A 141004-nucleotide genomic window follows, 5' to 3' on the forward strand; every position below is an offset into this window, starting at 1 on the left:
ACAAACATGCTGGCAAATCTGTCTATGAATGCATTTTACTTTGAAATGAAATTACAGAGCACAATGAGATGCCCTGTGTCAGGACTGCGCAATATAAGATTGTCTTGCCTTAAGGTAAAAGACGAATGAATTTTAATGCATCCGTGAATCAGGAACAAAAACAAAAGATGAGACGCAACAGAAAATCAAAACTCACAACAACAAAAGCTAAAGAAAAATATTGTATAAAAAAACGTTTCTGAAGATGAAGCAAAAATTACCCAAAAATAATAATTATAATATAGGTATAATAATACTAACAATAGAAAATTCATCAAAGAAAAACAGCAAAAATGTACCGCAACAGAAGACTCAAAAATCACAACTAAAAAACAAAATGCATTTAAAACACATTACATAAGATAGCAAACTCAAATTTCACAAGCACAATTCTCAAACTCACAAACAAAACACACGTACAAAAGGAAAGAAACGAGAAAATGGGGAAATTAAATAAAAAAGCAAGTACACAAGACAATTTTTGATTTACGATTGCGTTTTGTCTTTTGTAATGTAATTTCCTTTTTGATTCGTTTTCTTTTGTTTGTTTTCGCTTGCGACGTGTGTCATTTTTTACGTGTTTTCGTTTTAGTTCACCGATTAACTTTCTTTTGCTTCTTTGTTTTAGTGTGGGATTTTTATCTTTTGCATTTTGTCGCTGTGCTTCAGTTTTTTGTTTGTATTTATTTTGTGCTTCATCTTTTTGTTATGTTTTTCGTTTTCGTTTGCAATTCCCTTTTATTCATTTGTTTGGTGATTTATTTGTGTGACTACACTCAGCAAATAGAAATAATTAGACTCAAACACATATTTGATTGCTTGAAGATTTCTTTTTAATTTCTTTTCACAGTAATTAATGAGCATTTAGGAAGTGTAAAGCAAAGTTGATCACCAACCCAGAAATATACAGGTATTGCTGACATTGTTTTATCATCGAGTCTTCATACAGGGAAAGGCATTATGTAACTGTCCATTTAGTGGAGGACATCTCTGATGCAAACATATGGGATCTCTTCCGAGCAGAGCACATCTTCCCAAAGTCCACCTATAAAAAGTTTTTATGTTTAAGCATGACAGCAATACATCTGAATCAAACCTCAATCATTGAGTTTACTTACCGCTTTCATCCATTTGTACGCAATCACCAGTGTTATCAGGCTCTGAGTCCCCCACGTCAAAGTTGGTGTAATCGTTATCCGAGCCATCGGTCCAAATGAAGTCATCGTCCTGGAAGACAAATTTGAGTGAGTCTCTTTCTATGAAGCTGATGAAAAATCACACAGGGCAACACACTGGTTTTCTGTTTCCAATCAAATATTTCTGCTCATATATTTCATATTTTACCTCAATTGCATCATGGAGACCAACCCAGGCTTCGTCATCATTACCACCTGCCCGAATCAGTTCAAGGACAAATGCGTTTTCCAGATCGCTGTGAATTGAGACCAGATTCCCGCCAAGAATGTTGCAGATGCTCTAATGGGGGAAAAAACAGTATACAAAGGTGGTTTCAGTCTTTTGAACAATCGGACAAGAAATTTTCACTCTGGAGTGCTGCTTGTATTCACAGGATTTTTTTTTTTTTACAACTATTACACTGTACGGCACAACTATTTAGCGTTCTTCCATACCTCTGCATCTGCAAAGGTTCTCCCCTCATCTTCGTAGATGTAACAGTGGCAGTCCAACTGAGTCCAGCCTGTAGGACAGCTATTTGCGACTACACAGTTGTTGTTTTGGGAAGAAAACAAGATGTGTCAATTTAACTCGGCGTCAAACGGCGACAAAGCAAAGGCATTCGAAAAAGTGCCGTGCTGAGGCACAGCTACCAACCTTTTACCGTTGTTGGTTTAGACCACTGTCAAGAAGAAAAGAGGTTTTGAAATCAGATTGAAAAACTCAAAATAATTCTCAATAAAACTCAAAATAGTCAGTCAGTAGGTTTTTGACTTACCACTCCACACAACAGTCCACTGATCCCACAAAGGAGGAACAAAGAGCGAAGAGAAAATGCCATCTGCGCGATGAAAGAAAAAAAAACATACTTTTACTTATGGTAAAGCAGATTTGATAACATTGAAAAAAAGTCACCTGAAATGTTTGAAAACAACAATGTAAAATTATCAATGAAATTTTATTTCTACAGCCCTAAATCATCAAAGTCTCAAAGGGCTTTACAGATGAAAAGAGGTCATGTGGAGACTTCTTTCGAAAAAAGAAGTCGTACAGAGACATCTTTTCAGTGTAAGGTACACAACAGCATCCCCTGTCAAAGCTCCAAGAAGGGGAAGGAAAAACTCAAAAACCCCAATTAGGGGAAAATCAGAAACCTCCAGTAGGGACCACAGGTGGGAGGAGCCCCCTTCCAGGCCCACAGGTTGAAAATTACCTTTGCCGTAGTGCTTGCTGCTTGATGCTGAGGCTGACTCCCAGCAGTCTTTTTATACGTTAGCTGAGTCTTGGAATGTCAAAATGTTTACGCGTTTATGACCTGAAATTTCTTCCCAGCAATTTTAATGAGTTCCTCATTCTTGCGAGACAAATCAACAAGCGTGGTTTTGTTTTCACCATCCAGCGCATCTAATTTAAGAAGCACTGTCATGACAGATCAGACTGGTTTGGTGAAGATACTTATGAAATCTGCAAAAGTTCTTTGGATTCCCCTGGTACGATCCCACACAGCTGAATGATAGGAGACAATTAGAAATAAGCGGGGCTCAACAGGATTGATGAGTGAAGTGCAAATTATAGCTTATTAAACTAGACTCGGTACATACCAGTCAGTGACAGTTTAATTGCTCACTTGTCTGACGTCTGTACTTGCAGCGTGGGTTCAGATTCCACTGTGACGCATTTGCACGGTGTTCGAATTGCCTATATGTAGTCTACGGTTTGCATGATGACCACTCAGGGGTATCTTTTGCCTTGGGCCCCAATTTTCCAGGCTTCATCTCTCTGCCAATATGAATGGGATACGTGGTTTAGAATAAGAGGATAAGTGGTTCGGAATAAGGGTGGATAATTTCATACCAGACAAACACAGTCAAATTGTCATTTTTGTAACAGGAAGTGTTCCATCCATTTCCCCTCTCTGACCCGATTGACATGTGCCAATGACGCAGTAGAAGTAAACTGTCGGTTGCTATAGAAAGAACATCGAAACTAGAACAAAACAATGTCAGTGAAGCAATGACTTGGTTCACTTATTAATTACGGTATAATTGTGCAACGTTGTCATTAATTACCTGTTACTAATCCCTTTATTGCACACATTATAATAGCGGATATCCTCCTGAGATGCAGCCTATTGTGTCCAATGTTGTACCCATTTTGTGTCAGCAAGACAGAAAACACATGAGACATAATCAGAGGCCAGGATGTCCCCTACTCAGCACACCAGGATTTAGTAAGGTAGCTCCAACGAGTCAAAAGATACAGACCAAAAGTTGTCTATGGGCATAGACACTAATGAATAGGCAGGGTCTCGGGAGGTTCATGAAAAAATACAATTTTTGAATGATAGTCACCCTGCTTCGAGTTCCGACACTTCATATCAGTCGGCTTTTTTTGTTGTTGTTTTTGTGCAACCAGAGACCTGCCCTAAACACAAGCACATGCGCGCACACAGGTGTACAGCCACTCCAAAATTGATGCTTTTCACCAAGAATTTTCACAACGGCTCCACTTTTAATACCTTGATTTTTATATTTAATATAAAAAAAGTAGCACAACAAATGTTTGGTTTTACGACCTTTGAATTCGTTTGAATTGATTAAAAAGGCTCATCACACCACCCGTAAAGTCATAAAGTGCTTTGTCATATCGATAAGCCATTCATTTCTTAACAAAAAAAAAGAAAAAAAGCGAGCATTGCTGAGCATAGCTAATAATGCGTTTAGACAGTGTTCATTCATTCGGAATTGGTCAACGTGTCGCTGTTGTCAGGGGGAAATTTTGAAGATGAATCTATTGCTTCAGAGACATGCACATTTGTCCGTAATACTTTTGAAATCTCTCATAATTGTCGCCAAAGTTCTTTTCTCGGCCCATTCAAGACCGTCTGTAGCAGTGCTTCATCGCTACATATTTCTGAACGCATCCTGATTAGTCCATGGCGAAGAGGAGGAAGATGAGCAAACACAAATGTGCGTGTTGAGTGCGGGGCTTTTTTTCGTCACGGCTGTTAGTTTATCTGCCAATAGAACAACATCTGAAGTCCAGCTGCCCAAGACGTTTTGAAACGCTATGAGATTGCCTTTAAACTTTTCACATACTGTACATTTTCAAATAACAAAGGTTGACTTCATAGATATCAATACACAGATCCTTCCCTCAGGGAAATACAGTTTGCTGCTTATAACACAGTGTGAATTTAGGTAATACAAATTTTTGAGAATGCTAACAAGACAACTTTTCAAAACTTGTACAGTATATTACATATGTACGTCCTGAATGAATCATTTGGTCTTCTCTTTGTGAATACTAGGTAATAGAGGAGGGCCGGACCTCTTTTGGAATGGAACTGGTCCCGGATTAGTACAAGTCCTGATTGGCATCACGTAGAGAGAATTAGTTAAGATGTCTCGTACATAAAAGTCCTGGAAGCGTACTGGTCTTGACACATTGCAGGCCCTGGTGAGGACCAGATCTAGATAAGGAGCAGAGGTCCAGATAGACTCCAGTTTGTTTCCTCGAGGACTATGTCTGAATGTTCCGGTCTTGTAGGTGTATGCAAGTCTTGGCTAAATGTAGTGCATTTCCTGGAAGACGCTGGTCCTGGATCAGCACACGACAGGGACAAAGCAACGGCAACCCAGAGCAGGTGGGGGGAGGATATCGAGAGAGGAGGGGGAAGGAGGTCCAATGATGGCGAGAATTAATTGCCTCTAGAATGTGATTGGCTGGCGACCCTGCAGAAGAGAAGCGAGCAACGTGATGAGGAGATGCGCTTCTCCTCTTCGTCGTCATCATCGTCAGCTGTAGCAGTTTGACTGGGAACCTCCAAATCCTGACGTGTGTTTGCCTGTCGGCTCCGCGAGCGTACCAACAGCACGGTGATTTTTGGAGAGAACAACAGAGAGAAGGCTTTCACCGTGGAAGAGATGCCCAGGCATGGATCTGCGTGCGTGGGGGCGATCGGAGGCGGCTTATCATAAACATCTGGGGGAGGCTCGGAAACATCTGGAAAGGTGCGCTTCAAGTCAATGAGGGATGATTTTTACACGGTTTGCTGGGTATGGGTAAAAACAAATCATTGATTTACTGATAAAACAAAAAAAAAATCACGTGGTACCTGATTTCTATTGTTTGAAAATCGTGTTGAATTTTTTGTTTTTTTCATAGTATTTGATGATTTTAATGGCTGAAAATAGAAACTCAATCAAGCTTTGTTAATTGACTAGTTTGAACATCTACAAATAAGTAATGCATTTTAACAACAATTTGGATTGAATTTAGTCTTCTGGCTCTTTGTTTCACTTTTCTTTTGAGAAAAAAAATCTAAGGTGTTTTTATATATTTTGGGATGATTTAAAGATGGAGAACATAATCACATTATGGACAGTGATACCTGAGCAAAATAGCATCCAATCTTCCTGAAAAGCAGCTTATTCATTTGTTCTCCACTGCAGAGGACAGTTGATTTTTGGTATGTCTTTTGACTCACTTGAGCCACCCTACAGATAGAATGGAGGATGAAAAAAATACATACATATATGTAGGCAGTGCCTCAGGAGGATATATTATCAGTAATTGGATCAAAATTAACTATTAGAATATCTTTGGCACACTTTGGCCCTTTTTATCAAAAATACAATTCAATGAGTCAATATAGACTTTACACAATCAGTTTTTTCTAAGGTCATGTTTAAATAACCAAAAATTAATAACCGTAAACTGATTACCAATCCAATCACAAGATGAGGCTATATGACTTTCTATTTTTTTTTTGTTTTTTTTTTTACTGCATTAACTCTGTTTGTAGAGAAGATCAAGAAAAATAGTGACGCAATATTAGAAGACAAGGATTTTGGCCATGTTTTACCTGTCTGTGACGTGCCCAAAGCTGCCTGACATGACCCGGTAAAAACATCAATAACCTCTGGAAGGCTTTCAGTAATAGAACATGAAGTGACATCAAGTTCTGTCAGATCAAACAAAACCAAATTGAAATAGAAATCATGGATCCAACAACTTACTGTAATTCAGTTACTTATATTGAAATTCAAAATCTTTCACTGGTGTTGTTTTCCAGGTTAGCAATTCAAGTGGATCTGGCTTGAAATGACCATGCAGTGGAAATCCTGAGGAGCAACAATTAAAGATAAAGGTCACGATTTTAGATTTGAAATCAACATCAGCACCTCCTTTTTTTTTTTTTTTTTTACCCCTACAGGCTTTGGAAAAACAAGAAGTTGATATTGAATCCTTCTTGTATCATCTCCATCCACTTCACAGGTGGATAGTGGAAGTAGAAGAACAAAGCGCGTAAACTGTTATTGGATTTTTGGATCCTTGTTAGCCTCAAACAACACTACAAAGCAACATAGGAGGAGCAGAAGTGCACCAAGAGCAAATGTGCATGTGGAAGGCGGCATCATGGGCTGCAACATGTGTGTGGTCAGACATCCTGAGGAGCACTATAAGGTCTTGTACCAGGTATGTCTACTTGTGGATGACATAAAACATCATCCTAACGCCAACATTTTCAATCAAGTGCATTCCAAACAGGAAATGAAAGCTGACTTGAGTTGGCAGGGCTGTTTTAATTCATTCGCTGCCATTGACGGCAAAAGATGTCAAAGAGCCATTTCGACTCGGCAGATAGTGAACAAGTTAACCCATTCACTGCAATTGTGTCCACTTTAGAGGACATTTGTTTTTGCTTTATATATCTTGGCCCATTGGCACTACTATACTCGGTCCCAGTGTGCCTGGTTGAGGACATTCTAGCCTTTTCAATGATGGCTCATGTGTGTGGGTGGGATACAATTCACTTTGGTGTCTCATTGAGACAAAATGGACACAAATTAATAGATTGGGTCACAGGAGGACCCAATGTTAAAATTCTCTTCGCACAAAGCTGGCAGTGAATGAGTTCATCTTCCTGTTTACGCAAAAATTTATACAAGATCAATCTGACCCATGGCCAGTTTACAAAATAAAACTGAGCACATTTTACAGATATTGGACCAAGGAAAATAATTCCTTTTTAAAACTCATTCAGTACCATCTATTCTGAGAGCCTCCTTTCTCTAAAATTTGAAAAAACAAACAAACAAAAAAAAAAACAACACTGTAAAATAAGTAAGAACCTGGGATTGAATGTCTGTATGCTGTACAGACATGAAAATACTTCTTTGGGAGGTAACAATTTGAAATCATGATTGGCTCAATTTGACCCAGAGCATTTTAAGCATACAAACATGTCAGAAATGCAAAATTAAGCAAATAAGGATGAATAAACAAATAAATAGTGTTATATTGGCAGAAAATAATATTTGGACAATTACAATGCTTCTGGGCCACTGAAGAAACAACATATCAATGTGAACATGTGAACACTGATAACATGACACCAACCTTGTGCATGAATGACACCCCCCCCCCCTCCCCCCTCCCCCCGACCACCAGCATCTGAGCTTCACTTTTCCATCAAGTGAGACTTAGTGGGATGCTGTTGCCGTGGTGACGGTGGCAATTATGGAAGCCGCTCTGATGCTGTCTTGCTTGGCAACTGGCTGAGCAAGCACACACTGTATCATTTTTAGAAAAATATTTATGATGGAAAATGTTGGATGAAAACGATGAGAATATAAAGTCTTTGGGTATCATAATGTGTGTGGCTAATTAACACAATCTTAAGATTTTATTTATGATATACAGAAGCTAAACATGTCAAAATTGGACTTGAAAATTCCCCCTAAAATAGTTGAATTCATTCAGAATATGGTTACAATTAATACAGAGTAAAGATAGTCAGTCTTATACTGTGATGTACTGTTGTTTTTCATCATTATTTTTTTAATATACTCCTGAGATACAGCCTATCAGGTCGTGTCCACTGTTGTGTCCATTTTATCTCAGCAAGACAGTAAAATAAAATGCATGCCACCCACACATGAGACATGATAGAAAAGGCTAGAATGTCCTCTATTGAGCATACCAGGACTTAATGGAGTCAGATCAGTCGAAAGATACCCACCAAAAACAAATGTCCGCTACAGTGGACACAAATTAATCGTCTGGCTCTCCCAAATCCTCTTGAGTGGCAGCCTATTCAGTTTTTTCTTGGAAAAAAAATCACATGTCAATGTACATTGACTTTTACCCCTACTTTCTTGTATTGAAAAACATAATTTGTTGAATATTAGGAAAAAAGACAGCCAATGTGGTTCTCAAATTATGTCTTGATTTCTACTACTACCGTTCATGGATTGTTTTAATTTTCTTGAATTTAGAGACTGGCAGACAGAATGATTGGCGTTTGAAAATCTGACTATTATTATTATTACAAAGTCTCTCCTCCCACCCTGCTCATTAACTATTTAATAACCCCATCAACACACGCCTTTGCGCACACATACACGCTTTGGGGCTGACAGGTCCATTTGTCATTCACTGCGTGCCATGTGCAGAGAAACAATAATCACAATGAGGGGGATGTAGAAAGGAAAGCTATTATCTTTGTCCTCATATCCATCCATATCTATATCAAGGATGTTTGATACCACAATTTTCAAACCAATAACAATACTTGACTGGCGCAGTCACTGTTGACAATTTCACCAACAGATACCCCTAGAACTTTTGATGCACAAAATTTCCCTGCAACCACAAAGACACGTAATTTAAATGAAAGGCTTACAGTATGTATTCCATTATACTTGCATCATTTTCCTTAAAATGTCATGAGATTAATAGCAACTCAAAATTCTTCTAATTTTTCATTTTTACCTTGTGATCTGCTCCAAGAGAGCAGCCAATACTAGTTATAGCTCCCAAAACCTTGAAACCAGGCCAGATATTGGCCCGATTTCAATACTGTACATCGTATCAGTACTTGCTTAGCTCTACTTTATATTACATTTATTATTACTTATTCTGTTTTCTTTCTTGGTGTTCCGTGTGACCACGCACCCTGGTTTTGCCATTTATTCATCTCCACCCCGTCTGCTTCATTAGCAAAAGGGCTGCAGCAATGCCCTGCGGCCGCTGGATCGCCACGGCAACGAAAAGGTAATAACAAGCCTTGGGCTTAGGTGAGTCTGACTGACCATATCCAGCGTCTATTCTCTCCTCCATAACTTCTTATACTCCTAAATAATAAAAAAAAATATAAATAGAGATCTGTTTCCATTCATTTAATAAAACGCTTGTGCCCATTAAGCTGGCTGTTCTAAAAACCATGTAATCCTACTCACTATGTATGTAATATCAACCGCGGGCAGAAGCGGCGCCAAAAAAACAAAGATCAAGCAGAAAGGTGTGAACTGTTAAAGTAAATCATTTCCAAAACATTATTTCAGTGCAGCCCATGCGGCGCGGGACCAGTTGATCCGCGGACCTGTACTGGAAGAATATTGAGTTGCTATTCATGGGTGTTGGGGACCGCCCTTGTAAGACATAGCCTGGTCTCGACCGCTGCTTACTGTCGTGAGGTGAAACACAAGCCAACAAAGATTTTTTTGCTGACATAGTTTGACCACCACTCAACGGAATGTTGCAAAAATTGCAGGAAAATCAATGTGATACATCCTATTGAAAGGCATCTCAAAAATTATAATTATAATGGTTTTATATGGTCCCAAATTTGGACAATGATCATTTTTGCACACACAATCGCCAATGTCCAGCTGCAATCACATAGAAATATCAGAATCATTGCATTTTGAAATTTTACATGTTTTAATCACCTGCTGGAAATTTCTTCTCCCACGTGTTTTTTTCCCCATTGATACTTTTATGATATCATAAAAAACAAAGAAAATTTCCATGAATTGTAACATAATGCCACAAAGAGTTAATGTTGAATAGGCACACTTTTTTTTTAACCAATTTGCAAATCAGACGCAGCCTGGCCTGCGTGTGTGTCCATTGCATGAGAAATTGCAGCACTACTGATCATCATAGAACTAAACTAAGTCAATTCCCTCTGTCGGTACACGGACAAGCAACAGTGTAATACTTCGTTTGCCATTTTTAGCTCAAGGTTGAAGCAAGAACAATTAATTTAGCTCTGAGAAAAAGAGGGGGTGGGGGTGCTAGGTCGAAAGCTGTCACACCTCCCACGAGGGTACTTTGTGTAATCGTGGTCCCAACTAGACAATGTGAATATTAGAATAGAGTAAAAAATGAAATAAAAGGAGACACATAATCTCAAAGAAAAAATGAATCTTGAGACGTCTTACTGCGTTGTCAAGTAAATTGATGAAAATGCCTTGGTTTATAATGTTTCACACTGTCAGGTGAAGGGCAGAAGACGTTCTCACCTCTCACTGGATGGAGCGCTAAAGTCTCAGGAGCCTCTTCATCGACCCGGGCCCAATCACAAAAGCCACAGGCGGAAAGGTAACATCTTTCTCATGATAAAATTAAAATTTATGGTAATAAAGATAATGGGTCTACACCCATTATCTTTATTACCATAAATTTTAATTTTACATTTTCACAATTAAGGTATGAACACTGCACTCTGATTTTGCAATTTTGAATCAAATCAAACGCATTTTATCGCAGGGATGCTCAATGCGTCTCTGCAGTCTACCGGTCGAGTGCCTTGCTATTTTGGTCGTCAGCATGACACTTACACCCATTTGAGAACCACATTTCTATGCTTCCTCCCCTTAGGTACCATTGCAAACACTGGAAATACGATAAGTGGCATCTCCATCTCCTCCTTCACCATGGTAGCCCTCCCTGAGCACGTGGACAATGGCACGCAGACTGACATCAGTTTTCCATGGCCCCCGACCACTCCACTACTCCCTGGTCTGATGGGGGAGTACCGAGCTGACGACTTGTATGTATTTCTTCTTCTTTAATGGTGAAGATAGTGAGATGAAGCTGAGATGTCAGCATTTTATATGTATTGCCTTCCTGTAGCAAATGCGTGTTTGATGACGACTACTTGGAAGTGTCACATCACGATGTGGACCGGCCGGACGAGCTGGAATACGAGGTGAGGGCATCTTTTGAGACACGTTTAGCTGCTGACATGAACCCATCATATTCCATAGCAACAGACCTGTCGCTTCTTGCATTGTCCACATGACCTCAAACTGGCTAAAATCCAGCAGCACTCAGTTCTTTCTTAAATCAGTCACCTCTCAGCCATCCCTTGTCAACAAAGTGTTGTGAAGTGTGTTGTGAAGACTTTGCAAACTTTTATCTGTTAGACATGGCTTCTAAAATTGCAAACGGGGGTAAAGGAAGAAGTAAGAGGATGATGACAATAGAAACCAAGCAGGAGATAATAAAAAAATACAAAGGAGGCACACGCATAGTTAATCTTGCTAGTGAGTATGGCCGTAACCGCTCGACAATCGGTACAATTCTCAAGAACAAGGAAGCTATTAAAGCAAGCAAGTCTTCTAAGGGCATGACTTTCCTTGCCACTGGACGGACCTCGGTCAACAACAAAATGGAGAGGCTTCTTCTATTATGGATTAAAGAAAAGGAAATTGCCAGTGATATGTTCTTGTTTAAAAATAAGTTCTCATTTAAAAATAAGTTCTCGTTTTAAAAAGTTCTCATTTAAACAAAAAAGTCATTGTTTAAATGTCATTTTTCTTTTGTATATTTATGTTATTTAATTTAACTGTACAGTAGATCATGTTACTAATTTTAAATATGTGTATAAAGTCGTGACGTTTTTACCTAAGGTTTTTGCACGCGTTGCACGCATTCACTAATTAACATAAGTTTGGATTGCCCGTCATACGGTGAATTCGAGTTACGAGCCTAGCCGCTGAACGGATTAAGTTCGTATAACACGGGGGCCCACTGTATGTATATATATATATATATATATATATATATATATATATATATATATATATGTGTGTGTGTGTGTGTGTGTGTGTGTGTGTGTGTGTGTTTTTATTATTGGTCTATTCACTCATTCACTGCTGCTAACAAATTTTGCTGCAAGATTCTTCCTCTACAAACACAATATTAATCACAATGCTGTGTTTAGACTTGTGTGTATGTCAAGAAATGTTTTGGGTTGTCTTACCTTTTTAATGAAAATGCACACTATTATTGTTATTATTTTTAGGAGGTGGCGCTCTACAAGTCCCATCAGGAAGAGAAGCTCGGCCTTACGGTCTGCTATAGAACAGACGATGAGGATCAACTGGGTATTTATGTCGGAGAAGTAAGCATGTCCTCGTCATTTTAGCCTGTGAATGTTTTGGAGTTCACGTATATGCTTACTTGTTTTCCTCATGTGACCAAGGTGAATCCAAACAGCATCGCTGCCAAGAATGGGCGCATCAGAGAGGGAGATCGAATACTTCAGGTAAGTCAAAGTTATTTCTTATTTTGTCCACACTTCGCCTCCACTTATACTGTATTCCTTCTTCTGATTTACAGCGTTTCTTTGCTATATAGCAGTTTGCCTTGCGTAAACTCACTATTTCCCAATTTTTCAGAGCATTTCATTTTTTGCCTATCGTTAAAATTTTCAGCTTTGACACTTTTTAAACAAAGAACAATGTGGGAATATTTTAATGCCCGCCTGATAAAAGCAGTAAGCCCTCAAACAAATACAAAAAAAAACACAATAAATGAAGACAGACTGTATCGTAATTGAAAACAAAAAAACATAAAAGGTAAAAAAACACGTAAACACGTTCTTTTAAACGACTAACAAACAACTGACAAAGCATGAAATATTTTGAATGATACCAAATAGACGAAAAACAGAGTGCAGTGCCAGCCGTGTCTGATTTAATAAAAAGATTGTGTAACATCCTTTGTTTCATTTCTGGCTCATCTGCTAGAAAATTGCATCACTAACGACATTGTGCATCCGTGAAAAAGCAAACAACATAAATTCATACACCTTTCTTGCAAATGTGTGACTACAACACAATAAAGCAATATGTCGCTTCATTTTCTATGAATTATATCTTAATTTGGCAAGAGAAGTACACCCACCCGTCACTGCAATAAAGCCATTATAATAGTTTTGCTGATACCTGCACAAATCTTGTTCAAATTTCAAATACCTCCTCCTAAAGTGCCTTCGCGTACTCGTACCCCAATTTGAACCCCGTTGCTGTAGCTGAGACACTTGTGATGTCATGCGCACAGATCAATGGAGTCGACATTGGCAGCAGAGAAGAAGCCGTGGCTATCTTGAGTAGAGAAGACAGCGGCAACTTCTCCTTATTGCTGGCCCGGCCCGACATGGAGGTGACTCGCAACTTATGAAGATTCAGCCTCCTTCCTTTCATATCTCCTGCCACACTCAGTTCACATGACACCACAGCACCAATAAACATGATAAATTCATCCATTTATGATAATAGATGACATGTATGATACTATGTCCAAATTTGCTGACTGCACAGAAACTACGTGACAGCCAATCGTTCAAACACACATTTAATCCCCGTCCAGATTTATAGTGAAGCACAAAATGGGAAGTGTGTATTACTGAGGCAGCAAATGGCATTTTGTGTTGGTGTGTGTGTGTGGGTTAGGCAACACATTGATCGTTTTTTCCAAGCTATGTGTGACGCATAGTTACATCCTCCCCACTCGTGCGCAACACAATGAAAAGACAATTTCCATCACGGTTTCTCCAGAACTTCCTTGACTCAAGAGAGCTTCCTTGACATTTATATGCTGTTTTACTTTCTTTTCCTAAACAGTCAATGAAAATTTGTCTTATAAATCAGGACCAGCCCAGTTAAAATTAATTTTGGACATACAGCCATCAATGGCAGTGAGTGAGTTAACCAATAACAACCTATATTTTGACGTCTATAACCATCTTGGCAGCGAATGAGTTAATATTGTTTTAAAGATCCATCAGTTGTCCAAAGATGCAACAATTATTCGACAAATAATCAATTAGTAAATTAATTAATAAAGGCTTTTGGGAATCAATTCAAATATTTATATACTTTTTAAAAACTGTAAATACTATAGTCAAAATGTCAGAATTTCAGCTTGTCAACAATAAATATCCTACATACCTGTCTCCTCCATAAAAGGAGACTGATTATCTTTGTGTTAAATAAAATAAAATTTAAAAAAACAACAACTTTGAAAACAATGATCCTCAATTTCTTCTTATTTTCCAAAGCATTAACTGTGTTATGATTTATGCACTACCAATTTGAAATAATATCCCATCTTTTAATAAAGAGGTCCAAATTAAAATATTTTTATCTGATTGATCAACAGAACACAAAACCTTACTCCTGAAGTGATCATTACGAAGCTCCTGCAGCGCTTGCTGATGAGCTAAGCATTTGAATCAAGTGTACTGCAAAGGAAAACCTGGAAAACATACAGGACACTGATCCTTGTGGACTGGAATACCATGGTTAAGGTTAAAGAGGGTAAATAAGAATTTCATGCACCACAACAGTTGCATTTTCTCTGATCAATTACATTTAAAAATGACTACAATGACTGAAAATACAGTCTTCCAAGTAAGCATGGGCAACATTTTAGGAGGTGGGAGAAAGGGTCAGCTGTGAAGATAGACCGAACTTTGTTATAGATAAAACTCTTAAGACACCTGTCAGAAGGTTGTGAACTTTTTTTCGGGTGACTGTTGTCAAAATGAAGGACCCAAGCGCAGGGAAGTAGGGGGATACAGCAGGTTTTAACCCATGAAAGGGTTGAAAAAACAAGGTGCCCAAAAACAAGTTTGAAATTGACAAAACAAAAGAGAATAAACTTGTAAAAAAGGTTGGATTAACAAAACTCACAGCAGCAACAGCAATGGAAAATGAAGCCTCATGAAGCACTTACGATAATGTTTTACTCCTCTAGATGCTGCTCTTACTTTAAAGATAACGATGGAAATGTATTCAATTACCAACGCATCTTTAAACAATGAAAGGAGCAACATCATCTAGAAATCATATAGAGGGACAAAATAATATCACGTGCTTCATGAGTCTTCATTTTCCCACCAATGTTCATTGCACAGACACTGACCAAGCTATCCAGTAGGCACTTTTCCAAAATATGCCTATTTAATAAATATGTCATTTCAGGAAGACCAGCTTGTTGATGGCGTCACCACCGGACGGTTTTCACCTTACTTGCACCTTTGCAATGGAAGAACAGAAAGAGGAAGAGAATTAGATGATGCTGAGGAAGATGACGACGAGGAAGGAAACACAGGGGAGCCCCCAGTGCCACTCCCCCCTCTCCTCCACCTGACACCCCTTCTGACCAAAAGCCAAGATTTAGACAGCGGACTGGGCCGCACGGATGATAGCACACGCTACGACGAGTCCTCAGAGCATGACCTGCTCGGTGGTCTGAGCAGCGCCTGCAACACTGGTGCCACCAACACACCAGGAAGCACCCGGAAGTTCTGTCTGGGGCACAGTCCAAGGTCAGTAGTGTTGTACTCAAGACCTCACCGAACGAGACCAAGACGTTATAAACACAAGAAAGTATTGAGGCTGAGATAAGACTATGAATTTTGGAAGTTGAAACCGAGACTAGACCAAGACAATAAATGTGTATCCATTCATATTAAAAAATAAATAAATAAATAAAAAACCTTGGGCCCTCTAACAGATGTCTGGAGGTTTGAAGGTACTGTGCAGGATCTTCCCAGTATTTCACTCTTATTAATGGAGATGTAAGATGTTCTGGTATCTGCTGGAGGCATCCATCCAACTTGGAGGTCACCACCCCCAGTGGCCTTATCATGAGAGGCACCACTGTTGCCTTTACTTTTTACACTTGCTCTGGTTTATCCATCAGCTCTTGGTATTTCTCCAGCTTTTTGTGATCCGTTTCTCTGGATGTTGTTATCATTTGGGATTGCTACATCTATCACAACTGCTGTCTTCTGATGTTTCGCCATCTATATTATATCAGGCCGGTTGGCCATCACCAGTTTGTCAGTCTGGATCTGGAAGTCCCACAGGACGTTGGCCTGGTTGTTGTCAACCACATTTGGAGATGTCTGCCATCTTGATTCTGGGACCTCCCATCCATATTTGGTATAGATGTTACGATACACTCACTATTCCTGCTCCCTAGTTATGTCACGGCATGTATGCCTTTCCCGCCAGCATTTTAAACCCTGATGTGAGGTGCTGTACAATCTCTGGAGCTTCTTTGGTCCAGCTATACTTGGAATCATGTCTGTTATGGTAGACCCCACCCTCTATTGATATTGTGTTTAAAGCCTGTTCTCCTGATGTCATGATGAGTGTCTCCATTCTGTCAGTGAATCCAACTTTTTCGAGCCACTGGCATCTTTTTTCGATGTGTGCAGCATCATGAATTCGACAGTGATATTCATAAAATGAGAAGTATCCACGTATAGGTTTGTTTCTGCATGACGTTCCATCTGACTCCTCCTTTACTGGGCTTCTGTTGCCTGGGGCATTCACTAAGCAGGTCGTCCTTGAGGGTTATCATCTTGATACGTTCATGGGGGCCTGTGGTTTCCTCGGATAGTGTCTTGAAAGCTCACAATTTCATAACCCCACTTTTTGTACTGCCTCAGGATGTTGGACTTGAGGTGAAACCCTCCGTACATTGTAAGGAGCTTTCTTGCCTTGATATTAGTGGATTGCATATTTTCCAGTAGCCAAGGAATTATGCCAGCAGGGTAGCTCACTGGTATGGCATAGGTGTCAATAGCATGGGTCTTATTCTTGCCGTTCAGCTGACTTTTGAGGATCTGTATTACCCTCCTTCAATATTCTGCCATGACCTCCCTCTGAATTGCCTCCTCATGATTGCTATTTGCCTGTGGAATTCCAAGACATTGGGACTGTAATCAAGTTCACTTTTATTGAGTCCAAATCATGAGTCATAAATGCCCAAGTCCAAGTTCAGAGTACCAAAAGTGTGCTACAGCCCTGCTCTGTAGAGTTGATGAAGCTTTCGTTTGACTCCTTTGTCCCGGCACAGGCTCAGCCCAAGACCCAGTCCTGGAGTAGGACCCAGCCCCAAGATGACTCCCAGTCCGGGGCATGCCCGAGACGATATTCCACCTCCTTTCCCACACCAACGAGAGCTCCAGCTATCACCCAACTCTCTCACTGCACAAGATGTAACTGAAGGTGGGATCGTCCAAAGCCACACTCACCAAAAGGTACATTTGCGGGATGTTCAATGCCGCTCTTTTTTTCAGATCATATACTAAACTCTTGAGTTGTAACCGATACCAATACCAAGTACCGATACGACTAGTACTTTTGATAAACTGAATAATACTATTCATTCGAAGGAAAGACCTACCCATTCGAATATGTTCCGCCAAACTTAATGAAATTAATGCCAATTTTCTTTTCTTATAATTTGTCATTTCTAATTTCCGATCTTAAAACTGCTCCAAGAGAGTGACCAATACTTGTCTGCTGCCCTTGTGAGTACTGATACCTTGAAATAAGGCCAGCTATTGTCCCGATATCAATATTTGGTATTGGTTTAATCAGGAGTAAAGGTTTTTTTTTTTCTTTCCCGTTTAAATTCTTGCAAATATCCTGATAATGGATCTCCAGCATTCTTTTGTCAAAATACTCAAACAAGGAAATATTACAGCACACTAAACATCCACTCTTCTATAATGTGTCCGTTTAGGGGGGCAGGTATATATATCTATATATATACCTATATATATATATATATATATATATATATATATATATATATATATATATATATATATATATATATATATATATATATATATATATCTATCTATCATTCTATATATATATATATATATATATATATGCTGTATATATACATATATATCTATCTATATATCTATATCTATATATATATATATATATATATATATATATATATATATATATATATATATATATATATACACACGTATATACACGTATATAGTTTTTAATTTTATTTAACTTTACATTCCGTAGTAACATGTACAGTATGAGAGTATGTAGCTCCTCTCTTCACGCTAACCGAAAAACTGACATCCGCTCCCTTAAAGGCACAGTACCTCTTTTGTGAATGTCTTTGCTAACAGTCTATTAATGTGGGTCACCCCACATTAGGGAGAATTGTGGGGGTGTGGCTTTCTGGTTCCCAATTGACCTTTGACTCTCAGCTTCAGGTCCACAACGGACCAGTGAACCTGATGGTGCCAATGGTGGGCCTCACAGAGGATGAGTGCCAGCGCTACCACGAGCTTCTGAAGATCAGGTACCACTGCCAGAGGCACTCACAGAACACACAAGGACACGAGGGGAAAGACGAAAAGGAAGAGGTTTCATCTTCTTCTGTGATGGAATTAACCTCAAACGTGGCCATGGGCGAACATGAGATGGCGCTCATTGAGGAAGAGCTACGCCATCTGGAGTTCAAGTGGCGCAATATCTTGCGAGCACAGAAGATGCAGCAGCTCCGCGAGAGATACCTGAAAGCCTGGATAATGGAGGAGGAGATGGCGGAAGCTGGTAAATCCAAGCACACGTACACAGATGCTAGCTGTAGGATTAGTAGTAGTTTATTTATTTCTAATTGGTAAAACTAGTATAAAAGATGGAGCGACATCATGGTCAGCTGTGACCATGGCCATCCCCTGTCAAAATCTAGCCATCATTTTATCCACCTCCACATTTTGGGACAATTTGGATAGCTTTAATTTTTCTGCCTTTCTTACATGCATGCACGATTTTTACAACCATTGATACTTCACTTTAAATTCATATAATTTAAAAATAATACAATTATTTCACGAAACCCTGATGGTGCATGGTATGGTGACAAATGATGCATGCACACACGGCCACCCTTCACTAAGGTGTTGTCACCATGGCCACTGCACTTACTACTCAAGAGTTGAGTAATCACACTTCTTTTAAAAAAAAGTGGTACACAACATCCTTAATTAAAAGTACAAATATAAGCAGTAGCTATTTGAGTAAGGAGTAAGGATGAGAATAAGCAGTGATGGTATTTGCTTTTGAGTAGTGGTATTAGCAATGCGAGTAGTAGTAGAACAGTAAAACTCCTCTACAACGAAACCTGCATGTGCAAAAATACCCCCCAGTGTGAACAAAAATACCCCCCAGTGTGAAAAAAAATCCATGTATTGAAGTCTTTCCCTCTTTCTTCTACATTCAATGACCCCCCCCCCCCTTGCATAATAAGAAATGTTTTTTTTTCTGCATTTGAAATTGACTACGGCGAAAACAAGTCTGCTGCAAAAGTCTAGTTTAGTTTATACTTGACGAGCCGGCACGCATTTTGTATCACTTTATACTCCGAGCGGCTTTCCCCCGTAGTCGGAGGATATTCTCCCATACTCTAGGTGGCAGTAAATGGACTCTACAGCATAAAAACCACTACTCAATAGCAGAGGTAGGGAATCCTAGTCAATTCAAACGATATAAATTCTTCCAAGCGGTTTTTAACAGACTCCTCATCCCTCCCCAAAATGATGCTCGCCAGGAGTTGTTTATGGTAATTATATCACGGTATTCCTTTTCAGACTAATCATAAAGGTGTTTGTACCCACAAACTTTGATGAACAATAATTCGTCCGCCATTTTGTCCGTTCATTAAAAAAAAAAAAAAAATCGAAAGATAAGCGATGCGGGAAATCTGTTCCGCATGGACTCCGCGCGGAGGGGTGTGGTTGCCAAAATAACGTCATTTGAAACGCGGATGCGTCAAGCTTAAACCAAACATAACACTTGAGGACAGGATAAAAGTATTAAAGATGAAAAATGTATGAAGCAAAGTGAAAGACATTATGCAAGAAAATAATGTAAGTATGAAAAAGAATACTTATTGTAGATTTGGCAATTTCTTTCTTTCATTTTTCTTTTTTTAATGTTGGATGGTTTTGTTTTTGACTTCAGTCAGATCTTAAGATTGTACAACAGGTTTTTTTTTTTTTTTTTTTTTTTTTTTATGTTTACGTCCCAGACATAGATTTGATGTAGTGAAAAGTCCCCTGTTGAAAAAATTCTGGTTGCAAATATGATATTATTGTAGAGGAGTTCTACTGTAGTAGTAGTATAAGCATCAGTAGCAGTATTGTAAATATTTTAAGATGATTCTGAGCCACATTATGCACATTAAAATGAGTGGCAGAATGAATTGTAGCGTTATAATCGAACGGTGTCAGTAATAGTAATTGTGTTGGTAGTACAACATTGAGCAGTGATCACAAGAGTATGCCAGAGTGGGAGTAGTAGTACAAGCAGTAGTATTCATTTTGATTGTCTTTATTCATATTTATGATTTTATTAAGAAGAATATCGATTTGCTGAGTGCCAATGACACCTTCATCTACCCGCAGTCTGAAAAACCTTGCAAAAAGCAGCCATATTGTTTGACCTCAGTCGCATTGAGGTGGCATATGGTTTAACACTAACAATTGCACCTTTGTGCTGTGTATTACATTCATGCCTCACGTATGTTGGCATCGAAACCAGTTTTTCAGAACAAAACATACCAGGATGTGCACTTGTCAGACTGGAATATTGTTCGTCTGTTAAATTCTTTTGGATTAAGTTGAGTTTTGTTGTTTGATTGTCGTGTTTGTAGAGAGGTGCAGCTTCTTGACAAAATAAATGTAGTTACCGCCCTTTGTAAAGTGTTCCATTTTTGGCCATGGTGATGATAAGTGGCTATAAAAAATGGCTGGATGGAAAATTCATTGCTGAAGAATGTGGCTTTGCTTAAGGCAAATAATGTTTTCTGTTTCTAACCATAAGCATTGCTCGTATGGCGCAATGTAAAATTAGTCTGCCGGCTTTATTCCGGACGAGTTGTATTTTATTCATCAGAACTTTTCATTCAGGCGACCATGTAGGTGAGCAATAGTCCAAGATGGTGCTTCTCAATCTTTTTTGAATGATGAAATATATCTTCAGCCAAATACCAAACTCAAATCATTTTTAGATAAATAGAACAAAGAGGTTGAACCTAAATGGTGAGATGTCCTTTTATGAATTGTTTAAACTTCTGAGCTACGTGAGTGGAAGTACCTCTCAGCAACTCCGGAAGATAGAACATGTCGCATCATTTGTTTTATTCCTGGCTCATCTGCTTGAAAACTATATCACAATGGAAAATATGCATCATTATAAAATGAAATAACGATACTCAACAATGCAGTAGCTATAACACAGTTTTGCAATAAGTCTCTAAATGTTCCAATTCATTTGCTCTTCATTGTAAATAGAAGTACCGTTCTTGTCATGGCATTAGATTAAGTTTGCTGATTTACTCATTCGTTATAACCAAGTAAAATTTACTCTAAATTTCCTTGCGGCTAAATGTCCTTGTAAATGTACTTACAGTTTCAGTCTATTCCTATTTTTTGATCATATGACATTTGCAAGTTGAGCTGTGATTGGCCTTTACCTGAGCCCTGAGCAACTGTGATAAAGCAAGCCCATTTTAGTTGACAGCTAGTAGAAAAATCGCTGCCCCTGAGTGCCGTGTTTAGAATAGTGGGGGCACATTAAAACATAATATTGCAAAGAGAAATTTGTCTGACTTCACCTTTAATGACTATATGAATGTGCTCTGCCAATGATAATTGACCAACTTTTATCAATCCTGTTCTGCAATTTGAAAAAACAAGTTCAAAGCTGTTGCAATTGGCTGGCAACCAGTTCAGGGTGTCCCCCGCCTCTTGTCTAAAGTCAGCTGGGATAGGCAACAGCAAGCCTTCGACCCTTGTGAGGATAAGCGGCTCTAGAAAATGCATGGATGGATGGGGAAGTTCAAAAATGACTTGAACTCTACAAAAATAGATTTGGTCTTTGCCATGATCCTATTTACAAATGTAACATCCTATACCTAAAGAGTATACCTATACACGCCATTTTACAAATTAACTCAAAAAATGTTTATATGCAGGTATGTGTGACAACACCGGGGTCAACAACGACGATAGCCATGGCCACGAGTTGTTGGCCATCAACGAGCTTCCGGAGTTTCCCAATGACAGCAAAGACAGCACCAGCGCTTATGGCAGCGGCGAAAGCACACCACTGGTCAGCACTGTGCGAGTCCCGCCTCTCCGGGAAAATGTGGCCCCTGTGTCTCCGCCTTCCTACAGGGAGAAACGCTACTCCAACTTCAGTTGCGCCAGTCAGGATGGCGCCCTGCTCAATATTTCACCCTCCAAGTTCAGGTCAGAAGATCTCTTACTGTAAAAATAAAAAAAAAAAAATTAAAAAAAGGAAATAAACATGTCTTATCTCTCTCTCTCTCTTCATATATATATATATATATATATATATATATATATATATATATATATATATATATATATATATATATATATATATATATATAAACAATAATAATGGTGACCGGATTTACTGTAGAAAAAGCTAAATTTGAAATAATAGGGCTGCATGTTAGGAAATTGGCTTTTCAGGCCTTTATGAGGGGTTTTGAAATTTTCCCTCCCATTTTCATCTCTAATATGCATGTTAGAGTCATTGAAAAACAAAAGTGTGAAAGGTTGGTTTTCTAAGAGCCTTGCGTTTGGCTGGCAAGCAAAAGTCAAGAGGTCAGCTGGGATCGGCTCCAGCTCACCTTCAACGTAAGGAGGCCAAGCACTAGAAAAGGATATGGATTTGTGGTTGAATTTTTGGAGGATCATAAAACAAAATTTGCTTTTTTACCATAGATCTCTCTCCAGAGAGTTAGGATCTCCATCTAGAAGAGACACGGCTGAAGGAGGGCACGGTTCCAGAACCGGTAAAGCGCCACACACAAACTGGTTTTTCAAATGTGTAACAGTGTACTTCTGAAAACCACAGGAATATAAACAGGTAGAAAATATAAGATTAAATAAAAGAAGCTATGCTAATTGATAGCTTGTATGCTAACTCAATTAGTGCGGTTGTTTTTTTTTGTTTTTTTGGTCTTAATCTGTGGACTCAATAATAAATTGGTCGTTCTGATATACCTTTCAAAACAGGTCTAAACATTTCAGTTAGGCCTAATGATAAATCATGTGTAAACTATGGAGTCAGGTGAGAGCTCAAACTAGGTTTAAACATTTGCCTAAAGCTGATTCTCATCTTGAATAGTGGTCTAACCTTAAAGTCATTCCTGAAACATGAAACCACATTTGAACCCAAGTTTAACGTTTAAACCTTAACACCTTAATATAGATAACTAGGAGAAGTGAACCCCCAATTAAATACCTACAAGAATATGTTCTGTACTCATCGACACACAGAATTCTGATTCACAGAGGTGGGCAGTTTACTTTTTTTTTTGCCTCCGCTGTAGTGGAGTCTATATTTATTTACTCATTGGAGATAGTTCTAATGTACTCAGAAGAGGACATCCTTGCAATTCCAATAATGTCTAATTGTGATGCAATGACTTTTGCTGTCCTGCTGCGACATGAGATGATAGTAGACATAAATATAACGCAGATCTAAATGATCCTTTTACGCTCATATTGTACATGATGAATGAACATTTGGATGCAGGCATCGCCCCCACCAGGCCGCAAGGAAGAAGTGCAGAGTCCAGCCCCTTTCTGGCCCAGCGGCGCCAAAGCCGAGCCAAAGCGTTGGATCGCTACCACAGCTGCTTGGCGCTGCCTTCTGATGGCCTGCTGGAGCCACTGGAACCCAAACCGGTCGGGACAGGTATGGGAAGCAGCGAGCCGGCCAGCCCCCGCAGTGTGAACAGCGCCCCTTGTGGTCTGGAAGACCGGCACCCAGCCTCACGCTTGCCCCTGCCGCTACCGTTAGCACTGGCACACTCATCACCAACCGCCACAGGACAGCGCATGGAATGGAAGGTAGGGATCTAGTGGACATGGGTTACTCGGATTTAAACGTTTGGGAAAGACACGGTTCTACCGGTCTTGCTTTATTTTGGTGCCATCTTTATCATTCATGATGTTGCTATGATGTTGCAGGTGAAAATCCGCAGTGACGGCACCCGCTATGTGGCCAAACGACCAGTCAGGGACCGCCTCCTCAAGGCGAGGGCCATGCAGATCCGAGAGGAACGCGGCGGCACCACTACTGATGACGACGCCGCAGCCAGCGAGATGAAACAGGTACATGAGTAGGAAGTCCCGTCTTGGTTCCACCATCAACACCAACAAATCAATTGCATCAGGTGGAGCAAAGTATAAGGACACAGTTTCAAGAGATTCGAGATTTATTGTCATATGAATAGTTGTACCGTACAACGAAATTCTTATTCTGTTCACTTCCCCGAGCAGCAAACTACATTCCACAATCAAGCAATAAATAAATAGCAATAAACAACAAACGGAGACTACGGTGCTCATAATGTAGTGCAGTATATCATGTAGGGCAAAATATTTAGTGCAGGATATTGTTTATGCATGCAGTAGAGGCAGAATAGTCTGTGAGGGATTTGTTGAGAATCTCGATGGCTTGTGGGTAGAAGCTGTTTGCCAGTTTGGCAGTCCTGGCCCTCAGGCTCCTTTAGCGTCTGCCTGATGGCAGCATTTCAAACAGATCGTTTTGTGAGTGTGTCTTGTCTTTGACGATGTTGCGCGTTGTCATACATTACCAGCAGTCCTGTTTGGTGCACATGTGAGAACTGCTAACAGAGTAGGACTGAAGTCTTCAGTGAGCAGTATGCATCCTATCGCAGGATTAAAATTTGTAATCGTGATACATAATGTCACTCTTGCTACAAGCTCGATTTATAAGTAAGTTAACAACTGATACTTGGTCCATTGGTTAGTTGTATACAGAAATATTTGTTCAATCCAATTTAGTCGTCTCTTTTGGTTCACTTTATCTCATGACAATAAAGTGACCAGATTTCCAAATTTGCGCTGCTATTAATGTTCAGATTGTGTTTGGTGTGACGATATTACCAGTGTGTTTTAGACAAGGAAGCAGGAACTAGTTTTAGTTCGGCTTTCCTGTAAGCATGAATGTGAAATACAAAGGAATTTAACAGTTTCATTGTTTTTTAAATTGGTTTATTGTATGATTCATTATGACAACTGTGTGATTGACATACACATGGCCCAAACATTTGGCTTGCCTTTTCAAATGCGGGTATGTGTAGTACAAGTACGTCAAGGCATTTCACGTGGTACATACAATTTCAACGACAATTTCCAAAAGGGATCAGCAAATCTATTTTAATGATTTTCTTTTCAAACTAAGAGCAAATTTATTGAATCCTGAAGCAACTTATGGCTAGATTGCCACCAAGTAACTCCTTCATCCAAAGTTGTACACATTGAGTTCATTAAGTTATATACAGTATAAATGTGTGTCGTTATTTGCAAGACAATATTCCAACGGACACGCGATAAATAAAACTGATGATGTTACAGGACCTGTCCTCGCAAGCTGCTCCTACAAACATAGTGCAAGTTTAATAAATCAAACATGAATGCTGGATTGCTTTGAGCTGATTCGGTAGACTTGGTTGAAAAAATATTTCACAGGGGGCACATCACTGAATAGTTTGAGAACCACTGGTCTGGACTATAATGAAGTCCAAACCCAACAGGGCCGCTACTGGAGCAAAGAAGAGCGGAAGCAGCAGCTGCTTAGGGCCAGAGAATACAGGCGAAGACGAGAATTCATGATGCAGAGCCGCCTGGACTATCTGAAGGGCAACAGGTAGATAGACATCCAGTATATCATAAGCATCGCCACCAAAAAATTGGTTCTACGTCTCATTTTTTACCATATTCCTCCGCAGGGAGGCTGCTACATCAGCAGGGGGCACCATAGAGCTTCCCATGAACGACAACGTTGTGCCCCTTGGCCAGAAGAAGATGAGCAGGAAGAGGAACCGCCGTATTCTCGAAAACTGGAACACCATCCAGGAACTGCTGGCTCATGGCTCTCGCTCGCCGGATGGCAAGAAAATTTTTAACCCTCTCCTCTCTGTCACTACCGTGTGAAATGTGGATGACAGAGAAAATAGCACAAAGAAAATAAATATGCTGGGGAAACTAGCGTATGGACAGATAAAGATACTCCAAAAAATAATGGTCATCATTCACTGATATGGTTGAGAATTGTTTATTTTTTCATGCCTTAAATTTCAAGCCAAGCCATGACTTTTGCTGTGGTTTAAACATTAGGAATGGTATTAAGATCAAATGTATTTGCTTAATGTGGACAAACAATGGGAAACAACATGTCAGGCTAATGAGCATTGGCATTGCTAGCTTAAACTATCAAACGGCGGCTGCGAGGAACTGCCAACATTTGTGACATTCAAACTCGTTTAAATGTACTTGTTCAAACAATTACAGGTACGTTTGAACATATTTTCAGAATACTGAAAGGTATTTGCTAGTACTTTCAAATTTATTTGTAGGCTCAATGATTAAAACAGCATATTTTCTCATTACCACATGGAATGTTGACGAGGATACTAAATTTGAAAATGTTTGAGTGTATAATTACACTCAGTACATTTTAAAGTGCTTGTAGGCTAAATGCTAAAAGCATAGCGTTTGTTCCCGTAATGCCACGGGGTTCTTGGCGAGCATACCTTGTAGCATTATGAAGAAAATTCTTTATTTTTAACATTTGGCTTACAAGTATGTCTGAACGTGATATTTGAATATACTGTATTTCAAATACATTCAAACATACTTGTAACTACATGGGAGCGTATTTGAAAACAGGTTCAAACTGTATTTGCAAGTATGTTTGCAGTAATGTATCTTCAGCGTTAGCTTGGTTTACTTTTCAGCTGTAATTGGCAAAGTCACGCCAATCTGAGTTGGCAGCACATTATTAGGAACACGAGGCTATTATGCTTTATGTGTGACAGTTGAATTCATTGGGGCGTGCTCATGTACATGTGCGCTCACAATCTGCCTTTCAGAATATGTGAGGAAGCCTTTGTTGGCTTTGGAGTCTTACTTCTTTGAATTGTGCTCACTCTTCATCTCATAACAAGCTTTGTTCGCCACACACTCAAGCCAAAGAAAAGGCCGAACTCACAGGTAGAGTTCAGCCTTCGATGATGGTCAAACCTCTTTTGAGGAATGTTGCTGTCAAGTTCCTGGAAATGATAATGAATGCATGCACACAATTATCAAATAGCATTCTTGAATGGAACCTAAGGGAGAGACTCCAAGTTGTGTGGTGTTAACATGGAAGAACAATGTCGAATAACATAACACACGCGCACGCAAACGTTCAGTCAATAAAGCCATTTTATTGTGTTTGTCTGTAATCCTTATTGTCTTTTTTAACTTCATTACTGTGTGTTTCTTATGAGATAATATTTGCACTTCCTCAAAATGATAGTCCACTTATCTAGGTTGGCTAGTGTTACTGTTTTGCCTATAACTAATTTGATGGAGGAATTCTTTTTGTATGGACATCTAAGGGCTTTAAAAACAGTGTTGACTGACAATGACATCACATGTGCTTAAGTGGCAGGCACCCACCCTTCGAGGCAAGCGTTGTGAAAGTCACGTGATCAACAGGTGAGCAATAATTAGTCGTTACCCAAACCTTGAGCACAGGTGATGTTGATTTCATCCGACAGCAAGTGTTTTTCAAGTTATAGATTTACATAAAATATATTTGGTTCCCATTAAATAAGAAAAAATAGAGGATTTACTTTTTATTCTGGGCACAGCTAAATGAGTGTACTTTAACTTTCATTAAACCTAAACTGCTCTTCATTGTATTCACTGTACAACATTATACACTGTCTGTTGCCTTAGACACTCCTTTTCCTTAAATCAGTCTACGTTACCTTCACTACTATATATGCTACTATCTGTCCGAACTTAAATGTCAAAGCCATCTTAACTCATTCACTGCCACTGACTACTAAAGATGTCAAAGATCTGTTTTGACTGGACAGCTATACGAGTCAATAATCCATTTTAACAGAGTGAATGATTTAACAACTGTGCTACTTTAAAGAGTTAGCCTACTCATTTTGCCATTTTCAGCAGTAAAAATGTAGTTTATATAATATAATCACAGCTCAGCTTGATATCACATGACCAACAGCTGCAATGCGCAGCTCAAGCACAGGTGATATGGCGTTATATTTGTGCCACAATTACGAGCGCGCGGAAAAAAATTTGAGCGTTGAAAATTAAACTGAGCGAGCGAAAACAGATTTTGAGAGCAGAAAAAAAGTTCTTGAAAAGAGGTTTCTCGCTCAAAATTCCTTTTTGCACGCTCGGGATAGCCCTCTCTCGCTCAACATCTCGCTCTCGCTCGCGATACTCCTCCCTCCCTCGCTCAACATCGCGTTTGCTCAACATCTCGCTCTCGCTCGCTCGAGTCGTCCTCTGCGCTCGCTCAGTTCTGCTCACGCGTTACGTTTGTGCCACAAAACCGGCCAATCAGAGCTTGTAAAAGCACATTGATTGACAGCTTGGTATCCAATGAGATTGCTTGTTGTGTTCACCCGGAACGAGCAAACGAGAGTGCGTCACATCGACGTGGGCGGGAGGAGGTGGGCTTATATTATTAAAGTACATAAACTAACAAGGTATTTCTGTCAAATGATACAATACAGTAATAATAATAATATTAAAAGTAATTCTCCAGCCCAAGTCCGTGTTGACGCACTCTCGTTTGCCCTTTCCAGGTGAACACAGGGCAAACGAGGGGGCGTCAACGGATAACGTACAAGCAATCTCATTGGATACCAAGCTGTCAATCAAAGTGCTTTTACAAGCTCTGATTGGCTGGTTTTGTGGCACAAACGTAACGCGTGAGCAGAACTGAGCGAGCGCAGAGGACGACTCGAGCGAGCGAGAGCTCGATGTTGAGCAAACGCGATGTTGAGCGAGCGAGGGAGGAGTATCGAGAGCGAGATGTTGAGCGAGAGAGGGCTATCCCGAGGGAGCAATTTCTTTTTCTGTGTTCAAACTCCATCGGCGCGCGCTCAAACTCTTATAATTACGTGCTCAATAGTTTTTTTCTTGCGCTCAAAATCTGTTTTCGCTCGCTCAGTTTGATTTTCTCCGCTCAAATTTTTTTTCGCGCGCTTGTAATTGTGGCACAAATATAACACCATAAGGTGATGTCATTTTCAGTTGACAGCAAGTTTAGAATTCACCATAGTTTTTAACTGTATTATCCATCCATTCATCCATTTTCTGTCACCGCTTATCCTTACAATGGTCACAGGTTTGCAGGTGCCTATCCCAGATGACCCTGAACTGGTTGCCAGCCAATCACACGGCACACAGAGACGAACTACCATTCACGCACCCAATCACACCTATGGATAATTTAGCATGTCCAAATCACCTGCCATGTATGTTTTTGTAGTGTGGGAGTAAGTCGGAGTGCCCAGAGAGAACCCACACGGGCTCGGGGAAAACATGCAAACTTCAATACTATTATTATTATTATCATTACTATTATTATTAGTATTATTATTATGATTTCATAGACAGCAGCCAGCTTGTTTTGGTGACCATTGATGATATTTGTGTTTCCATTGAGACACAAGTTCCTCTTTATCTGGTCCGCTTTCATATTAATGACACTGCAACAGGATATTACACAAGCGCATCAAGTTCTCCAGACACAAAGAGGAAAAGGTTTTTTTTTTTTTTGCATAATTCTTTCTTTTGTTTGGTCACAAGTCAAAATATTTGCAGCAGGATCCATCTCAGGATGATTTTTTCACACCTCCTATTGCTCTGCATCTTGACAGGTTTGAGTTCAAACACGAAAATATAGGTTTCCTAGAATATAATTCGTCGTGATAGTTGTGATAATTAAATACTGTGTGTTTTTTTTAAATGGTTTTTGTTGATGTTTACTGTTCAAATGTGTTTTTGAGCAGGCTGTAAATTGTTATCAAGTCTAACAGATGTTGAGATCATTATTGACTTGACATTGTTTGATAGTTACAAAACTGCATGTCTGATTAGTAGAAGATTGTAAATTGTAAATCTTTGCTATTCACCCAAAAACTAGTTTGATTAATTTAAAGCATTAAAGTTTCAACAATATACCTTTGGTTAACTGCAGCTGTTTTTTTTTCTATTTACAAAACCTTGTGGATAAAACTCAACTGTGTCTTTAAAAAAATGTTGAGGATGTAGATTGATGAAAGTAATTTGAAGATAGCTGTAATATAGAGGTGCAGCGAATACCAAAATTGGTTTTTAATTGTTATGATAATGTTTTGCTCATCAAGACGTTCCTGCTATGTTCTCAGTACTGAAGGGCAAAAGTGACGGCCTCGTCATCTTCCAAACAACGGAGGGACGAAATGCTACAATCATGTGGCACTTTTCCAATCGTGGCAAAAAGTACTTCTGCAAGGATGAATGCCACGGCACTGACGCCCTTGTTGAAACGTACGGCCTTAGTGCTCAGAGGGGCAGGCACAGCATCAAGTATGACAATGGAAACCTCTATGCCTTCATTGTCAATCTGAACATGGCCGACAGCGGACACTACAGGATTGGTGTGGGCTCGACCCACATACCGCCTTCCTCCAAGGACTTCCAGATTCAGGTTCTTCAAGGTAACTCACAAATATTCAGTTGTTACGATATGGCATGACACCTCCTTGTGACTGGCTCCTCCCCATCAGTCCTTAGTTGAAGAATCACGTTTCTTGAGTAATTTGGTAGCATTTCTTTGAGTATCATTTCAGAAATTTCACAGCCTAACAAATTATAAAATGTCTTGTTTTACTGATGACCCAAAGACAGAAAAGGTGTTTCAACTATCATTTTATTTGTCACTCACTGGCAGATGTGGGCATTCAAGACTATTCAAGAGTTTTTATTGTCATATGCATAGCAATACTACTCAATGAAATTCTTAATTTGTTCATTTCCCCAGGCAGACTATATTCCACAATCGAGCAAATAATAAAGTAGGCAAAAAGAAAAACAGCAAGAGCAATGAGGGCAACAATGATGAACCACTTATAGATGAACAGATTTATATTCTGAGCATATTATGGAGTGGAATAAACTGTATAGTATGCACTGTATGTAAATGCAAAATATGATGTACTGTATTTTCCGCACTATAACGCGCACCTAAAACCCTTAATTTTTTTAAAAAGCTGATGATGCGCCTTATAATCAGGTGCGCCTTATATATGGATCACTATTGAGATTGGGATTCGTAGATGGGGAATGAAGTGATAAAGTAAGCTTTACCTGTTTCTTTTGTGTGTTTACAGTTGAACAAGGATGGTCATATTGACATTGAGTTATGCTATTGAGAGTTATGGTTATTATTTGAGTTATTATTGTTATTACTTTTGAGATATTGCGATTGAAAAAGTTTTAAAATATGTCATTGATTGAGGGTGAGCCTTATAATCCGGTGCGCTTTACGGTATTAAATACGGTATTTGGCAGCTTTCTTGCCCTGTGCAGGATTTGTAAGGTACACGTGTGCGTGCGGTAAAGTGACTAGTGATGAGACAGATTCCAACAGGGTGTCCGATGAACAATACACGGCAGCCCAGCAAAAATTTATGAAATGTCCGCCTCATGGCATCGAAGTGACGATGGATAAATGGATATGCTAAAACAACCGACGGAGATTACAGTTTGGTTCGGTTTTAAACAGAAAAGTGGACTGACGGTGACAATTTGTGCCCGCTACCAAACGATGAATGACAGACAAGCAAAAATTTGTTAAAAAATACCCTTCTCTGATCAAAACCATGTTGGAATTTTATAAATGCTCCGCCAACACACACACACAACATGCACACAAAGTAAATAGTAGATCGCAGGAGGTTGGATGCTGGAAAAGTACATCTTGGGGTAAAAAGATTTGGGCACCACCGCTTTAAAAGTAGTCTTCACTTTGACTTTTCAGGATCAGAGCAGGGTGAACGTGCGGCAGATGGATCATTAGTCCACATCCACACCGGACCCTATGGTGGGACGCTGGAGGTGAACTGTCACTTCCCGGTCTCCAGAAGCGTCAAGTTCTTCTGCAAAGGAAACTGTCTGGACGGACACATCCTCATCAGAACTACTGAAAACACCGCCCAGGTGGGCAGGTATAATGTGGACTTCAGAGAGATGGCCACTATGAAGGTGTTTCTATTGGTGGTGACAATCTCTCAGTTGGACAAGACGGACTCGGGAAGGTACTCGTGCGGTTTGGGTCGATCCCTGCGCTCCGCTTCCATTAGGGAGTTCCGAGTCAATGTAACGGATGGTGAGGTTCCGACAAAAATTCTTCTGCGCTTTGGTTTTTTTTATGCTCTGTGAGGACATGTGGCTGTCTGATCTTCATAGGCCCTTCACCGGATTCAAGCACCGAATCAGAGCACAGAGTATATTCTTCTAAAGGGACACAAACAGGTAGATTACCTTCATCTTTTAATACTCATTCTCCAGCAAATATTTATCCTTTTTTTCAGGTTGGTTTAAGGTTTAGTTTAAATTACAGTGGCAAGCACGTCAAGCCATCATCATCCTTCAATCGAGTTTTTAGGCTAGAATCATCCTGCTCACATGCTCTTGCGCATTTAGATCATGTTTGTCACGTATGCTTTTTCCAGTGCTTTTCTGGCCTCTGATTCTCTGCGTTGGTCTGGTTCTTTTGCTGGCCGTCGTTGTTCTTGTCCTTCTCTATAAACGAAAGACAAAAGCAAGCTCCAGAGACCAAAGATTTGAGGTAAGTTGTTAGCACTGTCATTTTTAAATGACTTCATATATCTTCCTGAGACCTATCCTATTCATTTGTGTCCACTATTGTGGTCCAGTCTGCCTCAGCAAGGCGTCAAAGTGAATTGCATCAACACATGAGATCACTGGAAAGGTCAGGATGTTCTCTACTGAACACACTAAGAGTTAGTGGGGTAGCTCCTATGAAAAGATATAGAGCAAACAAACACAAATGTCCACGACGATGGACAGAAATGAATAGGCTGCATCTCAAGAGTGTAAATGAAGTCATGACGATGAACTGACTCTTGTCTCCATTTCAAGTTCAGATCTTGTGAGAACACTCACGAGGACGCAACCTACCAGAGCATCCGTGACGGCGGCAGAGAGGGGAACGTGGAACACAACTATTGCATGCTTGAGAAAAAGCCACATCCTCAATATGAAAACTGTGCATGTTAATTGTTTTTCTGTTCCGTGCTGATGATCCTCTGCTGCTTCTGCTTCAACTCACTCAGAAAAAAACGCCAAGTTCAGTATGACAAAGTCAACCAATACTGACAGGTCAAAACAGAAGCTCAGATAAACTTCTTCACTGTAAATCACAAGTGTACTTGGTAATTTGTGTTTTTCAACGGCGGGGAAGCGTTTTATGCTACTGCATTGTAAATTTCAGTCTTGGAGATGGATGACATCCATCCACCAATTTAGATATGATATTGAATATAATATCTTGAGGATCTTAAAATTGTCGTGCTCTAACATGGATAGAAGTGAATTTGCTGATTTTCTCTCTATTCCATCTGTTGTCGACCATTTGCATAAGATGAGTAGTTGTGATTGGTTTATAATCATTTTTTGCTTGCTGGGTGACTGGGCAATTTGATGTCCAGGAAGTTAGACGGCAATAAGAATTCTGTGCCAAACTTGCTTCTGGTAAATCAGGCAATAATTCACTCCCCCCAGCAGAGGGCGGAATTGAGCTTCTACTTTGAGCCGTGTGCGACTCATGGCAAATGCGTTCATCAAGCATTTTTTTAACTCCTTTATTTCGTCATTCTTTTGTTTATAGGGCTATGTGTATATGCGAGGTTCAGTCACTGATGTTGTCTTGTCATTTTCACCTTTGCTTCAAATAAATGTATTCTCTTACTCTCTGTGGGATTCCCAAAAGTGTTAGTGCCTCCTAAGCGTTTTGCTGTCCAAAACACGAATGACATGAATAAAATTAATCGACACCCTAGGATCGCGCTCAACCTCTGAGATTGATTTATTAATATTATTTTTTTTTCCAGAGCAGCAGTAATTAATTAGGCCTAAAACTAACTGTCAAATGAATCAAGTAACATTTTTGACCATTGATTGTTTTGAGACCAAGTTTAAATTCAAATTGTCTTGGAATGCTCTTATTGCTCAATTACTGTTTTTTGTTGTTGTTATTTTATTGCCTACTGTATTATTTGCTCACTTATGGAATGGCGTCTGCTCGGAGAAGTGAACAGAATAAGAATTTCATTGTGTAGTATTACTATGCATATGACAATAAAACGCTTAATCTTGAATTTCAGCCTCTCATCAATAAACACTTTCTGTTGTTTACCCTGTAAGCAGACCTTTATGGTTTTGTTGAATCAAACAAAATAAAACATTTACTTTGGAAAAACAAAAAAAAGTGTTTCCTTTTTTTCTAACGTTCCGTACCGAACCAGTAAGTGAATCCTAGATTAATATGTTCTTAGACTATCATTTTCAAATAAGGTCCTGTTTTTGAATATAGGAAATGGAATTAAATTTTCTGAAAATCTGATATATTTAGATGACAAACAAATCGACAGATTAATCTAATATTAAAGTAATTGTTAATTGCAGCACAAATTGTGTTTCCATACTTCTGTCCATCTTGAGTGTTTCCCCTTCCTCTTGTTCTTGTTATCCTCGTTTTTATTGAGTATTCCAGTCAGCGAGGCCGTTCCTCACTTACGGTAATCAGTTTTCCCCTCTAACTCTCGCTGTGTGTGAGTGTGTTTGTGAGAGAGAAAAAAGAGACAGAGAGATCAATACAGGCTTTCCTTTCTTCTTTGTCCTTGACATGCTGAAACATACGCAAACAGGAAGTGCGGGGGTGTTTTGACTGGCGGTTTCTCCTTGGCACAAAAGTAGCACATATGGCTCTGAATGGCCATTGCAGTGGAGGGTTAACGAGCAGGAAAGGCGCAACGACAAGAATGAAGAAGAGGAAAATATTGTAAATAAATCATCATTAATTCTTTGACATTCATTCTAAGGTTATTAGTTGAAACAAGAAGTTAACTTCCTCACTCTTGGTGACTAGTTAAGTAAACTTCCCTGATTTCGAAACGGTCGTCACTCTTGGTGACAGTGTTAAAATGGCCCGTCTAGTTTTTTTTTGGATACAGGGTAAACACTTTTTATGAACTCTTCCGATTATAGTGGGAGACTCACAGTTTTCAAGTTTTTACCCTCGTGCTTCTCGATCAGTCACTTTTCCCACTGATCTGCTTATTTTGCAAAGCCAGCACTGGCGCCAGATTTGATCAAGTGGTTGCCATGACAACATACACTTGTAATCTTTGAATTTATTGTTTTATGAATATACATTAAGTTCACAGTCACTGTTTTATATTTAAACTAATCATTATTTGGAGAGCAACAATCACTTCTGGTTTGCATCACTTATGCATGTTGGTGCTCAAGAAATCAGAATATCACCGCGTGTTGGACTATGTTTTCTTCAATTTATTTACTACATCTATTATATCTAATAATAATAACGGTGTCCGTTCCATTGATGAACAGACAAACAAATATCCTGATTTTTCATGAAAAAAACAGCGAGAAAGACAGAGAGGTAGAAGTAACAATGTTCTTCCTCTGTTTTGAAAAAGGCATTTCAAATAATCAAATAACTAATGAAAAATAAACTGAGATTACACATGTATCCAATGGAGTGAATATCATTGATTTCTTGAGTAAGAGATTATTAGTTACATACTTTATTCATCTTTTTGGGACATTTCAGAATGCATCCAATAGTTGGTATCATTTCCAATTCAAGTAATGTGGGTCATTGGACGAGTCTATTATTGTAATTATGATTATGATTGTCGTTGTTGTTTAAACATGTTTTTATTTTGCAGCTCTGACATTTCCACAGCAATCTCTGATGTTATATAGCGATGAAAACATGCAATGTCAGCCAAGCATTAAACACTGATTTGCCCTCCTTTTTAAAGTGGATCGCCCATAGAACCTACAGTGGTTGATCATTGTTCTACCTTGAGTTTAAAATACCTACAAAATAATACACGTTGGTGAGGACGAATATGAGAGATTTTATTTCAAAGGCCAACCTAAAGAGGAAACTGAATTATTAAAGGGTACCAAATCAATAGGAAACAAAAGCGAATGGTCAAAGGTTAAAGGTCAGTTTAAAAAAAACATAAATCACAGCCTTTACTGTAATGGCCGATGTTGGCAGGATTTTGGTTGGATTGATTTGTTATTTTACTCATGTATGTTTTTCTAAGTCTCATTTATTAATACAGACACTTATGCATGGCCTCATTGTCCAGTATTCCAACCTGCTAGGCGAATTTGTAGCTGACAGGGTGACGTCATAAATCACGGGATACCGCTATGACCTCGACTAGGCTGTTCAAAACAAACAAACAAAAAAAAGGCAGCGAGAAAGGGAGCAGACGGGACGGATGGAGATGAAAGTCGAGAAGGGATGGAGGTGAACTGGAGGGGAGGGGCTGGAGGTGCCGGGGGAATACATGAAGAGATTGAGATGGAGAAAGATAGGGAGGCTGATGTCATCCGGCTGAGGCGGCCAATGAGAGAGCGAGGAGGAGGAAGGAGGAGACGCAGCACTCAGACGGGCGTGTTTTATGTGCCGCTGCAGCATCTAGCGCCGAGGAAGAAGAAGAAAGACTTCAGGAAAGGATTGCTGAGGTGAGCCAGTATCACTTTTTATATTTTTACATTATATACATAATGTGTATGTGTGAGACTACATATAGTATATGTTATATGCATGTGTGTACCTGTATATGTGCTGGCAGTAATGACTACTCCCATCAATGATACAATAGCAGGTATGAGCGTAAGGGGTGCACACTCACTTCCGCTCTGTCCTGCTCCACTTTTATCTTGCGCAGAAGCATGAGTGTATTTTAGCGGAGACAAGGCCAGGGCAAGGCAGCTTCATCTACGTAGCGCGTTTAATACTCAAGCTGACTCAATGTGCTATACATCAATGCTTCTTGCCTTTTTTTGTACCCCCTGTGAAATAATGTTTCAGACAAACTCTGCTAACCAGCGCAAGATATTTTTGGATTTAAAAATAAAAGGTTTAAAATAGAGTGCTGTGCCATCCATGTCTGATTCATTCAACTTTGGAATTTGTAGTGGCACCTCTCAGCATGTATTATTTAGCAAATAAGAACAGAAAATTGATGGAGAAACATCATTTGGTTTATCTCTGGCTCATCTGTCAAAAAAAAATGGTCTCACAAATGGCAACACGTGTATAATATATAACGAAATTAAGGCATACAATTTTTTGCAGTCACAAAAACAAAATTTGGAAGTGAGCTTTTTCATGTTGCTCTTAATTTGCTTTTAATTTGAAAAGAAAAACATACTGTTCCTTTCACCGTGTTGAAAAGCATCAAATTTCATTTTCAGACTTTCCGCAAACCCATGCTTACTTTGTTGTCTTGCTGTGACTAAATGCCAATAGACAAAACAGATGAATAGGCTGGCTGTCAGGAGGATAAATAGAGAACTTTAAAGCCTATTCTACAGCAGACTGGAAGTCGATGCAAGGCAACTAGTTTTTGGACTTATGCCAGTTTGTGTGTTGTCAACTATTAGTATGTACTTGAGCAAGGCATGAATTTCACTCTGGACTTCACTCACCTAATGGATGATGGATAGAAATTAGAAGGCCAGGTGTGTTTTTACAGCATAGCCCCAACACATGTATCCCTAATCATCAATTTACTTATCATTCTTAAATGTTGTGGTCGACTGCTGGGTGATGCGGTCTAGTGGATCTGTCACCGTTGCAGTGCTGGAACATTTTTGTTGTGCATCTGGAGAGTTTGATCCGTTGACAGAATGAGGTTTGAGTGAAGCCAGACAGAGAATCGAGTGGAGACTGCAAAATTCATTTTAGGCCAAAGCTCTAAATAGGAAGAAGAATATAGTGACAAGGAAGGAAGCGTGATGAAGTTATAAAACACACATGATATTTATATTTTGGGGAGGAAGTTTAACCTGGGTTGTTAGTGGAACTTGAGGACAGTCTTCGCCACATGTTCTTACTCTGCTCAACAGCAATCAAAATCATCAAGTTAACTCAAAACTAGGGATGAAGAAGTGTCTGTATCTCACTGATACCCAGCCTTATTTTAAGGTATTGTACTTTTAATATTAGTTTCCGCTGCTCTCTTGGAGCATTTCATGATCACAAAGTGTACAAATTACAACATTGAAGAATGAGTTGGCATGAGTTTCATGACATTTTAAGGAAAATGTCAGATTGAAATTATTATTTGTTTGTTGATCTGCCATGGTGGGATAGTGGAATCGGTGTTGCTGACTACTAACAAGTTGAGTATTGGAACGGGTATCAATCCTTTAAAAAAGTGGTTTTCCACATCTCTACTAAAACCAAAGGATTTTTTTACTGCGTGATTTTTTTTGACGGTTTGCGAAGGCTTCAAAAAAGTGTTTTCTCACTTCAGGTGAATTCTTTTTAAGAGTAATTTTATAACCACATGTGGGTTGGAATACTTCCAAAATTTCAATTGAAACATTGTTTAGGTAGGTTTTCTTCGCTTATTTTAGCACAGCATTAATGTCCAAACAGCACATGCTGGATTACCTTTGGTGATATTGACAAATTTGCACTGTTTGCTTCACCGCTGCGAGTTGGTACCTCTTGACTTTTTGCACCCCTCTGTTGTCACACAAAGGGGTGGAGCTAGACACAGAACAGTTTTGTGATTGGTGGGCAGAAAATGGTCAAGATGTCCTTCAATTTTGTGTCAACATCCTTTGTAGAACTGACCGGTTCACGGTGTTGGGACGCTGGTATCTTGGCTCCTGAATTCCTGCCGGGGGCCAGGGTAACTTTGTTTGAGGCCCAAACACCTTTTCAGGAAGGTCTAATAGAAGGTCAGGAGCTTTTGTTTGATGAGTTCAAGATGGTTCTGAAAGCAAATCAGATGATGGACTCGGTTGAGCGAAAGCGGGTGAGGGTGGGGGTGGGGGGGGTGGGGGGGTTCTGTGGTGGCTGGTTGGCGACGGCTCAAGGATCAAGTCTGTGGATTACATGCCGTGTTTGGCAGTGCCCACTTCTGAAAACGACTGGTAGCAGGTTGAGGCTAGCTGGCATGCTGAGCTTATGGCGCAGCTAGATGCATTTGATCAGATAAGAATGTTTTTTTTCCATTTCTTTGTTTAAGAATGATTTGATGAAAAGAACACACATGCACACAAACGAAGCATTTGAGACCGAGACTCTTCATAAAATTCACTAATGAAAGAAATGGGAGTGGCTTATATAGCGCGAGTATTAAGTAGTGGTTCTCTCTCTTTTTTATTTTTTAAATTAAAGTTAAAACACTTTCTCTGGAACTATATTTGTATTACTATCTCTCATGCATTTTATTTGGCATTTCACTTGTGAAGACAGCTCATGTAACATCGTCTGTTTTACTTTTGACACGTCTTCCAGTATAATGACAATGATCATCCACATGAATTTTTCCAAAACTAACGCATACAATGCTTTGCAGAGGAGTCACTATAACACATTTAGCCAAAAGTTGCTCTGTGTTCTATTTTGTTTGCTTTTATTTTGAAAACAAAAAACACTGTTCTCAGGTACCTCCTGAACTACGGTCATGTACCCCTCTTTTGAGAACCACTTATCCAGAGCTAGAAAACATTATGGAAAACAAGTGAAAAGAGCTTTTGAAGAGATGTAGGGAAACATTTGCGAAGACCTTGAGGAGTGTTTTAGCAAAAACCCGAGAAGATCTTGGGTGGAGACCGCGAAGAGCTCGGAGAAGAGTTTGTGGCCCTCGTTCACAGTCGGAGTGACTCTCAATCCATTTCTAAAAAAAACCGCTTACTGTCAGTGCCATTAAATGATGTAATGCCAGTTCACCACAAGGTGGCAGACCTCTCTCAGGGTGGTGCCGCCAATCCTGAGAGTGAACTTATGAAAGAGTATGCCATGGCCGCCACAAAGTCGGTGTCGAAAATACATGAGCAGCGGCGACCCCCCACTGCCTTTACACCTTGTGTAAAGTGGAAGAATTTAGTCAAATTGTTGACTCCAAAAACGTGAATATATTCAATGCTTAAAATTGTTTCAAAATGCGCGTTTAGCCATTGTGATGGATTCTCTTTGCAGAGGGGGACACCCCCAAGACCAACCTTACAGCCCAATACTGCACTATTTACACAGGTGAAGAAGCCTATTTATTCATTTGGATACTTGGAGGGCAACATGGAAAATTGTGAAAACCTGTACAAAATAATTTCTTGCACTTCATGTTGGTTGGGGGAAGGTTTGAGGATTTTGTCGGTTCCCGTGTGTCAAAATGACGTCTTCAGATTAAAAATATTTGTTTGCCATTGATTATTCCATGTCGTGCATGAAGAATTGTGCAGTATCACTATGTCACAGTCTGCTTTTCAGTTCTTTTAACATCACTTCCGGTAGCCCTAGTGATGGATGGAGAAGGTGGATAAAGAAATTACGCCTGCACCAGAAACACCCAAAATGCATAATTAAAATCTAGTATTATTTAACAAACTCCTAGAATTACCATACCTAATATACAAGCAGTACATAGTGCTGTCAAGATATTTTTTAAAAATGAGATGAATTAATTAAGATTCGCAAATACACTTGTCAATCTCAACTCAAAATTCTAAGAAATCTCTCAACCAGTTTTTCTTTTTTAATTTGCTTGATAAATTGTATTATTGTGGCAGTTCAAAAGATTGTCAGAAAAAAAAGTGGCTGCAGTCATTTATTTTGGTTTATTAACACGGTTGTAAGCATTTATGTTCTGCTGCAACTTTCAGTTTCCACCATTAGGAGGAATGTTGTTTTCTTTTGTGAATCACCAAATAGTTAGGCAAAAAAGCATTGAAATAAAACATTGACCATCCTGCCCTGTCTCACTTAAATGCAGTGTGGTCTCTTTCATTTTTATGAGCAGAGAACTACGCAATGGTGCCTTTGTTGCCATCGTTAGTTGTGGCTGCCATGCTTTGCATTTTTCTGGTCGGGTATACATGAGTTGTTTCTGTGGAAAGCAAGCTCCTTCTCACAAAGAATGCACATCACTCTACCTAACTTGAGCACAAGAAGCCCGACGCGTGAAAACAATTCTAATCAGCATACAGAAAGGATCAAGTTGCTCCCTTTACGTTCCCCATCCCTCGTCCAGAGGTTTGGAAAAGCATTAAAAAAAAAAAAAGCTTATGTTGATCTTGGAAAATTCTTGCTCAGCTTGGGTTAAAGAACTTTGAGAAGTGCTCGGGAAAGAGTTTGAGTAGAATCTGTGAAAACGTTCAGATAAGCTTGTGAAAAGCTTACAGTAAGAAGAAACTTGGGAATGTATGGAAAGTTCTTTGTGAAGCGTTTGTATGACGCTTCGGGAAGAACTTGGAACAAGTTTGTGAGAAGCCTCAGAAGAGCTTGTAAAAAGTACATGCTGTTCTTTGCGGGCGCTATCTACTGATGAACTCTTAACAGTCATTGGTGGAGCAGTGTGTGTGTGTGTTTTGGAGGGGGGGTTGCATGGAGGCCTGGCTGGAGAAAATGAAATTATCTCCACGTCCATCTCCATCAGCACCCCTCCTTTTCTTCTCTGATTCATCATCTGCTTCTTTCAGTTGTATTGTGTGGAGCGTTTATGCTCTGCAGAAAGACGTCTTTGTGCGGGCCCGCGAGGAATGTCGGAAGCTTCTTCCGACCTGATCCAGCTGCTAGCCCCCATTAGCTGGGCTCAGCGCTATTACAGCCCCTCTGTGCCGTTTGGCTTTTAATACCCTCAGATGCAGCTAATAGAATGCTTTTAACACACACACATGCACACGCACAAACACACGCTCTTACAGTATATTGCAATAATAGGACTCCTTTTGTGATGAGTGCGCTGGAGCCGTGACAAGTGTCCATTCACTAATAACGGTTGAGACAGAAGCTTGCTATGCAGACAAATGTCTTCCTGTCTTCGTGGTCATTATGAAATCTCCCCAAAGCGTTTTTTATGCTCATCTGACATTTAAGACAAAATATTGCCCAATTTTTTCTGAAAATTCTTGTTTGTTCTCTATCAATACATTTCATGAAAAATCTACAAATGCTCATTGTCGTTGTGTCACGCTTACAAGATGGGTTCAGGTCAAAGGGCATTTGAAACATTAATTTGATAGCAATCGTGCTCGTAACTAATATTCACATCAAAATCTTATTTGAAAGCCTTATTCTAGTTTGAGACTCAAAATATGAAACACCATCACTTGAAAAGTCAAATTGCAAACCTCAATTTTACTCGAAACCCTAATTTGCAACCCTAACTTGAAAAACACTGATTAGTAAGCCTAAATATTAAAACTTTAGACTTTTGTTTGAACCTTAATTTGGAACCTTACTGTGAATATCTAACTTTCTCTCAAAACCTTAAATTGATACCCTTCTTTAACTTCAAACTAGGTATGGCCAATACCAAGACTTATTTCAAGGCAGTGGCACTCGCAATGGCGGCCGATACTAGTATCAGCCATTCTCTTTAAACGGCCATGAATTATTATGAATATTAAAGACAATTGTTTTTAGTAGTTAGTATGTATTCCTTTAATGTTTTTGATGATAATTGAATATCCAATGCACTAGTGGTATTGGTACTTGGTATCAGTGTCAGTGCCTACGCAACACCCCTACTGGACACCATAACCTCCGGCTTTATCCCGAAAACTTGCCATCATCATGGAACCTTAATTAAAACCCCAACCCCTCACTTGGTACCATACTTTGAAACGCTCCAGTTAATTTGACACCATAACTTTGGCTTCAATTTTGAGACTTGGAAATTTCTCTTAGCTTTATATGACTACTAGTAACTCCTTTAGAACTCTTTTAAAATGCTCATCTTGGCCACAATTTGAAGTCTGTAATAATATCTTACATTACCATAATTCTAATATTGGCTTTAACCAACGTTTGAAACCCTAGCACAGGTGTAAAATCTATGCTATTGAAATATTTCAGAATCACAATGACTTGCTTCTATTTTAAACTATTCGCACGGGGCAAACGGACATTTTGTGAGTGTGTGAGTGTGTAGACGCAGGGTGTGGCCATGCGGCGGGACAGAGAGGGGGGATGGGAGGTAAAAAGGGAGGGGCCGCGTGGGGGATGGGCTGGCACTCGATACCGCTGCTGCTGGAGTTGGTGGTTACCATGGAGACGGAGGGAATGACGGGAAGGCATCCCGGCTCCTGGCAGTCGCGCGCTCACTCATGTTTTCCATCGATAATCATTTGAGTACTACTTCTTGAGGAGACCTTCAACTAATAATGATGTCATCAATATTCAAATACATGCTGCTGTAACATTTGAAGAAAAAGTAAACACATGACTTAAATTGCATATGCGTTTATAATATATATTTCCAGCCCTCTTTTATTCCAAACTTGATTAATACACAAAGTTAAAAAACAAATGCACACACCAAAAATGTCTGTACAGTGGCCGGGGAGCTATTTGCCAACCTTTTTTTTTTCCCCAGTGACTCACGGCATGAACTAAAATGACATTTGAGATCTAGTCCGGTGAGATACTACGTTGTTGGCCACCCTATATTCTTAAAACAATTAAACATATATCCTTTAACAGAATAAGGTTACTCTACATCGCTGTTTATCAAATTACCTGGGAAATACAATTACTTTATTTGCCTGCTTGATTGATTTGTATCAATTAAAGCAAAAGAACACTTAAGTCCTTCCATTTTTTTCTAACTGCCCCTAAAATGAAACAGTATGGACCCCGTGGCCCTAGACTCTTGGATGATAAGTAAAAATACATCTTTGGAATTGAACAGGTTAAAAAACTAACCCAGGTATGAAACCCCAAGTTAAAGACACAAATGTGTCATGAAGCGTTTATTGACAAGCTTAATTTTAAATTGAAATCCCTACCTTCAAATCTAAATCAGACTTGAAACTTGAACTGGAAACCTAAACTTGTCATTAGATCATAATTTAAAACATTTTGAGAAAAACAACAGCTTGAAACCCTATTGTGAATCCTTTGCCCATGTTTGGTAACTTTACTTGAAACCCATTTTGACTTAAACCCCATTAAACCCAAACATAAAAAATAAAGTATATGCAGTATATCAAACATTTATTGCACCTGAGTCATCAATAAGTTGATGCGGATTGTAAATCGTTGCTGTCAACAAGACGACTGGGAAGGCTCACTGGCTAAATGTCAAAAATCAATTGGCGTGGGCAATATGCTGGTCAGCAGTGCGTTAATGCTGTTGGTTAAGTGCACGTTTGGTAGCCACGACAACAGCACCGTGTGATGATTGCGCAATGTCGCGTATCAAAATGAAAACATCAGCACGCACTCTATACCTAGCACATACACGTTGATGGATGCCTCATATGGCCTACCCACAAGGCTCCAGCTGCTACCCTGAACCCCCCTTCCATGTGCCCCCTCCCGGGCAGAGGCTAATAAACCCTCACCCAGGCTGCTATTGTTTATGCAGCCACATAGTGTCACTAATGACTGGCTTCTGCACGGCTTCATTTGTCGTGCTGTGAGATGCAAGTGGGGAGTCTGACAAATTCAGTGAATACTAAAATGTTGCCAAGCAGACTAACAACTTATCTCTCATGTTTTTATTTGGAAATATTTTACATCAAAATGATCAGTGGTAGTGATCAGTAGGTATAGTTAAACTATCTTAGTATGCATCGTGGTATTGGTGTCAAAATAGTGGTAACAAACACTTCTACAATATGTTACATCTCCACAATTCAGGCAGTAATACTAATTTGAATACCTCTCTCATAAATCTTAAAATTTGATTGTGAATATATATTATAATGTTAGGGGGTTAGGGTTCAGGGTTAGTTGGGTTAGGGTTATTATGTTAGAAACTAGGGTTGGGGTTATTGGATTTACTAAATTAGGGTTAATGGGTTAAAATTAGTGGATTAGGGTTTGTATGGTTGGTGTTAGGGTAATAGGGTTAGAGTCAGCGTGTTAGAGTTTAGTGTTAGCGTTATTGGGGTTAGGGTTGGTCGGGTTAATGTTAGTGGGGTAAGGGTTTAGGGTTAGTAGGGTTTAGGGTTAGGGATAGTATAGTTTAGGTTACTGGATTGGGGTGAGTTAGTAAAGTTAGTGTAAGTAGGGTTAGTGGATTAGGGTTAGCAGAGTTCAAGTTTAGGTTTAGTAGGGTTGAAGGGTTCGTGGGCTGGGGTTAATCAGACATTGTTAGTAAGGTAATGTGTGTAGGGTTAGGGTTGGTGGATTAGGGTCAGCGGGTTAAGGGTAGTAGGATTAAGGCTATTAGGAATTAGGGTTAGTAGGGGTATTGGTTTATGATTAATGGGTTAGGGTTAGTAGAGTTAGGGATTAGAGTTAGTAGCGTTAGGGTTAGTTAGTTTCGGGATAGTAAGGTTAGGTTAGGGTTCGTAGGATTAGGATTTAGGGTTAGGGTTAGTAGGGATAGAGTTTGTAGGGTTAGTAAGGTTAGTAAGTTAAGGTTAGTAGGGATAGGGTTTGTCGAATATGGTTAGGGTTGGTGTATTAGTGTTAGTAGGGTTAGTGAGTTAGGGAATAAGGTTGGTAGGGTTAGGGTTAGTGGGATTTTGGGTTAGTAGGGTTAGAGTTAGTCAATTAGGGTTAGGGTTGGTGGATTAGTTTAAGTAGGGTTAGTGAGTTAGGGAATTGGATTAATAGAGTTAGTGAGTTAGGGTAAGTAGAGTTAGTCTTTAGGGTTAGTGGATTAGGGTTAGTAGGGTTAGTGAGTTAGGGAATAGGGCTAGTAGGGTTAGGGTTAGTGGGTTAGGGTTAGTGGGATTTTGGGTTAATAGGGTTAGGGTTAGTCAATTAGGGTTAGGGTTGGTGGATTAGTTTAAGTAGGGTTAGTGAGTTAGGGAATTGGATTAATAGAGTTGGTGAGTTAGGGTAAGTAGAGTTAGTCTTTAGGGTTAGTGGATTAGGGTTAGTAGGGTTAGTGAGTTAGGGAATAGGGCTAGTAGGGTTAGGGTTAGTGGGTTAGGGTTAGTGGGATAGGGTTAGGGTCCAGGGTTAGTTTTAGTTATGGTTAGGGTTAGAGGGTTTGGGTCAGTGAGTTACGGTGAGTAAGGTTATGGTTAGTATGATTTAGGGATTAGTAGGGTTAGGGTTGTTGATTGGGGTTAGGATTCGTGTTAGTAGAGTTAGGGTTAGTGCGTAGGGTTAGGGTTTGGGTTAGTGAGACAGGGTTAGTAGGATTATGGATAGTATTATTAGGATTAGTAGGGTTAGAGTTAGTACGGTTAGTGGTTAGGGCTAGGATTTGAAGTCTGGTTTGAAATGTAGTATTTGATTTTAAAACATACATCATGAATATGCTGTACTCACGTTAGAAAACGAGTATTTAGTATTTAATATTTAAAAATAGTATAGTCAGGCATTTCACAGATACAAAGAGTATGACCATTTCTTTACCAAGACAGTGTTCAAAATCTGTTTTGCTTATTAGCTTCATAAACACACGCGCGCACACGCATACACACACACACACACACACACAGAGGCCTTCAAGCAGACAATAATCTCAGAGGTGTTTTATTAAAATAACCCTTGTGTTTCATATTCATGAAGTCTGATGTGACCATCAGCAGTTTATCACATTCACATGAACACATATACACTGGTTAGCAATATATATATATATATATATATATATATATATATATATATATATATATATACATATATATATATATATATATATATATATATATATATATATATATATATATATATATATATAACTACAACTGTTCATACGCCACTTCTGTTTTGTTGTCTTTGTGCATGTGCATGTATATGTGGGTGTGTGTAGATGTCTCCGCCTTTTTAATCTCTCTCCACACATCCAGATTCTTCCCTGCAGATCGGAATCTATCAATGAGTTAATTTCTCGCTCCGTCAGGCACTATTCGTCCACCTGCACCCCCATATTCTTCTTGGACCACGATGTCTGTTACACACACGTACACACACATAATCTTAAACACCCCTCCCTTTCCCCGATTAGCCTGTCCCACCTGCACCCACCCTGCCTTCTCCCCTCAGGCCTCCTGGCAAACCGCCCCTTCACTTCTGCAAGACGTCCCAGGACACCGGCAGGGTCGAGAGGCCGGGGCTTGGTATATTTAACATTAGCCAAGAGTTCCGCCACCTCGGGGGCTTCCAGCATTTGGATAGGAAAGCTTCTGCTTTGTTACCTTGAGGAGGTGTGGAAATGTCTGCCGCTAGTTGTTTATAGTGACAATTGAGAAGTATAAAAACATAAAATGCATGGATAACTTAGAAATAAAAGTAATGATTAATGACAAAATGTTATACAGCAAGGCTGGTCCAATTATTTTTATTTATCAGCGAACAAAAACCTTTAAACACAAAATAGAGAATTGTCAACACTTCAAATTAATCGTGCGTATTCTGCCCATCCTAATTTTAATACTAGGATTCAAAGAACTCAAGGGGAAGTGTGTCTATTTGATTTTTACTGATAAAATGGCACTAACGGAGGATTATGAATGCACAACTAATTTCTCAAGAACCGTATTTGAAGAACATCAGCAGTTAAAAAATGATCAGTTTGTTATTATCAATCTGGATGGTTGGAATAACCAGGGTTAGGGTTAGGGTTAGGGTTAGGGTTAGGAATAACATACCCAGAACAGAATCCGAATAATTTACTGAAATGATATGTGCTCTTGTTAGTAAGATCAAGTTGTGTTAATGTTGACAAGTGTTATAAGTGTGTTGCTAAGCCTTTTAATGTTAGTAACAAGCTTGAAATTTACCTGTCCCATTTTCCCCATTATTCTATTTTATCTGCCCTAAATCCAAGGCTGCCGTAAACTACCAATTGTTTTTCTTTATTGAATCAGTAAAGATATTCATGGAGAGGTGTAATGAATGCAAATTTGTTATTACGTTCAACTAAATATCATATTTCACCAATTGTGATTGATTATTTACACTTTAATATACTCAGGTTAAAGCTGCATAAGTAGTTTCCAGTCATTGGCACAGCCCCTCCTGTATTTTTACGTATGTGGGTCTCAGCGAGAAAAAAATGTGAACCTCAATTCCAAAAAAGACCAACCTAAATTAAATGCAACCTATATTTTGTGTCAAATGTGTTAAAAATTCTGCATAAGGTTTCTAGTTTAGAAACAAAATGACCCAAAAAAGTGTGTGTGTGCTTTTCGTATCATTAACATCACAAAGGTAATGAAATAGGGTCTGAGCTGCCAAGCATGCTTTGTTCACACAGCTATATAGTTCTAAAAAAAAAAAAAGAGAGAGTGAGAGGAAGATATTAATGACTTCCCTCTAATTTGAATATTCAATGATCCTCCCCCACCCACATGCCATCATATCCATGCAAAGTGGCATTTTCCAAAATGCAGATTTTTTGGCTGTTTATCTGCACATGACCCCCCCCCCCCCCCCCCCCCGCTCCCCACCCCCTTCCTCCTCCCACCTTCTTTGTCCTCTCCTTTGCAAACAAGCCACAGCTCATTTCACACCACACCTTTCTTGACCTTGAGTTATGACAAGGTTATTGGACACTTTTGAAATTAAGGCACATGATCTCAAGAGGAATTTCTATTTTCACCAGTGAAGGCAGCACTTTGATCTGTTCATGTGGTGCATGCAGTGGAGAAACCATGAAAGACAATCCCACCCGCACCTTAGAACTTCACTGTACATTTAGAGTGGTATAGCTTTTCAGAACCTGCAGCTGATAACTGTGCTAACTAATGCTAATCTGTGCCGACATTGCAGCCCTGCTTACCTTTTGGGTTAGAGGGTTAAGGTTAGGGTTAGAAGGCATTCCAGATACGCAAATATGTACATATTTATTTACAAAATGTTCCTCCTATGTTGTGGCTCATATGTTCCAAGTCACATTACTGAAGATGGACTCCCAGTCCAGGCAGTAAAGCTTGCAGGAAACTTCCTTTGAAAAAAGAATGTTTACAGGAGGGATCAACTTCATTTGATTAAATTTCCATGATTGGAACCGCCAGGCCACTTTGAAGTGCCTCTGTTCTATTTTTAGTAACGTGCGGAGCGGATTTTCCAAAAAGGGATTTGCACGTCGAGCGTTAAGATCATCCTGCACTTCATGTCAAGAAGCACAAATTTCCATTTGAAGGCAAAACTGAGCAAGGCCTTCAATTCACTTGGGATTTTCACACTTACTGTCATCAGTTTCGTTCAGACATTTTTGAGATGTGTTGTCATAATATTCATTTTGACAGAAAAACTAACATGAGTTTTGAGATTTGATTTATAACACACATTTTAATTTCTTCATGTTATTTCAAAAGATTAATTATTCATTGGAGTCTTAATCTGCCCAGAATCTCATGAATTTTCTACTTTAGAACATTTTTTCAAACAGCTTCAAATAGTCGAAAAATATAGACCAACAGCATATGTCCACTTCAGAGTATAGAAATGAACTGACTGGGTTTCAGGAGGATATAGGGTCATGTGTTAGAAATGTACGGTTGTGACTTTATTTTTATTGTATTGGTTTTATATTATGTAAATTTGTTATCAATGCGAAGCATGTATTTTACCAGTTACAACGTCAATGAAGCTCTTTAGCTGTCATGTCAAGCTGTCAGCCTCGTAATTTCTGAGTCAAGTTGCGGAGTGTAGTTCGAGGTTCCAGGAATAGTTTCAGAGTCTACTTGCCGAGTGAAATTTCAGAGTCTAGTTTCTGAGTCCACTTTCTGATTATTGTTGTGGTTACAATGGTGTATAAAGACATTCTACTACTACTTTCTTGTATGACACAAGAACTACGCACAAAAGATACGTTGAGTTTTTTTCCTAATGCACTTACTGGGTTGCTTTGGATTTTGTGCAGAATGGGTTATTTTTACTCTATGTGTCATTAATTATTTTGATGCATCTGATTGGTTTGAAATTTCAATATGGGTGGTCTGAGGTCGGTTGCCATTTAGGACAATTTGCACTGAAGTTGAAGTAGATTGAATTCTTTAAAGCATTCTTAGGAAAGAATTCTTAAGAAAATAGTCCCACTTTGTTGACTCCGCTCCTTGTTAAAGTAATAAACTCAGTGTAATTTTCAACCACGTTTAAATCGATACCCTGGTAAGCCAATTCTTTGTCATTTTTTGATTAATGCAGTTCTTAGTGTCCTGAATCCTCAACCTAATGCCCTGGGTATTAATAACCTAGTACTGGCTTGGTACCTCATAGATCCTAGCTGGATTAGCTGTTTCCCCTAATATGCGTTACTTTGGACATTTTCCATTCATTTTTGTTGGATATAGGTCACTAGATGCACATATACTTATCAAATAATGTCAAACAATCTTCTGATTGAGTGACCGTCTAATTGATTTTATTTGGCTTCTCTCACCCCTCTCTTCACCTCCTGCCCTCTATACCGACTTCCCTTTGTTCAAACACCCCTCCCCCCTTTTCTTCTTTCCTCCTCATCACAGCACCAGAGGACGAGACCAAAGCCAACGCACCACCTTAAATCTCGCCCTGACGCCATTAGGTCGCCAGGAGGTTCTCTGGCGCAGAAGGCGTGCGTGTGTGTGTGTACGTGTGTGTGTGCCTTGATGAATACGTGCACGTCAATGGGACATTGAGACATGTGTGTGTCATTTGCCCTCCCGCTCCCCATTCTCCCCTTTCTCCTCCTCCTTTTGACCTTCCTCTCGCCATCCACACTAACGCTGGCACGGGGAGCCCTCGTCATCCCACAAGGATGTGAGTATCGTGATATCTTGTAAATGTAAAAAAAAACGTATCATTGTTATTGTACAGAACCAGCTGAAGGTTATACCATATAATTGATACCTCAATAAACAATGAATGTTAATTTTTAAAAAAGACAAGAAAAACCAAGCTGGTCAAGTTTTCTCATACACACTGTTGCTGCCTATTGTTCTTTGTTGGAAAAGTGTCAAGATTATGTCCCTCACATTAAAAGTCGGTATCATATCAGAAATGAAATATATATATGCTTCACAATAATTTAACATCATCATCATAACTGCTACAGTACAAATAACTGCTTTCCAATACCGCAACAGTGGTTTTGGTTTTTGCTAAATGTTTGCCCTCTTGCCCTCTTTTCTTGCTTCCATTTGGACAGACAAAGCAAATAACAGTAAGTGACTATCCCGGTAACATAGTGAAGCGTAAAGTTTGATTTAATTGTTTTTTTTTTAATATAAAATACTGCACTCTGTATATTTCGGTCAAGCCAGCGCCTGCAGTAAACCTTAATATGTGCACGGTGTGAAATCACAGTATTTTGTGACGGGTGTAATCTGTATGTATGCGTGTGCATCTATGTTGTCAGTTTCGCAGCCCCCTGTACTCACAGAGCCATCTGAGGTGATGACATCATACACAGTTTTTTCTCGTGATGACATCATTCTGCCGTGTGAGGCCTCCGGCAACCCGCCACCCACGTATGTCTCCAAATGACTATAACGTTGCACCCCTTATCGCCTTATTTCAAGTCTGCAAATATGCAAATGATCATTCATATGATTGAATGTAATGAGTTCTCATTGATAATGTCATGTATAGTTAGTTTAAGCCACCGTAATGCAATATAAACAAATTTAAACACGGCATACTTCCGCCTCTTTGTCTCCATTTGTAGGCCTTTCTGTTACCACAGTAACAAATGTTCCTCTCATTAAATGACATCATTAATGACCATTTCTCTCATTCTCCCCGCGCTAGTTTCCGCTGGGTGAAAGACGGCCGGACGTTCGGGCCGGAGCGGACGGGAAGCGGGACGCTGGAGGTCAGCGAAGATGAAGCGCTAGAGGTGTACCAGGGAACATTCCGATGTTACGCCTCCAACACGCTTGGCACTGCCATGACGCACACAGTGCACATCAATGTGGAGGGTAAGACACCAATCATCCTACTAACCCACCCTGCTAAACCAAAAAAACCAAAACCTACTAGGGATGGGCAAGTACCGATACCAACTATTTCAAGGTATTTGTACTCTCAATGGTAACCGATATTGGTATCGGACGTTCTCTTGAAGCAGGTGTACAAATATGAAATTACACATCAGAAGAATAGAAAAGTGTCAGTAATGTCATGAAATTTTAAGGAAATACGCTTGTACAGTATTTGAATAGGTAGGTCTTTCTTAAGGGGAAGTCAACCCAAAAAGTTTCTCCGTAATAATAATGATAGTTAGTATATATATATATATATATATATATATATATATATATATATATATATATATATATATATATATACAGTGGGCCCCCGGGTTACGAACTTAATCCGTTCAGCGGCTACGCTCGTATCTCGGATTGCTCGTATAGCGGGCAATCCAAACCCATGTTAATTCGTGAATGCGTGCAACGCGCGTCGAAGCCTTAAGTAAAAACGACACACTGTATACATATATTAAAATTGAGTGACATAATCTGCTGTACACTTGCATTATATAATAAATACAATGGATTAATAGCTTTTACCTTTGAAACGACGAGACTTGAGCTGGGTGTAAGCAGAGGGGGGCAGAGTCCAACGCTCAAAGTTAACACGGCGATAGATATGCTATTGGTCTTACAGTGTTACAGTAACTCTTTCAGTCAGGGTGCAAATCACGCAGATACTAAAACATCATCCTCTTATTTCTTTCTTTACCGCTGCTAGTAATTTTAGAAGCTATGTCTAACAGATAAAGTTTGCAAAGTCTTCACAACATTCCGTTTTTCACTAATTTTCTCTCCTTCCTTCCATCCTGTCCCATCAAGCTAGATAAAGGCGTTCGGCCAATAGCATATCGGCATTTCTGTGATTGACGTGTGACGCCGGCCAATAGCATCTCCGTGAGTGAGACCGGGTGACCTTAATCGACCAATAGCATATTCGCATCTCCGTGACTGACTGATAATTATTCGCACTTTTTTTTTTTAAACGGTTGGAATGTATTGACAATTAATTTAAAAAAAAACACACATTTAAACCAATGACAATTCTTTGTCCTGCAATCGGCACATTTAATTTCATGTCAGCTGTTTTTCCCTTTAGCTGTACAAACACTACACTTAAATGGTAATATATTTAGACACCGTGAGTGAGACAGTCAGTGTGACGTTGTAAGACCAATAGCGTTCACGCTACTGCCACAAGTATCTACTGATGATTGATGACGTCGCTACTGTTGATTTTATTGACGCAATTAAACGAGAACATTTCTACATACTCAATGGCCGGCATGTCGAGTTGCTCGTAAGGCGAGAGGTTTGTTCGTGAGCGGAGGACAAAAATCTCCCTGATCCACGCTCGTAAGGCGAATTGTTCGTAAATCAGGGTGCTCGTAAGCCGGGGGCCGACTGTGTATATATATATATATATATATATATATATATATATATATATATATATATATATATATATATATATATATATATATATATGCACACACAGACTTGAATGACTCAGGGAGGTTGACTCAGGCCGCCTTTTCTGCGTTCTCATCTTTTGTTACCACGGTAACCATTTCCAGGAACCTCAGCAGTGATGTCAGGCTGTGTGTGTCCGTGGGTGTGTGTCTTTCAGCCCAACCAGTTCTGCTGAAGCAGCAGAAGTTCCGCCGACAAGCGTACGTGGGTGAGAGCATGGTCCTGTCCTGCAACTCCCCACCAAGCTCCACCCCTCCGCATATCCACTGGATGGACAAGAGTGAGTTCCTCTATATTTTTTAATCATCATAAAAATTAGAAAAGAACAAAAGTGAGGCCAACAAAACACATTTTATCCAATTATTCTTTGTTGTACATCTTTTAAGAAAATTTTATATTCTGTTATCTTTATAATAACATGGAAAGTCCTTATTTTGTCTCTATCTCAGAGGTATATAATATGTAAGAACTACTTAAAAAAATAACGTTGAAAATTTAACACAAAGACATAAGGGAATCAGTGCAAGTGTCTCGTATGCATTGACTCGTTGCAGGACTGGTGCACATCAGGCAGAGCGACAGAGTGATGGTGGGCCTCAACGGCAACTTGTACTTCGCTAATCTGCTCAAGAGCGACACCCGAGAGGATTACATCTGCAATTCCCATTACATTGCAGCCAGAACCATCTTGCCCGACACCGCCGTCGCCCTCTCTGTGCTTCCAAGTGAGTGCCGGCACATGCAGACACACTCAATATCAATTCCGCCATTAAATCCGCTATTATTAGTCACTGGGTTCAGTAGTGGGAAAAATATCATACTAGCGTGGACTGCCTAATCACTACCTGATAATAATGTGAATTAGAGGAGGTGAAAAATATCAATACTGGCATACAAATATCAATTTTAAATTGACTAATGGCGCATCAATTACTGGACAAAATTTTGAAATTGGCATGCAGCATATTCATAATCTTTTTCAAACTACACACAATGTTTCCTAACCACGTTCCAACATAAGGGAAACGTGCACTGAATACATAATGTTTACGAATAATAATAATAATACGTCACTGAGTGACTGACTGGTTGGAATTGGACGTATGGATGACGAGTGATTGACTGGCCGGCCGTAAGGGACATGTAATTGTTTAACATGATATTTTATTCAGGTAACGACGTTGGTCACGGGAAGCCGCCTCATCTCTTCCACCCGAGCGGGTCCCACTCATCGGTCCTAGCGCTCCGCGGTCAAAGTCTGACGTTAGAATGTATCCCCAAAGGCCTGTAAGAATCTGTTTACTCTTAACTTCTCGTTTCGCTCTCACGCTTCCTGCCTGAGCCTCTTCTTCCTTTTGTTTCCTGCTTTTCCTCCTCGTCAGTCCAACACCAAAAGTGGAGTGGAAGAAGAAGGACAGCAACCTGGACGAGACCGGCGGGCATCCGGAAAACCACAACCGTTGGCTGTACTTTGACAGCATCAGCCAGAGCGACGACGGCGAATACGAATGCCGAGCATTCAACGCGCATGGCTCTAGCGTGCATTCCTTCACCGTCACCGTTGAAGGTCAGTGACCTCATACACACTGCTGAAAAACTACACGAAACTCTGATCTAATTAAACTTATCTTACGTTACCCTAAAAGAATCTCCATAGCTTGCTCTAACCCAGGCTAAACTTAACTCCTCCCTGTAAAAAATAACAGCTCTCAAATGGGGATACTTGATATCCCTTCGGGGGTAATGAGAATTTTTAACAAGTACCAAATTGAATAATTAATGTGAATAACAGATCATTTTCCTTTTCAAATTAAAAGCACATGAACTGGAACATGAAACAACTTCCTCCTAAATTCTGTGTGACTCATTTGCAAAACATTTTTAATATACATTCTCATCAGTGGCTAGACAGGAAAAAGAATAAAAACAGATGGTTAGACAATCTGTCGTCTTGATTGTTGAAATAATGTTCATCGAGATACGACATACGAGGCATGGATGGCAGAGGAGTCTTAGGAGTTTTAAGTCCATTTTTTAATCCAAAAATGCTTTGCGCTGTTTAGGAGGAACTTGACTGAAAGAAAAAAAATCACATTGGGTAGCCCTACATTATTTCGACACAAGGTTGAGAACCTAGGTTGAGAACTTAACCAAAGCCTTCTGTAATCTTTTTTTCCATATAAAGCTGCTCCCTACTGGGTGAAGGAGCCTCAGAACCTCCGTTACTCTCCAGGTGAAACCGTGCGAATAGACTGTCTCGCTGAAGGCATACCGACGCCCAATATAACCTGGAGCATCAACGGTCAGCCGCTCTCAGGTAAAAGTTACTATCTATCTATCCATCTATCCATCTATCTATCTATCTATCTATCTATCTATCTATCTATCTATCTATCTATCTATCTATCTATCTATCTATCTATCTATCTATCTATCTATCTATGTCTGTCTGTCCATCCGTCTGTCCATCTCTCTATCTGTTGATCCATCTGCCGTTTGATTACTTTGTTGCTGATTGCTGTTAACATGTCAGAAAATCAGCAAAAAATGTGGATTATTATAATCCTTGCATCTCTATTTTCTATCAGTGCTGTAGTTTATTTCTTGGTAACTTTAACTCGTCACTATTAGTAGTTATTCAAGTGGACTTCATTTACCATTTACTATTTGTGGAATCAAAATCTTAACCCAATGTAATGGGTCAAACCCAATGAGCTGGGTGTTTATAGAGCCCAGCATTGGTTTGACCACGAGACTCTAAAAATAGGATGCTCAAAAATAACCCAAATTGTCTTGAAAACAGACCTAACCAACTTTTTGTGTTACTTATTGAACCCAATTCTTTGTCTAAATTAGATTGTTTTGCACAAAAACTCAATATTTTGGATTAGATAAATCAATCAAAAAGCGAAATTTGGTTTGATGTTGTTGTTGTTTTTTTAATGTGGCTTATTCATTTGATCCACTATTTGGGGTTTCTTATTCATAAAAAAAAGCTGTATTGAGCCATTTTTGAGCCACCTGTTTTCAGATTGTAGATTGGCTAGTTCATCCCATTTGTTTTTATTTTATGATATGTTGTATTTCCTTATAGCTTTATTTAGGAGTCATCTGTCGTGTCATCTGTATCTAAGTACTGTACTTGGACAATGCAGGAGCGGGGAAAGGAACTCTCCCAAATAGTTCCCCCAGAGTTGTGCGCATCCCAATTTTCAATGCTTCTGTCAATGGTCTTGTCTCTCACAGCGGTGGACGAGGACACTCGCCGCAGTGTATTAGGCGGCGTGTTGAAACTGGAGGACGTGGTGCTGAGTGACACAGCGGTGTATCAGTGTGAGGCCGCCAACAAACATGGCTCCATCCTGATCAACGCCTACCTCCACGTTGTTGGTGCGTCTTTCACTGTCTTTGGCAGCTATATACAATACGTACGTCAAAGATCCATTTAATATGGGATGTCTGGGCTGAACTTGTTCTTCTGTGGTCCTCAGAGCTCCCGCCTCAGATCCTATCCTCAGACGGCATTGTGTACCGTGTCACGGAAGGCGGAACCATCAGGATGTCCTGCGAGTCTTTCGGCTCGCCCCGCCCTCACATCAAATGGTGAGCGCCTCCATGTTGTTCGTGATTCGAAGGATGGGGATAAATTAACAATTAAAAAAAAAAGTGAATGAAAGCCACAAAACAACTCAATGAGAATGTTGCAAAATCCACACGGATATTATTAGGTTTTCAAATGCCATGCCCAACACATGGTGCAAAAAGCACCTCATTCGCAAGATATTCCAAGCTCTCAAAAATAAAAAATAAAAAAAGACACCGGGAGGCTAAGGATGCAAAGTAGACAATGACTTTGGACAACACGCTGGACTGGGACAGGGATTACAAAAGTACAAGACTCGGAAGTGTTGCTAAAATATCCCGTGCCAATATCTCCACAATCTTGATGAGGAATGCAACTATTATTTTTAAATCTTGATTATTTTATTGATTGAACTTGGATTAAAATCCAAATAAGTTTTCAATTCAATTACTTTTGTGAAAAAAAGAAGAAAGAGGACAGTATCTTAAATTGACTGAGCAGAAAATCAAAATGAACTTTTGTTTACTTATTTGATTACTGGATTGGTTTGTGAGGTCGGGAAATATTGATGATTGTTTTCCAAAGTAAAAGAAGATGTTTGTAAATAAGAAGAGGGCCATTTATAAAATGATGTGATTTTTGGAAGAATAAGGACTTGTTTTCCTTTTTATATCACTGTTTTACTTCTTTTTCACATTTTATTTTGCACATTAAAAAAAAAAAAAACGTTGAGAGTTTTGAAGATTAACAAAGATGTCTGATCAAGAAGTGTGCTCCAGGATTGAACAGTTGTTATTTAACAATTTTTTGGTTGCTGAATGGTGCAAACCTGTTGAAAGTCATAGGAGAATGTCAACTGTGTATTTTGCCACATGTTTTAGCTGAAAAAAAAATGTCTACAAGTGGGCTAGATTGTTTAGAAGAGAAGAAGAAAGACTGAAAAACTGAGCAGTGTTGAGGATGAAGATAGGCCTGACAGTCCTAGAGGTCTCCTGAGGTGATTGAATTTGTCAATGACCTCTTTCAGTCTGAAAGATGGGTGACCCTAGATGATATTTGCAAGGACTTTGAGCTTATCTGATGGAACAGCACATAAAATTGTCCGTGATGACCTTGGCTTTGAAGGTCAGCTGCGGCTGTTTTTTATATACACTTCTTTAATTTTGTGTGCTTCTCTCCCTTGTTAAGTGTTGTTTTTGTTTCCTTCGTGATTACTTTTTTTGCTGAGTTTGTTTGTTTGGGCATGCCTGATTTAGACGGAGCTTTGGCGTCCTCTTGTGGGAGGTTTTAGAAATTCCGCTTGTATCTCATCCGGTGTTTTGCTGTTCCAACAATTTTAGGGAAGGGGAAGACTCTCCCCCACTGCTGTCAGACCCCCGTGTCTCCTTGTTGACCAACGGGACGCTGGAGTTGTCCGACGCGGGTCCCGGTGACAGTGGCATGTACACTTGTTCGATCAAACACACCAACATCTCCATCAACGCGCACCTGGAAGTCTTCAGTGAGTCTCACAACAATTTTACACAGCGGTTTCATTTCCTCAACTAGGGTACACAACTAACCTAATGGAAGTAACTTTTTTTTTTTTAGAGGTAAAACTGATGTTTTGGAATGAGTTGAAATGTTCGTGTTCGGGTTGCTTCCTGTCAGATAAGACCACGATCGTGACCGGCCCGCAGGATGTGCGAACGCTCCGAGGCGGGAACGCCGTGCTGGATTGCCATTTTCACAGAGACCCCCGATTGGTGCGCTACCAGGTCGTCTGGAGGAAAGACGGACAAAAAATACACGAATCGTCACAGGATGACAAGTAATGAAAAAGAAAAAGTTGTATACTGAATATATAACGCATAAAGTGAACTATTCTTCCCTTGCTACGTCCTCGCAGTTGCTGGACGGATAGATTATTCCTTCAGTGATGACACCTGTTGATGATTATTGCACTTTAAATAAATGGACTTTTAGATGATTCAAAGGTGCAGAACTAAAAAATATGAAAACACTGAAATTTAAAAAAATATATACCGTACAAAATATTGTACCCCACGTGTCTGTCGAATGATGAACAGTAGACTGAGCTAATATTCTAATGTTTGTAAGCTAGCATGCTAATCGCCAACTCGATGCTAATCGCTAGTTATCTTTAATAGCTAAAAAAAAATCTGGCATTTCTCTGTTACACAATTACAATGACTAAAACCCGATCATTTATACTGACTACATTTCTCAGAGAATATTTACAGTACACACTCAAGCTTACATAAAACTAGACAGGGAGTGCCGAACAGAACGGCCGGTTTGCTTTTTGCAATAAAATATATCGTCACACTTTAACAAGCTAAATCAGCTCTGACTAACACAAAATAAACATTATATGGCTCTTCAGGAGCCAGAATATTTGTATTTGCTGTCAACACAACAACTCCCAGGAAAATAAATATATTTTATACCAGTTATTGGGGTGGTATGTCAATTTATAAGGAGTGCCCATGACCACCCGTGGACAACCCCTGGTTGCTCAAATACACTGAAAGACCGAATGTGCACCTCTAGTGCTAGCGCACTAAGACATACACAGCACGCTAATCTTGTTTTATTACCTCCATATCAACTCCATTGATATAGTTATGCATTTTTCCCCAATAAAACGAGATACTTTACCAAGTAATACAGTAGCAGATTATATGCCAATGATTTTTTTTAGGGAGGGGTCAAAGATTTCTAGACAACACATCTGTGCTTTCTTTCAACTAAATAATTGTAGGTACAGTAATTCAGACAGTTTTCGCTGCAATATTTATGTACTTACACTAGAGAATAGCTGAAGCAACACTGTGCGTGTGTTTGTGTGCATGCGTGTCTGTAGGTACAATGTCTTTGGAAACGGCACACTGATGGTGACTGACGTCCAGTCAAAAGACAATGCGGTGTATTCCTGTGAGGTCATCACAGAACTTGATCAGGTGACAGCCAGCGGCTCCATCACAGTGGTGGGTGAGTATACCACTGCATCTTCTTGTCACTTTCTGTATCAAATTGACCAGCCTAAAACAATATAATCATTATGTTTTGTTTCAATTGAATGATGTTTATTCTCTTTACCTTCTACAATATTTTAATCAGCCAATATTCAAACCTGTATTAACATTTTGTAGAAAGGGTGAAATGTTTTTCTCCAATTTTCCAATATGTACTTATTAAAATCATACTGAAGGGAACTAAGGAATTATTGCGTGATCTCCAAACATAAAAAGCTTACAATATTTCATGTTGGACCCTCAGCTCGTCCGGACCCTCCTCAGGATGTGACCCTGTCTGAAGTGAAAGACGACACTTTGACTCTGAGCTGGATCCCGGGGCGTTCGCACAACAGCCCCATCACAGGTAAGTCACCTCTGCTTTCAAATGTCAATTAAAGTCACGTGACCCCAACATGGTGTGGGCAGAGTTCATCGTGGAGGCGAAAGAGGAACAGCACTCGCGGAGGAGCGACGGGGACACCTGGAGGTGGGAGGTGGCCAAGCGGGCGCCGGCCGATTTCAACCACCTGCAGCTTAGCCTCCACCCTTTCTGCACCTACGCCTTTCGCGTCGTCGCCGTCAACCAGCTAGGCCCCAGCGAGCCCAGCCAGCCCACGCCCCTACACAGTACACCTCCAGCAGGTAGGATCGTTCTGTTGCATTGAGACATTTGTTCAGAATGCAAAAGTCTCCCCCAGCTTTAAACATTGCTAATTCTTTTGAAAGTACAATCAATCCTTTTAACATCACATTTTGTCCTTTTTGCTGTTAACTGAAAATGGCATACGTGCTCTAGGCTCAGGTAACAACCAATCGCAGCAGATTTCTGGGTATGGTCATGTGATGTTCGCAAGCAAAGCTGTGATGTTATTTTCAGTCAACGGGAAGTTCAAAAAGTGTGTTTTTAAAGGTAAACTGTACATTCAAAAAAATATTTTATTAAATCAAGTATAGACAAACATTTTAACTTTTTGTTGGTGAAAACATCAAATTAAGTTTCGTATCCCTTTGAGTTCATCTTTCAAGGGTGAAATTTCACCCAAAACCTTATCCCATTGGCTATTTATTCATACTTGTTATGGGGTAAAATTCATAACTTTGTTTTTATGCTTTGGCCCGCTTTAGTACCGCACAACAACCCCACTGGTGTTCGCAGTGAATCTTCCGACGCAGGAACGCTGGCTATTACCTGGGACGTAAGTACAAGAACAGCATCGTACGCCTCAAATGGCAGTGGAGATATTTTATGTTCGACATTGAATTTTCACTGGTGAATACTGTTACTTATTTCTCTGTCTTCAGATCTCAAAGTTTACTGATCGTTAGAATACCAGTGTTATGTCATATTTCAAATGATCCAAAAAAGGTCTAAAGTCTTGAAATTTTTTTAAAAAGTCAAAAGGCAGACTGCTTTGCTAAACTTTGCTTAGATTAATAGGTGGTCCTTCAAAAATGCCTGGCTAAAACTTAGTTGCTAAATGGTCGACTCCATATTTTCACCTCACCCAAATTTGACCCTCTTTGGAAAAGGTTTGGACACCCCTGCCCTATAAAATACATGATAAAAACAAAACCCTTTTGACATGCGCCACCCTTGCTAATCACTTGATCCACAACTTAATCCTTTGATCAGGAATGCTCATCTAGTTTTTCCCCTAATTATTATGCTTTTATTGTGCTTCTTCTGAAAATTGAAAACTGGTTTAGTGGCCACCTGTTTCAGAAAATGTATTTTATCCAAAACCTCAGCAACAGAGCATCATAGAGTTTTACGGTAAAAAACTGAGAGCAAAACATCTATTTTGGACCTTGCCTGTCCTTGCAGGACATGCCGAGGCGATGGCATAACGGCCAGGACTTTCAGTACAAGGTGTTGTGGAGGAAGGCAGGGAGCAAGAGCGACCGCTGGAGCCACGGTTACACCAAGTCCCCGCCCTACTTGGTCAACAACACAGGAACGTACGAGCCTTTTGAGATTAAAGTCCAAGCTGTCAACGCATTGGGAGAGGGCCCTGCCCCCGAGGCTGAGATTGGACACTCGGGAGAAGATGGTACCAAAAAGAAAAACCCTTTCTTCACAACTGTTCAACAAGTTCAACCTACTTTGTCCATTATTCTTGCCACAAATAAGTTGGAATTCCTTGTATCAGTTCCAGAGGAGTCTCCCAGTGGAGTGGCAGTACGGGTGATGAACCGCACAGTCGCTGTGCGGTGGAATGAAGCCAAGAACATCCGTGGTCTGCTACTGGGCTACAAGGTAGCACATGTGACTTCATGGTCAAGGTTGTGTCAAAATATATGGACTTCCACTGACTTTCTCTGATAAGAACAAACTGGTTCTAATCCGGTTCAGATCTACATCAAGAGGTTAGGTCCGGAGGGAGGACGGGCCCGTCGGTCACCTGGGGAAGTACAACACCTGCAGGAGGGAAAGGAGCACGGAGGAAGATCGGACCAAGAGAAGGAAGACGACAAAGTAGTGGTGGTCCACGGCATGCAAACGGCGGCGGAAGTGACGGATCTGCAGCTCTTCTCCCGATACACCGTTTCCGTCACCGCCTTCAACAGCAAAGGAGAGAGCCCCGCCTCCCCGGACGTCAACTTCAGCACCCCGGAAGGAGGTGGGCTTCCATGAGAGGGCCGACTTTATTTATGTAGACAATCAACATAATATATGTACTTGTGGTCTTTATGCAGTGCCTGGCCCGCCTGCATCGCTGCTCTTTGAGAGCCCTACAGAGAACTCCTTGCTTCTTTACTGGACCCCCCCACTCCAAACTAATGGAATTCTTCTGGGATACATGGTACAATACCAACAAGGTAAGAATTCCGAACATGTAGATTGATTAAATGAATGATTACATGCGGGCTAATAAAAACAATTGAGTTTTTTGAGAATATTTGAGAAGTACTCAAATCTTGAGTAGGCACCAATACGACTAATAATTTTGGTACACAAAATTTTCCAAATCCTCTCTAAAAATGACATAACTTTGATTCAAAAAGACATTTTATATTGCCATTTTAAATGATATTATATTATTATATATATTACCCATCCCTACAAAAACATATACACACACACACAGTATATATCAACCTCTGTTTTGCAGATTTCACCCTATGTGGGTATTTTTTGAGGACATAATCTCTGCAATGAACTGATTGTTCTGTGTTTGGTGTGCACATAGAGGTGAAGAGCCGAGACAGTCCAGTGCGGATAGACATTATCAGCGATCCCAGCATGACCCACCTTATGCTGGATTCTCTGGACCCCCACAGCTACTACACCTTCCAGGTCACCGCTCGCACCGCTGCCGGGGACGGCCAGCCCATCACCAGGAGGAATGCCACCCTTTTTGATGGAGGTACAATGCTCAATATTTATCTGGATGGAAAATGAGTGGTGGGACATATGTTCAAAAGTTATTTCCAACAATCAGCCTTGAGCAACCAAAACCAATAAATACGTTTTTGTGTCTCAGACATTTTGCTGACATCCCACCATAACAATATTTGGAGTGCAGAATTATTATGAAATATTTTTTTCAGCCAAGTAGCCTTTGGACGGGGAAGAATAAGACTTAAAACAGAGCGTTGTGCCATTAGTGTCTGATTTAATGAATTTTGGAGCGTAGGTTTTTGCGATATCCCTTAGCGTATTTTATTGAGCTACTCCAGAGGATAAATTGTATAAAATATGCCGTGCAACATTTCACAAATAAATCACTCTATCACAATTTAGCAATAAATTGATTCATGTTCCAATTTATTTTTTCTCAATTCGAAAAGGAAAACATACTGTTCCTGTCACGACATTACAAAGCATTCAATTTGATTTGCCGAAGCCTGTGGAAACCTTAAAATTTCACATATCCCCCCTAAGCACCATTATGTACTCCCAAGAGTGCTCGTACCCCTCGAGAACCGCTGCTCTAACTTCAGGGAGTGCTTTTTTCTTGAATCACAGCCTGGGGGAGCTCATCTTTACTTTATTCCTCTTTTCTCCATGCAGTTCCTCCAACAAACATTACTGTCATTCCCGACAAGACATCACTCAACCTGAGCTGGGTGCCTGGAGAGCGAGAGAGGAACCACGGCTTTCACATTGATTTCCTCAAGAAGAGTGGTCAGTGAGAAAAAAAAAATGGCAATGAGATCAGCATAGTAAAAATTCCTTTTTGGCTTACGCCTATAAAATTCCGTTTCACAGCTGGGGGTCAATGGGAGGAGTCGGAAATTGTGAACACCTCGCAAGGTTTCTACTCACTGGCGGGTCTTCAACCAGGAACTGAGTACCACCTTGTTGTTATGCATGGGAACTACACTCAGTGGGAAGCTGCAAGTTGGACCTTAGGACCAGGTATCTACATTGCCCTTTCTTAAGAATGTCTGCATTGAAATTCATTCAAACTATTTGAAAAATTGAACATGGAAAGGAAAGCTCAATGAGGATTTTATGCCATGCCCTATTATTGGGTGTTCACTGAAATGTGTTTGTTTGGTCAAATGCTAATGTAACTAGCAGCTGGTAGCAATGTTTTGGCAGGCATTTTAGATTTAATATGAGATATTTTGTCGATTTGTTTTTTTATAAGTTTTATTTATAAGTCAATTTATGTGACCTAATGGACTTTTTTTCACCTTTCAACTTTATTATAAAATATATTCAGGCAGATGAATGCAGACTTTAAATCGTGCGATTTAGTTCGGAACTAAATCAAATGCTAACATGTTGAGTGCATTGTCTGCCGGTCAGGGCCGTCGGAGGTGAGTGGCGGCTTTGCCACTCAGGGTTGGCTGATTGGGCTCATCAGTGCCATTGTTTTGCTTATCTTGATCCTACTCATCTTGTGCCTGGTCAAGCGCAGGAAGGGCGGGAAATATGCAGGTAAGATTGCACACTGAATTGACTGAATTGACCTTATTGCTTAATGGGGCGTCATGTTTGTTATCTCCCAATGCAGTGAAGGACAAGGAAGATAAAGAGGTGGACTCTGAAGCCCGGCCCATGAAGGACGAAACCTTCGGGGAGTACAGGTTGGTCGTTTGAGTGCAAAAGGATGTTTTTTCACTATTTTTCTTCGATGACTCATCTTATTTTTCACTCTTGTAAATGCTTCACTGGCAGATCTTTGGAGAGGTGAGGAAAGTGATGCATGCCTCACTCTTATTGTATGACTGCTGAACGATTTAGCGCTTTGAGACAAACACCGCCATTTCAGATAGTGATTTCAAGATCGTCGGAGCTGCGTTTTTTTCAAAGGGGCTGTTATACTTAACATGCTACCATGACAGGTCACACAAACCAGCTCTGAAATGGTTAAAAAAAAAAAAAACTGAAAGGAAAACATCACCATTACAACACGTTGTCACCCATTCTCACAAAAGTAATTTCTTTCACGGCCGCTTGGCAAGGCTAGCAACCAAACAGGTTTGCTTTGCAGCAGAACAAATATCATTGTGCGATATACAGTATAAGTCTGTGCAGCAACAGCAACGAACTGCCATGATGTGCGTCTGCTCTTCCATTCTGATGAATAAACGACCCTACGTATAAGGAAGTCTTTCACCAAAGCCGAACAAGGCATACGGGACTCCTCAATACACAACATAGCACTGTTCATCTATTTGTGCATGCTGCTTTTCTTCTACATACATGAGTCAAGGTTGTTGCTGGGGAAAAAGTGGATGGCCATTAAAAAGTTGTTTTGCTTGCTTTTCTCATCACTGTGGAAAATGTCGCTCCGCAATTTGTTATTAGCCTATAGTTAATTTGCATGGGTATACTTTCAACTGTCTAGTGGATAATGATAGACGGAAAGAAGGTAAATGACTTCTTGATGGTGAAAGTTCCATGTATGACGGTTATTCCTCCCATCGTCTCCCAGCGACACGGACGAGAAGCGTTCGGAGAGCCAACCGTCGCTGTGCGGCGATAGCAAGCTCGGCAGCGACGACTCGCTGGCCGAGTACGGCGACAGTGTAGACATCCAGTTCAACGAGGACGGCTCCTTCATCGGCCAGTACAGCGGACGTGCCCCGGCCCCCGCCGGGAACGAAAGCTCCGGCCCCGCCTCCCCGGATAACGCGGCCCCGCCACCACCCATCGCGCCGTCCATGTCCAGCATCCTCAACCGGCCCAGTTAAACACACACGCGCGCACACACACACGCACACAACCACTGTCTGAATACATTCCACACAGTTATGCAGAGAAGATGTTTACACCATGTCTCGCCTTTTCAATGCCACGTTTACCCACAGACTCACGCATATACGGTATAAGATATCACACTTCCAAAATGTACTTGGATTTAAATGGTAAACTACCAATTATGTTTTGAACACACATTTTTAACATTGTACTAGGGATGTCTCCATCACATGATCAGAGATCGAGCCCGTTCATGATTTTTTGCCTTTTTGAATCAAGGGAAATAGAACAGGTTTGTTTGTTTTTGTTTTTTTTTTGGGGGGGGGTACCTTTTTAGTACTACAAAGTAACAAAATAATCCAGAGGTACACAGACAAATAAAAGATAAAGCCAAAAGAAAAAAATAAGCTTGCGTCATGTAAAAATGATCATGTCTGTCATACTGATATATTTGTATGTGGAAAGTGGAGACAATGCAACGGCAACTTGCAATGTGTGCAAATCGAGCATGTGTCTAGCACAACCAATTTAGCCCCGCCCCCAATGTTTGACTTTGTTTAAATCACTGCTCCACCATATTAGACGTTTCAGGCTTTGAAGGTTATGTTTAAATGAGACGAAATTGATATGCTTTTCTTTTCCTTCTCAGCACATCACTAAATTATCGGATTGGGAATCGGGATCTGCAAATCCCCAAAATCAGGCGACTCGGACTCAGGGGCAAAAATGTGAATGGAGCATCCCTTAATAACTCATTCCTTCATTCAAAATTGTTCGTTCGTTCATTCATTGTCTCTCCAAACCTAGTCTCAGACTCACCACCACTCGCCACCAGTAAATACGATCATTTTTAGTGAGGGATTTAGCGCCGTCTTGCGGCATTACCGGAGGAGCATAAATGTTGTTGATTTTTGTTTTGTTTTGTTTTACAACGAACTCAAAAGGCTTAGTCAATAGTGAACCGCAAATACCTGTAGGTGAGGGTTGGCTGGAGACCTCTCAATCAATTTTAAACGTGAGCTACGCTAACTTGGACTGTACTTTGGAATTTGACCAATATAAAGGGGAATACAACTTTAAAAGTGACAGTTTGCCTACCGTTACTTAATGTTTACCTTTTTCCAGAAAACACGTATTCCAAAAAGTAACTCTCGCGCAGCTACACCTTAATGCAGGCTGATTTTCTTCTTGATGCAATCATCAAGGCACTTTTGAGGGAATTGGAGTTTTCCGTATTAAAATATTAGGATATTAGTGGTAGAATATGGTGGAGCCTCATTTTTCCACTGTATTCCATTTAATGCTGCAAGCATCAACAATATTATGTTGCAAGATGTTATTTTCCTCCCCTAGTTAGACCCAGTCTATTCATGTGTGTCCACTGTAGTGGACATTTGTTTTTGGTGTATATTTTTGACTTATTGGAGCTACCTTACTAAGTTCTAGTGTGCTCAGTAGAGGACATCCTGGCCCTTCCAATGATTCCTCACATGTTTGGGTTGGGCGCAGTTAACATTGCTGTCTTTTTGAGACAAAATTAGCACAACATTGGACACAAATGAATAAGCTGGCTCTTGGGAGGACGCAGCAGTAAGTTGATTGCTGGAGTTCCCATGGGAGGTTTTCAGCTTGAAAAAGTTCCGACGTGACCAAAAAAAACATGACATTGTCTCTCTTTGTAAGCAGCCATTTTAAAACAGCGCGTGCATGTGTGTTTTCGTGTGTCCATTCCATTTGTCAGTGCAGCACGTTGCTTTTTCCAGGCGTGTACACTATCTTTACCCTACCAGGCGCAAACATTTGAATGTTATTTTGAATTGAGAGGAGAAACTTTGCCTTACGAGAGTCCCATCAAGCCTCCTCTACTCATGATGCACTCCCTTGCCCTTCCCCCCTCCCCTCTCTCTCTCTCACACACTCACACACACACAATTGAAGGCCCGGGAGAAAGCATGGCGTGACGCAATGGGTCCTGTGTAGCAAATCTCACATGGAGGCTCATCTGCTCTCTGAATGTAAATACCACATTAAGATTGTCATTTTTTTGGTCTATTTTTTTTCTCTCTCCTCTCTCTCTCTCTCTCTCTCTCTCTCTCGCTCTCTCTCGTTGATATTACGATCTCTTGTATCATATACGTAACTGCTGTCTTGTGCCGGCTTATCACTGAATGCTCAGATCACATTTGACGTGAAGCCATTTGTGATGAGTCAGGGGTGAGGATAAAGGTTATTGTTTGAGGTTAGGGTAAGTTAAGGGGTTAGGGTTGGATTTGGATTTGTTTGTTGAAAAAGCCGTAGCATTCAGTGTGTGACCACAACACAGAGCTTTTTTTTCGTGTCACTTTTGTAGATGAGATACATTTAGACCATAGATTCTTAGCACTTCTTTTCCACAGCCGTTTTTTTTTTTTTTTTTTTAGCGCTTTTAACCATGAAGCAGACAGGAGGATAAGGAAGAAGTTGCGCAAACATTTATGCTGCTTTATTGCTTCGTGTGGACAAACTCGTATTTGTATGAGCAGCAAGATGACAAATTACAGACCTAAAATTAGACATCGGCAGTAATAAGTTCAATATAAGAAACTGAAATAAGAAATGTCAACTTTTTAAATGAAACAACGTTGTGCAAATCAACAAACTACAGCAGTAATAACAACACTAAATTGTGCAAATATTTTTAAGGGCTAGTCTACTTATATAGCCATTTTCAGCAGTACAAAGTTTTTGTTTTGTTTAAATAATTGTTTAGTTGGATGATTACAATATCTTTAGGGCTGCCAAACTTTAAAAGTGTTCAATTTGGAGATTAATTTATATGTTATAAAGCGTTAAAATAAATCTTAACACAGTTCTTTTTATTTCTTGTGGCAGCTGCATTATACAGCCTAACTTATACAACACAGAAAGCTCGACAAAAATGGACCTTTCCGTAGTTTTACTTTAAAACGTTGCTCGGCGGATCATTGGAAAATAAAATATTTTTCACTTTGAAAAGTTAATTTCAAACATCTTATTTTATTGTACATCTTTGACGTAGTATGTCACAGCTCAAGTGATGTCCACTGGGCCTCGCACACGTTGCTGGAGTGTGTTTAAGAATGCGACTAATCACACGTGGACAAGTTTGCATTTAATTATTTTACATTTTTGACAGCACTAGAAAATACGCTCTACTGTGCTTGCAATTATGCTTATATGTACTTATAAGCTAAATGCAAAAAAAATGGCCTTTTCCTTATAATGCTATAAGGTATGCTTGCAAACAACCGCCTGGCATTATGCGAACAAATGCTGTTTTTGCCATTTAGCTTACAAATATATTCAAACATATTTACAAGTACGTTTTAGCATTTATTATTATGATCACCCAACTTTGGCTGACTTTGAAAAGGTCATAACATTGTCAAATATAAATATATTTTTACTTTTATCCTCAAAATGTTCAGTGGCATCAGCCCCCTCCATACATATGTATATCTACAAAGATATATTCCAAGGCTATTTCATTTCATAGGAATTTTTTTTGTGAGAAGAAGATGGGAAGGGAATATGCAGATATAATGTTATGCATTGGATGAAATAAAACGCTTGCCTGCATCAAAATAAAGACTTTGCTGAAACATTTAGTTCTTGGATCGAAGCCTTTTGTCAACTACAAGGCCCACAATGCTTAGCAAGAACTTTGCATTATGGGAGTCAGGCTGAGCTACTTAATGAAGTCCCTGAAAGGCTTGCAAATGTCCTAAGTTGTCCCTTAGAGCCTCCCGGTGGTTTTTGGGGTCTCAGCCCAAACATTTCTATTGCACCCTGTTGGTGAGTTGCCGTCGAAAGGATGAATGCAAAATCAGGGAAATGCACAATAAAACATTGAGTTTTCAATATGTCAAAAATTGACAATATTTCCAGTTTATTGATGGCAGCGAATGAGCCCAAAATGCAGGGTGTACCTCTCGACCTCCCGTTTACAAGCATTTAATTGGAACATTTACAATTACATCCAAAGGCATTTTCAAATATATTTGAATGTTCCACGTCCCACAATAAGCTAAATGCTAAAAACAGTTTAATTAGTTAAACGTTTTTAATTGCTTGACCTCATCTCACAACAGGTGAGGAGTGATTGGTCATCAGCACAAGGTGTTGTCATTTTCAATTGACAACTAGATAGAAAAAAAAGTGTTCTGAGAAATTAATTGTAGATTAAAAAAATGATTTATCCAAATTAATTAGACAAAAAAAAAAAAAACAATTTTTACTGCTGAAAAACGGCTAAATATATGGGCTATCCCTAAAACATGATTATCTTACCATCTGATAAGGTTACACACGCCTGCTTGAATTTCAGGTTTTTGTGAGAAAAAAAATAACTGTCTTAAAAAAATAAATAAATAAAGGTTTGACTTTGATTTTATTAGACCAGAAAAAAAATGCCTAAACACATTCAGGACAAATGTGATGTTGTTAGTTGGACATTTGGGTGAAAAGTCTGGCACAAATTTGGCAAGTTTGAGCTCAAAGATCAAACTGGGGTTTCGGCAGTTTGAATGTCCTGTCCTTTCCAATGATATCTCCTGTGTTTGGGTTTAATGCAATTCACTTTGCTGTCTTGCTTCGACAAAATTGACACAACAGTGGGAAAACGAATTTGTTGGGCCTCGGGAGGATATCACAAAAATCTGTGGAACTGGGGCAAAATAAAGCTCATTAAAATAATGCCAAGACTTTTACATGGTCAGTTGAGAAACAGCACCAATATACAAGCATTTATTACAACTAATACATCATTTTGAGCAAAAGCTGAGATTTTCTCCAAAAAATGTAAAAGAATGTCACTTGTGTCAAACTGGAAATCACGGGCTTTTTTTAATGCAGTAAGATATTTTAAACACATGTTTTTGTTACCAAATGTTTTTAATAAATTGTATAATAGCTTGCTTGAATATCTGGGTGCCATTCTTTTTCCTTGTGACATGCAGGATTACAAACATTTCAGAGAATATGATGGCAGTTTCTTAAAAATGATATATACATATAAATGTTGTAGTGACATGGCAAGATTTACATCCAGCTAAACAATTGAATTGACAGGTCTGCTTGATGGGAAAAAAATTGAATGTGTATATGTGTCCTTGTGGAAGTGACTCTAACCTATACATCATTCGGTAATGCAAATTCCACTTGTAAGCTTCATCGCTTAAGAGGGAACAGCACTCATGTCAACTTGCCTCCATGTATTTTGTCAAATTGTTCGATCACATCTTTGGTACACTGCTCTGACACCGTATGTCTGCCTTCTTTTTTATTCATATAAAAAAAAAAATATATATATATATATATATAATATAAAAACCTTAATCAATACGAACTATAAAAAAACTGTTCCCAAATTGACATAAATAACAAATACTAACACTACCGCAAATGGTGGAAGGGTCGCATGAGGTTGCTCTCAATGCTTGATGATGATGAGGATGATGATGATGATGATGATGGGGGGCAGGGCTGTACTGCACGACTGACGTGTGCTAACTTTGTAGCTGCTTGTTGAATTGTGCGCTGTGCTCAAACTCGCTAACTAACCCCCTAATAAACATCAACTAGCATAAATATCACGACTGTGTTCATTCGTGTGACTGCAAATTTGTCTTTGAATCATTTTTCGAATATACACACATCCTTTGGACACACTTTCATATAATATTGTATGAGAAGCAGTGTCCCAAATTTGCTTTGACTGGGGGTGTTTACATTTAAAGAAGAGGTTCTCTTGAGTGGTACGCGGAAACAATCACCGACTAAATTTAGTTGTATTGCCAACGATTAATGGGGAAGTCAAGTAAAAATACAAATTCATGAATTAAGATCGTTTTGCTTTTAAACATTGACACAACATTTCCGATATCAATGCTGAAGCCCCGGGGATCGGACAATACCAATCCGATTCTCCTATAAGATCCGATCCTCCTATCATTCTTAAAAAAATGTTAATATTGTGAGATTGAATTTGACTAGCTGTGAAATGTATGCCCAGAGTTTATACCCAATTAGAGATGAGCGAGTATCAATACCATGTGTCGAGCTGATACTAAGGGTATCGAAGATACTAAATTAGCGTAATATTAATGTTTTCGGGAGTTGTTGCCTTATTTCACGCATACTGCGGTATTTTAACGTTACTGTTTATTTCACATAACGTTACATTTCCTTTCCGTTTACAATTTCCATGGCATTTCAGAGGGCACACTTTGTAGTTGTTTAATTGGTGCTAAGATTACAAAGGGCTACATTTGGTTATGTTCCTTTAAAAGTCTGACATCTTGTTGAGAATGCAAATTGTAAATTGTTTCACTTATCGCGCACGCGCATCGCCGAGTGCGCAGTGGCTGATGGGAAGATTGACGGCGAGAAAAAAAAAAAAAGTGAAACCAGCCGGGCTGTTTGAACACGCGTCACGTCAGGACGAAGCAAAGTTCGCCTAATTTTCTCCGTCGGAGTGTCACATTTGGAAGAGGATGAAGCCCCCGGCGATGACACAGGACAGGGGGGCCGTGCTGACAGGGAGGAGGCTCCGCTTTCAGCGTCCGTACGGTGAGGTACTCACGCGCGCGGTCACGTCATAACTCACTGCCGGGTTGCGTAACGGGAAACACGTGGCCGCGATCGAATCAAGCCTTTCCTCTGTCGCGAATGCGCGTGCGCACAATCCACTGGCGTCACATGTTGACAACATTGCCCCCGCCTCCCTCGGAGAAACTTGCTTTGCCTGGAATTTCGCGCGCGCCCGCTGCGCAGCATCTTCATGGGGACCATATGGTGCGGGGGTGCTCGGCTGGGTTTCGGGGGCGTGTATTTTGAGGGGCGCCGTGGGCGCGGCTACTGGTGTTGTTGAGCGCGCGCCCACGTGGACCCCGGTTGTGGTCGCTCATGGAGTCCTTGAGAATTAAGAAAAATCTTCCGCGCCGAGAACGCTGCACGAGCACAGGTCAGCGTCTTCTTCAACACACGCACACTTGCATGAATCAGAAGTGACCACTCTGAGGTGACTTCTCTGAGGAAGTCCACTCGTTGTACGTGACGTCATTTTTCGAGGGTGGCTCAATTTGCTAAATGTGGACCATATAGTAAAGGTCAAGGTTACAAGATTCCGCTATAAACACGCACACACACACACACACACACACATATATAAATAGGAAGGAATAAATAAAATGATTATGAATTTCACAAACTAGCAAATAAATGTGTTCTTAACGACCAACAGTGTTTTAGATATACTAGTACGTCTAGTTATCATGAAATGATATTACATGGGCGGTGGCACTCCCCTGGAGGCTGCCATGTCTGTTATAGTTACAGACAATGGTAAATACAGCACCTCCCGCTGTTTGTAATTAAAAGCGATATAAATCTTACACATTGTTCCTTTTAAGTGGAGCGCTGGCCACAAGTGTCATCTATTCATTCATTAAAAGAAGAATTCTGGTCACTGGCACACAACCTGAGTATTTTACATGGCGAAAATTCTGGTCCATTGCGCCGAAAAAGTTCAGGTCTTTCCCAGCAGACAAAAGGTTAAAATTTTAATCGAAATGTTTGAAAATCAGGAACTAGTTCACAATGCGCACCGTTTTAAACGTGTTTCTCTCAGAACTTGGGTTTTGAAATTGGCAACATTCAAATTGCTGCAACTTTGTCAATTCCTGAGCTACTTCCGTGTGTTATATATCATTTGAAAGGGAATTGAGTGTTGAAATAGAATATATCAAGATCACAATTGCCATAGGCCTGAGTTTGTGAAAACACATCACAAATGTAAATCGCCAAACATTATTGGAGATGGGAAGGGAAACTTCTGATTCTTTCTTTTGACGTCACAACGCATTCTCAGAAAAAAAAAAAAACCAAGCAGTTATTTTGGACAAATTCCAAGGCTTGCGCTGTGACAAACACCTTCCATGGCTGCCCCGATCCGTAGCAGTCACATGGTCGACGTTGAGTTGAGAAGACATTTTGGCCTATACCAGTTAATGCTCCGCATGGCGCCAAAATTTGATGGCTTGAAAAAGGAGCCACGAGACCCAATTCATCATAAAGCTTTGTCTTTGATACTTGCAAAAACATCAACATTAGCATGTGTTCATTTTTGAGACGAAATTGTCTTCAGTGCTAAGTGGCCGCTTTCACAAATTATCGGTGTGATGTTCCAAGCTCATTGGTGGCTCAGCTATTCCAACCGGCGCCACTGTCCAATCGGCAACGCTCCATCCTCTGCCGCTGGCCAAACAGGTGCTTGGAAGACTCCGCCCCTTTTTGCGAGAGACTTGAAAAATCCGCACACATAAACACACGCAGCCACAACCATGTCGCACTGCCGCAACACTCTCACTCAAACACGACTGGAGAAGACGTGGGTGCCGTGGGTGCCCAACCGACTCAGCAAGCGGCGAGGATGTGAGTACTGCAACTTTTTGGGGTGCGTGTGTGCTTGCGCGCGCACATTTGCGCTCGCCGGCGCCATGTGCAGGGTTCATCGTTGCGAGCAGGGCACCCTGCCGGTCGTTCACCCTTCCCCTGTAATCACAGAGCAACTAAACCTTCCCCCCAAATCAGATTACTGACTAATATTCATTATTACTTTTTTCCCTGCTTCAATCAAAACAAAAGCAGTTCGCAATTAATCGTAATTGTTTTTAATGATGACTGATAGGTGCTTTTACCAATACTGATTATTAATGGATAAGAGGCAGATCCATGGTACTTAACTTTTCAGTGAGAGAGAAATTACTGACAAAGAAAAAAAAATCCAACAGTTGAATTTGTGAATTGCCTTTAGATTTATTGACCAAATGTTTGATTGTTTTTTTTTTTCTTTTTAAACAAATGCATCGTATACATTTTCTTTGTAAAATTCTCACAAGAATCTTTACAAGAAGCGGCTCGGTGGAGCAGTGGTTAGCACGTCCGCCTCACAGTTCAGGGACCTGAGTTCAAATCCGCCTCGCTCTGGCCTTCCTGTGTGGACTTTGCATGTTTTCCCCGAGCTTGCGTGGCTTCTCTCCGGGCACTCAGGCTTCCTCACACACTCCATAAACAAGCATGTCAGGTGTATTGGACATAATAAATTGTCTTTAGGTGTGATTGGGTGCGTGAATGGTTGTTGGTCTCTGTGAGCCCTGCAATTGGCTGGGAACAGGGTTTGCCCTGCATACTGCCCATAGGATAGGCACCGGCAAGCCTGCGACCCTTGTGAGGATAAGTGGCTACAGAAAATAGATGGATGGAATCCTAACAAGTTCAGAGATCTCCTGGGTTCATCAATCTGCCATAAAAAAGTGTCATGGAAACAAAGCAAAAAGCTCTAAAATAGTTAAATGTTATTTTTTGTTTGCAATTAATTGTGCTTTGTTTGTTTTTCATATTTGAGTCTCGTACTGTATTTCCTCTTATGTCATGTGTTTTTTTTTTGGGGTGATTTTTGATCTGCTGTTGTTTTCCATATTTGTTAGTTTGTGTGATTAGTTTTGTTTTAGCATTAATAGCCTGCACACAAAAATAGCCGCTCATAGCTTGTGCATAATTTGTTTGAGTAGCACGATTAAGTCGTTTGTAACTATGATGAAACCCAGAATTACGATTCAGCTCATTTTCAAGTTGTCGAATTTTACAGTGGCAACTTAATCAAATTAGTTTGATTTATTACCCAGCTGTGTTTGCAACCCGATATCAAATGTGATACCGAAGCAGTGATGGCAAAATCCTTGTTGTTATTTCAGCGTCGGTTCCGCAGTTCACCAACTCGCCCACCATGATAGTGATGGTGGGACTGCCCGCCCGAGGAAAAACGTACATCTCCAAGAAGCTCACCAGGTACCTAAACTGGATTGGCGTCACAACCAAAGGTATCGTATCATTACACAAAATTTACGGTTGCTGTTTGTGTAGTATGCTTGGATTCGCCGTACATTTTTTTTCATTTGGCATGAATACGTCTCCGTCCTTCTCGGACAGTGTTCAACGTGGGGCAGTACCGCCGAGAAGCGACGCGTTCGTACAACAGCTTCGAATTCTTTAAACCCGACAACGCCGAGGCCATGAAAATCCGGAAGTATGAACTAACAACAAAACAGCAAAAGGATTCTTTCCTGACACGATCTAATTCATCAAACTGTCCGGCAGGGCGTGCGCCATCGCCGCACTCAAGGACGTGTGCGACTACTTCACTAGCGAGCGGGGCCAAGTGGTTGTGAGTCCTCCGGCGTTCTGATTAGAACTGACAATCATTAGGGCGACAAGAACCCTTGAAAACAAACCTAATGGGCAACACGGACTGCAGTCCAATTGACGACTTTAATGCAATTTCAGGTTTTCGATGCCACCAACACCACACCAGAGCGCCGAGAACTCATTCTCAGCTTTGCTAAGGAAAACGGCTACAAGGTGTGTGCTACGTCGCAGCTGGAAACCTTTAGTCGGTGGGCCAGTTGATCGCCTAGCTCAGTGGCTCTCAAATGGGGGTACTTGAAGGAACTTCAAACATGAAAAAGCCCTTTAAAACTAATTCTTGAATTAATTAATGTTTCGGGAAAATTTTAGTTCACAAAACAAATTATGTAATCAGCAGGTTATTCAATTTCATTTTTGTGAAAAGCCAGATTCTCACCCATACCAGAATGGTTCGGCCCAACGTGTCATGTGCCACCTGTCAAGTTAATGATTTATTTTTGTGGACACATCTCTACTAAGATCCCAAAAGATAATATTCAACTTTAAGTTGAATATTTTTGCTGTGGACAATTATTTGTTTATAGTTTCTTTTAGAGAACAGGTCTGACACTTTATGTTGATTATTTTTATTTTTTTAGGACAAGTATTTCTTAATTATTTAATTAAAGGTTTATTTTTGTGGAGAGATCTCTACTGTAATTCCAGGACACTTTCTGTTGAATATTTTTCTGTGGACAAATATTTATTTATAATTATTCATTTTTCAGAACAAGTCTGACACTTTATTCATTATTTTTTCTGGATAAATATTTATTAATAATTAAGTTAATGATTTATTTCTGTAAACAGATCTCTACTGTAACCCCAAAACAGAATGCTTTATGTTTAATATTTTTCTTTGGACAAATATGTATTTATCATTATTCTAATTTTTTAGAACAGGGCTGATACTTTATATTGATTATTTTTGGTGGAAAAAATATTCGGCATTCAGAAAGTACCCTTTGACTATCACAAATGTTGTCGTGCTGCGCCATCCGTGGCTGATATATGACATTTTGGGACTATTGTAGTGGTATCTTGTATTTTTATTTAGCAACTCCAGAAGATAGGTCATGTAACATCATGTGTTTTATTTGTGGCTAGCCTGACAGAAAATTGTGTCTTTGAAGACAGTGTTGCTCTGTGTAAAAGTGAACAAAATATTGGCATACAACATTCTGCAAAAGCTACACTGTAATCCAATTTAGCAATAAGCTACTTCATGTTTTTCATTTGAAAAGAAAAATGAACTGTTCCTTCCTCTGACAGCATTGAAGGAAGGTCATTCCCCACCTTAACAATAATATATTCTCTGTGCCAGCTGACTTGTTAGCTCCAGTGTTCCCCCGAGTTTTCAACAATCTGAGCATTCACGCAAACTGCCTTAGCAAGCCTTGGACCACAGTGAGCAACATCAGATGTGCGCATGGCTAGTCTCCGTGTGCATGTGGGATGTTGCTCACGAAATGACCTTTATGACATAACTCGCATTTTGTCAAAAACGAGAAAAGGGCGAAGGAGGCTCTGAGTACGTTTGCCTCGGGTATCCCAAGGGGCCAGCTACTGCCCTGGACTGAGCCGGCCGAAATGTGCTCATTCACAGTTCGTGTGAGCAGCAAGACATGCTGTCCATCAACCCTTAAACGTATGCCGCGGACCAGTAATGCGCTTCTCCTCAGCATCAGGGCATTTTCCCCTGTCGTTTATGAAAGGATCGCTAAGTTGAGAAGCGTCGTCCAGCGCCACTGCGGGACATCCACGCATCTCCAATTGACAAGTTGCTGAGCGCATCGCAACTATGTTTGTTTGTTTTCAACTTGTTTGAGCTAAAGAACCACTGGTCTGTATTGATCATAACCGTTTTTGACTTTATCGCCTCGTGCCTGTTCAGGTTTTCTTCGTGGAATCCATCTGTGATGATCCAGAGATCATCGCTGAGAATATTAAGGTAGAATTTGCGTGTGCTGCACATGCACAATCTGTACCAAGACTAAGTCAACTCAAATCTGCACATTTCAATCACTTTTTTTTCCACCCTATTGAATTAGCAAGTGAAGCTGAGCAGCCCTGATTACATCAACTGTGACAAGGACGAGGCCGTAGCCGACTTTCTGAAGAGGATTGAGTGTTACAAGTTAACGTACGTGGCGCTGGATGACAACAAGGACAGGTTGGTGCCAGTCCTTTCGCTGCATGGACCACATGGACGTACAAAAGCCACATAGGCTGTCACTGAAGTACAAAATGCTAAAATAATGAATAATGAATTTGTCACTTAATCGAATACAAATATTTTCTATTTGTTTAATCAACAATTTCAAAAAAATAAAAAAATATATATATTTTGTCCGAATACTTGATATCGGATTAAAATGTACCCAAAAGTGCTGCAATGCCAGGCGACAGTTTCCCTGCCAAATAATATTGTTGCTTTAGTATTTTTTGGAAAATCCAAATATGCCAGATTTTCGTTTTGTCCATATCACCACTGACCTTACAAATGCGGCCCAATTTGTCCCCGATTTTCCCCCAAATGCAGGAACTTGTCCTACATTAAGATCTTCGACGTGGGCAGCAGATACCTGGTGAACCGCGTGCAGGACCACATCCAGAGCAGAATCGTTTACTACCTCATGAACATCCACGTCACGCCGCGTTCTATCTACCTGTGCCGCCACGGCGAGAGCGAGCTCAACCTGGTGGGCCGCATCGGAGGGGACTCTGGCTTGTCCGCTCGTGGTGCCAAGGTGAGGAGCTGCGTGACGTCGTAGCGCAGTCGCATTTTCGCTTCGTGTCCTCATGTGTCGCCCGCAGTTTGCCAGTGCTTTGGAAGCGTATGTGCGCAAGCAGAACATCAAGGATCTGAAGGTGTGGACCAGCCACATGAAGAGGACCATCCAGACGGCTGAAGCTCTGGGGGTCCCGTATGAACAATGGAAGGCTCTCAATGAGATTGATGCTGTGAGTGGCCAAATCTTTACTAACTTTGTTGGAGCACTGTAAGGATGAGAGTTATTACTGTAATCCCATGCTACCAGCAGGGGGTGCTCAATTCACTCACTGCCACTAATGACCTTAGAAGTCAAGATCACTTAAACCAGGCTGGCAGATACCATTTTAGAGCCGGGCAATAAATTAAAAATAATTAGATTATTTCATTATTCTAAAAACCTCCAATTTATAAATGATCTAAATAGTTACCAATTAATACAAGTTATTTACTTATAAGGCCTGAACTCACACCACAATTCACCTGTAGCAGTTTGCTTTATATTTAGCCACCGAATCCTAAATCCGTTCGAATCGGAGTACTTTTGCCGAAAAACACGTCCTACACATGAGACATTCAGCTCAGTTCCTCAATACTGTAAGTTGCTTAATAAATATAAATAATAAACGTAATTAATGAAAATCATCATTCAAAACATTCGAGTTATTTTTCTCAGAAATTATTCACATTTGTTTAACAATCTGAAACATTCAATTTTGCAAAAAATAACAAAAAAATAAGAATTTGGAAAACGCTTAAACTTTTTCATGCCACTACACATTTCTCAAGCTGTTTCTCTAGAGCTCCAAATGGCCTTAAAATGTCTGCTTCAAACCAAAAAGGCTATCTGTTAGTTTTACAACATTGTTACGTTGTGTTTCAGGGCGTGTGTGAGGAGATGACCTACGAGGAAATTCAGGAGCACTATCCAGAAGAATTTGCATTGCGAGATCAAGACAAGTATCGCTACCGCTATCCAAAAGGCGAGGTGAATGTTGTTTTGAAATTTTTTACAAGTCTGGCTCAGCAACTATATCTTCCTGAGACCCAGCCTATTCATTTGCATCCAGTAGTGGATGTTTTTTTTTGTTTTTGTTTTTCTCAGCAAGACAGAAAAGTGAATTGCATCCCACCCAAACATGAGGCATGTTTGGAAAAGGGACAGTATGTCCTTTAATGAGCACATGAGGATTTATTAGGGTAGCACCACTCGGTCAAAAAAATATAGCCCAAAAACTAATGTCCACTTCAGTGGACACAAACAAATGGGCTGTGTCTCCGGATTTTTTTTTTTTTTTTTCAATTCTATACCATGACCATCAAGCGCAGACAATGACAGTTTATGCGCCACTCAGATGGCTTAACTCCTAACTAACCTGGTTTTCACCAGTCTTACGAGGACCTGGTCCAGCGTCTGGAACCAGTCATCATGGAGCTGGAGAGACAAGAGAATGTGCTGGTCATCTGCCACCAGGCCGTTATGAGATGTTTGCTGGCGTACTTCCTGGACAAAAGTGCAGGTGATGGTGTATAGCACGGTCATGTGACAGTCGTGCATTTATCATTCTGATGATTGCTATATGAGTAATATTAATATTAGCATGTTGTTTGTGTTAGTGGAACTGCCCTACCTCAAGTGTCCTCTTCACACGGTCCTCAAACTCACACCGGTTGCCTACGGTTAGTCACTCGCAGCAAGTTTTGTTCTGATTTTTATGATTACTGTTATTATTATGGATTTGTGTATTTCTTATAGTACTTTGTGTCCAACTTCTTCATCCACTTTGTATCACTGTCTATTATTAACACAATGAAGGAATCACATTTTCAAATCTGAGGGATTTTCAACCGATGCTGCCCTGTTTGGTTTTCTGGTGGACTAGAAAGTTGCTTTGGATGCTCAAATCAAAATGACAAAGCTAATTTTAGGAATCATAAATTTGCATGGTAGCAAAAAATAGAAATGTAACTCAGTCCAAATGCAGGCGACTGGCAGATGCTCTGGTTCTCGAGAAATGTAGTCTTCCATCCAAAACACCTTTTGTTAGTATGGTGCTGCCATAATCAAGTTGCTAAGAACAGTATCACTTTAATGTGTAATTATGAAGATTCGTAATTACTGTATTAATGCCTTTTCTTTTGGCCCATGACCAATTTTAGTGATCGATATGAAATTGGGTGTGAAGATTTAAAAGTCTTAAGCATGTATGCCTTCAATTTAACATGAAGTTTGTCATTTTGGTTTGAAGCACTATTATTTGCTACGGTATCCATGGCTTATCATCAAATGATCCCCAAATGGCTCCGCAAGGGTATCTTCGCATTTCTTTTTCATTGCTAACAGCTGCTCATGTATCTAAGTCAGAAGATCATTTGAATGATTTCTCATTTAAAGAGGTGGTGCGAGGGCACGTTTATTGGTCCTTGCAGCTTTAATTTGTTTGTTTTTTTTGTTTTGTTTTTTGGTGTGGAGTAGGATGTGAAATGGAGTCGGTCTTCCTGAACATTGAGGCTGTGAACACACACCGTGATAAACCTGAGGTGAGTACAAACGCATGTGTTTGCCTCAGCTTTCTATAACAGGTGACAAACTCTTTAGTTTGGATCACTTTTAATCATAATGCTTCTACAAAGTTATTGTGAGAAGTGTTGTTTGCTAGACATCACTTATTGCCATATTTGTAGTGGAGTAAATATGTATTCAACATTTGTATGTTAAATGTTACATTTTTTTAAAAAGTTTTAATGTCAATATAGTGTGTGGAAGTGGGAATATTAGGAATTAAACAATCACTTTGCACACTTTCACTTCGCTGGCCTAATTACTATCTGTGATGCTAACAAATTTAGCTAGCAAAATTAGCAAGGTTTTCCAAATATTTCTAGATACATTTTTGTCACCCCCTGACTTTTGCTCATTGAATTAGCGAAACAGTAAATGCTGAGCAAACCATGTCAGTCCAGGAGGTCAATGTTGATTTTGTTTCAAATCCTTTCCTCGGTTACATTGGTAGGCTCCATTTGCGAGCCTGTTTCGGTTGTGAGCGTTAAATCACAGTGTGTGTCTTTGTCAGAATGTGGATGTGGACAGAGAAGCAGAAGAGGCGCTGGAGACTGTCCCAGAGCACAGCTAGACCACCAGGGAAAACCAAAGCAAACAAAACAAAAAAAAGACACACACAAGGAGCACCTTTGATATGTCGGACTTTATGTAGTTATTAGGAAGTTTTGATGGAAACCTCATCAGGTGTTTTATTTACAAGGGAAATTACTGGACAATGGGTTACGTACATGACCCAACTTGAGATGCCATGCCTCACCAAAATTTAGAAGCCATATCTTCAGAAATACTAAAAAAAACAGGATACGAAGGAACAAATACAGAGAATTCGTGTTTCTATACATTGAATCATATTTAATGATGCACTTTATGGATGCTCAGGGAGTACATGGCTAGCGTCGGGTTGAACTTAATTAACATTCTGGTCAAGTTCATATTTTAAAAAAAAATGGGGTGTGGACATTCCACACATGTTGATGGTTTTTTTTATGTATTTTTTTCTACTGCAATTCCCCAAAGATAAGACACTTTTTCTTTTCCTCAAAAATGAGGGTCATAAGTATGGGTGCATCCTATAAACGGTAAGTTAAAGATAAGAATTTTGTTTTACTGACACCATAGAAGGAAGATTGATCTGTCAGCCTCATTAATCGGGTTTGATGTACAGATGCGCATTTTCATATCATCCAAACATAAATACAATAAATACTGTAACTGGAACTGTTAACAGACGATGTGCATGGGTTGCAGCTAGCAGCAGCTCGTGTTTGCTGAGGTTGTTACGACATTATTTTCCATAAAAGAAGCAAGCAGACTGAACCAACATCCGAGTCCACCCTTGTTCACACACAGGGACGTTACAGTTGCTTACAAGAAGAAATTGTTTCTCGTAGCAGAGCAGATTTCAAACCGCGTGGCTGCTACAAGGTTTGGGCTAACGGTCATCGCACGTGATTTATTCCTTCCTGACACAGTAAGGACCACTTGCACACTCAGCTGGAACCGCCTCTCTTTCTCTCTCACACACTTGATCAATCACTCTCAGAACAATGGCTGAAACAATTAATAGAAAATAGGAAGAAATTACAAATATGAGATTTATTCTGCTTTGCTACAGTTTTTACATTGTCGCCAAACTGTAGGTGCGTCCTATACATAGTAACACAGAAAATACCAGAATTTGACCCTAAATTAAGTGCGCGCCCCATACACAAGTGCATCCTATATTTGGGAAATTACAGTAATATTACGGACCATATAAATATTGAAAATTGTTTGTTCTCTCTCACAATGCAAGGTTTAATTTAGCCATTTTATGGCCTCCTGAAAAGTGATGAATTTGGAGATACGAGGATTCCGCCCGACGCTGGCCAATTGTGTGACTAATCAATTGGTAACGTCCTGCAATATTGCAATGTTGTCCTCATTCAATGTTCAGTTTTCTTTCTGTCATCGCCGTTTCCTTAGTTTATCCGTTGTGCATTTTCAACCAATGTGAGTTGTTAGCCCACTGTTAAGCTAACTCAGCAAACAAAGTGATTGACGCAAAGCATAAAAACATGATGTGGATTTTCCAATAGAGACGTCTGCATCAAACTAAAAACATTGTTTACTATTAGTGCAGTGCAAGGACAGTTTGTGCAATGATTACAGCTAGCATGTTTCCTTGCGCGCAACACCATGGCGTGCCTGACAAACGCCAATTTCTAAGGAAATTGTCTATGCAATGTGCAGCTTTGTATCGTTTGATTGAGCATTCAAGGGTGTGTTGTATTAACGATATTTTAGATGATGCGTCTGTTTATTTCCTCCTTGTCTTTTTATTTGTTCAAATGTTGGTTCTTAAAAACAGAAAGAAACCTTTTTATTAGCAAGACACATCTCAAATAAAAATGTTTAAAAAGGTTACGTGCTGTTTCAATATTAATTACGTAATAGAAAAATAAAAGCAATAGAAAATCATTTCTGCCGGTGCTGTCTTAAAATCGAATGTATTGAGATGCTATTTTAAGATATTAATGTGTGTTATAGAGGCTGTTTTTCCACTTTGCTTTTTGAGGGGGGTTATATTTATTTTAATGTATTTACTTATTTATTATTGGTGTGACTTTTCTGTTGCAATATTAACCTGGACTAGATGAATGCTAGAGGCGGTTAACTTTTTTTTATTTTTTAGAACTACTTTCATTATTCGAGCTATTTAACATGCTTATTGATTTATTCTTACATTTACTAACTATTTCTTTATGGTGTCCATCAAGACAACAGCCAGCATATACAGAATTTTAATTTATTTTGGAGCTATTCTTATTATTTGTGTTACAGTATATAATTTTTAATAACTAGTGCTGTATTTTAGGTCATTCAGTGCAATCGACCCATTAGTGACATGAATCCATAGGGATGTTTGCTATTGTTGCACGTGATAATGACGGAAGGAGGTGGAAATGGGAGTGTGGCTAGTTGAAAGAGGATGGACGAGAGGAGAGTTTGCATACTCAAGACACTAGAGCTGTGCTATACTTGATATTTTGGTATCGACTGATTCCAAGTTAATAGCAAAGAATCAATTATAAACTATGAAACTACTGCTGTGCTCAAAAATACTGAAAATACATATTTTTCTAACTATATAATTCATACGCATGTACTAAAAAGGGATTGCGTGAGGGACCCATGAAAAAAGCAAAGTAAATGTTAAGGGATGATAAAGCATCTTTGGTATCGATACGGTGACGATTTCGACTTTGGTATCGACCTTTGTATCGATCTTCGCAGAGGACCCCTCCCCGCACATGTAAACCAGGCACACCTTGAGCTGCGCAAGCCGCCTCGCATGCAGCGGAGAGGATGGGGGACGAGTCAAGAGTTTCTCCGCTGAAGAACTTTGTGGCCGGGGGGGTTGGCGGTGCGTGTCTGCTGCTGGCCGGACACCCGCTTGACACCATCAAGGTGATTCCTGAAAGGGTTCGCGAGCCGACTTGTTCTTGACGCGTTTTCAACTCAGGCGTTGAGTAAGAAAGACGAATCTGCTTGAAAAAGCCTCAAGGTGCAACTCGAGCTGCTGGTTTAACTTGAAAATCTTGACTTTCTTGACTTCACGTCTTTTAATTTCGTTTCGATTCCGGAGCTGAGAAGGAGGAATTTTGCATCAAGTCGCTCAAGCAAACAGCAATGTTTCATTGATTAGCCACAACGTTTTACTGTAGAAAGTGCTGGTGGCCAAAATGTGTGTTTGGGATCACGCAGACGGACAATTAGCGTCAGTAGTAACTAAGTCGGAACTTTTTCTTTGAATACTGGGTTCCCACGGGGACTGATTAATACATTTGGTGTATTTAAATTACTGGTTATTGGGATATCAACAATACACTTTACAAAGATTCTGGAGCTTGCAAGGGTTAAAAATGTTTATTGAATTTACTCAATTTTCTTTCTCTTTCTCATTTTTGGACAGTACTTTTTTACTCAAAATGTATTTGTCACAGGAAATTGGCCAAGGCCCAACAGAAAAAAAAAATTGTTGTTTATTCATTTTTGGAGTGAATAGAGCTGAGAAAATGCGTATATTAATAAAGTTTGAGTGACTTCTCTGATCAATGAGTTAGTTGACTCCTTTGAGCGCAGCTTCATCTATTGCAAGGGCGTCAAACTGATTTTTATCGTGGGTCACATTGTACTTATAGTGTCTGTTAGAGGGCCGGAATAAATCTAAAAATAGTCTAAAAAAGCTTCAATTTTAACGTGCCCCTTTAATTTCTCTAAAATTCAGAAAATGTAGGACTTAAAAATAGAAAAACACGTGTCTAATAAACACCAGTTTTTTTTTACATAGTTTTGAATAGAGGCCGATAAAAACTGTTCAAAAGATAGATCGAGAACAGAAAACGTTTATTTTTGAAGACAATCTGCAAATTTAGCAAGAAACCTTTAAATCAAATCAGCATTTGACGGGCCACTTAAAATGAAGTGGTGGGCCGGTTTTGGCCCCCGGGCCTTGAGTTTGACACCTGTGATCTAGTGGATTCTTAACAGAATGCAAATGCAGCCCCAGCCACCACTGTAGCTCTGATTCTATGTAGCTTTGATTCCATGCGCTTTATAATCCGGTGCGCCTTGTTGACGGTGCTCTTTATAATCCCGTACTCCCTATAGAGTGGAAAATATGGTAAATGCAAATACTATACGTTTCTTATCTGTCAATTAATCATGCATACACACTTCGATGCATGTTTCACAAGTTCCGAACTGATTGTTTAAAACACACTTCGAAGCCACTACACAATTTGGCCCATCACTAAAAACAGGAAACATAAGTGCAAATATTATAAAACACAGCGTACCAACGGGCTTACTACTAGGACAAACATGATCCCTTGGAAATCATCAGGTAACAGCAAATTGTTTAAATTCTCATTTGATGAATGGGCAGACACTCCAGACCCAGATTTTTGGATATAAACATCAAAACGTCAATTTTCCCAATACAGTATGTCACCTTTAATGATGTGATGTGATTTGTTCAAGGTGAGACTGCAGACTCAGCCCAAAGAATCCTCACTCTCTTGCTCTGTCGTCTACCGGTACACGGGAACCTTTGACTGCCTCCGCAAGATTATCTCCAAAGAGGTTGTACTGTTACACCACTTTCGACTCCAAATTTGTTTGCCCTCTGACTATGTAAAAAACAAAACAAAACAGCATACTAATGCATTTTTGTGTGTAGGGCATCCTAGGCCTTTACAAAGGGATGGGTGCAGCGCTAGTGGGTGTGACTCCAACTACAGCCATTAATTTCTTTGGCTTTGGTTTGGGGAAGCAGCTTCAGCAGGTGGACTCCAACCTAGAACTAACGTAAGACCAAGAATGCACGTTTGGTACCTTAAGCTTTCCCTTTTCCACTAGTGGCGCAACGGATTATTTTATCCGTGATCCATATGGATCACACACCTTGGTTTAGGCTGCACATGACCCTGTAAATTGGTAGGCAACATGATCATTCCATCCTCATAGCAGTAATGCAGCCGAGAAAATTAAAAACCCTTGCCGAACATGTAAGTCACATGTAAGGGACACAGGCTTTTTTTTTCTTTAAAAAAAACATGATAGGAAGCACTTTCTCTTTATTCATTTCATAGACACAGAGTGCACTTTGAATTCTCAATGGTCTACTTTGTAAATATGCTACATTCAGTCTGGTGCCTCGGAGCAGTTTTGAGCATTATCTTGTTTGTGCATTTCATGTGTTTTTATATTTCTATTTGCACTTCTATTTCATTGTACGGCACTTTGGTTGGCTACGGTCTTTTTAAATAAAACTTGACTTGACTCGATTGTCTTTGTGGAACGGTGTTCAGGCATGCTCAGATATTCTTCTCAGGATGTCTGGCGGGGGTCTTCACAACAGTGATCGTTGCTCCAGGAGAGCGGATTAAATGCTTACTACAGGTGAAGTCTAAAGTCTGACACAATGAGCCCATCGGAATGTATTATATAGAGCTATGGATGGGGGGTGTTGTGGGAGGGAGCTTCTATGTGGAGTCGTGCAGGTGCAGGCTGGTGGCGGAACGTCCAAATATTCGGGTCCTCTTGACTGCGTCATGCGTCTCTATAAGGAACAGGGCATTCGCAGCGTCTACAAAGGGACGCTGCTGACGCTCTTCAGAGGTAAATGGGCTCTCAATATGAATACACATCTCTATTGCATCTTATTTGCATGATGATACACCTCTAATGTTTATCATATTTATCATGTTTTGTTCACATAATACATCCCACATTAGAATTTCATTTATGTTTTTACTTTGATAACATTTTGCACCTCTAAATGGAGCCTATTTATGTGGTTTTCAGTGATTTAATACAAAAACAAATGCACCCCAAATATATCATAAACTGTTCCTTTGCTATAACATGGCTCATTTTTTGCACTGCATTTTTTTCATGTCTTTTTTTTTCTTTACAGCTAGAACATGCATTGAGTTTTGCATTCTTATTGCTAAGAACCCACACAAAAGTACACGCCCACACACATGCACACACACATGCACACAGGTAACCACAGTAAAACAAGCAAACTTTGGCAGATAATGCCTCAGGAATGAACTGTAAGTTTAATGGGAAAGTCATTTTGCGGTTGAGGCCAAAGAAGCATTTGTGCCCAATTGTGTAGGATTAGAACATATGCATTAATCAATTTTCATTTATGAAGACTGAAGATTTTGTGAAAACCCATTACAGAAAATAAACAAAAACAATTAAATCAACCTCAACTTCCCGGATTCCACATAAGGTTGCAGGTATTTTTAGGAAGTTTCCGCACATACTATTTTAAACACGAGGTCAAATCTACATTAGAAGTATAGAAAACATATGCATCATATTTAATGGTCACTACACCTTATATTTAATGAGCTGTACATACAGCGTACTCATGACTTAATATTCTATACAACTCTAGTAGCATATTTACACATATTTAATCATCTATAGTATAGTACAGTATCTGCTTGTTCTTTTTGTCTTCCAGATGTGCCTTCCAATGGTGTCTATTTTCTGACAAATGAATACATAAAAAACATCCTGACTCCCAAAGGTCAAAGGTGAACTGTATTAGTATGTCATCAAAGGTGATAAAATCTTCATGCCGGCTGATCTTTGCATAGCTCTCTGTTTGCTTATGTGTCCGTGTGTGTGTGTGTGTGTTAGCGTTTCCCAGCTTGGCATCCTGCTAGCTGGCGGCATGGCTGGACTCTTGGGCTGGACAATCGCGCTACCCCCAGATGTCCTCAAGTCCATATTTCAGACAGGTGAAAACGTGCTTTTCCGAGGACTCTGACTGACAGGGGATTGAAATTGGTCACACGTGTTTTTATTTTTCATATTTATGAGCATGCAGATGATGAATGTTTACTTTTTTTTGTTTTGTTTTTTAACCAACTCTGCTGTTTGCAAAGTAACTCAGCTATTTGAAGACATATGTCTTGAAATATGGAAACATACTATGTTGAAGTCCTCTTGACAGGTGAGGATCTTTGTAGGATGGGGCGGAACTAAGTTTAGTCTGAGTTGTCAGTGGAAGCTGCTGAGAGTCTTCGCCACATACGTCTTGTGTTGGTGCCCTGCTCCAGTGATTTATTGCATTTAGAAAAAAAATCTGCTATCTGTTTTTGCAATATTAACGCGGGGTACAAGTATGCCAGGGATTTTCAGTGGGGTTTCGCAAGTATCAGCAAATCTAATTTAATGCTGTGACAGGAATAATATGTTTTTTGTTTTTCAAATGAAAGTTTTCCATTTTCTTGTCAAATTAAGGGAAAATTAACTGAAGCATGAAAGAGCTTATTGCTAAATTTTGTTTAAATGAGTCCTTCTGCAAAACACTGTTTGCCTTTAATTAGGTTTTATATGGATCCAAATTGTCATTGATGTTTGTTTTTTTTTTTTTACACCCATTGCATATATATTCATGTGTGTGTGTTTGTTTGGGTGTGTGTAGACGGAGACAGAAAGTACAGAGGTCTGACGGATGTCCTGAGGACAGTGCCTCGAGAAGAAGGAGCCAAAGCACTCTACAAAGGCTTCGGTGCCGTCTTCCTCCGAGCTTTCCCCGCCAATGCTGTACGACTTCTTTCTTGTGCGCTCTTTTACTAATGAAAAGTCAACCAAATTGTTTTGTCACCTTCTTCCAGGCATGTTTCTTGGGCTTCGAGGTTGCCTTAAAGGGTTTGAACTGGCTGGCACCAGACTGGTGAACCTGCAAACTGCTTTGGCCACCAAATGGCTTGGATTGGGTCTTTGTGAAATTTCCTTATTTGTAGTGTATGCAGCCATGCATGCCATGGGAAGATATTTTTATTGACACTATAGATACAACATGCTCACAAAGTATTAATTTGTGATCAGAAAATCAAGCACAGCCTAATTTTGAAAACAAAAGGTTCCTGCGAATTTATGATCTATTTTGTTCACAGGAAGTTTGTTGCATTTTATTGAAAACACAAATTAGTATTTCATGGCCATGAATAAAGCACATTGTCTTCATTCATTCATTCATATATATATATATATATATATATATATATATATATATATATATATATATATATATTATATATATATATATATATATATATATATATATATATATGAATGAATGAAGACAATGTGCTTTATTCATGGCCATGAAATACAGCATTAAATTAGATTTATATATATATATATATATATATATATATATATATATATATATATATATATATCTATATATATATATATATATATATATATATATATAATTTTATTTATTTTTTTATAGCTGTTGTTGCCACAACCTAATATTTTTCACCTCTCTGTGGAGTCTCGGGCTCTCTTCATTTATTCCTTTTTGTTACCAAATCAAAACGCATGTAAAATATATCGGGTAATTTATTGAACATTTTGAGATGTGTCCTTTATTAAAGTGTTTTTTAATGATTTGTTTTAACTATTTTCAATAAAGCCTTCTGTTAACAGAACATTTCCTGTGTATAAGCTAATCAAAAGCCGTTTTAGCCTATGCTTCTTAAAAAAATACTGTATATTTAAATTATTGTAATCTGTCGCTATTACGTAACTTTATTTATATTCCGGAGTTGTGTACCTCAAAACATTCATTGGTGCGTACAAAGTGGTGTACTTTTGCTAAAATATGTCATGCAATCGTAAACGCAGTGAAAAGAGTAAGTCACACAAAATAAACGAAGAAACATATTCATAAATAAATACAAACACAGTAATAGAAAGTAAAAATGCAAATAAATACCGTATTGTTAGGCCTTTCGCCTGGGGTCTGATTTCGGAATTCCTAATATTTACAAAAGAAAACGCAATACATTACGACTTTACGTTGTTACTGATGTTATAGTCTTGTGTTGAAAGCCCAAATCAATCGTAAAATCGTTGGAGGTTTGAGCCACTTCCCACAATTTCCAGACACAGGTAAAAATACTCAGACATTACCCAGAGCTCATGCATGAAGCGAAGTCTTGAAGTCTTATAAACTGCATTTTTGTTTTTGTTATTTAAACCTATGAGAAAACATCTGTTGGAAAAATGCATGTGAACTGTTTATACAGTTTACCCCGGACATGTTATTTCAAAACGTTGTTCTTTTGGAGTAAAACCTACACTACCCACAATCCAAAGCAAAATTTCACTTCCGGGTTATATCGTAAGCCTGTCAAAGGAACAAGGCAAGTCAGGTAAATTTTATAATCCGTTGGTTTTTTAATTCCACTCTTACCTTTGCATAGATATAAACCGGTCAAGTAATATGGCGTCTATATTTCTAAACATTATCTTATTGTCATTGAAGATTTTTTGTGGAGAATGAAAACCGTTTTTGTTTTTGTTTTTTTAACTCGTAAGCAACCATAGTTTGACTTCAAGAACACCGCTGGCGGTTAGGTGAAACAAACTGAAGTTCATGTGCGTGGAACTTAAAGTTTCTGCAGATACAATTTCTGGGTCCCAAGATGTTGTCTTTTTAACGTGCAGTCTGTAAAGGACAGGTTGTAGGCATGAATGTTACGGTGCACAACATTTTCTAAGGTATAAGATAGTGTAAAGCACTGCTTCACGATCACAAGTTTGACATCTGAGGGGAAAAGCATTGTACGAATTGATTATATGAAAGTAAAACTTGCAGAAGGAAAGTGAGCAATATTCATAGTTTAGACCCAACCAAAATCAAGTGTTTTACTTGGGAGGTTGTACTGTACTGAGAAAACCACTTTTTGTCATTCCAGTATGTGGTGACAAAATCTTCAACCACTTAAACAACCATTAGCCAACCATTTAAATAAATTTCTGTCGGGTTTTTCAGGTTGCAACGGCACTTAAAATGATGTACTGGTACTGGGGGTTGTACAATTAATTTTTTTTTATCACCCAATTCTAGCTCTTTTAACACATTGTGTCACTTTGTGTGACCAGACATGTCACACAAGCGGTGCCCATTTATTCTTGACAGAAGCAGCGATTTATTCTCATGTTGAAAACTTTTGACATTAGATATGGTTGCTTCACCTCCTCACTAGAACTGTAGAACAACAATTTTAGTTTTTATTACTTACTTGTCAAACAAAACAGACACAATGTGACCTTCACATGATCCCATGTGAAGTTTGGTTGTACTTACAGAGCCTTAAACAGCGCGACTCAAACTATGCATTTTGTTTTGTTGTCACACCAGGTGAATGTGTATGGATGTAGTTCTGGTAGAGAGTCGCGATGCCGCTGGAGGTCAAGTGGCCTTTCCCACAATGCCCAACTTTAGCATGGAGGCTCTCTGGCTCGCTTATCATGGGCATGGTGGGATCCTACTCCTACTGGTGGACCAGTAAGTTACATGCAAATTTTCCAAAATCGACGACCTTGGCAGTGATCCAAGTTAAAACCTTCTCATCACTGGCTGGCTTTGTTGACATCACTGTAGAACACATGAACTGCCTGACCGTGCACAACCAAGAGGTTCTGTTGGACCTTATTGATCAGCGGCCGGCTGACACGCCACTCATCACAATTTCCAACCACCAATCCTGTATGGATGACCCGCACATCTGGGGTGAGAGCCCACCTGAAGCAGGAACGTGAACTTATTAAGTGTATTTTTATTTATTTGTGTGGCTTTGTGTGCATTAGGTGTCCTGAAGTTCAGACATTTGTGGAATTTTAACAAGATGCGATGGTAAGTACACCTCCAGCTTGGTTGACATGGATCTTTTTTCTCCGTTTTTTGAGAATGCTCACAACGTTTTGTTTGTTTTTCATCACTTACTCGACATTTTAACATGGGTCAAAAATGGTTGTGGAATATAGAGATGAAATATAAGATTGTTAAAATCTCAATTCAACATAATCCGTCTACCCATTATTGTTACTGCTTATCCTCACAAGGGTCGCAGGCGTGCTGGAGCCTATCCCAGCTGTATTCAGGCATCAGGCAGGATATACTTAGAGATAGGCTGCTGACACACGAAGCTCTGACTCATTCGCTGTAGTTCAGAAAGCTGTTGCAGTCAAATCATTGCACCCTCGCGCGGTTTGGTCATGTGACATTTGTCGTCAGACGCACTTAAGTGACAAGTGCTTCGAATCGATGGATCGGTTTGTTTCAATTTGAGTCACTTGCCAGGCTCGAATGTCCACAATGATCGGCGGCCTTATTTTGTGGCGTTCATTTTAAATGGTTTTCATTGAGACAAAAGCAGTTGGTCGATTTTGAGACTGCCGGTTCATTTTGTTTCCAGATTGATTGATTGCATTGCATAGTAAGACAAAGACAGATAATTTTATAGATATTTATAGATACTGTAGATAAATATGTGGATATTTGTGGATGCATAAATCAATATATTGAGAGATTGATAAATATAGCAATAGATATTTATAGCTTAACCAATAAATCATAGAACATACTCTGCCCAATTCCATAGTATAATGTGTATTTACACTACCCCCATGTGAAATGACATCAGTCTCTGTGGAGCACATCTCATGAATGTAGCAGCAACATTCACTTGTCCCATACCGCAACAAGTGAAAATCTACGTTGGCTTACATACAGAAATGACAAAAGAGGATCATGTTTTCAGTAATTATCATTATTATTTGTAGTTATATTATTGCGTCGACTACAAACTATGCAATTATTTGGTGCAGTCAAACAGGAATGTGCGTAGAAAATCAATCCCCAAACAATCCATTAACGCTTGTAATATGTTGTGCATGTAACTAGGAATACTGCGGATTAAATGGTCATTTGACCCTTCAATACGATTTGATTGCGCTTTAAATAATGACCACTAGATGTCCTCCTTGAAGCTCCGAGCAATGAACCAGCGTTTGTGAAAAGAATTCTGCGCTCCAACAAAGCCCCACTCGGCCATCACTAGGTATAATCTGAAGTGGTTGCCAGCTAATCGCAGGGAACAGAAAGACTATCCCTTTTAGGTTTTATGTAGGAAAAAATGTCTTTCATTCCTCTTTCATTCAAACAGGACACCAGCGGCATCGGATATCTGCTTCACGCGAGAGTTGCACTCTCGATTCTTCAGTCGAGGGAAATGCGTCCCCGTTTGTCGAGGTGAGTGACACAAACACGTTGTTGACATTTTTTACTATTCAACAATTGTTTTGTTTTTTTTCACGTCCATTTTCTTTAGGCGATGGTGTTTATCAGAAAGGCATGGATTTTGTTCTGGAGAAGCTAAACAGGGGGGAGTGGGTGCATATTTTTCCTGAAGGTAGGTATTCAACCCATTATATCTGCAATTATTATTAGCCTTTCAAACTGTAAATCCAACCACCTACTTAATGCTGACATATAATGGGAAATTTCACTGATGCGCTCAAGGAAATTAGCATTGCTATTGGGTTTTGGTCTTTAAACCATCAAATAACTGTTGCAGTAGGGAACCTCAGAATCATACTATTAAAACATCTAGCACCACTAAAGGGTGCACACCAGAGGAAGTAGCAGTTTCTTAATGTTTTTTTTTTTTTTTTTATGTAGTGGATGTGCCCAAAATTTACGTTAATGTTGTTGTTCATTGAACAGGCAAAATCAACACAAGTGAAGATTTCATTAGGTTAAAATGGGGTAAGTGCATTACATGACCTCAATGCATATGTGTTGTAACGTGTTGCTCACACGAACCACTGGTGGTGTTGTAGGTGTGGGACGCCTAATAGCAGAGTGCACCCTCAATCCTGTCATCCTGCCACTCTGGCATGTGGGTAAGTCAGCATCTGCTTTTGTTTAACCAATATTCATGCAGCAGTTTTTTTGAACGGTTTTTACTTCTTTGGTACACTAGAAGTATTCAAATGGCAGCGTGAGCCGATGCATGCTTAACCTTTGAAAATTAGACTTTACGCTTATCGAATCAGCTTGCCGATATTTGACATTTTATGCAAAATATGTGATCGGCTGTAATGTCATAATTTGTCACGCGATCAATAATTCCATTTCGTACCTCAAATTTTATGTTTTTATGATTTTTTTTTGGGGGGGGCAACATGAGGCCATTTTTTGCACTATTGTAACTGATCCTTTTGCAGAGTTATAGAATGTTTGCTGTCATTCAATGATAGCGTAATTGACAAGCGGTTTCTCACCTTAATCAGCGATTGGATATTCATTTTCTCATGGGGGTGTGTTGATACTGGTAACTAAAATGTTTAGTCTAACAGACATAGTAGATAGCAAGTGTCATCTAGCATAATGCTGATATACAATGGTAAATTCCATAGATAGGTTCACAAAAGTTAGTTATGCTAACGATTGCCGTCATTTTAACCCGTCTAACAACACTCACAGGCATGTTTTTTGTCTGCTTTAAGGAAACCAATTTTCACCATAGACTGCATTTTAGGGGCATTATCCTCTTCATAACAGCCTTTATCTTTTGCCTAAGGCTTGAATGATGTTCTTCCCAATGTGAGCCCCTACATTCCTCGGATTGGCAAGGTAGGAACATTCTCTTTGTATGCTTCTGCAGTCTGATATCAGAAGCCACAGCAGCTTTTGAGCAATCGCTTGTGTGCATCCAGAGAATTACCATCCTCGTGGGAAAACCATTTGGCATCAAAGACCTTGTACAAAAGCTCAGAGCGGACAACAAGAGCCAGGTGTGGCAATGTTGAATTTATATATATATATTATATAATACATTTATAACTGTCTGTCTAGCTGTCTCGATCTATCTGCCGATGTATTAAATTTCCTGTTATGTTTATTTTTTCAAAATAACAACAATGTTCACGGGTCAATGTGAGCTACTGTATGGTATGTTTACTTGTCCAAAAAAGTGGTTGTTTTTGCATTGCAGTTGGAGATGAGGAAAATGTTGACGGACGTCATCCAGGTGGAATTTCAGAAACTTAAATTTCAAGCTGAGGCACTTCACAAATCTTGAGCCTGGTGCACCTTCACCTGAAGATAAGTGTGTTCGGTCACAGCATGTGGGAGGCCATTTTTTGTTGGAGTGCACCGGAGCAAGTGGAATACATTTTTATCAAAGGACCTCAGTGTGTGACCAGAACTCAAATGTTTTAAAATATGCTGGATGAGACTGAACATTAGCTGAGGTCATCCATGTTTGGATATAAGATGTGTTCTTCCCTTCGTGTTTTTTTGTTTGTTTGTTTGTTTGTTTTTTTTACCATTTTATGATTGAATTTTATTACATCTTATCTCATCTTTCTGTGTATGGTTATCCTTAGCACAGTGCACATTATTATACTGATCACTGTCTGGAGAACAAAAAAAACCCAAAAACATTTTGGCTGCTCCTTCCATCCTGCTCAGTGTCAATAAAGTTTTTATATGTTGATCCTTGTGTGGTTTTAGTAAGCATGTTTTATTTTGATAAATTCAGTGGTAATCCTGCACTGGTACTGACAGTGATTTGATTCCATGAATGAAAGATTGTTTGACAATATATTTTTAAGCTGTTTTGTAGATGTAACTGTTTTGTAGATGAAAGTGCATTGTTGTAAAGTGCAGCTCTTACGCTGACAGTTACAAACAGAAAGAACCTAGTTTTCAAAAGTATGTTCGATTTTTGCTAGGTTGGTGGCTTTCCACTCTTCAGTCCTTGGTGGCTAGTTTCCCAAACATTTTGCTTGAGCTTTCCTGTTATTATAAAGTATGCCTTGTCTTGGTAAAGGTCGGGGAAACAGTTTACAAGACTACCTTGCTATTTTTTATTTAAAATTAATCAAATTTATTAGAGCATGAAACAACTTATTGCTAAATTGTTGTCGTGACTCAATTACAATATACATATATTTTGTTAAGTTTTATATGGTCGGGCACACAATGTCATAAGTGACATACGCTATCTGTCTTCTGCAGTTGTGATCAGAATGTGCCTAAATGTACTACTAAATATGTAATTCCTAAATGTAATATAATATTTAACAGCGGGTACATAATTGAAAATAAAGGTTGCAAACCACAAAACTTGAGTGAATCTCTACTCATACTGAAAGGTGGGTTATATAAAATTAATAAAAGTTTTAAAATTGATATTGTAATTATTTATTTAATAGTTGTTCTTGATGCGATCAGTATTTGAGTTTTTTTGTGAACTATTACTGACTTGACGGCTGCGCGAACGAGGCTGCGCAGTGAGGGCTTATCTTCATCCATCACAGTGACGTCACACGCGGGGCTAACCGAAGATGGCGACGACAGGGACGCTTCCCTCTCACCGCATCTCCGCGGCCCTCCTCGTCCTCCTGCTCGGCCTGCTCAGCAACTGCGAGGAGCAGGTGCCGTTTGTTTTGTGGACGCATCAATGGTGAGTTTGTAATTGTCGATTTTTGGCCTGTCCGTTTTTGCTGCAGTGGGCTTGTCGCCGTGTCAGCCACCTGACACCTCGTACAAGCATCAATAAAAAAGGCGTCCTCTGTGAAATACGTTAGCTGAATATGGATGAAATTTTATAGGCATTCATCGAAAACAATTAAGTATACGGTCGTGATTTTCCACGTTGTCATTCTTTTACGAATGATTTGTGTGTATTGGGGAATTAATTACATCTTGAGTGTTAAAATAGAGCGCATTACTGTACTTCGATCAATAGAGGCGGTATTAGGTCACTTAACTCGTCCGTCGTCTAAGCTAGTATAAGTACAGTACAAGTTAAATTCATAACATTCCCGTAATTAAGCTATTGGAATAATGGAAACACTTTCTTCGCAAAATGTTCTATGTATCCCTACTAGTCATAACATCGACTTAAGTTTACGATTGATTTTGTTAAATATAAACAATTATATCCGTTTTCATTAATTGAAAGGAGTTTGGGGGGGCTTGCATCTTTGCACATGACGCCATGTCGTCATATTGGTTGCAGATAATACGAGTCTAGGTTTCGCGCAATATACATTAAACAGTTGTTGTTTTTTTTTGTTGTTTTTTTTGAGGAAACAACAGTGGCTTGTGAGCCAACGTTCACCATACGGTCATCCTAAATCAGAACGCGATCTAATGGCATTGGTTTCTTTTTTTAGGCATAACATGCAGGGCACATGCCATTAGGGGTGTCCCGATACTTCTTTTTCACTTCCGGTATGATCCCGATATTGCAGTCTACAGTACTGCCCGACATCATCATCGATCTAATACTATATCAGCAGGAATAGTCCATGCCTTAAGTTTCTATTATGAACTGTTATATTAGGCGGGCACTAGGACCATGTCTCTCACCCAGTAGGCGTGTTGCTATGAACCTTTGATGCTTTGAATTTGTTGTATGAGTTTTGTGATGGCATGCGGAGTAAAGAATTAGACTAGCACTGCAACGTGTTGTTTCTTCGCCTCGCCACAACAAGAAACATAATGAAGTCATAATATTCAAACACAGAACAATCGTCAGCAACCATAGTTCAGAGAAAATATGACCCATATTTTTCATAAAATCTATTTTAGTAACCTTTTTTATGATTTTAGTATAAAAAAATGTGTCATTTGAAATACAAGAATTAAACCCCAAACGTAATGTTCTGCACATAAGTAAAATAAGTACAAAAAAGGACCCTGAGAAATAACTAATAAAGCCAATAAAAACAAATTTTACTATTTGAAATGCAAAGTAAATTCAAGTTTACTTAAGTATATTCAGATTTTGTTTTTTTTTATACAATTGGTATATGGGGGTAACAAATGGTAGTGCCAATCAAGGAGATTGTGGATGTAGACTGATTAAACTTTTTCTCCTCTCATTTTACTATTTGCTCTTCTCCAGGACCCCCCAAGCCAAGCAGCCCCTTCCTGCAGCGGGTCACATTGTCGAGCAGCGACAACTAGTCGGTTTCCTGGACAAAACTCTCAATACCGGCCCCCGAAATGTGCTGCTGTTTCTGCAAGACAAGGTATGCACATGGATATTTCATTTCTGTTGATTGTGTTTAACTAAGAGTGCTCATCTTCCCTCCAGATGAGCGTGGAGGACTTCACGCTGTACGGAGGAGCTTTTGGAAATAAGCAGGACAGCGTCTTTCCCAATCTAGAGGTTGGATCAGGTTTTGACATTGGTGTTTCATTGGGACCTCCTCTGTCTTGTCTTTGGACATCAGTTGGAGCTAACCGCAAACATCCACTGTTTGTTGAAGGGTGCTCTGAGGTCATCGTCATCCTCCCTGGTGCTCCCGGCCGTGTCCTGGCCAGCCTCCAATGCAGTGATTGGTCACTTGCAAGAGCAACTGGAAACATCCCCTCTCTACATGGACCCCGACACGCTGAGTCAGCTCACGCTCAACGCCTCCTCGCCCGCTCTGCTCATCTTCCGACTGCCCTACTACATCGGGTCAGTTCACTGTGTGTTCAGTATTGCTTCAATCAGTGTTTGCTCCTCTAACACAGTTTCACAACCGTTTTTGAGCCCACACCACATGAACACGAATACGATTGCCCTTGGTGGCATATATTTTGTTGGGTCAAAATGGTTCGTACCATTCTAGCATGGAGGAGAATCTGAGTCTTTAGACTAATGAAATTCAATAATCTACAGAACATAAAATTTGTTTTAAATTTTCTAAATTTTCCTGAAACATTGAATGAATTTGATAATTATTTTCCAAATATTTTTGGTTGTTTGTTTTATTTAAAATCTGTAGTACCCCCTGAGTTCCTTCAAATACCCTAGAGATGTTTTATTTAAAATCTGTAGTACCCTCTGAGTTCCTTCAAATACCCTAGAGCACAGGTGTCGAACTCCAGTCCTCGAGGGCCGATATCCTGCATGTTTTCAAACCTTTTCCCTCAAAAACACCTGATTCAAATGATTGGGATCATTTTGAAGCTCCTACAGAGCTTGCTAATGAGCTAGTCATTTGAATCAGGTGTGTTGGGGAAAGAAAACCGGAAAACGTGCAGGATGCCGGCCCTCGAGAACTGGAGTTCGACACCTATGCCCTAGAGGTACTTGTACTCACATTGGAAAACCACTGATCTAGAGAATGTGATCATATAGCAAGAATAGGGATAGGTGTGTACTCACTTTTTTTCTTTTACTTAATTACAGTAAATGGTCCATCTAGTCTGTTATGTTTGCAATACCTATCAAAAAACTGATCAAATAACTACACTTCTTTCTTCTGCTCTTGTGGTTGGTATGTCAATAAATCAAATTAAAGAATAAACCTCCCTTTGGTTTTTGTAGTTCTTGGAACATTTACCACAAAAAATGAGCACATTTAAATCAGCATCTCACGGAACAACACCAAACAAAAAGGAAATCACCTCAGGTTCATTTCACTTAATGTTCTTAGTCGATGTGAATGTGGCCCTGTTTTCTTGGGTTGACTGCCAAATGCAAAACTGTTTCTTTGTTTCTGTTTTAGGTCTGATCTCATGTCTGCCAAAGATGTTCTCAGTGATAACGGTGAGTCAGTCTTTATTCAGGCGCGTTGTCTATTGAAAAACGGCCAATCTTGAACGGGCTTGTTCATATCGCAACCTTTAGACGAGGTGATCGGCCAGGTTATGAGTGTCATGAAGAGCCAGTCCGTCCCTTACACAGCCATCTACACTGCCCTGCGTCCTTCAAGGGTAAGTCCATGTGGTCAATGCATTTTTTCTGAGCATGCTGCTAATGCTAATTTCACAAGAGCGCAGTTTTAAGACTGTTTGAAAAAGAATGGAAAAAGAATTTTCCAGCTCTCTTTATATATGTTGTCATTTATTGGAAATTCCAACACTACGATGTGCTAGAGTCAAACACAATTTGTAATTGTGATAATTATCGATACTTAAAAAATATTAATGACGCCGTTGTCGGCAATTAGTAGTGACTTCCACGTTAGCAGCTTGGAGCACTAGACATCGAACAAAAGGCAAGAACGTTCCGTGATTTTGTTTTGCAGGGAGCACCGGCAGTCTCTGTGGAGGCGGCTATGGCAGGTGGCCGCTCACTGTTGCAGTCCAGAGGCGGGTACAGAGATCGCGAGCGAGAGCGCGAAAGGCAGCGCAAAATGAAGGAAAAGGCCGGCGTCTACGCTCCAGTGGAGTTTAAGGTCTTTGAATCTTGTTTTCCTTTCTCCTCTACATTGTTTTACTACTTCTTGACTCGCTAAAATGAAACTCTGCCTGTAATCGATGCATCTCACAAATCTTTTTGAAGTCTTTTCGTTCCACAAGATGGCAGCAAAGGTTTTTTTTTTTTTCAGATATGAATTGATGTATGTTCATTTCAACCTACAGTAAAACTCCTCTACAATGAAACCAGCATGTGCAAAAATACCCCCAGTATGGGAAAAAAAAAAATCCATGCATTGAAGTCTTTCCCTTTTTCCTACTTCTCCATTCAACGAAAAATCCCCCTGTTGCATAATATGAAATGTTTTTTTCTGCATTTGCGTCACTACGGCGGAAACAACTCTGCAGCAAAAGTATAGCTTGGTTTATACTTACCGCGCTGGCACGCGTTTTGCACCACTTTATACATGGAGCGGCTTTCCCCTTATCCTGTACTCCATTTCTCCCATACTATAGGTGGCAGTAAATGGACTCTACCGCATATAAACAACACTCCTCAATAACAGAGGTAGAAAGTCTCATAGTTTCAAACGGTCTAAATAATTCAAAGCGTTTTTAAGAGGACTGTTCATCTGTTCCCAACGTGGTGCTCGCCAGGAGTTGTTTATGGTATTTATATCACGGTATTCCTTTTCAGACGAATCATAAAAGTGTATCTATAGGCGAACTTCCATAAGCAATAGTTTGTCCGACTCCATGGAGGCGCCTGGTGGCCGAAATGTCATTCGGACGCACAGAGCCGCGTAGAGCTCGCGGATGTGTCAAGATTTACACTTGAAGACAGGATAAAAGTAATAAAGATGAAAGATGGATGAAACAAAGTGAAAGACATTCTGCAATAATTGGATGTAAGTATGAAAATGAATGCTCATTGTACATTTAGCGATTTCTTACCTTTTTCAATGTTGGATGGTTTTGTTTTTAACTTAAGTCAGGTTGAAGATTGCACAGCACGTTTTTTATCTTTCCATACGAGACATAGATTTGTTATAGTGAAAAGTCCCGTGTGGCTGCAAACATGATTTCGCTGTAGAGGACTTCTGCAGTACTTCAACTCACTTTCTTTATATCTTAATGCCACCAGATGGCACCAAATCAATTGTGATTGCGCTATTGCTTTTTCCCAACGACGTCTTCTATTACTACCTATCACGACCCCAAAAAGCAATATTTTACAGAAAGACCTGAGACCCAGCCTATTTCTATGTGTCTCCTGTTGTGGACATTAGTTTTTAGTCTATACATTTTAACTCATTCAAGCTACCTTACTAAGCTCTGGTGTGTTCAGCGGAGGACACCATGGCGTTTTCAAGGATTTCTCATGCGTTTGGGTGGAATGCAATTAAATTTGCTATTTTGCCGAGACAAAACTGACACATCAGTGGACACGACTGGATAGGCTGGATCTCGGCAAGATATAGTCCGATATAATGTTTTACTTTAAAATTCGTGAACTCAATACCAATTTGATATTCTTCTAATTTGTCATTTCTCGCTCGTGGAGATGAACTGATACTAGAAGCAACTGCCATTTCAAGTACTGATACTTTGAAATAAGGCCGGTTAATTGTCTAATACCAATACTTGTTATTACTACTTGCCCATCCCTTGTATTGACAGGCTTCTGGAATTTATAAAATATATTTTTGAAAAATGCTCTCGAATTTTGATGAGATATTTTCAACTGTGTGTGCAGGAAGGTGAGAGCAGCTGCATTCTCTTGTGGGCCAAAGGCCTGTCAGTCAGCATCCTTCGCAGCGGCCGCTGGGAGTCACATGACCTAACCCCATCCACCTTCGGCGAGGGCGTCAGTCCAAAGCTGCGTGGTTCCAGTTGTGACAAAAGCAAAGCAAAGTAGCGCAAAGTTTTTGATGTTTGTTAAATTTGAACTGCTTATTTGTAGCGTGTGAGTTAGGATTTCACCAGTTCATTTGTTTCTCCGGTGGGCCCTATTCTAAGCTATTTGCTAGAAAAGTCACATATTTGTGGTTCTGTGTGCCCTTTTGTTAACTACTTTTTCTTCCATATCACAGCCATTCCGTGCCATCTGTCTTGTTGTGCATACAACAATACGTGTTGCATTTGTGTTCAAAATGATTCTGCTCAGTTTGTTTTGACAGCAAAGTTGGGTTAAATTAATTGCGGCATCTGCAGTTTGATTTTTATTTTGAATTTGTCATGATTGTAATCTTTTTTTTTTTCCCCCCCACAGACTGGCTCTTAATTACGAGAACGTTCTTGGACACCGTGATTTCAAGCTGATGTGAGTTTGCTTGACACACCCACTTCACACTATACATTTAAACCTCAATCTGTTCTTGGGTGTCAACGTTTCCCTCACACTCCACTATACTATACTACAGTGGTTCCCAGGGGCTACGTAGAAACACTTGAATACTTATTTCCAAAGATCAATAACATGGGGCACAGCCATGCCACAATTACATTAGCCTCATTTCAGCTTCAGTGTCTCATGAATGCTCAGATGACTGATGAAGAGAAGAGAAGAAAACTATGAAAGTGGGTCTCAAATAGACAAGAGACAATCTCAGATTCCGACGTTATAAATGCTCGAAATAAATAGAGCGTAAAACTGGGAAGGGCTTTCAGTGGGAAAAATATGTCTAAAAATTAAATATTCCAATAAGCAAACTATTATTTTCCAGTTATGTTCCATTCTACTATTGGAGAAGTGATGGGGTTCGCATAGTTTGACAAAAGGGTTTGGAGGTACACAAGCCAAAAAAAAAAAATGGTTGGGTCTCACTGCTTTGCTGCATTTCACAATTTAAACCATCTTAGTGGCTCGAATAACTTTGCAGGCAACATTCTTAACCATTAAGTAATTGTAAAACAAAGAAAAACCAAAAAAGCCAAAGAAAAAGCCTGTGTTTGTCCATGCAGCTTTGCGCTAAGCCAACGCCACTACACGGTGTCGGCCCGACGCTGGTTCACGTTGGACACCGTCCAGTTGGAGTACGATGGCACTCGGGCGACGTTTAACGGCAGCAGGAACATTTACGCCCCGGCCGAGTACTCGTACCGCTGCGGGTCCGTCAGCAGCTTCCGATGGCCGCAGCTCGTCCCGCGCTCATCCAAAGATCCAGCCAATCAGTGGAGGGTCTCCTTTGAAGACTTCCAAGTGAGACCAACTGATGTCATTTTTCCAAACATATTTCACGTTGTAGATACTGCTAATTTAACTTGTTTACACATTTAACTCTTTCATTGCCCTTGACGCTTATAGACGCCAAAGAGCCATTTTTACTGGGCTGGCACTGAATAGGTTAATGTTTATGTATCGCAAATGTAGCATACTTACATTCTCCAGCTGCAGTTGTCGTAAAGCGCTATGTAAATAAAGATGTGTATTTTATACAATATACACACTTGGTGTTTACTACAATCGTAAATGTGGCTTCTGTTCCCTGCTTTCTTTCATCCCGATGCGAAAATGCGTCGGTAAGTCACGCGATCATGTCTTTACAGATCCAAGGCTTCAACGTGAGTGGCGGCAGGTTCTCGTACGCCTCCGACTGCGCTGGCTTCTTCTCTCCGGGTATCTGGATGGGCCTGATGACCAGTCTCCTAATGGTCCTAGTGCTCACTTACGGCTTACACATGATCATGCAGCTCCGCACCATGGACCGCTTTGATGACCCCAAAGGTCCGGCCATCTCTGTGCCGCAGACAGAGTAAAGTCATTTAAATATAATCCACTCCCACCCCTTCCCGTATTATTGGTGTTCTTTCTTTTCTATCCACCCAGAAAAAATAGCATGTGTCTGATCCTGTACACCACAGGGATTCTTCTACCCTTAACCCAGCCGCATCCATGTGTTTTGTGGTGTAGACTATGCGCTGATTTTGTCCCAGTAGGCAAATCTTTTTGTGTTTATGACACAAAAAAGGGCACCGTCTTAGGCTTGTTGGAATAATTTGGTCCCACTCGGGGAGAAAAAAAAATCTATAATGTGAAATGTTATTTATTGGTGAAGGTGTTTTGTGTTCACTGCAGTTGTTTGAGTGTGTCGTGTGCGTGCGCGTGTCTGTGTGTGCGTGAGCGTGTGTGTTTGTGTTCATTGAAGGGAATAATGTATAGTGTCTGTAAAAGCGAAGAATATGATGTGATTTGGTTTCATTTTGTTGGCTGAGTGAAGTGAAGGTGCTGTTATCTCAATAAAAACATCTGTGGAAACAAATTACCATAATTCTTTCCCTCTTTCATTATTTTACACAATTTGGAGATAAATAATCAACAGGCTAATGCCGCTCTACTCTAGTAAACCACTAGATGGCGCCCAAGCCAGGCCAGTGACGACTGAGCAGTGTCGTGATCAGTATGGTTGTCGACCTGTGAAATATTTTTTCGGTCAAGTACCCCTTAACCAGTACAAAGCATTTTTGTGTTTAAAAAAAAAAAAAACTAAAACACGCCACCAGTGTCTACTTTATTAAACTTTGGACCCTTTCAAACTTCATTTGTATTTGTCCACGGAAAAATAATCAACCCAAAGTGTCCTCTTTTGGCTCATAGAAGTAATCTGTTATCAAAAAGAAATGTTAATAACTTTTTTCACAGAAAATAATCAGTATAAAATGTAAATATAAAATCATATTATTGGCTTTGGGCATCTACCTTTGGCATCAGAGGGAAAGAGCCCAAAGAGACTTATCTCGATGCTTCTCATAGATGAGTTTCTAATCAGAAAACGCTGGTGAGTCTGTCAAAAAATCCTACTCTAAAGAAACAGTAGAGGGCGCAATTACCCAACATACTGTAGTGTTGTACTCTTGGTGAGGACAACGGCCTTGAAGGATGCGCTCAAAGTGATTTCAATGCGGACTTGGTCAAAGCTGGACTCAGAGGACATCGTTAGCACGTGATCTCTTCTATGGCAGTGTGCATTCGACGTAGTTACACTGAAGCAGGCAGAAAAGTTCGTTTTATTTTTTTGTATCATTTTAAAATTCATTTAAAAGGGCGCAAAATTTTGTATCAATTCTGAATCATACTAGATAAGAATTTTGATTCTTGTGTGAATAGATTTTTTTTTTTTTTTTTGGGGGGGGGGGGGGGGGGGGGCACACCTCTGTAAAATAGGCCTTTGTCTCACCGCCTGAGACCAAACATTTTGTCCATTGTAGTGGACACTTGTTTTTGATCTGAATCTTTTGACTCCTTCACTAATGAGTACGTGCGTTCTCAGTAAAGATGGCCGTTCCAATGATGTCTTCTGTGTTTTGTGTGGGATGCAATTCACTTATGCTGGCAAATTGGACACAACGGCGGCCACAACTGAAGAGGCAGAGCTGGAGCTAGATAGAGCATACCGCTACACATGTAATTCCAAAGTTTAATAAATCAGACGGCCCTTTGTTGTGACGTTAGGCGATATTTGGCTGAAAAGCTTTTTCACACAGTGTACATCATGTATTACACCGGCCTTGAAACGTTTTATATTGTGGACCACGTCGTATAACACGAAGGCAACTGGTCAATATAATGGATCGCAGTACTTTATTCTACGCAATAGGGGGCGCAGTTAGTTCAGGCTACACTTTGATGAAGCCTCGCTCCCCGAAAGAATAGGACTAAACGAAAAATTCATGGAGATAGAAATGATTGGCTCCAGGCTTGAAAGGTTAAAAAAATCAAACCCATTTTTTACTGAAGAAGGAAGAATGATTTTAGACATCATCATCAAGCTCGGAGTAGTGTTCAAATGACATCACATCTCCATCCCAAACGCCAATTTCTTGAATTTTAATGACACCGCTTTCAAATCATCTGTGGAATCCTTGTACTATCATAATCTGGGATGCTGATTCCTAGAACTTTTTCACAAGACTCTTCAAGCACCTCGTCTTTATCATAGGATACATTTAGTAACATCAATGCATACTCAAAAATCTGAACTACTCTCTTGATTTATTGTGTGAAAGCTGAAGGCTTTTTCTTGTCCTGCATCTCCTTCCATATTCCTCATCTGATTCACTCCATTCAAATTTCACCATATTCAGAAACTTCATGCCAGGGCAACCATTGTCAATGCTGGACTCATCAAAACGGATGAAATTCAATCCTCTTGGAAATTCATATTACGCTCATTCAATTTGCCTTGGGAACATATTTCAGCATTCTGAAAATACACAAATACCAATAATTTCACATTCTTCAATATAATTACTACATTTTCAATTCATATCTCCTTTGATAGTCATTGCTAGCTCTGCATTTACTCACTGTTTTACACTATTCCGATTACAAGATACTACAAAAAAAAATCATTCTATTCACAGGTACTATTTTTCTCATTCCAAAAATTTAAATTTTTCAAAAAATGTTATAGTTGTTCAACCAAAAAAAGCGTTAGCTAATGCATTAGATTTAACAGATTCGAATTGTTCCAAATCAAAAAATATTCAGCCCATTCAATTTACCTTGGGTACAATTCAATACTTCAATAATGACCACTTTTCAGAATTTTCACACACAAAGTAAAACATTTAAATAACGTTGTATTTCTCTAATAAATTCTACATTGAGCAGTTCAAGCATCCCAATTTTTAAATGTCCACTTTATCCCTACTGATGCCAAAAATAATCCTAAAATAAATGTTCCTTTTTTAAAGACTCATAATTGCTACATTTTTTAAATATATTCAAACCATTCCAACTTTAAACTGTTCAGTTTATGCCAAAAATTCACACACAAAACCACATTTTTTTTACCTTTAAAATAGCAACAAATCCAAACTATAAGATTGTTTTTGTTTTTCTTCTACACATTTTATACTTTTTGACCGATTCAAACCGTTCCATCTTCAAACTGTTCAACTCATCCCTACCAATGCCAAATATATCGTTTTACCAAAATCGCATTTGAAACAATTAATTTAAAAACAATGCTGCTGGGTGGCACAGTGATTAGCACATCCGCCTCCCAGTTCAGGGACTTGAGTACAAGTCCACCTCCATCTGGCCTTCCTGTGTGGAGTTTGTATGTTCTCCCCGTGCCTGTGCAGGTTCTCTCCAGTTGTTAAGTGCCGCTGGGCTTGCTGTTGTTTTGATTATGGTATTCTGAGTTTCTCGCACTCAAAATCAGTTTGCTTGGCGTCCACTCACTCGTGACACGTTTGAGCATAAGCAATATAGAACATGAACGGAGGAAATATTACAGAATCGGTGGCAGTTGGTCCTGACATTTGAAATGTGTATTTAAAATAAAATGGGAAAAACTGGATAAAGCCTCGATACTTGAAAACCATCTAAATGGAAACCGCTGGTTGAAAGAAGTTCAACCCATAGGCGGTGGGCAAAAATGTAAATTGTAGAGTCAAATTAGGCCTTTAATGAGCTGCTGTCACAGCATGGTTGAGATTGCACCTGAACTTGCCAGACGCCATGGGAGTGCCTTCCATCAAGTCATTATCAAAGTGGTTACATTTCATGCAGTGGACGGGTGGCATACCAAGCAATTAAGTAGCTCTGATGTCACAGAGCAAGAATCAAACATGTTGGGTGTGTTGTGAACAATAACTCTAAAACAAAGCTCATTACGTGTTCAGGGTGTGATCTTGAGCTTTTTAATTGAGTCGGCCTGCGGTTTCCACTCCCTCTAATTTTGACAAGAGATCATGTGGAATCTCTTCAATGTCGGAACGCTTGTGTGCGCGTGACATGGAATGTTGCAAATATGCACTACGCCGCTGCAGCCTTTTCTCCAAAATGCTCAGCAATCTGGGAAGTCGGTTTAAGTTTTTTTTGCTCTTATTTCCACTTTGGTGCTCGGTTAAAAATATTTAAGAGATGAAACAAAGCCGTAAAAAAGCAACACGGAATCACCACCTTGTCTAACAGGTGCAAACAATGAATTTCAAGCATTCGCGTAACAGCTAAATACAATCATGTATTACATTTAAACACAAACAAAGAAAAAAGAAAAACATGAGTTTTCTTTTAAAGTAGAAAAATAGAAATGGCAGCAGCACAATTCAATAAAAACAACAATGCAACTAAGCACGGCTACGTTTATGTATTTATGGTTGAGTGCCTCGAATGGACAATGCATGCGTTTTACTTGCAACTGATGAATAATTTTTAGGGGCGCAATGATGATCTGTGATTATTTTTTCTTTGGAATTTCAGGCTCTCAAAAGTAATTCTTCTCAGATTTCCTGCATGGAAGCAGGCTAACTGAGAATATATACATTTTTTACAGCCTAAATCATCTATAATAAATGAAAATATATAATAAATGAAAAAGACATACATTGTAATAAACTAAAAACAAGAACGAATGATGAATTAATAAAAGACAGGGCAGATTAAAACTTGTAATAAAAAAGGACAAAATGACAACAAAACAACATTTACTTTGCTGTGATGAACAAGTAAACATTGTGTGATATAAAAATAAAGTTCATTTGTGGGGGGAAAATACAATACCAAGTTTCAAATCATTGAAACTGTCACGTCACCAAAATGCATGTTGATATTGAATCAAATTAACAAGTTGTATTTTGGAAAACATTGATCACGTTTTTTGTGTATTTTCTTGCATGTCATGGTCCAAACCAGTTACGGAATCATAATGCGTGTATACTTGTGCGTTTCCGATTTGAAACGCTGCCCTGGTTTTGAATATCCATCTGTTCGTCCATCCATCCATCCATCCATCCATCCATCCATCCATCCATCCATCCATCCATCCATCCGTCCGTCCGTCCGTCCGTCCGTCCGTCCGTCCGTCCATTTTCTTAAGCGCTTGTCCTCACAAGGTTTGCAGGTGGATGGAGCCTATTCCAGCTGTCTTCGGGCAATAGGTGGGGTACACCCTGATCTGGTTGCCAGCCAATCGCAGGGCACACAGAGATGGTCAAGCGATCACACTCATAAACACACTAAAGGGCAATTTAGAGTGCTCAATCAAACTTCAATTCGTGTTTTGGAAGTAGGCACGGGGAGAAACAGGCAAGCTCCACACAGGAAGGCCACAGCCAGAACCCGAGACTCCCAAACTGTGAGCCGCATGAGCTAATCCGTCTTCCAGCTTGGTTTTGAATTAAGTGATGACGATGAGAATGTTTTAAAAACGACGAATCAACAAAATGATCAATTGATTGCTTTATTATTTCCAAAAAATGTAGGGTCGTTTCTCTCTGGTCCTCCTTCAGTTTTTCTATTACTCAAGAGTTCGAGCGCGTGCACAGATTGAACATCAAGATGGCCCTATTTCATTTCTTTGGATCTTTCTGCAGTTTGTTCTTCAGCATTCGAGAACCTACGCATGCATTTAACGTCGCCACAGGGGTGCAGCATCAATAAACACTTAGCTGACTCATTTGTGCTCCGGAGTGCACAAAATGCCAGCGCCTAGCGTGGAGGACTTGAGGGTGTGACATGGGAGTGTAGCATTCAAACTTAACCAATTAACCAAGAAGTCAGAAGAACATTTCCTCATGCACAAGAGCACCACCCAGCCTTCCCAACGCCTGATCTCAAGTTGCATTCCTCACGCTTTGAATCAAAGCAACATCTTCCGAAACAAATGACCCTTTCTGTCTAACGCTTTGAAATAACAACAAACCGGAAATCCAAAAGGTTCAGGCTTCGTGAAAACTTCAAAATCAGATGAGACATAGATGATGTTTCATATATTCTACGGGAGCGCTTTGGAATTTGTGCCGGGGAAGCGTCAGTGAGCGCGTTACGTATCATAATCATCAACTCTGCATCATAAACACGGCCACATGACGGGCACCGACAGACGGACTCGAAATTTGCCACTGTATGCTAAATCGGCCACGCGGACGACCTTTTTTGGAGTCTCATTGTTTGCCAGGGGCAAAGGAGAACTCGTCCGGCGCGTCACGTGACGCGAGTGACACGTTCAGCATTCCGGGGCAGTGCCGAGCCGACGTATAAAAAGCAGCGCTCGTCGGACGTCTCCTCACATCCTCTCAGCAGCGAGCATCACGACTGCAAAGGTAACACGACAAAGCTTTACAGACTTTAGTATTCAGCAATGGCCAAAAAATAACTTCCAAGTAAATGAAGTGAATAACACGAAGCCGTTCTTTTTTTTTTGCCGTTACACAGATGGCCCTTCGCTCATTGCTACTTCTGTGTGGGATCAGTGGACTGCTGACTGGCGTCGTAAGTGAAGCTTAGAAAGTACACATCCACTCTCGTATGCAATCTTTGCGACTAAATAGCTAAATGGCTTTGGTTTTGTTTGATGTGGGTGCGTTGCATTTTGATCTGAAATTCATATGCGCCGTTTATCTTTACAGTGGTCCACTGCAACCGTGGAAGGTAGGTAATCACACATAAAACTTGGTTTTGTTGACGTTTTTGGTCTTCCTCCTGAAATGACCATTGTGTTGTAGTTCCTTGCTGCCCAGACGGTTGGACCCGGCTGCAGGACCGATGCTTCATCTACCAAGATCCCGAAGTTGACTATCGAGATGCAGAGGTATGGACGACTGGTTCCAAACCAGTCGACTGCTATTACGGTCCATAATTCAGAACTTTGTTACACTTGTGCGTAGGGCTACATAAAATGATATTGGAAACTTTTTTTTCAAAACAATCAACCTTCAATGCTTTGCAAATTCAGTGTTGTTTTTTTCTAACTCTCCCAATAGGAGGCGTGCAACGCTCTGGGTGGCAATCTGGCTTCCATCCGGGATTCTGTGGAAAATGCCCTTGCTTTCCAACTGGTTAGGGATGGCAACGGTGGCGCCATTGAAGACACATGGATTGGAATCCATGATGCACTTACTGTAAGTCCTTGGCTCGTGCAAAAATTGTATATATTTACACAGTTTATAAATGATGACCAGACTCAACCACGTCAGCTACTCAAATGAAGGAAGTGTAGAGTTGAGTCGGTTTATTACTGCTTTGTGGGCATTTCTTTTTCTCTTCGACTGTGACTCATCACAATTTGTGTTGCAGGAGGGTGATTTTATTCGGATTGATGGCGTAAACACAAAGTTCCTGTTCTTCAGAGCAGATCAGCCAGATGACTTTGGTGGCAATGAAGACTGTGTTGAGATTGATAATGAAGGTATGAATATTCATTGTTTAATCTTGTAGTCTTAAATTAAAAAAAAAAAAGACATTAGAATCCATTGGGACATAACCCTTTGTATGTTTCTCACAGGCCAATGGAATGATGAAACCTGCACAGATACAAACCATTATCTCTGCTCCATAAACCTGTGGTAAAGAATCAGCCCTTTGAGTGTCAAATCTGGAAATCCACGGAATATCTTTTCTTCCATCTTGATGCCTCCTCTTCGTCAAGATCAATTTTAAGGGGTGCCCTTGTTTAACTGGATGTACTGCAACATTTTTTCTATTTCTGTTTCTTCTTCTTCTTCTTTTTGTTCTCAAATGATGTTGGTATTTCTCCAATAAATGAAGGAATCTGTACGTGCATCAAATGTGTTTGTGTGTGCTTGTGTAAGGAAATGTGTGCGTGTTTCCATTAGAAAGTCAGAGAAACGCCATAAACACACTCATCAACCATAAAACAAAAATAACACAAAACAAAACAGATTTATTCATGCACATTTATCTATTGCTTTTAAAGAAATACATTTACCCCCCCAGTTTCCTTATTCCTATATAAGAAAAATCCTCTTGACCATAGGAATGTCGAGTTCAATAGAAACTTAGTTGAAAAAAAAAATAAAAAAAACATCAGCAAAGTCCTACCGCACAAAATAAAATAGATTATAAAAAGGATTATGAGTAAACGTGGCAAAAATGATAAATGGTAATGTGGTGTGTTCAACACGTTATCATAACATTCTGTACGTAATGAGTGTTAGAAATTAAGAATGCTCTACAAATACTGGTTCAAGACAGATACTTACACATTACTGGATACATCCTACTGACAGCTGACTATTTCATTTGTGTCCACTGTAGTGGACATTTGTTTTTTTCGTCTACAGCTTATAACTTATTGGACCTACCCTACTCAGTCCTAGCATGCTCAGTCGAGGACGTCCTAGCCTTTTCAATGATGTTTCACTTGTGTCGGCTTTACAAAAACGTAGCCCAGCGCCGTCGCCTTCTCAAGATGCTATGAAATTTCAATGACAGTAAAAAAATATTGGAATTATCGTCTACCAGCTGCTGTCCCACCTGTATAAAACTGTCAGTCAAGCCACTGACCAGCTATACACACACACACACACATACATACATATATATATATATATATATATATATATATATATATATATATATATATATATATATATATATATATATATATATATGTGTTAAATGATTATAAACTGTTATTTATAATGTAAATAAATAATGTAATTAATCATTTTTATGGTTGTTCCTCAAGTCAAAGTCAAGTCCAAATCCTTAGGTTCCAAGTCCAAGTAAAGTCTCAAGGCCCCGATCACCAGTCCAAGTCAAGCCCAAGTCTATGAACACAAGTGGACTAAGAACAACTTGAATGATTGATTATTTTATAGTTTGTGTCATTTCCTTCACATTTTTAGAATGTTTTTCGGTATTTTGTTGTATTGCCCAGTTAACAACTGAATCATAAAAAAAAAAAAAAAAAAAAAACTCACCACTCATTGTTATTACTAACAGTAGTCAAGTAGATGTTTGCTGTATAGGAATCATGAATGAAAGAGATATAAGTATGTAGGTTAGTCCGTACCCCACATAGCCCAAGAGAAATGGAAATATTTAATGATTACAAAACTTGAGTAAAGATTGTAATGATTTTGAAGGGAAAAACACTTATTAAATCCAAGTTTATTGAAAACAAATCTTGGAAATTGAAGCTGCTCATAACAATGAATCCAAAACATACAGAGGATCACATTTTGATTAAAGACCACCACAGCCTGAAAAATGACATTAAAAAAACAATAATAAAAGAATCACGGCATAATTTTGTGTGCGACACTCTGCCACCAAATTGTCAGTTGACACAAAGATGCTACGCAGTCCGCCAACAGGCACAAAAGACAGGATAGGGCAACTGTAAGGCCTGCCTTGTTGATGAAATAGAACTTTTTTAAATGTGACTTACAAGACTTGAGTTGATATGTTGAGTATTTATGTTTTGAGGGATCATTTCAGTAGAGGGTTTTTGAGTCACATTGAGCATTCTAATATCCAAATAGGTTCATTAATACTTTAGGCAACAACAACAAATGGACTCACGAGTGGACTCAAATAAATAGGTTCACTCTCAGGAGGTGACTAACGAAAAGTAACTCCTCTTTTACGATTGAAACACGTTCTTCATATTTTTACTGTTTTCATTCTTTTTTTTCTCATTCCTTTGCTTACATCTCTATGGTTTGAGATGTGCCGACATGCGGCCGCGTGACATTACCAGTAAGTGCCCTCAAGGTGTGATCGCGCCCAAGGATTGACGCATGATTCGCTTCTCGACCGCTTAGATTCAATACTGGTGCTCAGCCAACAGCATTGGGGCTGAGCTGCAGCCGGTTCTGAATTTGAAGCCTGAGCCAAAATGTGCACCTGTTGTTTTCTTTTTATTTTCAAATGGGCGGTGTTTCATGTGTTCTGTGGATGTAAACTCAGTTGTATGAAACATGTGAGACTCGAATCGTGCATGAATTTAGACGACGGATGCCACCAGAATTGTGCATCGGCCTATGACGTTATTTACGACAAAGTCTAAAAAGTGGGCGCGCCTCTCCGCTCATGTCTCGGCGCTCAATTCAATCCCAATTAGGGAGTCCAAACATTCAATCCGAGGTACTTATCGATCCTTTTTTTTTTCTAATATTTGTGGGAAGGGGGTCTGAAAATAGCTGATTGAGCGAATGCATGCCTCACTTGAGACGTAACAGGCTCCATGCCGAGCAGAAATTAGGTGGCGCAGTTGAACAGGACAAGTGGCATACCAAAAAAAACGAGCAGCGTTGACGTTGACGCTCAAGTTGAAGCGCTATTACCTTTCACAGAAGTGCATTGTAATTCATTTAGAGTGGGTGTGCCATCAATTATGAAGTTTGAGCGTCACCCGAACGTTACCGTCATCCAACTTGTAGGGCGTGCTCTTGAGTGTTCGTCGGGCTGATGTTCGTATGATTCATCAGGACAAAAATTAATTGAACACCTCCCCTGCACCACCCAATAACTCCCAGGGAGATGAAATACTTAACCTTCGGTGATCTTCAGTCTCCTTCTTCTTGATGTTTGTGAATTGACTTGAATATTTCTATTCCTGTGGACCACTACAGTGAATTGGAACTGTTTGCTCGTATTCCTTTGAAGGCAAAGTTAAAAATGTTTTTCTGTCTTCTTCAACTTTAAATCTGACGCCGACAACAGCCCCCATAAAAAGGTTTCAGGGTTGTTGAAATTTGGATCCACCATTGTTGAAATGCAGTCAAATATATTGAAAAATAAACAAAACCTTGTTTTGGGTCTTCCTGATCTTGTCGAGGGTCTGAACGATGGAAATTCTGCGGACCGTGTAACTTATGGAATATTCCAAACCTTTCAGAGGGGTAATGTGTTATCGCAAAACCTCCTGAGTAAATTTGTTCAAAGTTGTGTTGATTTTCTCTCAGCAAAACAGCAGAGTTAATTTTATTCCGCCCAACCACCTGAGACATCATCAGTAAGTCCACGATGTCTTCTACTGATCAGACTACGACATTGTAGTGTAGCTCGAATGGGTCATAAGATGTAGACCAAAAACAAATGTCAACCTGAGTAGACACAAATAAATAGGCTGGGTATCTAAGGAGCAAATGCTGTACTTTTAATTACAGTATATGAAGAACATTGCACCTCTATGTCTATGACATTTTGTGTGTGTTATTAACAGGGGTATTACAGTAATATAAGTAAATTGCAGTCAGATCATCGTGCTGGACACTTGGCTTCAAATATATATATATATATATTTTGCTGGGGGTGAAATTGGCTTTTTGGAGCGTGACTGACATTGAATCACAGTGCAAGTATTGACAACCGAACATTCACATGCATAGACAATTTAAAGTCTCTAATGACGCTAGCATGCAAGTCTTGGGAATGTGGGCGGAAGACAGAGTAGCAGAAGAAGAGCAACACAACCAAGTGAGAACAAACTGAGCGAGAGCTTGCAAACACAGGACAGCAGAAGCTGAAATTTCAATCCTGAACCTCAGGGTCACGGGGCAGACGTGCTAACGACCGTGCTGGTTTTAGATGGATATGTTGAGTCACCCAGCCTATTCATTTATGTCTAAATCTTTGGACTCATTTGAGCTAACCTCTGCATCCTAGGATTGTCAGTAGAGGACATCCCGGCCTTTCCAATCACGTCTCATATGTTTGGCTGGGATGCAATCCATTTTCAAGTCTTGCTGAGACAAAATGGACACAACGGTGGACATGAATCAATAGGCTGGGTCTTAGAAGAGTGATGAGCAACGTTTTTGAGTAGTAATGCAATTTATGGTCCTTGTAGGACAGGATCACCTCCTATACGTGTAAGCATTGATTCCCAAACCTGATGTTTTTAGATTTCCATTCAATGGGTGCACAAAGTAGAGCTAGTTAGCTAATGAATTTAACTTTTCATTTTCAGAGGACAGGAGAAGCTTGAGCTTTGAATCTTAGCTCAGCTTTGCATTCTCATGGGAAATTCTCTCCTTCAGGATGAATGCATCGTCAATATATTGAAACAACATGACTTTTTTCCAGTACGGAACACAAGAGACCAATATCCCCATCCTTATTTATTTATTTTTTTTCTTCTTTGGGTAAAATCCTCCCTGCAGTCACTTATCATTCTCCTGATTCCACCCCAGCCATTTAACTAATTATGCAAATACTTCAAAGTACATTTCCTGGTATGCTGTGGCGCTACCCCACCCTTGTGACAGCAATGCACTGCACATTCGCCACTGTCTGAAGGACCTTTATGATATGTTCACTGTATGTAAAAAATCAAATCTCATGAAAAATTTGTGTTGGCTTCCTATGACCAACCCTCTGCGACAAAAGCATCCAATTTTCCTCCACAACAGCTTCTTCATTTAACGTGCTTGAGGCATTTAAACAGGCCCGTTTGGCATAAGATAGCAAGTAAATATTCACGTTGTGCGGTGCCTCATTTGACTGAAAAACGCATGTGAGCATTTGTTTTGGGCTAAATCTGCCACATCAAATGCTTTTGAGAAGCAGTCACGTATCTTTGAAAAGTTCACTTCATAAATATAGTTGGGAGAAGGAACTCGTCGGACGTGTCACCTGACATTGATGCAGGTGACAGGCCCAACATTCCAGCGTTGCGTCAAACTTTGAAGCGTCCTATAAAAGCGCGGGCTCGTCGTTCGTCTCGGCACATCCACTCAGCTCGAGCATCAGAACTGCAGAGGTAACAAGACACAGCTTCACACCAATTACTTTCATATCATGAAACATGCTACATTTTCAAATATCTTCATCATTGTCGGATTATAATATTTAGCGGCCACTTAAGTATTTTTCTGTCCTTGGACAGATGGCACTCGCTCTTCGCTCAGTGTTCCTCCTTTGTGGACTTTTGGCTGGAGTCGTAAGTCAAAATTTCCCCTTTCGTAGTCTCGTGGATTGACTACAGTGTTTGATTTATTCACATCTTGGCTAGACCTGACTTGTCTAATTTGAACCATGTTTTTTCTTCGCAGTTCGCAATCCCAGAAGGTTTGTCACAGTTTTTTTTTGTTTTTTTGTTTTTTTTTCATGAGAACCTATATTTGATTGGACACCAGATTTGGTTGACACGCTACTGTTTTCTATCTAAAATAATCATTTGTGTTGCAGTGACTTATTGTCCTAAGGGTTGGACACAGTTGGATGAGTACTGTTTCATGTTGGTCCCACAGCGGAGAACTTTTGTCGATGCGGAGGTATGGAAGACATTCGCGGAGTAGTATATCATGACCGTATCGCAGTACGTGAAATAACAGAGTTTGTGCCTTTGCAATTTTCACCCATTAGCTAGTCTGCCAACTCAAAGGCGGCAACCTTGCCTCGGTCCTTGATGCAAGGGAAAATGCACTGGTCAAAGAGCTGATTCGGGCACAGTTCGACGAAATAAGAGACACCTGGATTGGAGGCTCTGATGCCATTCGGGTAATATATTGACTAGTACAACATTTCCCAAGCAACAATATCAGTTGTTGGTTTGTTTGTTCTTAATTGTCTTGAGTCATCAACTTACTTTGTCTGACGGTCTTTTATCTTGCCACAATGCCGGCTCATCACTGCTGAAGTGAACACAATGCAGATGTATTATTTCTACTTGTCAATTTTGCGACTGACTCATTGCAGGAGGGAACTTTCCTATGGACTGACGGCTCATCATTCGACTTTGAGGGATTTACCGGCATTCAGCCTGACAACTTCAACAACGAAGACTGCATTGAGATCGATAACGACGGTAAGGAGATTTTCTTTCTCCTCATTTCTGACATGCTACCTTTCTAGAAAACACAATGATTTCTTCGCATGGAATAGCACCTACTAGGAATGTCACGGTGTCTTCCCTAATGCTTTCTGTCTTTTGCTCTACAGATGAGGGATGGAACGATGACTCATGCACCGATTTGAATTACTTCGTTTGCTCCAAAGATGCCCACCGTCACTAATCATCAACTCGACCAACTACACAGTCACGAAAAATGTCTTTTCTAACGTCTTAAGAATCTCCTGAGACAATAGCAGACGTCCAGCGGTATCTTTGTATCTGTCTTTTATCTTCTATGCAGTTCAATTTCTCTTGATGGCAATCAAATTTGGAAGGTGGAAGGGGTATCTGTAATAAATGAAGGAATCTCTCAATGCATCTGTTTGTTTGTTTCAGTACGTGAAGGTACTTAATTTTCTCAGTGTCCACCCTCCACTTTTGTCCACATTGTTAAACACTTTACGAACGCAACACACACACACACACACACACACACGCACGCACGCACATACCTGTATAATAGTAAGTCATTGAACCACAACAGGAGAGATTGACTCTAATGCACTACACCGGGCAAATAAGATCCTAAATAAAAACCCTTTGTCGAGGGTCCTACCAGGTAAATACAAAGAGGATCAACAAAAGCGGAAGAACCACAAGGCTACTGAAAGAAAACGGGCAGTAAATATGTACAACCGGAAGCCACTCTTCTTCTCCGTCATGGCACATGACTACCGAGCATTCATTAACACTTACATACACTCAGCCTCATACACATTCAAGTTTTTATTGTCATGCGCATATTAATAGCACACAATGAAATTTGTATTCTGTTCACTTTCCCGAGCAGACTACATTCCATTATATTATCCAGCAAATAATAAGGTCGGCATAAAACAAAAACAAACAAAAAACAATAATACACATACAGTATAAATGATGTTTCAAATCTCAGGACACTGGAGCATTGAGAAATGTTGTTGTCTTGAAGAAAACGCTTTGCTTTGGAAAATGCTTCCGACTGCCGATGCGGGATTCTCATTCAGTACAGAAAAATGACATTGGCTCATATAAAAGGTATACGTGTAAAAATGAGAAACTCAAAAGTGATTTAAGATGATTTTTGTGTCTTTTTTAAATGAGTTCTGGGACTAATCTTGGGATGAGACAGCTTGTTTCCAGAAATGGTCACTGAACGGAGCATTGTAATCTTTCCTGTCAAGCTCAGCTGTCAACTAAAAACGTGAGCAATCACCACTAAATTCCACACATATCCGATCCCTGCTTTTTTCTTTATTTGTAATGTATGTGCAACGATTTGGAATTGACACATTTTGTCTGTTTTTTTTTTTTTTTTTTTCCAACATGGGAAGAAACATGAGAGCATTTCCATATTGCTCATCTTTCGGTAGCATTTTGGAAGTTGGAAAAACAAAGATAAAATTGAAAAAGCAAGCTAATCTCATATTGCCGATTTAAAAAAAAAAATATGTAGTACATAAAATAAGCTTGTTTGTGACACTATAGGAACAAATCCACTCTTGTTTTTTTTCTCCAAAACCTCTAACACGTGCTGTTCCTTTGTTGTATTTATTTTTGAGCCTATCCATCCTGGTCACTCCCAAAGAGAACCTCAGCATCTTAAACTGTGTTACCTCAGGGTCTAGCTCCTGTTTTTTCCTCAGTGGCAGAACAGCATCGGCGCTCTGTCTTGTACACATTTCCCTTCATTGGAGCTGAAACCCTCCTATCACACATCACACCTGACACTTTTCTCCACCCGCTCCAGTCGGCCTGCACATGCTTCTTTGCCTCGTTTTCACACTCTTCAATGCTCTGGACTGTTGACCCTAAACACTTAAAATCCCTTACCTTCTCTATCTCTTCACCCGGCAACCTCACTCTTCCCCTCAGGTCCTTCTCATTCCCACACGTAATATATATTCAGTCTTGCTGCGGCTAAACTCATCCAGAACTAGTCTAACCCTTGAATGATGACATAGAGTAGACATTCAAACCCTATGTTGTTATTTTTTATTTTTCTGCCTCCTGCTCAAGGGAGCCACAACGAATCCTCTACCAACTTCAATCATATGTGTTGAACTACAATTGGCTTTATAGCACATGCGTCACAGACAAGTTCTTCTTCTTCTCCTCCTTCCGGCTTTTTCCCTTCAGGGGTCGCCACAGCGAATCATCTGCCTCCATCGAAGCCTGTCTCCTGCAACCTCTTCTCTCACTCCATCTACTTTTATGGCCTCTTTACATCTACGAACCTTCTCTTTGGTCTTCCTCCAAACCTCCTTGCCTGGCAGTTCCCATCTCAGCATCCTTCTACCTTCATATTCACCATCTGGTCTCTGGATATGTCTGAACCATCTCGGTCTGGCCTCTCTAAGTTTATCTCCCAAAACGCCAACATGTGCCATACACCTTTGATGTATTTATTTCTGACCCTAGCCATCTTGGTCATTTGGTCAAAGAGAACCTCAGCATCTTCATCTCTGCAACCTCCTGCTCTGCTTCCTGTCTTTTTCATTGCTGGGCTCACCCCCGCCCTGTACACCTTTCCTTTCAATTTAGCTGAAACTCTTCTATCACACATTACACTTGACATTTTTCTACAGCTTTCCAGCCTGCCTGCACACGCTTTTCACTTCTTTTCCACACTCTCTATTTCTTGGGACTTTTAACCCTAAATATTTAAAATCCTCCACCTTCTTTGTCTCATCTCTCTGTATCTTCACTCTTCCACATGGGTCCTTCTCATTCACACACATCACACACGTCTTGCTGCGGGCCAACCTCCACCATGTAGCATCTCCTCCACCTGTTGCTTACTCTCACTACAGATCACAATGTCACCTGCAGCCATCATAGTCCCAGCAGATTCTTGTATAACTTTGTCAGTCCGTCCATCACCATAGCAAACAAGAAGGGGCTCAGAGCTGATCCTTGATGCAGCCCCACCTCCACCTTGAACTCTTCTGTCACACCTAATGCACATCTCACTACTGTCTTACTGTCCTCATACATCTCCTGCACCATTCTAACATACTTCTCTGTCACTCCAGACTTCCTCATACAATATCGCAGTTCATCCCCGGGCACCCTGTCATAAGCTTTCCCCAGATCCTCAAACACACAATGCAGCTCCCTCCGACCTTCTCTGTACTTTTCTATCAACATCCTCAAAGCAAATACTGTAGTTGTAGTGCTCCTTTTTTGGCATGGAAACCATATTGCTGCTCAAAAATACTTACTTCTGCCCCTAGTCTAGCTTCAACTACTCTTTCCCATAACTTTACCGTATCGCTCATCAATTTTATTCCTCTACATGTGATGCATTCGTGCGCCACAGACAATCGTATCAAAGTAGTACATTGTATATATATGACCGAAAAAACAAACAAAAAAAAACACAGATTGTGCCACTAATTTTGGTCTGCCATTTGGGCTTCCATCTTGAAGCAATGTGGGTGTTCCCTGTCAAATTTGGTCTTGTGAGCCTTCTATTTTTGACGTGATCACTTTCCATCTTTAGTAGGTCACAGACTCTGATAGGTTCAGTGTCCAGCATCACGCTTAAAATTTGGATGCAATTCTCTCTCTCTCTCTCTCTCTCTCTCTCTCTCTCTCTCTCTCTCTCTCTCTCTCTCTCTCTCACACACAGACACACACACACACACACACACACGCACACACACACAAAAACAAGAAAAAAAACAAACAAAAAAAAGACCAGTATCTTTTTATCATTACATTTTTGACAAAAACAATTTCTGCTATGTGTTTTTTTTAAATACACAATTAATTAAATCTCACAAACAAATGTGTTGTTTCACTTCTAAAAATTATGTAATTTCTCACTGGTCAGAGCACTCGTAGCAGTTTTTGTGGTTTTGACTGGTCTTATCAACAATCCAGTCTGCCCTATCCAAGACCTTGACAAGACTGAGTAAAAATGCCTTTGATTCTCAGCTGAGAATGAGATGTGAAAAAGTGAAAAAGTGTTCTTGAGACCAAGCCCTATATCGAGAATTATAACACTACACACATGAATTCTTTTGTATAATATCGTGTGAGTGTCCTTTTAAAAAAGGCTTGCTGAAACAAGGTGAATGCTCCAATGATTTCTGTATGAGTATAAACATGAAAATCTTCTCTAATAATGTCTTGTTGATCATGAGTATCTCTAGCCTGTCAAACACTCCTTCAAACATTCTTTTGCGTAGACCAGATTTCCATAAGGGAAATCTGACTCTAGACCATCAAACAAAAATGTCAGTATAAACTAGAATGGGAAGGATCTTGTCTCAACGCAGTCAGAAAATCACACCCACACGCTTTCTCCTCAAAATCTGAAAGTAGTAGATTGTTTTTATTTGAATGAGATTACAGTTCAAGATTTTATTTTTCTTTCTAAATCGGCCTTCATACACCCTCACAACAACAGCTGTAGATTTGGCATACATGATAATAGAAGGCACAAACGAAATCAGTCATTAGAGTGGGCTGGTCTGGAACACCTTAAGTAATGTAACAAAAAAATGTCAATTGTGGAGCCCAATTAGGCCCTTAACGAGCTGCTGTCACAACATGGGCGAGACAACGCCCCAGCAGACAGCCAGGCCATGGGAGTATCTCAATTAGACAGGACGAGTTGCATACCAAGCGACCCACATCATTGACGTCACCGGAGGTGGATGCATGTTGGGTGTGCCTCTGAAATGAAGCTCATTACATTTCAAGGTGTGATGCTGAGTCTTAATGAGGTCCGCCTGCGGTCGACGCACCCTATTGTTGTGACTGTTTGATGCCGACCGCAGAGGACGTCACCCATGAAGCATTGTTCTCGGAATTTATCGGAAAGGGAGCGAAACGTTGGCGTTATATGACAGAGCGTGCCGGCGGTCCGCGTGTGCGCGGAATCTCGAAATCCTTGTGGGCGTGAGATAGGATGTTGCGCACAAGCTGCAGAACCGCAGCCCCTTCTTCGAAAATGCTCACCAGTCAAGGTAGTTCAAACCTACCCCGGTAAAGTCGCTATGGGGGCGCAACATCAGAAAATACTTTTGCTGACTCATTCTCAGCTTTGGAGAGCACAAAATGTCTGCGCATGGCTTGGAGGACATGAGGGTGTGACACGGGAGTGTAGCAATCAAACTCAACTAATTAACCGAGAAGTCAAAAGAACGTTTCCTCGTGCGCAAGATCACCGCCCTGCCTCTCAAATGCCTCATCACATGTTGAATTCCTAACTCTTTGAATCTAAGCAACTTCTCTGAAAAACGACCCTTTCTAAGGCTTTCCATTCACAACAAACGAGGGACCCAAAATGTTACGAGTTGGACTTCGTGAGAAGTTCGGTTCCAAGTTGGATGAGAGATCGATGATGTTTCACGTATTCAACACGAGCGCTTTGAATTTGGGGCTGGTGAGGCATCAATGCGCGTATTACATATCATAAACGCCACGTTGACCAGAAATCTCACATGCCCACATGACAGGCACCAACAGATGGACTGAAATCTGCCAGCCTATGCTAAATTAGCTACACGTACAACCTTTTTTGGAGTCCCATTGTTTGCCAGGGGCAAACGAGAACTCGTCAGGTGCGTCATGTGACACGTTCAACATTCCGGGGCAGCGTCGAGCCGACGTATAAAAAGGAGCGCTCGTCCTCCTTCTCCTCACATCCTCTGAGCAGCAAGCATCACAACTGCAAAGGTAACACGACACAGCCTACATTTTGTACTATGAAAGCCTAATACTGCGACTTTTACCGTCATACAAAGCCAAACCAAGTGATCTTTTAAAAAAAAAAAAAAAAAAATGTCTGTCATTGTGCAGATGGCATTGGCTCTTCGCTCATTGCTTCTCCTGTGCGGGATCAGTGGCCTGTTGACTGGAGTCGTAAGTGAACACTTTTATCTTACAAGCGAGAATTGCTTAGGGTTTTGTCAAGATTGTGAATGTTGTCATTATTGTGAGCCATCATGAAGGATAGCGTTCTAATTGCTGCTATTTTTTTTTATTTTTTGTCTTTTCAGTTGTCTAAAGGGACAGTTAAAAGTTGGTACCAGTGCCTTTCTCAATTAAATTTGATAGATGTGAAATGTAGTTACATAATTTGAGTGAAATCACTGTTTTCCAGTTCCTTGCTGTCCAAAGGGCTGGACTCGCTTCAATGACCGCTGTTTCTTGGCTGTGGACCAAGACAGAAATTTTGAGGATGCCGAGGTAATAATCATTATAATTGCATTGATGTTCTCAACGCAAGAGTTTAGAATCCTGACCTTTTTTTTTTCCACCGTCTGTTTAGCAAACCTGCATAGCTGTCGGAGGGCATCTGGCCTCCATCTTAAACGCTAGGGAAAATGTAGTAGTTCAGGCGCTGATTGATAAGTTTATTGGAGATGGAGATGATGCCTGGATTGGATACAATGACAGAGATGTGGTAGGTCTTGTGCTCATACACACTTGAAACTCCATTATGGTAACACTAGACTTGATCAAATGTGACTTTGTCTTTTAGGAAGGAACCTTTGAGTGGACCGATGATTCACCTACTGGTTTTGATGCCTTTGTTGGCGCAGATCCTGTCACACCCACCGAGGACTGTGTCCTGACAAATGCTGGAGCAAACAGTATGTTTTCAAGGCGATTTGATTTTTAACAGAGTGACGAACAAGGTGTCTAAATCTGTTTACTGTGTCATTTTTCAGACGATATCTGGATCGATGAGCCCTGCTCAACCTTAGCTCCATATGTTTGTGTCGCCGACGTCCACTAAGACGTAGTTGCCAACATCACATATTCTTCAAAAGCATTGTTTCTATGGGCTTGATGTCTCCTCATTCACTACTTGACATCAGCGGTGTCTTTCTGTTTCTGGATATATTGCGAAATGTCTTCTCTTTTTCCACTTTCCATGCATGGTTGATTGCCATCGCCAAAACCAACTTTCAAATGGCAAAGCTTCTCTAATAAATGAAGGAATCTGTTTCTGCATCCATGTGCTTGTGTGTGTATGTGTTTATATGTTGTCGCACATAGAATGTCGAAGTGGGTCAAATATACTCGCAGAGGGTGGGGCCAGAGAGGGACCACTTCGAATCTTGGGGCGGCACAGCAAAAAGAAAGCCATCATTTCCGGTTATCATTTTATTGACTAACATTATGGAATGCCGTCTGCTGCTCGGGAAGTGAACAAAATACGATTTTAATTGTGTGGTACAACCATGCATATGACAATAAATCTCTTGAATCTTGAAAACTATTAGTAAGACTCAAGAAAATGCCTATAGGCTTTGGTTTGTTGTCTTATATTTCTTGTTACAAAAAATGACCTTATGTGCGCAAACTGATACCAGTTAACATTTTGAGCAGCGTAATGAATATAAGGCATACGATTTATTCTTCCCTTGCTACGTGCCTTCAGCAGGTACATACATAACTCCTCCAGTTATAACCCTGGTTGATTATTATTATTGTATTTTTCTTCACAGTAGATGGCTTAAAGATGTAAAATGGTCGTCATTTTTTTTTTTTTTATAAACTTGAAAAGCTATTGCAAAATACAACAACATATTGTGTCCAACACGTCTGTCATATGTTAAACAATAAACTAAGATCCCATGCTAACATTCGCAAGCGAATGCGCTTAATTACTAGGCTAAATACTAATTGTTAACTCAATATCAAGCGCTACTTTTCTTAAATGTCACTTATATATTAACATATTTCTCATATCTCTGTTACAAAATTACAATTAACAAACCCCATTAATTTACCCTGGTCATAAGCTTTACTTGGCTAGGGACACGGAGCAGCAGCCACTCTTGTGAGTTCCTTGCAAGATCGAAACAGGACTAAGGCAACAACATCCCATTTGCTTTTCACAAAAATACAAAATAAACAGCTCTGTATCCACAGAGACTCAAAATAAAAAATATGGAGCCAGAATATGTATTTATTGTAAACATCTACTGGGGAAAAAAAAAAAATCTGAGGCAAATTTACAGTGGTGGCCATGGCCACCCCCTGGTGGCGCCACTGAGACATTGACTGATTGGATATCACTGGCACTGTAAGAACTAAAGGGTAAGTGCCTCCCTTGACAACCTGTGCCTTTTAAACAAAACTAAATCACAAAAATACAGTCATTTTGTTTTGCGGCTATATATGTGTAGACTGTACATCGATTTCTCAAACTGTTATATTTTATTCAACTTTTTTGTTTAATTGAGGAAAGATCAATTGAGATCTCTTTTGCAAGGATGTCCTGGTCAAGAAAAGATTACAGATTATAATTTCCTGCTGACAACTAGCTTTCATAACTCATATAATTGCTGGCAGCGCAAGAAGAAAATTGGCTGAGCACATATCGAGAAAAACTCGAAAGTCGTGTTGCTTGTAAGTTGAGGTGCCACTGCGTTGTTGATTCCTGTATTTCAGCCAAGCTTACTTATATGTTCAAGTCTTTGGTTCTTATTTATTCTGCTGAAGGCTGATGTTACTCTTTTGCGGGGAAATGCTTACCTCACTTCACCACCACCAACAAAGTGTTCCTCAAAGCGTTGTTCTTAACCCGCTCTGTATCATCTTCTTTAACTGACAATCTTGTTAAGTTCTCTAAAGATTTGACACTGACATAGGAATGTGATTATTTTTTTTTAAAGCATGGGACACATCGATGATGCAAACATGCAACATCTCTTTTGTGCATCGAGTCAGTCTTGTAAGAAAAACGACAGAAGACAAAACAGGAAAAAAAAAACACAACGTTTGAATGAACAACTGTTTGGATTTCAACTGATGTTTGTTTGTCACCGTTACTCTTCATCTCATTGTTGAGTCAATTTGAAGTGGATGGAGTAGGCTTGAAATACGTATGGTGTCGAGAAAAATGTTTCACAGCAGTGATAACATGAAATACAAAAAACAGCGCATACAAAAAAAAATACAAATACAAAAAAAACAACAAATAAACATCTAGCCCTGCTTTCAACAATTAAAAAAAAACATGTACAGTAATGCATAAGAGAAGGATTGAGGGTGCCTCAATCAATCAGTCAATCAATTTAAAAATTGCAATGGAGGAATCTTCCCTAACATTAAACGGTTGACCAGTCCTTAAAAAAGGGGCACAATACGAGAAGCTTCAACATTTTGTTCTTCATAGTCAGCCTGTCTCAACCTATCAGTGTCATTTCTAAGTAATTTGTTACAGAATATTATTAATGTTTGAAATGTAAGGCTCTGCCCTACTATTGCATTAATTTTACGTTATTTTGTTCTCACCAACAGCTGGAAATATGGAGTTGGCATTCTAAATGAACCTCGTTCATTAGACACCCAGTGGAAGGTTGACAAGCCTAAAAAAAGTACAAATCGTTTGCTCTGTATTGGCTTCCTAGCATATTGGTGAATTGTTTATGCTTTGTCAAAAATAAACAAAGACTAGCCCTTGGCTATGCTATATTAAAACACAGTTAAACATAGTTTATGCTCTATCAACACCAACAAAAATATCAGCCTTTGGCTCAAGGATTATGACTCATTTCAGTAACTTGACAACATATTATGGCTAAATTTAGCCTGTAATAAAAGAGACCTGAGGGGGAAAAAAACAAGTTTTTCAAAAGACTGGTAGACAAAGTCTATGAACTATATGAGGCTATCCAGTCACATGTCAAGGTGATGAAAAAACAAAGTATAAATAATTCAAAATAACCCAAAAAACAAAGTGCTTTTAATAATATTCAAGTGCTTAGGCATTTCACAAAGCTATTTCACAAAGTGGACAACTCTAGGTTTTGCGCACAAAGTGCACTAAAATATTATATTCTTCTTTTTCTTATCGCTAGTGAACTGAAAGTGACGGCCGTATGTTCATCTCATGTACGTATTGTCCATATCCAACCTGCGGTCTGCTGCCGCTGCGATCGTCTCTGTTGCAGTAGAAACATTACTATGTTTTTTGTGTGTAATGCCTTACACTACTGTGTTTCAGCAAAAAATAATGCTTTGCAGTAATTATATTACTCTTGTAATGCGTTGCTCCCAACAATGTTTCTCTCGCTTGTTTAAGCACCCCTATGCCTTTCTCAAACATGGTACAACCCTGGGCACTCTTGCTGTAGGATGATCCTATTGTGCTTTGACCAATTGGACCATGCAAGAGCTTGCATTTGTGGGCGTCCAAACCCTGCTTTCCAGTAAGCCCCCATTCGTACTATGAATACAGCGTTGATTACATGCCTTAGCCTAGCAGTGGTGACGGCCAAATGAAGCTTTGCAGTCTTTTGGTTTGCACATGTTTCAAAGCGTCACGTTGCTTCATTTGCTCACTGACGCCATCAAGTGGTCCAGAAGGCCAAAAAGTCAAAACATTTGTCAATTCTACGAATGTCTGAGAAAATGACACGAATGTGCTTGTGTTACCATAAGATCAAATACAACAAGTGCTATAAGTATAATTTGTTTGTGTTTTATATAGACAGCTTTCAACAATTTGCTTTTACCTTACCTTGTTAGAAGCAATCAAAGGAAAATACTCCCAAACAGGAGAAATGATCCTTTTTTGCCCAGGTTCCCTTGCAACAACAGACAATGACAGTAAAACAGCCCACTTCACTTTCCTTGAATGCAGCATCAGCACATCCTTTAACCTAGCACATGCTACGTTCTTTAGCCTTGCACAGTAGAAGAAGCACAAACATCATCTTGAGCAGCTCAGAGTCCGTATTTATGTAGTAGCTTGACAAGAACATAGAAAAATATCAACAAAACATACTATCTAGCTAGCTAGCTGGCTATGCTCATTAAATGGTAATCAACCCAGTTATGGGTCAAAAAAGGATGAACCCAACTTTCTTAGTTGTTTGGCCCAATCATTTTTGGAGTGTAATGTACTGAACATAGTTAAATGAAGAGAATAGCCGCTTGTTGGAAGGAAACAATCAGTACATTTCTGATGGAACATATATTCATGCTGTAAATGTAGATCATCCTGAATACTACATCATGAAGTAGGCCTGTGGAGATTAAGTTCAGGTAATTGTATTCAATAAGAAAAGCGAATGGATCGAGGCAAACGTGAGCGCAAGACCTCTCAGGGGATTTCTGGCAAATGTTCACCTGTAGGTGGAGCTCCATGATATGTGTTCCCCTCTCATATGTCCTAAAGAGCAACTCTACACTTTTCCTTGAAGCCCAAACTTTTGTGGCAAGGTTTATTTTCTTTGTACCCAAATTGCTTCACCATCACGGCCACCCTTCTGAATTATATTCCATTTTCCTCTGAATGTAGAAAAGATTCGAAACAATGAAAAAGAATGAACTTTTAACATTAAAGATGAGCTCACATCACCTGAATTTGGGTAGTTTGAGACAATACACAATACTTTATCTTATTCAGGTAACAATGTGTCTGACTTGAGGTGAATGTAAGATTCGCTGGGGCGGGGTGTTGTTTAGTCAAGGAAATGTTCTTTTGTATTTTTCCTTAATTGACTGTTCCAGTATTGAACTCCTGAACCAGTTGTGGATATGTCAGCCACTCCCGAGATTTACTAATGCTTGAGCTCTGTCTAGTTTCCCATCAACCTTTTACTGAGTGCTCATTATAGGTGATTATCTTTGGGTCTCTTGAAGCAGTGTTTCCTAACCGTTTTTTTTTTTTTTTACTAATTATGTGAACACAAAGCTAACTCGCTATCCGCTACTCGAAGATGACACGTATCAAAAGTTTAAATGAAAATCCATGGACCAATTCAGTAACATTAGAAATTTGGTTATTTTGGGGATGAGAAAGTTTGGAATTGGACAAAGTTAGACTGACCTGAGTCAGAAAATAAGTGTGTCAATGAGTAGTGTATGGAAATGCTGGCAAAGGCCACGCTGAGGTCAAACAGGGGAATGCTTTGATTTTTTTTTCTTCCCGCCAGACATTTTGGGTCCAGAAGCCGCAAGAGTTGGTGGAAACCAGACTGGATTGAACACAGATTGTTATGGAAAAAAGTGAGTGTTGATTACATACTGCTTTACCAGGAATTTTGGATGGAGGTGCAAACAAAAGTGAAATATTACGAGAAAGCCCTGGCTGCAATGCAGATTCAAGGCATGGCTCAATGTGGGGTGGAGCTAATTGTTTGACGCTAAGCTATTCATGTAAAATGTGGCCTCATGAACCACTTTTAGATGCATTTAACTTTTGCTCCGCTAGATGTCACTTGGTTTAAAAATGCAGTGAAAATGTTATGTGTTTCCATTTCATTAGCTTTGAGCTTTAAAACCAGAGCACCATCTACCCATCCATCCATTTTCTCTCACCGCTTAGCCTCACAAGGGTCTTACTGGTGCTTATCCCAGCAGCAGTAGGCGGGGGACACCCTGAAATGGTTGCCAGCCCACTCAAGTGTGTTGAAATTTGTTCTCTGCCTTTGACAAGTGAGTCAAAGATGAAATAAAAAGACAACTTAAGTTTGATATCATTGTCACTGCGGGGCACATCTCCAATGCAATCATTGGAGCTCTTCTCTGTGCAAAAGTCCATCTGTGAGAAGTAAATGTTTCAGTGTACGACAGCATTATATTCTTTGCAATCGTTTCCTCTTTGTACCTACCGCTTTCATCCAAACGTACACGGGGACCGCTTTCATCAGGCTCGTTTTTAGCAAAACTTGTGAATGCACATTCTGGGAGGCAGTCACAATCGGGCCAAGGTTATTGTAGTAAAAAACAGACAAAAGTTCAATTGGATTGATCTATTTAAAAAAAAAAAAAAAAAAAGAACTGACAAACTACATTTTCCCTACCACAACTCATTCTAATGAACATAGTCGAGCATTTGTCCATTCACTGTGATTGGTACCTTTGGGGTGGCATTAATGTCTGAGCGTTCTTATGTTCAGTCCGGCAAATTTGTTCAGTCTGTCGGTTTTTTTCCTGCTGATGGATGTGCTTTGGTGTAAGGACAGCAGGATCATCAGCGCAATCTAGATCTTCAAGTTAGGAGAACAAGGTCCACTGGATACCCCTGGGTCTGTCAGTTGTATTCCACATGACCCAGTCTACGGAAGTCAGGAAAAGAATGGGGGAAATAGTCGTGCCCCATATAACAAACTTACAATAGTACAGCATCACCTTACTGTCAGTAGCCATCAAGGTCTTTTGCAGGATTTTGCTTGACAGGGGCGTTTGCGGTCCACCTGGTTCGAATGTGGGATGGTTCCTGCCCAATGGCTTTGCCTGCTGTCAAGACATCACTGCACTATATAGCACAATATGTTTTCTGTCATTTATGTTGTTTCTGTGTCTGGTACAAGCAGCATCCACTTCAACCTGTGGGCCTGGAAGGGGGCTCCTCCCACCTGTGGTCCCTTCTGGAGGTTTCTGATTTTCCCCTAATTGGGGTTTTTGAGTTTTTCCTTCCCCTTCTGGGAGCTTTGACAGGGGATGCTGTTGTGTACATTTACACTGAAAGGCATCTGCGAAGCCCTTTGAGACTTCCGTGATTTAGGGCTATACAAATAAAATTTGATTGATTGATTTGATTGATTGACAGAATCGTCGCCGCTATTGACCAGAAGCTAGGGCAGGGACGAGGGGGGTTCGGGAGATGAGGAGCAGTCCGGCCTGTTGGACGACATAATTGAAGACAATCTTAAAAAGATGGTATTAATTGAGCTAGTGCACAAAATGAGAAGGTACTGTACAAATACGTTTGGCATTCAGCTGTTCAAGTCTTACAGGTTGTAGCGGTATTGCGACAGTGTATTGCACTCCATTTGAGCTTCACGCTATTGTCATTCTATATAATTTGTGTGCTACATACAATCTCTTTGTCAGCTCACTCTGCCATTGCCTATCATTCCAAAAGATGCTCAGTGTGAGTTCCAAAAGCACAATGATTAATGACAACACACATCTTGTGCATTTTGAGTGTGTATTCACTCCTGCACTGTTTGGTTCACATTCAACATTAAACCTTTTGTTCAGGTATGAATACACACAAACAAATCTTGGTAGAGATCGAACAACCGGGCCAAGACTGACTTTTTGAGGTGGTCTCTGCGTTTCCTAAAACACTTGATGCAGTTTGCTTCTAGGTCCGAACATAAAGCCCATAAAAGGTAGCGAATGGTTGGATCTTACCAGGGTTTGTACAAAGTCATAAACATTCGTCAGATGGGCAACAAACGTTTGCCTGTGCGCTCTTGTTGCGAGAAGAACAAACATCAAAACTGTTAGTGAATGTTTGGCAACGATTTGCTACCTTGAACAAACTCTAACGAACCCCTGAGGTGCATGCGCAGGTCAGTTTAGACCTATTAGTTAAGTGACTGTCTTGTCACTGAGGCTTTTCTTGTCTCTTGTCTGTACTCTACACACATTTAGTGGTAACTGGTTAAGACCGCAAGGTCACACATTGGTCACAGAGGTTACGCAGGGTTAGGGTTAGGGTTAGGGTGGGCGGCCAAGCCAGGATAAGAGTAAGAACCGTTTGATGAGGGATCAGATCTTCTGCATTGAGCAGATTGAGACTCTTCCGGCATAGAGTAAACAGTTTGATGGAGATCATTTGCCGACCTTGTTCCAAACTTAAATAGGGAGTCAAAAAACCTGCTTTGAATGAGGTGCTCTTGGTGCTCATAAATATTCTGCAGATGTAATTGCAGCAAAAATATGCAGAACAGGAATGCAGTACATAAGAATTGCATATTTTTACCCATTACCGATTTTGTGGTCTGCATACCTTGTCATTTATGTTCAATTGGAGCATTGATTGTCACTTGCGTCACTGTGTTTATTTACAAAGTAAAAACAGTACAGTGTGAATACAATCTTCATCGATTAAAAAAAAAAAAAAAAAAAGATAAAAAAACCTCCCGATAACTTGAATGTGATTGTTATTTGGTGCAGACTTCATACCACTGCAGGGCGAAAAATTTGTGACTAGAGCGGATATTGCATTCTCGTTAGTGTTCGTTCAAGGTCGTGAATGTTTGCTAGCCTGTCCTGTTCTTGTTCCAAGGAAATTTAGAATGTGTTGGAACAAGGACAACAGTTAAAATTGTTTGCAAACGTTCAGAGAAACCCTGACAAACCTACGACAAGAACACACATTTTTGCTACCATTGTCAAAATCCATATGGTAAATGTTCAAACCTTTGTGGGATATGACCTTATGTTAATAGTCGTTCTTCTACTTTCTGTCTTTGTCATCAATCCTGGTCAATGGTTTCCAAAAAACTTCAATTAGCGAGAGGGCTAGCCCCTATACCACGTAGCTATAATCAATGCTAATACCTGCCAATTCGCTTGTGACCTTTTTATGAGGAATTAGAAATGAGAAAAACTGAAGATTGACAATTTCTTGCAGTTTTAATCATGGAGCGTGAATTCTTTTTGGTTGCTGAGTTGTATACAGGACAGAAGTAACCTCAGACCTCCAAACTAGGACTGCAATACTGTATCATTAGTACACTCATATGAAAGAATGGATTGAACATTTCTCGCTTCAGTAATTACAGTACGATCCCTCCTTATTCTAAACCGCTTATCCTTGGTCACATCTCTCAAACTCCGGTATTTGAGGGTCGCGATGCTGCATGCTTTTGATGCATCTGTCTTAAACACACCTGATTCAATTGATGAGCTCATCAGCAAGCTCTGTGGGCACTTGAAAGTGATCCTAATCATTTAAAGCAGGTGTGTTTAAGTGAGGAATTTCAAAAACATGCAGGATTGCGGCCCTCAAGGACTGGAATTTTAGACCTTCGGTATATATTAGAGCAGGGGTCACCAACCTTTTTGAAACCAAGCGCTACTTCTTCACTGCTGAGTTATATGAAGGGCTACCAGTTTAAATGACCCTGATCATATTGATTTCTCACAATAAGAAACAACTGTAGTAAATATGTAAATCAAGTGTAATATGTAATGTATATTTAAAACATGTATACAGTGAACCCTCAATTATCGCGGTAGATACATTCCGGAACCGGCCGCGAAAGCTGAAAATCCGTGAGGTACTTTTCACATAAAAAAAAAATATATATATATATATATATATATATATATATATATATATATATATATATATATATATTTTTTTTTTTTTTTTTTTTTTTTATGTCTTAAACCTTATACTGTTCCCCTTTTCCTTTCAAGTCTCGCGCAACTACGGTCATTTTAGCAGCGGCCTGAACATTGAATTAAAGTCTAATCTGTACATAATTAAAGATTATTGAAATGGATAGTATACACTTGAAATACCGTTTTATTTTAAAAGAAAGAGATTTCCAACAGTCTGGTAAACGTCTGCTCCTTAGTGTGTCTCTTTGTGCCTCGAAAATGTGTGCGCATGTGCGCCTTTGCTCTTGGGTACACTTGATGACCAGCACAAACGTGCCTGTGGGGCAGGAGTTGGGGCGGGAGTAGATTAATACTCCACAGGCACGTGGCGTATAACTCATGAAGCATACCCCGGCGCTGTAGTTGTCAACAGGCAGGAGGAATAGACACAGTAAGGAGCAGACAGTTCACCAGACCGTTAGAAATCTCTTACCTCGATGTCTTTTATAATAAAATGGTTTTCAAGTGTAAACTAAACATTGTTTGATCATGCACAAATTAGACATTAATTCAACGTCCGGGCCGCTACTAACATGACCGCAGCTGCGCAAGACTTCAAAAAAAAGGGCTTCATTACGTTCTTCTTCCGTTGGCAGTCGGCAAACCAGATTGCTAAAGCAGCTTCCATACAGACGATCATTTTATTACGAGCCGTAACAACTCGCTTCGCTGAATTGCCAAAGGTGATGGCAGCTGTCTACTAATGTTCACCTCGTCCTTAACCCTTGTGGCACGCATTTTTGTTTGTGACACATTGCATGTCAGTGTACATTATTTGGATGTGAACTTGAAGTGTGATAACGCATTCATTTATGAATATTTTTTGACTAACAACCACTCAAGTTGTTCAGTGGCATCAGGCCTATCCATACAGATATAGTTTTTCATTTATTTAATCCCCATCTCGCCCCTTAGGACAGTACAAGTCTTAAAAGTGACTCTAAAAGAAAACTATCTTAACTGTATAATATATATATATATATATATATATATATATATATATATATATATATATATATATATATATATATATATATATATATATATATATATATATATATATATATACACACACACATACAATTTCTAGGTGAATATTTCATATGGCCTAATTAGAGCTTGAATTAGTCATAAAGTAGTGACAATTATTTTGACATATATATATATATATATTGAATATTTTTTTGACTTCCAACCACTCAAAATGTTCACGGGAGCAGCACGCTTGGGAACTATTGCAAAAGTTCAACATGTAATGAAAAAAATCCTTGAAGTCGTCAATCCGCGATGCAGCGAATCCGCGATAGCGGAACCGCGAAATAGCGAGGGTTCACTGTAATTGTAAAATTCATAGAAAATCACAATGTTCTGTCAATTGTAAACTATTTGCAGAACAGGTCTGCGGGCTACTTATGTGATACTCGGGGGCTACCCATTGGGTGACCCCTGTATTAGAGGGAGCCGGAGCCTATCCGAGCTGATTTCAGGGACAAAGCTGATACTCTGAACTGGTTGTAGTCGAGCACATATAGACGACCATTCACACGCTATCTACACGTCACAAATAGAAAACTGAACCCTGCTGCATGTACAAATGGGCAATTATACTGTCAGTGACTGGTATGCAACTGGTCATGATAATACCTATTATTTGTACACTTCACTTGTCATTCCTTCATAGCCCAGCAATGTTTCCAGTACTTTTCATATTTTCTAGTTTCGCTGCTAAACCTGTCCGATGTCATTGCTCTTCTCATATTAGATGAACTGAAAGGCGAATACAAAAGGACACTTGTCAAGATGTTACTCAAGAATGAGGAGCTAATTACAAGACATGTACAAAGATTTCCTTTTAAGAACCACAGTACAGAATTGACACACTGTCATCCAACGTATAAAAGGATCGCTCCTCGTCATCCTGAGCATCAAATATCACGACTGCGACTGAGGTAATGACACAATTTCACATCTTGCCTTTCAAAATAATGTTTTCACTATTTCAAGATTTAGCTCATTTTGGCTTCACTGTATCACAGTGATGCTATGATTTATTGTTCAACTTACAATTTTTGTTCTTTCAATATGCAGATGGCATTTGCTCTTCGCTCGTTGTTCCTCCTTTGTGGGATCAGTGGACTGTTGACTGGAGTCGTAAGTCAAAATATTTTCTTCCGATGTAAATTAATGTGCAGTGGCTTTGTCAAGTGTTTAACTATGAATTTTCATATTTTATGTTGCAGCTTCATTCCAAAATTGTTTTTTTTTTCTCTTCGATTTTACTTCCCAAACTGAATACACTTGTTTTGTTACTGGGACTTGATATCACTAGCACTTTTGATACATAAAATGTTCCCAAATCCAATGCAATATTATCATTAAAAAATCTCTCATTGTAGCAAATTTGCTTAAGATTATAAACAATTCATGTACATTTTCTTATTTTCTACATATACTCTTCAGACCCAGCCTTTTCATTTACTGTATGTCCTCTGTTGTGTCTATTTTGTCAAGACAGCTAGTTACACGTACCCCAAGCACACCTTGCATCCTTGGAAAGGCCAGTATGTCCTCTACTGAGAACCTTAGGACTCAGTAGGTTAGGTCCAATGACTGCAAAGCTATAGACTAAAAAAAAATACAAAATCTTCACTATAGAGGACAAATAATTAGGCTGGGGTTCAGGAGGATTTACATGAAGAAATTGCATTTTAATGGGCATTTGTCAGACACAGTGTTGGGAATAATGCATTACAAAAGTAATCTAATTATTGTAATGCATTACTTTTTGCTGCAATGCAGTAGTTTATTATACTACACCAAAAAATATTCATATTTCTCAGTACAAAACAGTATCACGATGCATTTTTAGTCTGAAAGTGCTGTTTGTTTTCTCAAATTTGACAAAAACACCACACCACAAGATCGGAGGAGAAAAGTCAGCGGCCAAATGTTTAATTTTTGTTATTAGTATCTATTACAGCAGAGATGAATACCGCAGCAGTAAACCACTGGTTCAATATGGACAATGCATACAAAAGATGTACTGTACATACGCCCATTACTTTCCGTTCAACAGAGGTGAAGTCATGAAGAATATAATAGTTCACTTAGTACGTGACACCCAAAGAGCTGTCCACTTTACCAAATAGCACCAGTAATTTCACAATCCATTTAGAGCAGCGCCATAGTAACGTGACGTTAGCGGTAAGAAAACACATGGAGGTTTGAGATTGGGGGGGGAAGCGGGCAAATCTAGCGCTCTCTCGCCCAGGAATGCCACTTAGACCTCAGGACGATAGGAGATTTGTGCCGGAGTATGTCGTACGTAGAAGATATGCTGTTGCTTTCCACAGTGGATTCACCAGCATTTTGAAATCTTGTCAGCTAGATCCCTATTGCAACTAGCAATAATGCTAAAGCTAATGCTAAATTTCACTGTGCGATTGCTATTAAAATAAAAATATCTGTAATATCCATATATAAATATATATATATATATATATATATATATATATATATATATATATATATATATATATATATATATTAGAACATAAATATCTCTGGTCAATATGTATCAAGATGAAAAATGCAAAAACTCATGAACGTTAAACACAATAACAATGATGTAGGCTTGCTGCTAACACTCACTGCGAAACAGTAGTAGAGACAGCTGACCTGTTTTTTTTTTTGTTTTTTTATTTAACGGGGATGCATATACAATGATTTTGAATGGACACATTTTGAAGGTCCGTCTGACATGTCATGGGGAAGATGCGCTGTCTGATTTTAAAAGCTCTTTTTTTTTTCTTCGCAGTTGTCGAAACCTACCGTGGTAAAAGGTTGGTAGCCGTGCCTCAACACGACACTTTTCCAAATGCCTTTGCTTTGTCGCCATTTGACACAAAGTCGAATTTTTTCTTCCTAAAACAACAACCGGTGTAGTCCAAAATAGCTGCCCTAAAGGCTGGACTCAGCTGGATTGCCACTGTTACATCTACGAAGATGAGGCAAGAACTTTTGCGGATGCAGAGGTATGGAAGTATGCTAAATGTTTACCCCTTAAACACTTTTGTGCCAGCGCCCAAATTTCGTGTTTGATCGTTCAAAAGTGAAACTGTGCTTCTTTGTGCACTGTTTTCCCCCATTAGAGCGTCTGCAACATTCTCGGTGGGAATCTTGTGTCAATTCACAGCGATCTGGAAAATGCATTTGTTCTCGAACTGATTCGGGCGGGTAATAACGACGACGAAGCCTGGATTGGTCTCCACGATGCGATTGAGGTGAAACATAAAAATTTCTGATCGAGTCATGCCGCTTGTGTTGAGTCGAAATATTTGATCCCAAATAGAAAACGAACGTGTTGGTTTGTCTGCCTCCATCAACTTAAAGGAAAGAGACTCATTCAAATGTGATATTTTTTTTGTATTCCAGGAGGATGACTTCATATGGACCGATGGCTCAGATAATGATTACACCAACTTTGACGTGGGTGGTTCAGAGCCTGATGGCACCGGTGACTGCGTACACATGGATGAAAGCGGTGAGTGAAATCTGTTGTCACGGTTTGCGCAAATATATTGCTGGCATACTTCAACATTTACATTTCTTCCAGCTGGAGAATGGGAGGATGTGCTCTGCTCAGAAGAGTTCCCGTACGTTTGCATCAGAGATTTGACCCACTAAATGTATTTTATTGACCATGATGGCTCTGTGAGCCAATGTCCAATAGGAGGGGTGCCTTTGTATTTCTGGGTTTATTAATCAAATGCTCTTTTTTTTCCCTTGATGCTCATTTGTCAGTGTAGAAACCAGTATGTAATGTGAAAGAGCATCATTCTGATGAATGAAATCTATCTGCAGTCAAATAATTGTTTGTGTCTCTTTTTCTCAAATGTGCTGAGAGTATGACTAGATTGCAGAATTATGCTCTTGTCCATGAACAGCAATAATACAATTTTCTGTATTAGTAGTGCTGTCAAGAGATTGAAAGCTTGAGAGATTCGTGGATTGAAATCCTTCATGAATTGATCTCATTTCATTTTAATTTTTTAACCTAAAGATTTCCCAGAAAAACTCTCAACCAGAGGTTTTTTTTGGATACACTGTGTTATTGTGGCAGATCAAAAGCTTGATTAACAATAACAAAAAAGTGGCTTCGGCTCATTTATTTTACTTAACTGACAGTCATTTGTTTTCTTTAACTAACAGATGCAGTTGAAACAACTTATCTTATCCGCAACACAAACTTTTAAGACTTCTCTCATCTGACACGCGATACAGGCGTGACTTAAAAAAACAGCGTATATCAACACTCCATCGGACTTCTGAGCAAATGACATCACGGTCTTTCAACCAGGCGTTTATCTTTAGTTGGCTGTTAACGCAGAGTAATAACTCACCAAAGCAAAGGATTTTTGATTGAACATATTTACATTTATGTTTTAAAAAAAAAAAAACACAAACTTTGGAAGTACATTTTTTAGTAGTACATTTAGGACATATTTTATTTAGCAACTCCTAAAGACTGATCATCGGTTTTGTTTCTGGCTCATCTGCTGGAAGATTGCATCACTAGTGACATACTGTACATAAACACAATTTAGCATTGAGTGCTTCCTGTTTCAAGAGTTTTATTGTCATATGCATATTAATACTGCACAACGAAATTCTTATTCTGTTCACCTTTCTGAGCAGACTTCATTCCATAATCAAGCAAATAATAAAGTAGGGCAATTAAACAAAAACAAGAAGAAGGGTCGTAAGAGCAATAATAAT

The 141004-nt window shown here is 39.7% G+C and overlaps 12 protein-coding genes across 18 annotated transcripts; 11 read left to right on the plus strand and 1 right to left on the minus strand.

Annotated features, from left to right (window-relative positions):
- Positions 1-849: 849 nt before the first annotated feature.
- LOC148427260 (lithostathine-1-alpha-like) lies at positions 850-2440 on the minus strand. Its single transcript, XM_088407047.1, has 7 exons — positions 2429-2440; positions 1994-2056; positions 1873-1897; positions 1671-1759; positions 1384-1515; positions 1158-1266; positions 850-1084 (listed from the first exon to the last, which is right to left on the minus strand). Exons 2-7 carry the CDS (start codon positions 2054-2056, stop codon positions 1014-1016), a joined length of 489 nt encoding a protein of 162 aa, XP_088263173.1. The 5' UTR covers positions 2429-2440; the 3' UTR covers positions 850-1013.
- A 2543-nt stretch (positions 2441-4983) lies between these two features.
- Positions 4984-27390, plus strand: LOC148427261 (PDZ domain-containing protein 4-like). 2 transcript variants are annotated; one of them, XM_088407786.1, is made up of 19 exons: positions 4984-5228; positions 6293-6367; positions 6496-6696; positions 9223-9276; positions 10506-10608; positions 10888-11059; positions 11143-11218; positions 12317-12415; positions 12497-12559; positions 13357-13458; positions 15282-15628; positions 17170-17353; positions 18344-18692; positions 22117-22393; positions 22898-22968; positions 23715-24031; positions 24152-24295; positions 25744-25856; positions 25939-27390. In XM_088407786.1, exons 3-19 carry the CDS (start codon positions 6637-6639, stop codon positions 26141-26143), a joined length of 2736 nt encoding a protein of 911 aa, XP_088263912.1. In that variant the 5' UTR covers positions 4984-5228; positions 6293-6367; positions 6496-6636; the 3' UTR covers positions 26144-27390. The 2 variants fall into 2 exon arrangements, with proteins under 2 accessions (XP_088263912.1, XP_088263913.1); XM_088407787.1 differs by lacking the exon at positions 9223-9276.
- A 2402-nt stretch (positions 27391-29792) lies between these two features.
- LOC148427262 (polymeric immunoglobulin receptor-like) lies at positions 29793-34404 on the plus strand. Of its 2 annotated transcripts, none has more exons than XM_088408214.1 (6): positions 29793-29898; positions 30409-30720; positions 32043-32390; positions 32471-32536; positions 32737-32852; positions 33167-34404. In XM_088408214.1, the coding sequence occupies exons 1-6, from the start codon at positions 29859-29861 to the stop codon at positions 33302-33304; spliced, it is 1020 nt and encodes a 339-aa protein (XP_088264340.1). In that variant the 5' UTR covers positions 29793-29858; the 3' UTR covers positions 33305-34404. The 2 variants fall into 2 exon arrangements, with proteins under 2 accessions (XP_088264340.1, XP_088264341.1); XM_088408215.1 differs by having other exon boundaries at positions 33172-33290.
- A 2320-nt stretch (positions 34405-36724) lies between these two features.
- Positions 36725-72023, plus strand: LOC148427263 (neural cell adhesion molecule L1.1-like). The gene is made up of 29 exons (XM_088407707.1): positions 36725-36817; positions 50696-50969; positions 51358-51372; positions 51568-51679; positions 51960-52129; positions 53814-53936; positions 54211-54381; positions 54829-54943; positions 55039-55223; positions 55842-55973; positions 56903-57046; positions 57148-57259; positions 58580-58740; positions 58890-59049; positions 60106-60233; positions 60522-60623; positions 60686-60901; positions 61385-61455; positions 62085-62310; positions 62410-62516; positions 62613-62880; positions 62957-63079; positions 63451-63627; positions 64275-64388; positions 64473-64622; positions 65019-65150; positions 65227-65299; positions 65391-65402; positions 66151-72023. The coding sequence occupies exons 2-29, from the start codon at positions 50852-50854 to the stop codon at positions 66407-66409; spliced, it is 3876 nt and encodes a 1291-aa protein (XP_088263833.1). The 5' UTR covers positions 36725-36817; positions 50696-50851; the 3' UTR covers positions 66410-72023.
- A 794-nt stretch (positions 72024-72817) lies between these two features.
- On the plus strand, positions 72818-85436 carry LOC148427264 (6-phosphofructo-2-kinase/fructose-2,6-bisphosphatase 1-like). Of its 4 annotated transcripts, none has more exons than XM_088407281.1 (14): positions 72818-73004; positions 76190-76315; positions 76425-76521; positions 76593-76659; positions 76779-76853; positions 78574-78630; positions 78731-78852; positions 79222-79429; positions 79497-79643; positions 80336-80440; positions 80843-80972; positions 81070-81132; positions 81929-81993; positions 82527-84421. In XM_088407281.1, the coding sequence occupies exons 1-14, from the start codon at positions 72929-72931 to the stop codon at positions 82584-82586; spliced, it is 1398 nt and encodes a 465-aa protein (XP_088263407.1). In that variant the 5' UTR covers positions 72818-72928; the 3' UTR covers positions 82587-84421. The 4 variants fall into 4 exon arrangements, with proteins under 4 accessions (XP_088263407.1, XP_088263416.1, XP_088263412.1 ...); XM_088407290.1 differs by lacking the exon at positions 72818-73004 and adding an exon at positions 73168-73398; XM_088407286.1 differs by lacking the exons at positions 72818-73004; positions 82527-84421 and adding exons at positions 74717-74867; positions 85292-85436.
- LOC148427265 (mitochondrial carnitine/acylcarnitine carrier protein-like) lies at positions 85319-90551 on the plus strand. Its single transcript, XM_088407291.1, has 9 exons — positions 85319-85465; positions 87041-87142; positions 87240-87367; positions 87871-87961; positions 88063-88180; positions 89043-89115; positions 89222-89322; positions 90012-90133; positions 90205-90551. The coding sequence occupies exons 1-9, from the start codon at positions 85364-85366 to the stop codon at positions 90265-90267; spliced, it is 900 nt and encodes a 299-aa protein (XP_088263417.1). The 5' UTR covers positions 85319-85363; the 3' UTR covers positions 90268-90551.
- A 1158-nt stretch (positions 90552-91709) lies between these two features.
- tafazzin (tafazzin, phospholipid-lysophospholipid transacylase) lies at positions 91710-96891 on the plus strand. The gene is made up of 11 exons (XM_088407635.1): positions 91710-91755; positions 92748-92894; positions 92991-93119; positions 93197-93242; positions 94555-94640; positions 94720-94800; positions 95115-95156; positions 95231-95293; positions 95974-96026; positions 96110-96187; positions 96388-96891. The coding sequence occupies exons 2-11, from the start codon at positions 92786-92788 to the stop codon at positions 96472-96474; spliced, it is 774 nt and encodes a 257-aa protein (XP_088263761.1). The 5' UTR covers positions 91710-91755; positions 92748-92785; the 3' UTR covers positions 96475-96891.
- An 825-nt stretch (positions 96892-97716) lies between these two features.
- atp6ap1a (ATPase H+ transporting accessory protein 1a) lies at positions 97717-105814 on the plus strand. Its single transcript, XM_088408898.1, has 11 exons — positions 97717-97863; positions 99313-99439; positions 99505-99579; positions 99680-99873; positions 100910-100950; positions 101032-101117; positions 101432-101581; positions 103300-103457; positions 103816-103866; positions 104508-104745; positions 105093-105814. The coding sequence occupies exons 1-11, from the start codon at positions 97745-97747 to the stop codon at positions 105300-105302; spliced, it is 1449 nt and encodes a 482-aa protein (XP_088265024.1). The 5' UTR covers positions 97717-97744; the 3' UTR covers positions 105303-105814.
- Positions 105815-111242: 5428 nt separating this feature from the next.
- Positions 111243-113060, plus strand: LOC148427268 (galactose-specific lectin nattectin-like). The gene is made up of 7 exons (XM_088407873.1): positions 111243-111596; positions 111709-111765; positions 111903-111924; positions 111999-112084; positions 112257-112394; positions 112570-112681; positions 112778-113060. The coding sequence occupies exons 2-7, from the start codon at positions 111709-111711 to the stop codon at positions 112840-112842; spliced, it is 480 nt and encodes a 159-aa protein (XP_088263999.1). The 5' UTR covers positions 111243-111596; the 3' UTR covers positions 112843-113060.
- A 4922-nt stretch (positions 113061-117982) lies between these two features.
- On the plus strand, positions 117983-119454 carry LOC148427269 (galactose-specific lectin nattectin-like). The gene is made up of 7 exons (XM_088407875.1): positions 117983-118006; positions 118133-118186; positions 118299-118314; positions 118435-118520; positions 118612-118746; positions 118945-119053; positions 119188-119454. The coding sequence occupies exons 2-7, from the start codon at positions 118133-118135 to the stop codon at positions 119259-119261; spliced, it is 474 nt and encodes a 157-aa protein (XP_088264001.1). The 5' UTR covers positions 117983-118006; the 3' UTR covers positions 119262-119454.
- Positions 119455-124765: 5311 nt separating this feature from the next.
- LOC148427270 (echinoidin-like) lies at positions 124766-126098 on the plus strand. Its single transcript, XM_088405339.1, has 7 exons — positions 124766-124810; positions 124934-124996; positions 125134-125155; positions 125238-125323; positions 125406-125540; positions 125619-125730; positions 125809-126098. Exons 2-7 carry the CDS (start codon positions 124934-124936, stop codon positions 125874-125876), a joined length of 486 nt encoding a protein of 161 aa, XP_088261465.1. The 5' UTR covers positions 124766-124810; the 3' UTR covers positions 125877-126098.
- Positions 126099-137308: 11210 nt separating this feature from the next.
- Positions 137309-139912, plus strand: LOC148427271 (lithostathine-1-alpha-like). 2 transcript variants are annotated; one of them, XM_088405348.1, is made up of 6 exons: positions 137309-137377; positions 139044-139068; positions 139172-139260; positions 139378-139509; positions 139661-139769; positions 139842-139912. In XM_088405348.1, the coding sequence occupies exons 1-6, from the start codon at positions 137309-137311 to the stop codon at positions 139910-139912; spliced, it is 495 nt and encodes a 164-aa protein (XP_088261474.1). The 2 variants fall into 2 exon arrangements, with proteins under 2 accessions (XP_088261474.1, XP_088261481.1); XM_088405355.1 differs by lacking the exon at positions 139044-139068 and having other exon boundaries at positions 137309-137402.
- Positions 139913-141004: the final 1092 nt, after the last annotated feature.

Source organism: Hippichthys cyanospilos, chromosome 2 (assembly GCF_059441005.1).
Source record: "Hippichthys cyanospilos isolate Australia breed blue-spotted pipefish chromosome 2, RoL_Hcya_1.0, whole genome shotgun sequence".
NCBI lineage: Eukaryota > Metazoa > Chordata > Actinopteri > Syngnathiformes > Syngnathidae > Hippichthys > Hippichthys cyanospilos.

Coding starts and splice junctions, on each gene's coding strand:
- LOC148427260 (XM_088407047.1), bottom strand. CDS start 2,056: ATGGCATTTTCTCTTCGCTCTTTGTTCCTCCTTTGTGGGATCAGTGGA. Junction 1,898..1,993: donor GTGGACTGTTGTGTGGAGTG/GTAAGTCAAAAA, acceptor TCTTCTTGACAG/TGGTCTAAACCAACAACGGT. Junction 1,085..1,157: donor CGTACAAATGGATGAAAGCG/GTAAGTAAACTC, acceptor AACTTTTTATAG/GTGGACTTTGGGAAGATGTG.
- LOC148427261 (XM_088407786.1), top strand. CDS start 6,637: ATGGGCTGCAACATGTGTGTGGTCAGACATCCTGAGGAGCACTATAAG. Junction 10,609..10,887: donor CAAAAGCCACAGGCGGAAAG/GTAACATCTTTC, acceptor TCCTCCCCTTAG/GTACCATTGCAAACACTGGA. Junction 11,219..12,316: donor CGGACGAGCTGGAATACGAG/GTGAGGGCATCT, acceptor TATTATTTTTAG/GAGGTGGCGCTCTACAAGTC.
- LOC148427262 (XM_088408214.1), top strand. CDS start 29,859: ATGATTTTTTCACACCTCCTATTGCTCTGCATCTTGACAG. Junction 30,721..32,042: donor CCAGATTCAGGTTCTTCAAG/GTAACTCACAAA, acceptor TTGACTTTTCAG/GATCAGAGCAGGGTGAACGT. Junction 32,391..32,470: donor CCGAGTCAATGTAACGGATG/GTGAGGTTCCGA, acceptor TGATCTTCATAG/GCCCTTCACCGGATTCAAGC.
- LOC148427263 (XM_088407707.1), top strand. CDS start 50,852: ATGTGTGTGTCATTTGCCCTCCCGCTCCCCATTCTCCCCTTTCTCCTC. Junction 54,944..55,038: donor GAATGTATCCCCAAAGGCCT/GTAAGAATCTGT, acceptor CCTCCTCGTCAG/TCCAACACCAAAAGTGGAGT. Junction 63,628..64,274: donor TGCCACCCTTTTTGATGGAG/GTACAATGCTCA, acceptor TTCTCCATGCAG/TTCCTCCAACAAACATTACT.
- LOC148427264 (XM_088407280.1), top strand. CDS start 74,777: ATGTCGCACTGCCGCAACACTCTCACTCAAACACGACTGGAGAAGACG. Junction 76,316..76,424: donor GATTGGCGTCACAACCAAAG/GTATCGTATCAT, acceptor CTTCTCGGACAG/TGTTCAACGTGGGGCAGTAC. Junction 80,973..81,069: donor CTTCCTGGACAAAAGTGCAG/GTGATGGTGTAT, acceptor TGTTTGTGTTAG/TGGAACTGCCCTACCTCAAG.
- LOC148427265 (XM_088407291.1), top strand. CDS start 85,364: ATGGGGGACGAGTCAAGAGTTTCTCCGCTGAAGAACTTTGTGGCCGGG. Junction 87,143..87,239: donor GCAAGATTATCTCCAAAGAG/GTTGTACTGTTA, acceptor TTTTGTGTGTAG/GGCATCCTAGGCCTTTACAA. Junction 87,962..88,062: donor GGATTAAATGCTTACTACAG/GTGAAGTCTAAA, acceptor GGAGTCGTGCAG/GTGCAGGCTGGTGGCGGAAC.
- tafazzin (XM_088407635.1), top strand. CDS start 92,786: ATGCCGCTGGAGGTCAAGTGGCCTTTCCCACAATGCCCAACTTTAGCA. Junction 95,157..95,230: donor TTTCATTAGGTTAAAATGGG/GTAAGTGCATTA, acceptor GTGGTGTTGTAG/GTGTGGGACGCCTAATAGCA. Junction 95,294..95,973: donor CCTGCCACTCTGGCATGTGG/GTAAGTCAGCAT, acceptor CTTTTGCCTAAG/GCTTGAATGATGTTCTTCCC.
- atp6ap1a (XM_088408898.1), top strand. CDS start 97,745: ATGGCGACGACAGGGACGCTTCCCTCTCACCGCATCTCCGCGGCCCTC. Junction 101,118..101,431: donor CTGCCCTGCGTCCTTCAAGG/GTAAGTCCATGT, acceptor TTTGTTTTGCAG/GGAGCACCGGCAGTCTCTGT. Junction 103,458..103,815: donor TGTGACAAAAGCAAAGCAAA/GTAGCGCAAAGT, acceptor TCCCCCCCACAG/ACTGGCTCTTAATTACGAGA.
- LOC148427268 (XM_088407873.1), top strand. CDS start 111,709: ATGGCCCTTCGCTCATTGCTACTTCTGTGTGGGATCAGTGGACTGCTG. Junction 112,085..112,256: donor TTGACTATCGAGATGCAGAG/GTATGGACGACT, acceptor CTCTCCCAATAG/GAGGCGTGCAACGCTCTGGG. Junction 112,395..112,569: donor GAATCCATGATGCACTTACT/GTAAGTCCTTGG, acceptor TTTGTGTTGCAG/GAGGGTGATTTTATTCGGAT.
- LOC148427269 (XM_088407875.1), top strand. CDS start 118,133: ATGGCACTCGCTCTTCGCTCAGTGTTCCTCCTTTGTGGACTTTTGGCT. Junction 118,521..118,611: donor GAACTTTTGTCGATGCGGAG/GTATGGAAGACA, acceptor TTCACCCATTAG/CTAGTCTGCCAACTCAAAGG. Junction 118,747..118,944: donor GAGGCTCTGATGCCATTCGG/GTAATATATTGA, acceptor GACTCATTGCAG/GAGGGAACTTTCCTATGGAC.
- LOC148427270 (XM_088405339.1), top strand. CDS start 124,934: ATGGCATTGGCTCTTCGCTCATTGCTTCTCCTGTGCGGGATCAGTGGC. Junction 125,156..125,237: donor GTCTAAAGGGACAGTTAAAA/GTTGGTACCAGT, acceptor ACTGTTTTCCAG/TTCCTTGCTGTCCAAAGGGC. Junction 125,324..125,405: donor GAAATTTTGAGGATGCCGAG/GTAATAATCATT, acceptor CCGTCTGTTTAG/CAAACCTGCATAGCTGTCGG.
- LOC148427271 (XM_088405355.1), top strand. CDS start 137,309: ATGCAGATGGCATTTGCTCTTCGCTCGTTGTTCCTCCTTTGTGGGATC. Junction 139,261..139,377: donor GAACTTTTGCGGATGCAGAG/GTATGGAAGTAT, acceptor TTCCCCCATTAG/AGCGTCTGCAACATTCTCGG. Junction 139,770..139,841: donor CGTACACATGGATGAAAGCG/GTGAGTGAAATC, acceptor CATTTCTTCCAG/CTGGAGAATGGGAGGATGTG.